Consider the following 144,179-nt stretch of genomic DNA (forward strand, 5'->3'; position numbering starts at 1 on the left):
TCAAATAAAAAATATGAAAAGCTAATCAAAAATATTATATAAGTTAGACAATGAAGATATATAATAATGCCAACTTCTTAAGTATATAGTGAGTAAAGTGCTGATTATCTCAAGTCTCTATCATTGTCTTTTTATTAAAAAGTTTCAATTGGTTATTGAAGTCCTTGAGATCATCATTTTTCCATTCATTTTTATGTTAATTAAAAAACATTTTATCTAGGGTTTCTCAAACTTTTGCTATTCTATTCTAAGCCTATCCATTATCGACATGATCCTTAATTGCATTATGCAGGGATTTCCATTGATTGTATTTAATGATTGATCCATTGTTTCTAGAGTTTATCTTACCAAGTTTTCCATGAAAGCCCAAGAACCTTCTAGTCTTCACCCCACCAATCAATGGTTTTTTACAAATACAATTTCCATCCTTGGACTTCTGAGGATTTGGTTCGATGACAGCATTACCTCCATGCAAACCAATAGTAGTTAGAACTTGCTCATTCTTTGTTATAGCATCATCTCTAGCTAATAAGGGCTTTAGCTACCAAGCGAAGTATGTGTAAAGATTAATTATCTTTTAAATTATTCTGCAAAGTGTATGAAATGTGAAGATGTGAGCGTTGGCCAAAGGAATAACTAAAATTGGCTTGAAGTATGGGTCTTTGATGTACCTAAAGGGAGCTCTGTTTTAGTTGCTTGAGTTCAACTCTCTAGTTGGAAACATGTAGTATAAGTAGGGATATCTAGACTTGGCTTCCTTTCACACATTGTACATGCATTTGAGTGTCTACAAGCCACTAGCTAATGTGTCATTCAACCTTGTAGTTTCAAAATCCTACAACGAATAGCTTTTCTCCTACTTGTCGGCTCTTAATCACATAATGTATTGAAGTCTAATTCTTAAAACCCAATATAGTGCCTACAAATCCTCTATATTTACTTCAAAAGCCCCTAGCCACTAAATATTGTGTTCAAATTGAATACTGAATGACATTGAATCACTATAATGACTAATGAAAGTGCTATATTCATCAAGGTGATAGAACCCTCTCTAATGTTGTACACTACAAAATCTCACTTCCATCAAGTTTAATCATAAACCTAGCTACTCCTTGGCGAGCCTCTTCTAAAGACAAATCATAGAATTTGATTATTAAATGTTGTAGGGTAGGCAATTCAAGAAAAATATTGTTAAATTCATTGAGTAGAACCTATTTTTTCTTGCCCTTGAAGCTAGCCTTGATATAGAAAGGCCCATCAAAAGCTTCCATCACTTTGCCATCGTTAACTCTTGGTCTAATAGTCTAATGGCCTTAGAAGCAAACATTTGCATACTTGACCTTGTTTTATGTTTGATTGCAATAATTGAAAATTTTGTGTATATGCATCTCACTAATATTGATACAATCCAAAGTCTTCTACAATAGGTTAATATCCAAAGAATGATGCTTAACAAAAGGATCAACACATTGTCTCTTCGCTTTTTTAAATTTCTCTCTCCAAAATATCCTTTAGGACTAGTAAAGGTAAAATATAATAATCAAACTGACATGCCTTTAAAGCATCTCTCTCCATTGTATTTGGCTAAAGGAGAGACCTAAATAAGATTAATATCACAAGTCAAATATAACCATAAACAAAGTCGTATTTAATATTTCCAAAGTAAAAAGATATTCCTTGCTACTTGGATTCTTTTACAACAACCACCTCTTTCTTGTTTGAGATTCTCAATATTTTGGAGATTTCTTTATCAATTTCAAAGGCTAAAAGAGTTTTTTTTATTGATATGCTTTGATACATCTCTCTAAAGTGCATGCAAGAAGTGAGCCTTTTGAGTGAGCATTTGAGCGAGCTTTTTTGGGCAACCTTCATTTCTTATTTCACATAGTCCACTTATTCCTTGTCTTCTCCTAAGCATATATCAAGCACTACTACTTTCCCCCACTACCACTATCATCTCTACCACCACCACCACCACCACCATCTCCACCACTACCTCCACCACCACTGCTTCCACCACCATTGTCACTACCACCTCCATCACTTCCACCACCACCACCATCCCCACCTATGTTTCTCCCTCAATGTTAATTACCTCAAGTACAGGTCTCTCTCTCTCTCTCCATCCCCCATCTTCCACCAATTATTCTCTCTCTATTCTCTCTCTCTCTCTCTCTCTCTCTCTCTCTCTCTCTCTCTCTCTCTCTCTCTCTCTCTCTCTCTCTCTCTCTCTCTCTCTCTCAAATAGCAACTTCTCTCTTTCTCCCCCTCTTACACACACTCTCTCTCTCACAGACACTCTCAATTAGCAACTTCTCACTTTCTTCCTCTCTCATACTCACCCTCTCTCTCATTCTCGCTTTCTCTCTCTCCTTGTGTCTCTTACAAAGACACACACACACACACACACACTCTCTCTCTCTCTCTCTCTCTCTCTCTCTCTCTCTCTCTCTCTCTCTCTCTCTCTCTCTCTCTCTCTCTCTCTCTCTCTCTCTCTCTCTCTCTCTCTCTCTCTCTCTCTCTCTCTCTCTCTCTCAAATAGCAATTTCTCTCCCTCTTATACATACACACACTTACACACTCTCTCAATTAGCAACTTCTCTCTCTCCCCCCTCTTAATTTTTTAAGGGTCATCTATCCGTCTTTCACAGCCCTCTTAATTTTGCAACGGTCAAGGATTTGCATGAGGTCCATTGTCATAGACTCTTTTAGTTGTCAATATCAGGATGAAAAGAATATCACATTGTTACTCCCACATGCATATATACATTCAAGTACCTCTCACTTTTATGTGCATGATTTGCTCTGACCTCCTGATATATCACTTCCATTGTGCACACATAAGAAAAACTACATTGCACATGTTTTCGCTACTTTTAATTGAGCATTATTGTGTGGATTTATTACAAGAGGATACAATATCAAACAATTTGTTACACTTACTGCAATAATGTGCGATATCTATTGTTTATTACATTGTTTGAATAGTTAATATTGAGATAACAATATTAACTCATTGCTACTTAATCCACTGTGCACATACACATTTACATGTGTGCATGTATCTACACTCTACCCTTCCCTAGATATTTCACGCATGCTTTATTTACACATCTTATAGTACTATGATTAAGCGAATGCCTATACACAAGATTCTTCACTTGCACATTCCTCTCTCTTTCTCCTCTTCCCTCTCATCCTCATTTCATTGCACTTGTAAATAAACACAATTAAATAATTCTCAAAGTACATATTCATCATGCATGTCAAATATCAATTGAGTTCCATTGCTAGAGGGTGGAATTGGTGATCCCTAACAAAGTCTAGGATTGAACCATGGAAGCACGCTAGCTCGGTCAAGTAGTAGAGGGAAGCATGTGCTCCAAGAGGACTGTGTCCCTCAAATGGGGGTGGACATATAAAGGCATTGCGTGGGTTCCTCTACATCTTCTCCATACTATCATCCACAAATAGTGTCATCGTTGGAGTGAAGTGTGGCCAATCAATGTCATCTCAAAACATTTCAGGAAAAGGGGCTTTATGTAACTCCTTCTGGAAGTTGTATAGGAGTTGCTCTACACTTACCTTGTCCATATTGAAATACAAAGATTAATGCTTGATTTGATGACTTCACACATTCACTTCTAACCAATTGGAGTAGCTCACTTAAGTTGTCTTTCTTCGTGGAGCTCCAGATGACAATGTCAAACAATGTAGATTTTTCCTTCAAAAATCTTGCAAGCTCTAGCTACAGAATCACCCAATACCTACCCCAATTCTAGGGGCTTCACTGGTAACAATTCCTTCTACTTTGGCCATCTATGTAGAAGCACCCCATTCATATCGAACACAATTAATTTTTGGGTTGTTGGAGGTAGTTGTACATGCACACATGGAAGGGTAAGCACCCATGTATTGGTATGACAAAAAAGAGCACTACATTATAGTAAAAAATTATACAAGTTTATGTAAACATGTTACCATTGCTCTTAGATATCTTCCATCTTTGGCAAAGCAATACAGACATGCAATTTGTCTATTGGAATTTAGTGCTATTGATGCAAAGTCACCACATTCCGCATTGCAATCTAAAATGGTGCCCCCTTCTTTGGTGTATGTTTGCAAGAACAAGCTCCAAAAAGCCATGCCACGTTGCATGCCACCTATAATATGTGGTATTCATATAAGGGATTAGGAATCTACTAAATGTCTCCAAAACATCTATGTAGTAGTTTAACAGCATTGGATCTAATACTGACCTCTCAAAGGGGATCCTGGTGTATCTCGCACCCACTCATTTGCAAAAATGTCAGCTTTTGTAAACTCCGAAGGGATGATTTCATTGTAAGCAACATTTGAACACATGTATGCTAGAATATATATTATATGTATCTATATTTAAAGCATAAAATACTAATTTTAGCAATTGACTCACTGAATGGAACTAGCAAGTGTGATATGTAAACAGTATCTAGCATGACCATATCATGACTTTAAAACTCTCACATCTCTAAGTCCAATGACACAGATAGGTGTCTCACAATGAACAACTTGTGCCACAAGTAAGGCCAAACACTTCTACCCCAACTCCATCCGCCTGTGTCCATCCTCCACGACTTGCTTGACGAACTCTACCATGGAGTGTGTTGTCGCAAGGAAAAGTAACATCCCTATGTCCTTGAGCACATGATCAGCCAAATGCATGGCATCGACAAACTCTGCCTCAGTATGGGGGTTCCATGATGGAATTCCACTCCCCAATCCATGTACAACACTATCTTCAAGGAGACGAACCACCATGATATCGCATGCTATGCTTGTGGTTTCTTCGTCAACTTCAAGTATATTGTGTTGATTGACCTTCTCGAATACCTCTACCAATCAAGAGAATGCCTCACTTCGCTAATCATTGCGTAATGCATTTCTTGTCCCGAATGGGTCGCACAAAATAATATGCCACTCCACCTTTGGCATTGTAGCGGTATGGGAGACAACAACTTGCAAGGGGTCTTCCATGTGGCTTTCAATGTGGATCGCTACACATTGACTCCTCGATTAGTAACATATTCTTCTTATTGAATGTTACTATAGATAATATTCTTAATACATGTTTACTAACTTGTGTGTGTGGTTGGCACATCTTGCACCATTGTAGCTTCATAGAAGATTATGTCTTGCAAGGAGACTTCCATGTGACTTTCAATATGGCCCTTTACACAATGACCTTACAATTAGCAACATATTCTTCCTTCAAAATGTTAATGTAGATAGTATTCTTGAGGCACATTAATTCACTAGTTTCTATGGGTGGTTGGCACATCCTCCACCATTATAGGTTCATAATAAAAAATCGTATCCCTCTCTGCGAAAAGATAGACTATTCTTATTGACATTGTATTGACTGTAGCACTTCAAAACATTAAACCTTTTGGGTGTGGAGAAACCAAATTAATTGGTGATGAGAGGCAATTGGCCTTTCTTCCACGATATTAGGTGTGTGCTTGATCTTATGTTTTCTTTTTTCAACAACCACACTACTAGTATCAATTTCCTATAGACCCATTATAGTCTCTTTATTAGGAGACAACAAAGTACAATATACTTCTAAGAATGCAACTCATTTTACTTACCATGCCTCTGGAACCTTGCATCTCTTGTGTTTGTTTTTTCCTTGAGTATTTTTTGTACAAATCTTTCTCATTTGGAGGGGTATTTAGCTTTTGGGTAGTGGAGAAAAATAGGACATCTTCGATATACCTTCTCATCCCACTCTTGCTCTATCTAGTAATCCTCATACATGCATTGGTCATCCTACAGGTCCGCCAGTCCTCGCATTCTCCTAGCAGAGTTTGTATAGCCTGCCTCTCTATCTGCCCATGCATGGATTAGCAAGATAGCACTTCAAACATGCTACAAAATAATGATATGAGAGAGTGTGTGTGTGTTTGTGAGTGAGAGATGGAGTGTTGAGGGTTAAAATGACTTGATTTTTTTGTTGATTTTTGTTGTTTTTACAAACTGAACAGTTGATTTTTTATGGATTTTATATGATGTTTAGTTGTTTTGGGAGTGTTTTGGATGAGATTAATTATGTTTTGGAAGCTCATGATGGTTTATAATGGAGATATGATATTTTGACATGTTTTATTGATGTCTTGTTAATGTCTAATTAGTCTTGTTTAAGTTTGTTGACCTTCTGTTTTGCTATATTTTTCTTCTATATGAGGGGTTAAAATAATGATTGATAAATTTTTAGAGTGTTTGGAAGCTTATTGATTGATTATTGATGGTTTTGAGTTATTTAAGTTAAGCTAAAGGCTTTCTGATGACCTTCTGTATGGTTTTGTAAACCCTCTGTTGAGTGTCTGTAGAGTCTCTATCTCTATTATGTTCTATTATATATGTCTCTGTAAGTGTGATGATGGATGAATATCTAGCTCAGGAAAGTTTTCCAATCTTGGGAAGTATGAATATAAGTTCAAATTAGCTCGAAGAAGTGGAAGAAGTAGCTGCTGAAGACTTGAAGTAAAGACTGAAGTGACAGTGACACTATGGAGCTACGAAACTATAGTGGCTCTAGTGACCTTTCATATCAAACATAACTCTTAGGAGGGGTGTTCATGATCTAAGAGGGATTATGAATGATTATTCTTGATTATCTCATTGTACAATTGAGAGAGAGCATGTATGAGAGTGTGTGTGTGAGTGAGAGATAGCTAAATCTATGCAAAACAAAGTATCTATGAGTGAGAGATTATGAGAGAAAGTTATGGAACCCTTGAAGACGAATATTATGCGATGATTTCCATTCAAAGTGGTGTATTCTCTTGTTTCTTAGTGATTTTTTGATGAATTCTATGAAGAATATGAAGAGCATAATCAATTTGGTTCAATTAAAGCTATGGGAGAATTGTTTTTATGAAGCTGTGTGAAGATTTCTTATTTCCTGGTGTTCTTTTCCTTGTTGCGGACATATCAAATATGAAAAAGATATTTGTTGATGATACAATATAGATTTTATTGCAGTAGAATCCTTGTTTTCATAGTGTTCCTCTTGGGGCTCCATGTTTTTGGTGCACAGTGGGAAAAACTGTCAACAAGCATAAGAAGAGGTTGAAAATGAAGAAAATGGCATTACTACAAGGAGAAGAATTCAATGGATGCTTACAAAGTTTCTTCTACCACTGAAGAATTGGATATTCTTATTGCCAAAGCCACTTTTTACGAGAAGTTCATCCCACAATGGATGAAATATATTACCATCATGATGCAGACTCTATGTGGTGGACTATTTCCTCTCCCTATTGAAACAACAGAGATGTGCATCTTGGTGGCAAATTGTTTGGGAACAATCATCCATGGGAGATTTAGCATTCATTTAGAAGTTTTCAAATATCATCAAGTGGGAGATCGTAAAGAAGCTTTAGGAGTCATGATCAGTGGGTGGAGATTCACGAGAACAAGAAAGAAAAGAGTTGAAATTTGTTCGTGGATGCTCAACAGTAGGATACATGGGACACATGGTGCACTGACAATCTCCTATTTGTCCAATTAGCAACCCACTGAAAGTTGGTGGATAGAATGTTCTTGACAACATACACTTTTGAAACCATCAGAAGTTGGCATTACTATGGTGATGGCACCACAACGATCCTTAGAAGAATGAGCTTTGATACCTTAAAAAATGGATATCTTCCCCTCTGCAGCGGCTTGAAAGTTGAATTCAGAGATGTCAAAAAGAAGGAAGTAGAAGAAATGTTGGCAAGAGAGTCCTCAAGAGACCAAAGCCCTTTTGCTTCTATTATGTGGAGTACAAACCAACCAGGTGGAGCTAACTCCCTGATGAATGAGCAATCAAGAGGCAAGCAATAGAACGAGTCTAGAGATATGTAAGAAGAGAGAAGGCAAAAATCAAAGCCAAGAACAAGCTAGTAGAACAGAAGCCTCCTTTGACGCCCTAGCAGCACTCTTTACAGAAGTCCGCATGGCAACTCAAGGTCCCCTTCCTAGTTAGATGGAAATATTGATGATGACAGGCCAGCGCATGTAGTCCCATTGCCTATCTTTAAGGGAGAGTACAATGAAGACCCTGATCTTCATGTAGTAGAGTTTATGGTAGCATGTGTGGCTAACAATGCCAAAACCCCTAAGCATTGGTTGGCGATATTCCCCGCCACTTTTAAAGATGCGGCATTTCAGTGGTATGAGAGACAAGTAGCATAAACTTTGGCACATGTGATGACCTGAAGTTGGCCTTTCTCACTAAATTCAAGCGTGAAGATTTTGAAGAGCGAATGTGAGAGGAGTTTATAAACCTAAGTCAGTCCTCTAGTGAATGAGTAGAAGCATATATCTCTAGAATGGAATCTATACTAAAAAAATGGACCAACCATCATTTAGATGAAGACATCTAGAAGGGAGTTTTCTTTAGAGGCCTACAACCAGAAGTTAGCAAGTTTGTGGATTTGAGAAGACCAATCAATCTGCAAGTTGCAATGGAAGGTGCAAGACTATATGATGGAGTTGAAGCAAGGTTATCAATGATCTTAAAAAGAGGAGTCCTATCTCCTCCCATGCTAGGAATGGTATACCCCCTAAATGCAGTCCTAGGGATAGTTCCCTACCCCTATCCTCAAATGCAAACAGTGTCTCAAATGATGGTTCAATCATAATAACAATGGCCTCAAATAGTTCCCCTTATGGCAACTCAACAACAACAATCAATGGAGCCCTACCAACTGAAACCAATAACCCCCAGTCTCAAACAGGAGCTTTGAATCAGAACCAGAATAGAAAATCCTCTGGATCAACCCAACTAGTTTATGCGTTGATCATAGAAGCTTCCCAAAACCCTATTGGAAGTACTCCAAGAGGTAAAAATTTGAAGGACTACCTATCCAATTCAGTCGCAAGCATAAAGAAGGAGTTGATGGATGTGATTACAAAACAGTTGTAAACACTAAAAGTGAATACAACCAGTATATCCACTCCTGCGGGAGGGGGAAAAGATGTGATGTGGTCTAATACATGGTGTGGAAAATGCCATGTGGGACATTTAGCCACTAAATATATCCAAAAACCAACTATCCCTAGAACCTTATGTTCGTACTGTTTAAGGAAGAACCATATAGAAGATATTTGCTCTCTAAAGGAGATGTATGAAAGAAGGAAGAAAGATGAAGAAGCAAGATTTAACTTGTTGGAATCCAAAATGACAATGCAAGACATCGGACCAAAGCCTCAGAAGTGCAGTCCTAATTTTGGCCCAAGGAGGTTTCCTTCTCAAAGTTACAGTGGACGACAGTATGGCAATGGCTAGCGATCAAAGGTGGAGTGTTAGAGATGTGGAGAAAAGGGCATATCTCACCAAACTGTCCAAACCCTAGAAGGTATATGGACTATAAGCCCTTATGTAGTCAATGCAAAGGAGAAGGCCATACTGCAAAAGTCTATCCAAGTCTAGCTCGTGTAAAAGCTACTCCCAAGACTCAACAGAAGACCCAAGAACTTGCTTCCAATTTGGTGGAATTGGAGGTTGTTGCAATAACATGTGATAAGAAAGGAGAACCTACAATTTCAAAAAAAAAACATTTCCTCTGCTAAATCGGTGAAGTTTAATCTTCCCAAGGAGAAACAGAGTAGTGCAAAGCAAAACGATGTAGTACAGAGCCGTCGAGTAGCATAGAGAGCTACAAGGACAATTGCATAGACAGGACCAGATGTGCAAGAGATAGAGGATGTCGAAGTACCTCTTGAAGGAGAAGGTGCAAATGTTGCCACTCTTGGAAGAAAAAGGGAAGATAAAAGTGGGTGTTGCCCCATTCCCTAGTCAATTGGAAAAGCCTGTAGATCCTATCAAAGAATATGACTTCGTCAAAGACCTAGACACCTTTAAAACTAACCTAACATTTCGACAATTGTTAATATTGTCTCCTAGCTGTCAAAAGAAATTCAAAAGCATACTGACGAGAAGAAGAGGATTATGAATTGCTCCCTCAATAGCAACCAAGTCCAACAAAGCCCCAGAGCATGCAAAAGAAGTGGATGTGGCTAATGCCTTCTTGGATCTTGGGACCGTGGAGATTGGCGTGTGGATTCAAGGATGTTTTATTATACATGCATTGATTGATGGAGGCTCATTAGTAAACATCACGATAGATGTGTCAATGAAGGATCTAAGTTTGCAAGGAATGCAACCTATGTAGTGGCTTATTAGATTAGTAAACCAAAGCAGAATTAAGCCTTTGGGCATTCTGCCATATGTGAAAACAACCCTCGCATGAAGAGATTATTGGCTGATCTGTCTGGTGGTAAAACCAAATTCCTATGGGACCTCATATCCTTAGCTTCTGCTAGGAAGACCATGGCTTTTTGAACCAAGGGCACATAGATGGATTGGTTCAAAGGAACCCTAACCCTAGGCAGGGGACCCAAGAAAGTGGTGTTGAAGTTGTATGGATCGCAAAAAGACAATGGGTCCACTTTCATTGAAGTCATAAAAAACTCTTCCAATGAAGTAACAGATGGTGCATTAGGAGATGACGAGGCCGTCAAACAAATCTTTCCCAAGAAAACAGAAGCACAATCCTTGATAGTGGTCACTATAAGCTATGCAAAGAAAAATCCACCACCATTATTACCTCAAGTTTTCTACTACTCTAATATAAAGTGAAATGGTCCCCCCTAGGAATTCCAATCGTCTCTCAAACTATGGTTTTTCATTAGCAACTAATTTCCCAATAGAGGCTCAACAATCAAATCATTTTTGCAACAATAATTTTATATTGGAAAAATCCAATACTTTACCATAGTCAATCTTTCAAACTCTCAACCATTCTAGTCTCTTTCATGAGGTGGGGAAGCCTCATTGTATGTCATTTGCATATTTATTCACAGAGAGAGAGAGAGAGAGAGAAAGAGAGAGAGAGAGAGGAAAAGAAGAAAGAAGGGAGGTCCTCCTAGTATGCCTTGATTGGTTGGCTCCATCCCTACCCCCCTAGCCCTCCTTTTAGTTCTTCCACATCTACTCAAAACACATCAAGGGCAAGATGCACCTAGGGAGCGCATCTTGCCTTATGGTTAAACATATCACCCAGAGTCACTTGCACTTTTCTCTCCCTAATTATCAATCACTTCAATGCCATCACTATTGGGGGTAAAGGCGCCTCCACCTAGCCGCCCGTATATTACTACACTGACAGTCACCGCCACTGCACACTGTAGGTAACAGGCGCCCGTCATCGTCACTTTATTCTTTATTCTTTTAGTGACAGTTTGAATAAAGGAAGGCCCAGTCACACATTGTGACTGTTGGAAATCCCATTTCTAGTCTCTTTCTTTCTTGCTCTTGCTCTCTTGCCATAGCTCTCGAGTCCAACCTTCGATCCGTCGCTCCCTTTCAACTGGTATCAGAGCTTTGCTTTCCGACTCTTGAGCTTGGTTCGTGGCATTCTTAGCATCCCATCGACTCCCTACTTGCATTGGGTCTCCTTCCCGGCAGCCATATCCGACTCCTTCGAGCTCCCGTCACTCCCCGACTTCCCCTTCTCGGCATTGTTAGGCACCTTCAGGGCATTACATCAAAGGTATTTGATCATTTTCTTCAGGGTTTGTTGGAAATCCCATTTCTAGTCTCTTTCTTTCTCGCTCTTGCTCTCTTGCCATAGCTCTCGAGTCCAACCTTCGATCCGTCGCTCCCTTTCAACTGGTATCAGAGCTTTGCTTTCCGACTCTTGAGCTTGGTTCGTGGCATTCTTAGCATCCCATCGACTCCCTACTTGCATTGGGTCTCCTTCCCGGCAGCCATATCTGACTCCTTCGAGCTCCCGTCACTCCCCGACTTCCCCTTCTCGGCATTGTTAGGCACCTTCAGGGCATTACATCAAAGGTATTTGATCATTTTCTTCAGGGTTTACTTCAGTTCTTAGGTCTCACAGGTTGTAAACAAGTTGTGGGCAGCAATATCTCACACCTCTTGGAGCTTCCTTCACCTGGATCCTGCTTCCAGCCTATCAAGGCTTGCTGAGGCTTGGTGTAGGCCTTCGTTGGCCCTCATTTGTGCCCCCTTTGGGCCCCATTGTTGACACGTGGGACAACAGACCCCCCCAACCAGCTCACTTTTTTTTTTTGCACCTATTTCAAAATCTGGCCAAAAAATCACTCTTTTTGTCACATCTCGAGCATTCAGAACCCGATTCATGCAAGGTAAGAGTCTAAGTTGGGGTTTTGGCACGCTCCGGATGCGATGGTGATGTCGAATTTGCCAAATTCTAATGACAAAATCTTTTGCAACAGATTTCAGGTCTGAGACAACATGTATTTGTATGCCTATGCTTGTTTGGACATGACTACATAACTGTGCCTATTGCATCCCGATTGATTGGGGGATTTAAGCTACATGTAATGTTATGATTTTGGCCTGATTTTGGGACTGAAAATACACAATTTATAACAATAAATGCATGTTGAATACTCTTAGGCTGAAGCTATCTTTCATGCTTTGACATATGTCTATTGGTTCCGAATGTATGTCTTGGGTTATGCTATGATGTATTGATCATTGAGGGACAACTTTGAGCTTGTCATTGAATCCAAATGCTTTTGGAAGCTTGAGCTTATTTCAGCCCGCACTTATTGACATTGGTATATGCTTTGACAGTGATGCTTCTTGGGTTTATGCATACCCGTTGCCTACGGCTTGATGTTCATGTCACGGTTGATTACCCTATGCATACGTTGAGCTTGAGTGCTCATTGAAGCTCCACCTTGGATGCATTTTGGATTATCTGGAGTAGTCTTGGATGTTACTTGGCTTGTCAAAGTTTGGATTGGGATATATTTAATGTCTTACATACTTACGGATGCTCTACCGCCTACATGTTCAAGATGTACTATTGATGTATTGTCTTGGACTTATGTCATTGGCACTGTGTCTTGCCTTGGCTTGAGCTCTTGAGCTCGTACATATGACTTTTGTGCCAGTGGGAGCATTCTTCAATGCTTATCAGACATTGAGCAGGCGGTACTTTTATGCATTGAGTAGTTACATGCCATTGAGCAGTTACAGACACTTGAGACTTTGGGACTTCTTACCTTTTGGGATGATACATCATATGTCTTGGTTCACCGTATGCTTATAAGCTAAGTCTCAGTTTTGGATCTGTATCTTTGTGAACTAACACCTACTTGTGTCAAGTTTTGGTAGTGGTAGGAACACTTTGCCCCATTGCTTGGGGGGTGTGCCTACTCAGTGGGGCAGATGTTTGTATGACATACTTGGGTGTTGGATTCATGCTTATCAACTGTCATATGCTTATGCTATGCCCGCATGATGCCAGCTTTGGTCTTGGTAATATTTGATTGCCTTGGGATCCGATTTTGGCACTGTTAGCTCTCTTTTACTAAAATCTGAAATTTATTACAACAAGCATATATGTATGGACTGACATGGATTTTTCATATTGAAACACTCTGAAATGATGTATTTCACTAGTGCTTGGTGGGGAGCAGCTTTGGTTCCACTTTCTTTGCCATTTTTCCTCGATTTTGGTGATTTTTTTTGTCATTTTCTGCAGTAAACAGCAAGCAGTTTAGAACTGTCTATAGTCTTCCAGCCTACATTATGGCGAGTTCGTCCACTGATCATGCTATTTTCAACATCATTAAGCTTGATGGTATGAATTACTCTTATTGGAAGAGCCAGATTTGACAGGTGTTGGTGTAGAAATCACAGATCAAACCTTTGAGGTTAAGCGGGCATCCGCCTGCAACTATGCCAGATAAGAAATGGCTTGAGCTTGATGAGTTATGCAAGTCCACCATTGTATTGTCTCTCACAGAATAGGTTCACTACAATGTATTTGAGGAAGAACAGAGTGCATGGCAATTGTGGGATAAAATCAAGAATCTCTATGACAAGAAAAGTCCAGTGAGTCAAATGTATTGGCTGAAGCAGCTTATGGATCTGTGTATGAAGGAGAATGTGACTATGTCTGCTCACTTGAGCCAGTTCCATGCTATACTCAAGAACTTGACTTCGTAGGACATCACTTTTGCAAAGGATGTCACTCTTCTTTTCTTGCTTAGTACTCTTAATGAGTCATGGGATGTATTCCGCACTGCATTATGTGCCTCTACTGCTATCTTGAAATTATATGATGTTGAGAGTGCTCTTCTGCAATAAGAGGTTAACCGTAAGAATTTGGATGCCTCTCGTGTGTCTCATGCTATGAAAATTAGAGGCAGGAATGATGGATATGGAAAACATGGCAGTGGTAGTGGCCGTGGACGGGATTCTCAGAAATCTCGGTCGAAGTCTTGCAGGAAGTCACGTAGCAAATCCTGTGGCAGAAATGCAGATGTTACTTGTCATCATTGTGGGAAAAAGGGCCATATTAGGCCACAATGCCATGAATTGCGCAATGAAAGGCGCAAAGATAAGGGGAAATACAAAGTGTAGGATAAGTCTTTTGATCGCAGCATAGTGCCTGCAAAGTCCAGTGTTAAAATTGAAGAGATCAATGTTATGCAACCTGAGGATATTGATGATGATGATTATATCCTTGCAGCTTCTTCTAGTGCTTCGCAGATGACAGAGATACACTCTATGTATGCACAGTGTTGGCTCTTGGACTCAGGTGCATCCTTTCATGTGACACCTTGCTGAGAGTGGTTTCATTCATACCATACTGTTTCGGGTACTGTGTGCTTGGGTGATGACAGCTCTCTTGATATTGTGGGCATTGGTAATGTTAGGCTGCAGTTTCCTTCTGGCAACAGTTTTGTTATACAAGATGTACGTCATGTACCTGCTTTGACACGCAGTCTCATGTCAATTGAATAGCTTGATAACACAAGATATCATGTATGTTTTGGAGACTCTGCATGGAAGATCACTCGTGGCAAACTTGTGATTGCGAGAGGTGCCAAGGCTGGCTAATTGTATCAGCTTCTTCCCTTGATCATGTTTTGTCTGTGGGTTCTATCCCACATGTATCTCTTTGGCATGCGTGTTTGGGCCATATGTCTTTGAAGGGAATGAAAATGCTTTCTGGTTTGCAGTACTTACCGCCCCTTGATTATGCATGTTTTGATTCATGTGAGCATTGTCTTTATGGCAGGCAAACTAGGTCTACGCATAAGAAGTCTGGTAGGCCACACATGAGTGAGCCCTTGGCATTGGTACATTCAGATGTCTGTGGGCCCATGCCTTGTCAGTCTATGGGCGATGCAAAGTATTTTGTTATGTTCATAGATGATTTTTCACGGAAAGTTTGGGCTTATCCCATTAAGCTAAAATCCAATGTCTTGGCTGTGTTTCAGAGATGGCTTGCATTGGTTGAGAACCAGTCTGGGTATAGGCTAAAATGCCTAAGGACAGATAATGGGGGTGAGTATGTCTCATGTGCTTTTGAGCAATTACGTGAAGAGAGGGGTATTAAGCGTCAGTTGACAGCCCCCTACACCCCCCCCAGAATGGTTTGGCTGAGTGGATGAATATAACCATCCAAGAGCATGTATGCAGTATGCTTAGCCATGCAGGCCTACCACAGAGCTTTTGGGCTGAGGCAGTTAGTACAGTTGTGCATGTCATAAACAGATCACCTTCTAGTGGTTTGGATTTCCAGGTTGCAAAGGAGGTATGGACTGGAAAACCCCCCTCTTATGCGCATCTCCATGTCTTTGGATGTGAGGCATTTTGCCATGTGCCCAGGGACAAGAGAAGTAAGCTGGATCCCAAGAGTGTCAAATGCATTTTCCTTGGTTATGGGGATGTAGGCGAGATGGGTTACCATCTCTGGGATTCGCAGGCACGGAAAGTCATCCGCAGTCATGATGTAGTCTTCCATGAAGATAAGATGCATAGGCAGCCTGAGAGAGTTGTTGAGATCCGTAGGGTCATATTTCAGGAGGAGCCGAGAGCTCCCACATAGCCAGTTGGATAGCCTACAGCTGCAGTAGATGCACATGGTCAGGGCATTGGACAGGCAGTAGAGCCTATTGTGAGATGGTCTACTAGAGACAGACGTTCACCAGATAGATTTTAGCCCTCGATGCATTATGTCTTCATTAGAAATGCAGGAGAGCCTTTCACTTATGATGAGGCTATGCGCAAGGGTGACAGTCACTGGGAGAGGGCTATGCAGTCTGAGACAGACTCCCTATATAAGAATGTCACTTGGGATTTGGTTTCCTTGCCTATGGGCAAGAAAGCTTTGCCATGCAAGTGGGTGTACAAGCTAAAAAGTACCCCTGGACACCCCAAGTTGGCATACAAGGCTAGATTGGTAGTAAAGGGCTTTAAGCAAGAGCATGGTGTGGACTTTGATGAAGTCTTTTCTCCTGTGGTTAAGATGACCACCTTGCGCTTAGTCTTGGCTTTGGTTGCTCAGCTTGACTTGGATTTATACCAGATGGATGTCAAGATGGCTTTCTTACATGGGGACTTGCATGATGAGATTTATATGGAGCAGCCTAAGGGCTTTGCAGAACCTGGCAGGGAGCATCTAGTGTGCAAATTGAAGAAAAGTCTTTATGGCTTGAAACAGGCACCTAGGGAGTGGTATCATAAGTTTGATGCCTTTATGCAGTCATAGGGCTACAACCGAAGTGCTATGGATCCGTGTCTTTACACGAAGAAAGCCCATGATGGTTCTTTATTTATTTTGGTACTCTATGTGGATGATATGCTGATAGCAGGGAGTGTGGGACAGGCCGCTCACATAATTGGTATGCGCATTAGACGCGATAGGCATCAAGGACTCCTCTACTTGTCATAAAGAGAGTACATTCATAAAGTCCTTGAGCGCTTCCGCATGCAGGACGTAAAGCCTATTGGCTATCCATTGCCTTCTTATGTGAAGGTATCACAGGCTGATTGTCCACAGATAGATGAGCAGAGGGCCGAGATGGCCAAGATTCCCTATGCATCTGTAGTAGGCAGTCTTATGTATGCCATGATAGCCACTCGTCCAGATATTGCCTTTGCAGTTGGTGTTGTGGCATGCTATATGGCTACACCTGGCAATAAGCATTGGGATGCCGTGAAGGGTATCATGAGGTACCTAAAGGGCACTGCAGATATATGCATATGCTATGGCAGCCAGGATATAGGAGTCGTGGGGTACACTGACTCTGATTATGCAGGACATGCAGATAGTAGGAAGTCCACTTCCGGTTATGTATTCACCTATGCTGGAGGTGTTGTTTCTTGGATGTCCAGGGTGAAGAAATGCACGGATCTTTCTACTACAGAGGCCGAGTATGTTGCAGCCACACTGAGGCTTGCAAGGAGGCCATTTGGTTGGGTCGTTTAGTTGCTGACCTTAGTATTGATGCTATCCCTACACTGCATTCGGATTCTATGAGTGCTATTCAGTTAGCCAAGAATTCGGTCTTCCATGCAAAGACAAAACACATTGAGGCAAGGTATCACTTCATACGTGGGGTCATTGAGGACAAGTCTGTTGATCTTGTCAAGATCTTGACTGACCAGAATCCTATAGATCTGCTCACGAAAAGCCTCTCTACAGAGTGCTTTGCCTTCCTCAGGAGATTGATGGGCGTGGGATGAGATGACGTCTTTCCTCATCCTGTTGTACATGTGTACATGTTGTACTGTCTTTTTTTATTTCTTTTTTTCTTTTCACTCCTCACTAGGGCAGATTCACCTTTAAGTTGGAGGTTGTTGGGGGTAAAGGTGCCTCCGCCTAGCCGCCCGTGTATTACTACACTGACGGTCACCACCACTGCACACTGTAGGTGGCGGGCGCCCGTCACCATCACTTTATTCTTTATTCTTTTAGTGACAGTTTGAATAAAGGAAGGCCCGGTCACACATTGTGACTATTGGAAATCCCATTTCTAGTCTCTTCCTTTCTTACTCTTGCTCTCTTGCCATAGCTCTCGAATCCAACCTTCGATCCGTCGCTCCCTTTCAATCACAATTAATAACCAAAACAAGGCAAACATGCACTTGAAGAAGAGACCTTAATCCTCAAGTCATTCAACTATAATACAATGCATTATCCAATATAACGATGGTGTCTCCCATTATCTTCTTCAAGTACGTTTTTTCTCAACACCAATAAGTCTACCCATCATTTGAGTCCCCTTGCTTCATTGACTACACAACCATGAAGAACTAGTAGAGTAATCTTCTAAAACTAAGTAGTACCTAAGTATGTATGCATACTCACGTAATATTTGCACAATAACCTATATACAGTTTGGGTCAAGTGTGGGACAATACCCCCAAATCACTTGGAGTTTGATCCATCTTCCAAACCAACTTTCAAAACTCAATAACTATAATCTATGATGTGCATGAAGTGATTACATTACTTGCATTATTATTTTGTAATGTATTTCTAAGAGCTAGGATCAATCCCATAAAAATTCTACTGATAGCCATAGATTTGCAATGACAAGAAAATAAGTTCTATTTAAATTTCACCCTAAGAAGGCTCATGGACCTTAGGAAAAATATGATAATGAAGCAAGACCTATCATGTGGCCACAAAAGTGGTCTCAATGCCAAATATGGTGGAAACCCTAATCTTAAAAAACATGTATAGAGAATATATGAGAAGAATTTCCTCTCAAAGTTGCATCAAGTCATTAGATTCATGTGCATGTGTAAGTAGGCTACAAACCTGAGAGATATGTGTGGCTTCATGTGTCAAACCCCTTGAAACAATAAGGGCACGTATGATGATCCCAATATTGATCTTATAAAGCATAATGGTCCTCAACTCCCCCTTCTTTTCCTCCATAAATAATTTTAGTATCCCAAAACAACCCCTTCTTTTCCCCTCCAAAAAAACAATATCTAGCCTATATAAATGCTTGGTGAGAGAAAGAGAAAATAATGAGATAGAGATATATTGAGAGAAAAGGAAAGATAGTGTGGAATAGAGGAATAATGGGAGTTAAGTGACTATAATGAGAAAAGAGAGAATAGAGACAGAGATAGTGAGGAGACAATAGTGAGATTTAGAGATTGTGAGAGTAAGATAGGGATAGAACAATGATAGGGGAAGTGATAGTATTAGAGAGAAAGTATAGTGAGAGAGTGAGATAGACTTAATCAGAGAATTATTTTAAGTGTGTGCACACGCAAGCGCACACACACACATAGAAGAGGGGAAAGAACACCAACTCCACCCCTTCTCAGGCATCTTCTTATTCTTTTCATTGATTTCATCCAAGGCTCTAGTCAAATGTGATATTCACAAATCATTGTGATGCCTAAGAGAAGGAGAGATTTGAAGAAGGAACCCACACATGAAGCACATATATCAAAGCTAATGAATCTACAATAATCTCCACCATGGGGACCAACAATAATAGAGTTATCTGCCATATGTTGTCAAGTTGATAAGTCCAAGTTAATTATATTATTAGGAAAACTTAGAAGAAGGATTATAGACATTGCATTACTATGACTACTTTATGAGTAATTGGAATAAGAAGATTTGAGGGGATATAATATAACTAGACTCACGAGACCATCGACTATTGGACTAGCCTCAAGGTACAAAAGGAAAGCTAGAGGGAATGAGATAAATCCCAAAAGGTCCTTGCTTAGTATCCAAGGCTAAGAGCCAAGTGCATTGTTGCTTCATCACGTTAGGTGGAGGATCCTAAAGATGCTGTGAGCAACCAAATCCCTTAATGGCCTATGATAGAGATGTAAAAGTACATGATGCCCATTCCTATATAGAGATGGAAGACCTTGAATACTAGACAAAATGTGGAGTGACTTTGTGAAAGTCAAGACTCCACGAGGATCATAATAAACAAATTAAACCCTAGTTAAAAGGAAATGCTTTTCAATGAGTGATTATTAATGTGTTGTGAAATAAGGGATGTGCACAAACCTTGTGTAACGAGCTAATTAAGGGAGTCGATCATATATATATTTCATAGTATAGTAGCATACACTACTTAGATAACTAAAGCATATTGGGTGCACGGTGTGGAAAGTGAATGGGTGGTGGTCTTCATGGCCCTATCCTATGGATAGGTGGATTTGATAAATCAAGTAACTCTCCAACCGAGTAAATTTTAGGAAGGCCTGCTTGAGTGTGACCACCTTTGGTATGGTAGAAGCCAACCTAGCCCTATTTCAAGGGAATGGTATAATAGAGGTATTGATCCTTGAGGCCATGGTAGAAGGCAACCTAGCCCTATTTTAAGGGAATGGTGTAATATAGGTATTGGTCCTTGAGGCCATGGAAGTTTAAAAGAATACATCTCTTTATCACTAGAAGGGAACGGGTCGTTTGATGAATAAATAGATACATTTTATGAACTCTAAAAAAACTCATGGTCATCTCTATAGACATGCCTATCCACAAGTCAAATGACCCACTTCTAAAATCATGTGTATTTTGCATGTAGCAAGTGCAATTATAAATGCATATTTAATCGTTGTATAATTGCAATTCTCATGGGATTTTAAACAAATATGTAAACATGGAGGTTGTTCCGTTTACATTTATTGTACCCCAATGTGTTGTTGACTATAAATCCATTCTATTGCATGCTTCTTCACTTCATCATATACAACTTGGTGCCTTGGATTGGTTTTGATGCATAAGGCAATGTGTAGACCTCAAGAAGTCATGCATCTATTACTCTGGCTATATTCAACATCATATGGATTTCAATATGGAGAGGAAAAAGGCAAATAGTGTTCCATTGTCTTTGTATTTGAAACTTAGCTAAGAGGATAGATGAGTAGAAGATTGAAATGGCTAAGGTTCCTTATGTATCCATAGTTGGTAGCTTGATGTATGATATGGTTGTTGTGCATTTAGACATTGACTATATGACAGAAGTAGCTAGCATGTATATGGTAAACACTAAGAAGCATTGGGAGGCAATAAAGAGTATCATGAGATGCTTGAATGGCACTAGAGCTATGTGTATATGCTTTGGAAGGAAGAATCTACTTATTCTTGTAAGTATAGATGTTGATTTTGCAGGTAATGTAGACTCTAGGAGGACTATTACAAATTTGCCTTTACTTTTACAAGTGGTGTAGCCTCCTAGATTTCTTGATTGCAACCATATACGACTTTATTTATAGGTGGTGCAGTTTCTCAATTGCAACCATGTACAACTTTATTTACCATTCAGACAATATATGTTATAGTCATCAAGGCTTACAAGGAAGTTACATGTCTCATGTGTTTAGTGGGAGACTTGGGCATTGTAAGAGCAGTACCTACATTACATCGTGACAGTCAAAGTGCCATTCGGTTTGCATGGAACCATGTCTTTTATGCAAACACAAAGCACATTGAGGTGAAGTATTGGTTCATTAGGGAGATGCTTGAGGACAAGCGCATTAAGCTTCTCAAGGTCCATGCAAATGATAATCCTATAGATCTCCTTGTGAAGAGTTACATTGGCCTTTAAGGAGTAGGTTGTTGGGATAAAGGCTAATGGCCAATAGTTGGGTGGGCATCCCTTACATAAGTACACACTACACAATCATATATAAGCAAAGATAACAAAGAATAAGGTTACCATTCATCGTACCCATATCACTAAAAACTATGGTAACCATCTCGTGTTCTTTTCCTCTATCTCTTAACCCTCTTGCACTCCATAGCTTTTACCTTGCATCCTACTATTACTTTCCTCTCAAAGGAGTAAAAATCAAATAGCTAACAAAATCCTATTCTCTTAGGCATCATGCTTTGACTTTGAGGATTTTGCAGTTTCTCAAGAAATTGTGATAGTGTGAAATCCACCTAAGCCTTGGGTTGTCAACAAGGGCACATTAGACCTAATGTTCATGAAAGTCATTTTTGATAGTGAATACATGAACATTTAGCTCAAAATTTTGGAGGGGTTTTGAAATCAAATTAAATATATATTGTAATTTTATACTAAAAACATTAATAAATTTTAAGATTTTTAAAGCTTATTTTGTAAAACTAGGCTCTCCGTGCTTAGATTCTCCTGGCATTTCATGCTAGTATTTAGTTGGTGCTTTGTACCATGCATGTTTCATGTGGCAAGAGAGTTCATGGGAGATTTCTATAAATGAAACATAATCTGAACTTTGAATGCAGGAAAGTGCATTATATGAGTATCAAATCCAATGGTGTGCAAAAGCATGATGTGAGCTTGTTGAACTTGGAGATAGATTGCAATAGCAAAGTTGAATTCTACACAATAACCAAGGACCTAACATTTTAGTTCATAAGGCTTCCCTTATTAATCATAACATTGTGCAAGAAGTCCCAAGAGCATCTTTATGTCGGCAACCTTAAATAACACCCCTTGGATGTTGGAGATATTGAATTGGCAAAGGCCAGGCTAGCCCTCGTTGCACATAGGTGTTAGGTTCTTCTCTCTCACACACACACACACACACACACACACACACACACACACACACACACACACACACACACACACACACACACACACACACACACACACAAGCTCCTATCTGCAAAGTCACCAAATTCAACCACATCAACTACATCAACTATCACATGCACTTGCATAATGCCAAATCCACCCACCTTGCTGTCACTACACCTACTTTTAGTTGTGCCACGGAGAGAGAGAGAGAGAGAGAGAGAGAGAGAGAGAGAGAGAGAGAGAGAGAGAGAGAGAGAGAGAGAGAGAGAGAGAGAGAGAGAGAGAGAGAGAGAGAGAGAGAGAGAGAGAGAGAGAGAGAGAGAGAGCCCATTATCATTGTAGACCCACCTCTCAACAAACTATTCACCATGAAACTTATAGCTTGAATGATTGCCTCAACATCCAAGGTAATCACCTCTTATTCTAGCTTCAATGTATTTTGTACTACTAAAAATAATATATAAATAATATTAATGAATAAGTTAGAATAAAAAACTACAGATCTCACATGCAATAAAAAATTAGAACTTCTATTATAATAAACATTGTACCTTGAATAAAATAATATAGGAATCCTTGATAAACATGAGTTATGTATGAAACGTTTTAATATAATCTCTCTCTCAATATCTAGAGTTGTTAATTGTAAATTACACAATTATTTTTATAATTCATTTTCTTATCTATTTATGTTTATGTGTTCTCTCTCTCTCTCTCTCTCTCCGCATATACATTTACTTGCCCCCTGAATTCCTTCTACTGCTGCTTAACCTTCTTGCTCACTGCATTTGGGCCTCCCTCTCCACTCATTGCTCATGCCTCAATGGTTGCATCATCCCCCCTTAGAGACCCCTCGGAGATTAGATGCGATGGCTCACATTCAAAATAATCCTGACATTTTCATATTTTCTTTCTACATCTTGCCACCATCGCCAAAGTCAATGACACGAGAGAGAGAGAGAGAGAGAGAGAGAGAGAGAGAGAGTCTATTGAGATAACATGCTACTGAATATGTGAGAGTGAGAGACAGTCTTGATCTAGGAGTGAGGGGTGGATGTTCTAGGGAGAACCTCCTACATGCATGATGCTAGTGATGTTATGAACATTGAGAGGGAGAGCGAGAGAGAGCATGGAAACCTCCTTTCCCTCCACTAAAGAGGCTTGGGAGCTTTCCCTTTGATTCGGAAGTCACCGAAGCAGACCTCCCAATAATATATAGTACAAAAATTCAAACATACATATTTTTTAAATAAATACAAATTGTGTAAAATTCAAAGTTTCAAACCTTATTCTTTAAAATTTAAAACTCTATAAAAATTCAAAAGTTTCAAACCTTATTCTTTAAATTTTAAAACGCTATGAAGAAGTGTGTCACGTGATAAAACACAGCTACACGTGCTGCCAAGTGGCGCGCGCGTTCGCTCGCTCTCTTGAGAGACCCTCTTCTCCCTCCAGGCTCCAGGGCTCTCTCCTGTGGCGTATGGAAGCGGGAAATGGCGGACTTATTCGGGCTGTTGCAGGACCTTGGCGAGAAGATAGCCAGCAAGGGAGGCAGTGACTCTTCATCCGGAAGCACCCAGCCGCAGCCGCAAGACGAGGAGGACCCTGTCGAGACCAGATTCCGATGTCTTCTTCCCAATCTTCTCAAGAGCTACTTCGTCCCATCCAAAGGTAGAGAGAGAGAGAGAGAGAGAGAGAGAGAGAGAGAGAGAGAGAATGGGGACTTAAAATAGCAGAATGGAGGTGCCTTTTGCATCGCCCGAGCATGAGATTGCGTTATGGGATGTTAAAAGCAGACTGGGCTTATTGTGTAGTATTTCCAACCCTGCACATTGGACCAGGCCATGTAATTGAAGAGTCTTTTTAGGCGAACTTTCGACGCGAGTAGCAGTAGAAGAATAATGACTTAAGTTCAAATGGGAGCTCACTTCAATCTCTTGGCTCTAGTTCCGCTCGAGGGCTCAAGCCCGAACAATGTTTCACATTATCGTCTAGCCGATTGGTGGTGACACTTTCCCTCTATCCCTCTTGTTTCGTGGTCCATGACTCCATAGACACGAGCCTACTCTAGTTTGTAGTATGGGCAAGTTTTGAGCGTCACATTGGTAGTGTAATTTTTATGCAGGAGCATGGGTTGCGGATTATATCTACATTGATGATAGTTGACATGTTTGAGGGTCTATTCCTAAGGAGTAAAACTTCATGGGGTTGTCCTAGAGACTAGAGAATAGAGTAGGTAGAGATGGTCAACGTACTTCTCTTTGTTAACAAATGTTTCACGTAAAATTTTGTGACTTGGTTGTTCAATTGTTTCGGTATTATTAATCCTAGCAATCGTGCATCACGCATTTAGTTAACTAGATCGCTCGTGCATTGAATTCATATGGCCCTTAGGTTTGCCCACAAGCACATTGATAAGGTTATCAAACCTTGTCATTGACCTATCAATATGTGATACAAGAGGGCTAATAAAGTGTACAAAAAGTATGAACACCACGACTAACAAACATATGCTCAAGAGCATGGAATGGAAATGAACAAATGTATAAGTGAGATACAATGAAAGACCAAAGAGCAATGATGAAAGGGGCGAATTGTAAAGTAGTCAGAGTAGGGGTGACATTCCGCCTTCTTTTTCTCATTGAGATGGTAGCCTCCCTTGTAAAGGCAAAGAAGCCTTCTGCCTAAGTAGCATAGGCATTGGCCACACCATCAAACTCTAGAGGAAACTTGTAGAAAACAATCGCCACAAGATGTGCTTCTAGAAGGGTAGACTACATGTGTTGAAGATTGAAGTTGATCTTGTATTTATGTCATTGGAAGAAGGAATGATTGAAGTGTATCAGTTGCCTTGAACTCGATAGTTTGGAGTTAACCATAGAGGCCATAGTTCTCATGGTTAATAGAGCTTTGTACATAAGTTGTAACTTGTCCCATGTTTCTAAAGGCATTCTACAAGTGGTAACTATCAAAAGAACTTCTTCATAGATGCAGTGGAGAAGGGTAGAGTATATGTGAGTATCGTTTGTCTCCTAAGAACTATTCTTCATAGTTGTCTTTGTCCCAATCATTTGGAATAGGAGAGGGTATTTAGGAGAGTAAGATGGCTCTTGAAACCATGCAAGTGCCTATGTACAAACCAAGCTTTCATGACAACGCTCCAGGTGAGATAGTCAGGTCCCTTAAGCTTATTATCATTAGAGCAACATGGAGGTGCCAGCTGAGAGGAGAAACAAAGAAAATGAATTAAAGCAAGGGGTTAGAGAGATAGGTATGTGCCAAAAGTCAACCCAAAACCATGAGTTCAAGTGTTCAAGTAGTATACTTCAAAACACAAAGAGAGGAAGTGAAGTGAAGGGAGTGTAGTGAAAGCGGCATGACAACTAACACATGCCCAATCCTTCTTAGTTCTTGGCCTAGGTTGCTTGGGAAATGGAATCCATATACCAAGATATGGAACATTGCACAAAGAGAAACATTGCAAAAGAAAAGAACATTGCACAAAGAACTCAAAAACAAAGAGATGCTTGGGAAATGGAATCCATATACCAAGATATGAGATAGTGCAGATCCAAGGTGAGTCATTGGCTGTCAAGGCACTAGCATCGGCTCTCTTTCTCCACCGGAACCTATGGAAGGTGAATATAATGACTATGGAGGAGTGCATGAAATAAATGGGCAAAATAATGCCATAAATGATAGTAGGTTGGCCAACATTTAATGCTGGTCAGCCAGTATAAAAATGCCCAAAATAGACATCATAAAATGCCTAAATAATCTAGGAAATAGACTAGTGTCCCACCCCATTGTATCACATGCATAGACTTAGCCATGAACTGACATATATGCTAACACCCTCTCTTAGATCATGGGTGATCTGATATAATACAATATACAATGAGAATGTCCCATTATAGTACATACAACAAGGACCATTAGAGTAGAACCATGGATACCCAAGCAGTGGGTATGCAAGTCACCACCAAGGTGTCTTAGAGAGAATTTGATGTTGATGTTGATCTTACAAGCTCCTAAAAATAGAGAAAAATTATAGCAACTCTCAATATTTGTCAAAATTGTCTCGCAGTAGTATACAAGACCAGCCTGTCAAAAATGCCTTTGAGCATATGTGACCATGGATTCCCCGTAGACTGCCAAAGTGTCCTCTAATGTGAGCACAGACTAGGAGCCAAACCCACTCTATGTCAAAGAATCGGCTCATCATGAACTTGGATGTCAATCAACTCTAGGATTTGAACCTGTCAGACTTTGGTTGAGGCGTCAGGAAAACCCCTCTCGGGAACTTGTGCACTTGTATACTTGTATAGATGAGGTTCATCGATCCCATCTTACCATCCTCTCATTCTTTCCCTTTGGCATTGGAGAATAATGAGGGATGACCGCATCATCTATACTAGCAACTTGGAAGGGAGGCCCTTGTAGCCATCGTTGGGGCCACATAGCTAGAGCCTAAACTTGAACCTGGAATGAGGAAGACTCACTGAGAGAGTTGTCACCCTTCGTGACCATCCACTCCTGCTCTTGTTGTAAAGCTGCTATTATCCTGCTACAGTCCTTCTGGAGATGTCCCTTCTTGCCCTAATAATAGCACCGAGACTTCTTCTTCCACTACATGGCACTCCTCTTTGAAATTGGAACATCTGAAGCACCAAGAGAGAGTATTCTCATAGAAACTCGAAGTTGAACATAGCAAGTCTCCAATGTAACATTGGTAGATGAGTAAATAATGTTTGCATGTTGACCATCAGGAGGAGATGTTGGAGGAGCCATGAGGAGGGAGATATAGAGAAGATGAAGAAAGACAAGGGATCTTTAGGGAGAAAATTATGCAAAAAATACAAACTTACAAGGATTATACAAGTTCTTTGCAATAAAGAAAGCACGTAGAGAAAAGAGCAATAGTAACTAGAGTGTAGTGATGACAATACGACAATCGGATGCACATGAACCCTCTCTAAAGTTGAGTAGTGTATCACAAAGTGAAAAGATGGACCAAACAGAGGCCAAAAACTGTGAGAGTGCGCAACGGAAGAAGAAACACGAACACACACACACACACACACACACACACACACACACACACACACAGAGGGGGGGGGGGAGCAGAAGATGAAGGAAGAGATACTGCACTGACTGAAGAAGATTACTAAATACAATGATGAGGACTCATCAATCCTTTTACGCAAGCCTAAGTGTCAGTGAAGGTACTAGATCAGGCTAAGAGATGATGATGGCAATACCAATGTCAGAGAGTGTAGGAGATGGAGAGTGCAAAGCATGTAAAAGACAAGTGATTAGGCAAGTGTGGACTATGGCTATAAATAGCCAAACTCCTTCAAACTCAAGGCCCCTAAATCTGGCCGACTTGCAAAATATGCCAGGTAGGCGTGGAGTAGATAGGCACTGGCAAGGGGTGGAATCTAACTGATAGACTAGGAAAATGCACAAGAAATGTGCATACAGTGGAAGAAATGCATAGAAATGCACACTAAACTGTTAGAGCTCCAATGTCTTAGTTAGACTTTGACAAGAGCTCACAACTAGGAGAGGTGACAGATTGACATGACTAAAGAAGGTAGGTTAACACCCCCTCTTAGATCTTGGGAGAGTTCGAAGACCCAACAATCACATATGATGAAGTAGAGAAGCCTAGGGCAAAGGCTTTGTGAAGAGATCTACCGCATTGTCCTCCGTGGGACAGTAGGCCATTGCTAGCTTAGAATCCACAATCAGTTCACAAACATAGTGATACTGAACCTCAATGTGCTTCGTGTGAGCATGAAACACAGGGTTCTTGGCTAGAGCTAGATGACTCTGGTTGTCCACACAATTTTGTAGGTGCTGGCTGAGGAAAGCCAAGCTTTGCCAACATGCGGCGAAGCCAAACCACCTCCATAGCTGTAGAACATAAGGCACGATACTCTATCTATGTAGAAGAAAGGGCCATGGTAGACTACTTCTTACTGTTCCACAAGATAATGTCGAATCCAAGCATAACCTATAGTGGATCTCCGTGAATCCACATCACTTGCCCAGTCACAATCACTCCAACTAGAGAGGGTAATCCTCTCTTGGAGATACATGAATATGCAAGATTGAGTCCCCTATAAATAAAGAACTTGCAAGGTTGTTGTCTAATGCTTCTGAGTGGGAGTCTTCATGAAAGAAGACAACAGAGCCACAACAAAAGAAATATCCGGTTGAGAGTGAATAAGCCAGATGAAGGAGCCAACAAGACACTTGTAACGAGTGGCATCTGTAAGTGGAACACTAGCTACCAAAATCTTGGACTTTGGGTCCATGGGGCATGAAATATGTTGACAATTGGCCATACCAAACTTTGAGAGAATCTCGGAAAAGTACGTGTGCTGCGAAATAAAAATGCTTGTGCCATCTAATAAATCTCCAATCGAAGGAAGAAGTGAAGGATCCCTAGATTTGTCATGTCAAACTCCTATCACAAAATCTCCAGAGTATGATCAATCTCTTGAGTATGGCTCCTTGTAATGACAAGATCATCCACATATAAGATGAGCAAAACACACCTGGCATGCACAATCGGGAAGTATAGGTTGGGGTCATGAGCTAATCAATGGAAGCCACTTTGAAGAAAGAAGCGATCAATCCTTTGGTACCACACTTGGGGAACTTGCTTCAGGCCATAGAGGGCCTTCCACAATTTATAGACATGGTCCTCCTTCCCTTGCACAAGAAAACTAGGAGGTTGGGAAATATAAATCCCCTCCTCAAGGACACCATGCAAGAAGGTAGACTTTATTGTCCATTTTGATAAACATGCCAGCAGTGGTGGGCTGCAAGAGCCAAAATAACTGGAATAGTAGATATCTGAGTCGTAGGTGCAAAAGTCTCAAAATAGTCCAATCCTGCCCTTTGAGCAAAACCCTTGGCAACAAGCCTAGCTTTGTGCTTGTTTAAGGAACCATTTGTAAATTACTCGGTCTTATAGACCCCCTTCACGCCTATCACCTTCTGCTTTGGGGGACGCGGAACCAACTCTCAAGTTTGGTTATACTCAATGGAATTAAGTTTCTCTTGTATGGCGTGATACCAAATACCCTATGCAAGAGCCTCCTCAACTATAGTAAGCTCATGACCATGAAGAATTTGACATAAGAGCATAGTTTACACAAAGTTTGGTTACGCTCGAAGGAATCAAGCTCCTCTTGCATGGCTTGATACCAAATACCCTATGCAGGAGCCTCCTCAACTATAGTAGACTCATGACCATGAAGAATTTGTGACATGAGAGCATAGTTCACACAAAGTGAACTATCTCGTTGGATATGTAAGCGAGTTGATTTGTGTGGACTTGTAAAAGCAGCAGGAAAGTGAGAAACACTTGAATCTTGCATGAGCTATTGGTACCAACGGGGAATTCGAATAGGCTTGTCTTGTTGCGAGGGAGACTGTTGAGCCTCTGGTACTTGCAATGCATATATTTGGAGTAGCGACTCCTCGTCACCAAGGGAAGGTATCTCCGCCATATCTAAAGAAGGCTCCCTTTTTGATAGTTGAGCATCCCTAAAAGACTCGAAGGGGAGGTAGAAGATGTGGAAGTATGTGACGAAGTAGAAGAAGTATTTGCATTCGTTAGAGATGGTAGGGAAGCCGGAGTAGAGGATGGAGGAGGAGAAGGGGGAGGAGCCGAAGACCATAGTTGTTAGGTACGAAAGGTACGATACGGTATAGTACAATAAAATATGGTACGAAATGGTACCTTAAGATTTTATAAGGCATGATATGATATTAGTATGAAAAAAAAACTTGATTATTTTGGACTTAGAATAGATATTTCAAGTCTAAATAGCAATGCCATTAGAGTATATAAGATGAATACTTGAGGGTAACATGCCAAAACCTAATGTTGCATGCGCATCATACGCTATTTCTACCTACAACTTGCAACTACATAGATGGGAGTGGATATATCATACATGAATGATCATACAAATAAGAGAAGTGTGGGCTTGAGAGAGAGAGAAGGTTGAGAGAAATTTTTTGGGAATGGGAATGACCAAGTTTTGCCGGATTCGGATAGTGATTCATTGGCAGAGGATTCCGGGCAGTTGACAAAAGGGGATGAGATAGGTAAACGTCAGAAGATGTTGGTTGAAGAACCGCTATTATGCCCCCCAAATTTGCCTCAGCCAAAGTTCTAGGCTTCTGGTCCATGATCTGATGGGTCTCTGCAGTTCATGCTGGCCATTGCCAATCATCTTATGTCCGATTATGTCCATGTTAATGAGAGTAAAGCTAACTCTTTTCCGGAAGGGGATCATGTAGTTGCAATCATGGGAACGAAACTGGTTCTACAGCAGATTGTTGCCTTCCATGGCAGGGCAGCCATCTTTTACTTCACAGGAAGGACTCCCTTGATCACAAGGATTCGTACCTGGCTGCAGTCTATGCTTGTAAATGTTCAACAGTGCCAAGAAGATGCTTCTTGTTGAAGAGATTTATGATGGTCCCAAGGGCTTCTTTGAGGTGATTTTTCGCTCCTCGATAGTGCGGACTTTCATCATGCAGCGCATCCCTTTGTTTTTGGATGGGCAGCTGGTTCACATGGTCCCTTGGAGGCCCATGGCCAAGTTTCAGGAACTGTTGAGGCAGGCATGCCCTATTTGGGTGGAGGTGGTTGATTTCCTTGTGCATCCTTGGAGACTCCTCCCTTTGGTCTTGAGAATCTTAGGCGACGTGTTGGTAGAGCCTCGGCTGGATTTCCGCAATTGGAAGAGGGCATGCATGCTTTGGGATACAGGAAAACCTCGCCCGGACCAAAATCTGTTTTCAGGTTTCAGGACTGCAAACCTTGGTTTATGAGATGAAATGGGGTACTTTTGCAGGACATTGTTTTAGACGTGGCCAATTGGGCCATTTCATTTCAAAATGTGACAAAATCCCAAGGGTTTTGCAACAAACTATAGATTTAGACATGGATATGCAAGACCACATCCTTCCCACATGCTTCAGCAGCCTAAAGCTGATCCTCAGATGCTTCCCCAACATGGTCGTGATAAAGGTAAGTGGATCTTGAGCATACTTCCCTTCCAGTTGACCGGAATGTGTCTTCTCGGGAAGATTCTTGGGTATCAGTGGTTAGATGTAATGCAAGACAAGCTTCTCGTTCAGCTCCTGCCCACCCATTGCCACACCCCATCACTTAGACCTTTCAACGCTGAGGTAAGGGGTTTTACATGAACCCTCAATCTTCATGTGCTCCGGTAGGGGATGATACAAGGAATTCCAATTCTGCTTTGCGCTTCGATGCACAGGGAAGGCTTGTGCCTCCTAGGGATGTTTTTTGTTCTCACAACAAGAGCAGTTTCCTTCTCGTGCTTCTATTGCTGGTTTGCAAAGGGCAGACCTTGTAGATGTAATTCGAAGCGATATGGAAAGATTCTAGGCAACTAAAGCTATAGATGTAAAAGGGAAAGGAAAAGTGGTGGTTCAGTAGTTTTCTCATTTCCGATTTATTATGAGAATTGCTTTGTGGAATGTGAAAGGTATCTCTTCCGCAGCAAGCAGTATCGGTTGTGGAAAGTTGTGTTTGCTGGAAAGTAGGATGTATTTTGTGCGGTAGAGCATAAACAATATGCTTTGATTGGATCCTCTTATGTTTATAAGGATTATGTTGTTTTTTTCAGTGGTCGAGCTCCATATAAATCTGGAGTTATGTTGGTTGTCAAATTTTGCCTGCAACCATCGTTGGTTTCTTAGGACCCTTGAGGTCGATTTGTGATTCTAGAGATACTTTATGAGGGAGAGGTTTTGTGGTTGGTGGGTGTGTATGCTCCTTCCACGGCAAGGGAACGCCGTCAACTTTGGGATGACCTGCACTGCCTTTCCATGGCTCGTCAAGGTTTTGTCATGGGTGACTTTAATGCATGTCTATTTGGGGATCAGGCTACTTCTTTGCGCTCAGTTATGGATGGTCTTGAACGACAGGCTTGGGATGCCCTTGCAGCTGGATCTTTGAAGCAGGACAAGTGATCTTGGATGTATCCATCACAATCTGGTTATACCTATTGATCTTTGCAGCATCCTAACACTTGGGCCAAACTGGATCGGATATATATTTGTCAGAGTGATTCCTTTCTTCCTGCAGTTATTGACATGTGGGTGGAACGACATCATGTCTTATCAGATCACTACCCTTTTGTCAGAGTGCAGCTATGCGGAAGCGTGGGACCAAGATTGAGAGTGAACACGGAGAGAAGAGAGAGAGGAGACAGTAAAACATTGAAAATTTGCAGTGTAGAATGCTGTATAGGAATGCAGAAATATACACGGGTGCAGAGAGAATATCTGCGTATGTCTCTGCCTTGAGGACCTTGATCTCCGTCAGCCTGTGTGCTGTCAGTCATCAACAGGCTGCCTCTGTTAGATCCAAGATGTGTGTGTCCAAGTGTTGGACTGGACTGCTATAAATAGGAGAGGAAAAATACCAAAAAAATGACCAGAATTAGGTCGGCTGGTTGAAACTGTCCAACTGCTGCTGTACGTGATCGATTGTGATGACGTTGCAACTGTCCGACTGGTCTAGCCATATTGCACCTGCTGATGTGGCTCCTGTGATTGCTGATGTGGCATTGTGGTTGTACTGCTCTGCACATTGCTGTTCAGGGAATGACTCCCTAACACCCCCTCTCAGATCCTGGATAGGTCAAAAGTTTGTGTTAGCAGTCATGTTTGTCATGCCTTGTCATCTCCTGTCTGTGAGCCTCAGTCTGAGTCAGACGAGGACATTAGGAGCTCTGACATGTTTGTCATGTGTTATGATGGGGGAGGCTAGTCACTCTTGACTGGCTGTCTTAGGTTGTGTATTTCTTTTTGGCCTCTTTTAGTGGGCAGCCACTGGCTGTCCGGCCACCTTTTTGGTCACTGTTGTGGGGCGCCCATTTTAGGGCACTTTTAGGGTTTGCGCCCATTTTAGGGTTTGCGCCCATTTTAGGGTTAGGGTTAGGGTTTGTCCGTTGCCTATATATTGGCAGCCCCCCTCCCCACTTGGTCAGTTGTCTTCTTGCAGATTCCGACACTCCTTCTCCCCCGTGGTGGTGCTGCCATCGTCATCAGCCTGATCTGGTGCCCTCACTGACGCTGTGGGCTGCGTGCAGGGACTGATCAGTCCATTTCAGTGTATTCAGCATTCATTTCAGTCAGTGCAGATTTCTCTTCCTTATTTTCTGCTTTCTCTCTCTCTCTCCCTCCGTGTTCGTATTTCCTCTTCCGTTGCGCACTCTCACAGTTTGAGGGATTTGGCATGTCTCCGAAGAAGAGCCTGGGGAAGCGCCTTTGTGAACAAATTTGCAAGATTATCCTCTGTCTTGTAGTACTCCACAGCAATGGTCCCATCCAGAAGCTTCTTACGAATGAAGTGAGACTGGATCTCAATGTGCTTCGTCCGGGCATGGAATACAGGATTCCGTACCAAGGCAATGCAACTCTCATTGTCGCACTGCAGAAGAGTAGAATGAGTCTGGGGGCAGCCAAGCTCCAACAATCTCCGAAGCCACACAACCTCATGTGTGGTGGAAGATGCGGCCCGATACTCCGCCTCAGTAGAAGAAAGGGCTACCGTGGACTGCTTCTTGCTACTCCATGAGATAACACCTATACCCAAAGTAAAACAATAGCGAGTAGTAGACTGCCGGTGGTCCACATCGCCAGCCCAATCCGAGTCACTCCAACCTGCAAGAATAAGAGTTGAAGCATCTGTATTTGTTGGATAAGAAATCCCTAAGTCAGAGGTCCTCCTCAAATACTGAAGAATCCTCAGGGCAGCCTTCCAATGCACTTGTTTGGGTTCACTCATGAACCCCGCCAAAAGACCCACAGCAAAACAAAGATCAACGTGACTGTTGAGTAGCCAAATCAAGGATCCAATCAATTGACAGTAGCGGGTAGTATCTGTCAAGGGAGAATCTGAGTGTGAAGTGGCCTTCCAATTCGGATCCATAGGAGTAGAAATGGTCCGACAAGTCTCCATCTCAAATGTCACCAAGAGCTCTTGAATGTATCTTTGCTGAGAGATGAAATCCCCCTTTGAGACTTATAAATCTCGTGACCCAAGAAGAAATGAAGAAGCCCCAAATCTGTCATCTCGAATGTCTGATGTAAAGGTGTCTTGGTCGCTTGGACCTTCTGTGCATGGTCACCTGTAAGAATCAAATCATCAATATACAATACAAATAACACACGACCAGCCGCGGAAGTGTGTACATAAAGTTGTGGATCGGCCTTGGAGCGCCGATATCCCAACTTTGACTGAAGAAATGAGTTAATCTTCTCGTTCCATGCACGCGGAGCCTGCTTGAGGCCATACAAGGCCTTCTTTAACCTGTAAAATTTCCCATCCGAGGATCCAAAGCTAGGAGGCTGCTCTACATAGATCTCCTTTTGCAATTCACCATTGAGAAAGGCCGACTTCACATCCAGATAGGCCATCTCCTATGGCAAGGCAAGAACAGCTCAAATAGTCGCCATATGAGCAGTGGGGGCAAAAGTATTATGGAAGTCAATGCCTGGGCGCTGAGCAAAACCTTTAGCAACAAAGCGAGCCTTGTGCTTGTCTAAAGAACCATCGCTAAGGTACTTGGTCTTGAAGACCCACTTGACACCAATTACCTTCTTGTGAGAGGGACGAGGCACAAGGGACCAAGTGCCATTCCTCTCAATAGCCTCCAACTCAGCTTTCATAGCCTTCCGCCAATGGTCAGCTTGCAAAGCCTCCTTCACAGAAGTGGGCTCTCGATCTTGCATAACATGGGTCATCAAATGCTTTGTAGAATGTGCGTGATTCCTTCGTGACCTCCGCAGTTCATCTTGCGGTTCCCACTCCTTAGGGACCCCCTCGATCCTTGAATCTCAGAGTGTGTCATGGGCCCAACAAGGAGGAGGTCGTCACTCTTCATCTGTTGAAGACTTGGGTACATCCACCGACGGAAGCTCCACGGGAGTGGCTGGTGGAAGGAAAGACTCGGAATCAGAAGAAGAAGCTCCATCAAGAGGCTTTGGCTCCAAAAGAACTGTCTCAGGAGCCCAACTCTCCCCTGGGTTTCCAAGGACGGGGTGCTCCTCACCCCCCTTTGTGGTCGGAACTTCCATGAACTGCACATCTTGGCTCGTGTAGACATTTTGCTTGACAGGATCAAACAGACGATAACCTTGGGATTGGGAGTTGTAACCAACAAAAACTTGTCGTCGGGAAGCCGCCTCGAACTTGTCATGCTGCGTCTTCAGGATGTGCACATAGGCGTTACACCCAAAGATCCTAAAATAAGAGACATCAGGCTTAGTCCCAAAGTAAGCCTCAAAAGGTGTCATCCTGTCAACGGCCGAAGTGGAAGATCGATTGAGGATGTGAACTGCAGTAGCCACTGCCTCGGCCCACAGAAACTGAGGTGTCTGTCGATACTCCATCATGGTGCGCGCCATCTCAATCACACTTCGGTTCTTCCGCTCCAAATGCCATTCTCTTGAGGAGTGTTGGTGTTAGCAAACTCCTGGTGAATGCCCCTATCTGCACAAAAACGAGCAAACTCATTAGACGCAAATTCACTGCCCTTGAGCGTAAGGTCTTCAGTCGCCGGCCAGATTGGTTCTCCTCAAAGAGAAGCCAATCCTTGAAGTGGGAGAAAGCCTACGACTTCAACGTAAAAAAATAGGCCCATGTCATCTTGCTGTAGTCATTTGTGATCAACATGAAGTATAAGCTCCCCTTCAAGGACTCGGTCCTCATCGAGCCACAAAGATCCGTAGATACAAGCTCCATAGGTGAAGTAGACCTCCGTGAAGCTTTGTTGGGAATTGCATCTTGATGCAGTTTTCCACAAATGCAGGAGACATATGGCTGTTGGCTCACCACTATATCCGGCAAACCTCGAACAAATGATTTGCGCGACGCCTTCCAAAGGTACTTATAGTTCGGGTGGCCAAACCGAGCATGCCATAGCTTGGACTGTGTCTGAGAGGTAAGAAGAAGAGAGGTAAGAGCTGTAAAAGACTTCAATTTGTAGATGCCGTTCTCCTCATACCTTGAAGAGAGAACCTTTCTCGATCCACGATCAAGAACTCGAACAACATCATTGTCAAACTCCACCAAGAGACCAAGAGAACAAATCTTATGGACCGAAAGCAAATGATACCTCAAGCCTGGCACATGCAACACCTCGGAAGTGTGGGTACCACCATGTCCATCTGAAATCAGTTGCATCTCACCTTGCGTAGCAATAGACATAGAAGAGCTATCTCCAATGAGAATCTTCCCACACGAAGGCCGCAAATGGGCAACACCAACGGAAAAAGAAGTCATGTGCCGTGAGGCACCACTGTCCACTATTCACTCTCGAGCCTAGGGAGCTGTCATTGCAGCATCAGAAGTCTTAAGTATAGGGTCCTCAATGATTGCTAAATGTAGAAAAGCAGCTGATGAGGGTGCAGTCACTGCTTTAGAATCCTTCGGGTCCTTCTTGGTGTCCTTGTCTTTGTCGGGGCAATCCTTCTTCCAATGACCGGTCTTACCACAAATATGGCAGGTCGATTCCTTCTCCTTGTCCTTCTTGGATTTGTTGTCCTCCTTCTTTTGGTCCTTCCTCTTCTTTTGAGAGGCTTGACCAACCAAAGCCTCTGATTTGGAAGCATTTTGTCCCTTCAACTGTTCCTCTTGGTTCAAGACCATAGGAACCAGCTCTTCCCACCGAAGAGTCGACTCCCGCCTTGATGCAATAAGAGCGGAATAAAAGGTACCGAATCATGGCGGCAACTGGGACAATAAAGTGATCGCCATGTCTTCGGAGAAATAGGCTTTCCCGCATTTTGAATGTGCATTTGAAGTTGCCGAAGCTTGTTGATGTGTTTCGGAAGCAAAGAAGGCTTATTCACAGACAAGATCCGCATCTGCACCTCCAAAGAAACCCTCTTCATCAAGGTCATCCGGTTATACATTTGGTCGAGCTCCAACTATATCTCTCGAGCCACCGTCAAGTGCTTGATGTGAGCTATCATAGCTATAGTACAAGATAGAAAAAGAAAAGAACGAATCTTGGCATTCAGTTTGTCCCTATGAGATTGGGCCTTAATCAACTCCACACGAGCATTGGAAGAGAGTTTGGAGTCATCTCTCACCGAGGGCCGATTAATCTCCTCCATCACAAGCTCCGCCAAATCATAGGACTCTAGAATGGCCAACATCATCACACGCTAGATGCGGTAATTGTCACCATCAAGCTTCTGATCTGAAGGAAGAGCCGGTAGGACAGGCACCTTCCTGTCCATGATCGGTTGGAACTCCAAGTTAGTCTTTATAGACATGTTCACCTGCAATGCTTGGACAAACGCAAAAGCGGCTCCCCTTTGACTGTGAAAACGCAGCCTGTTAAGGCTCTTTCCTCTGCTTCCCGAACCTTCTTCAGCCGCCGGAGGCGATGAAAAGGTAGAATCTGCAATGGAAGGCCAAAAACACAGCCTTTCTTCCCTTCAAACAGCAACAACCTGCAGCAAATTCACCAATTGGACTCCTTTCTTGCATGCCCACAGTTGCTTCAGCCTAGTTCCAATGCGCAGCCCTCCTGCTCGCCCTCGAATGCTGGAAATGCAGCCTTGTGTCGCGCTGAAATCTCCTCTTTAGGTAGGTTCTTTAGTCAGTCAGTCCGTCTTCACCACTCTGATACCATGTGAGAGTGCAGCGATGCGAAGCGTGGGACCAAGACAGAGAGAGAGTGAACACAGAGAGGAGAGAGAGAGAGGAGAGTAAAACACAGAAAATCTGCAGTGTAGAATGCTGTATAGGAATGCAGAAATATACACGGGTGCAGAGAGAATATCTGCGTATGTCTTCACCTTGAGGACCTTGATCTTTGTCAGCCCGCATGCTGTCAGTCACTAGCAGGCTGTCTCTGTGAGATCCGAGATGTGTGTGTCCAAGTGTTGGACTGGACTGCTATAAATAGCGAAGGAAAAATACCAAAAAAATGACCAAAATCAGGTCGGCTGCCTGAAACTGTCCGATTGCTGCTATACCTGATCGACTGTGCTGACGTGGGCAACTGCCCGACTGGTCTGGCCGTACTGCACCTGCTGATGTGGCTCCTGCGACTACTGACGTGGCACTCTGGCCATATTGCTCTGCACACTGCTGTCCAGGGAATGACTCTCTAACACCTTTGGCCTTGGAAATGACCCATAGACCTGTTCATGTATTTAAGGCTCTTCTTACTCGGTTGCCACTTCGTTTTAATCAATCTTTTCTGCAGTAGAATTAGTTTTTGGAATATATTCAGCAACTGATTGCTTCTTTTAGCTTGAAGGTCCTATCTGCAGGGAGGGATGCATTATCAAAAGATGGAGGAGTGTCCCCAATGTTGAAATGTGTTTAAGATTTGCAAGAATGATGATGATAGCCATTGGAGGCCGGCTACATATAGGCAAAAAGATAAAACCCCAAAGATTGGTGGACCTGATCTTGGAGGAGGTGAAAGAACTGGCTGACCTGCAAAATATGAATAAAATAATATATGTGGCCTGAAAAAGGCTGATAGTTGCATATTGAAGCTGATCACCACATGTCCAGTGTGAACATAGTCCAGATTCACTGAAAAAGGAATGTAAAGGACTGGAAACTATCCTGTGCTAGTGTGAATTACCTAAATTGATTGAAAAAGAAATGCACTATAATGTCAAAAGTGGTGCAGCAATGGAAGCATGGACAAGTGCTGAAATAAACTGCTAAACACAAGACACAAGAGAAAGAAAATAGAAGAACACTGCAAAAGAAGAGAACTCAGAGATGTGCTCGGGAAATGGAATCCATATACCAAACAGAAGAATGACGCGTACAACAATTTACTGGCTGCATGGGCACCGGCATTGGTTCATCTCTCCAACAGGAAGACACCTTGAAGAATGATGATGACTGAATGACGAGGAGGAGCCCTTGAATAAATAGGCCCAAAATATGCCAAATATGGTAGCTGGTCGGCCAGCATTTAATGTTGGCCAACTGGCATAAAATGCCACAAATCACTAAAATAATGCCTAAATAATGACTAGTGTGCCCAGCCCAAGTGGCATGCACAAACTCACACGAGTTGACAAATACTCTGCTAACAGCCTCTCTCAGATCATGGGTGATGTGATACAATGATAATGATATCGTGAGAATGACTCATCACAGTCCATACGACAAAGAACCACCAGAGTAGAGCCATGGATACCCAAGCAGTGGGTGATCAAGCCACCACCAAGGTGCCTCTAAGAGAACTTGATGTCGATGTTGATCATATTGGTTCCTAAAATAGAGAAGAGTCATAATAGATCTTTATGTTTGTCAGCAATGTCTCATAGTAGACCGACTTGCCAAAAACGCCTCTGAATATATGTGATCGTGGATTCCCTGCCTTTGGCCAAGATTGCCAAAGTGTCCCCTTGTGAGCTCAGATGAGGAGCCAATCCTGCTCTTTGTCAAAGAAACAATGTATCATGAACCTAGATGTCAATCCCAACTCTAGGGTTTGAACCTCCAGACTTCGGTTGATGTGTCAAGAATGTCCCTCTTTGGAACCTGTGCACTTGTATACTTGTATAGATGAGACTAAGCTGCCCCATCTCACTGGCCCCTCACACTCCCTCTTTGGCATTGGAGAGTTGTGAGGGATAATTGTATCACCTCGGCTAGAAAATAGTAGAGGAAGGGGCAATCAAGCCCTTCCCGTAGTCTGAAGAATTGGATTCTTGTCGTGCCTTGCATTTCCCCTTGGTTGGAGGATTGGAGTTGGAGTCTGAGAAAGAGGATGACTTGTTGGAGTAGTCTGTATCCCACTTCTTCTACTTCTCCTTTTTCTTTCGAGAGGTTGCTAACTCCTTACAATCCTTCTGCAAGTGTCCCTTCTTACCACAATGTTAGTAGTGGACCTTCGACTTCTACTTCATGTCACCTCTCTTTGAAGTTGTAAAGGCCTCAATGAAATCTCCATAATGAAATGGAAGCTTCCCTTGTAAACAAAAAGATGCCTCATGCTCAAGCAACATCGAGGACATGTATAAAGCTCACAGATGTAGAGGATGTCTACGCTTGCAAAGCATTCGCCACTCCATCAAACTTCGGAGGGAGCTTGTAGAGTATCTTTCCCACTAGATGTGCCTCGAGAAGGGTAGATTGCGTGTGTTAAAGCTGGTCCTATACCTATGTAACATGGAGCAAAAATGACTGAATGGTATCCTCAGCTCAAACTTCATCTGTTGAAGGTGTCCATAAAGGGTCACAGTACGCATGGGGAAAGGTGCCTCATACAACATTTGAAACTTCAACCATATTTCTGGTGGTGTCTTGCAAGAGGTAACTGTTGGTAGAACTTCTTAAGAAATACACCACAACAGTGCAAAATATACCCGTGCATCGTCTGAATCCCATGTAAGGCTTTCTCATGGTTGTTCTCATCAAAATCATTGGGAAGAGGAAAAGGACACTAGGGCCGAGGAATAGCTACATATACAATGTAACAAATCCACTTCTGTACAAACCAGGCCTTCATTATAGCACTCCATGCAAGATAGTCAAGTCCATTTAACTTATCATATGTAGAAGTGCATGGAGGAGCCATCTAGAGAGGACAAGAAGAGAAGATAGAGTGTATATGGAGAGGGAATACAACCAAACCAACAGCAAAGTCTTCACAAAATGAGAGTTCACATGCAGTGTAACAAAAAATCAGATCGGATCTGAACGAGAGGAAGGCTCTACAATCTGCTGGGCCGAATGGTCTCTAGAGAAAGTGGGATCAAGTGCTTTTAACTACAAACTCGAAGGAGAGAGCAACTCTGAGTGAGAAGGGAACGGGAGGAAGGCTCTACAATCTGCTGGGCCGAATGGTCTCTAGAGAAAGTGGGATCAAGTGCTTTTAGCTACAAAATCGAAGGAGAGAGCAACTCTGAGCAAGAAGGGGACTCATCAAGTTTGTCCTCAAGAGAGGCAACACATGCTCGAGGATAATTGAAGTCCACACAACGATAGGATGGGCAGACATTATGTCTTTGTTAGACTTGGAGAAGAGCTCAGAACCAAGAGATGATAGACTAACAACACTAAAACAGGTAGGCTAACACCCCCTCTCAGATCATGGGAGTGTTTAAAGACCCAACAATCTCATGTGATGAAGCATAGAAGCCTTGGGCAAAGGCTTCTTGAAGAGATCGCCACATTGTTCTTTGTGGGATAGGAAACCATTGATCACTCAGCATCCACTATCCGCTCTCAAACATAATGGTATTGAACCTCAATGTGCTTCGTGCGAGCATGAAACATAGGGTTCTTAGTTAGAGTGAGGGCACTCTGGTTGTCCATGATAGCTAAGTGGGTCTTGTGTGGGAAAAGCCAATGTCCGGCCGTCAACATCTGATGGAGCCACACTGCCTTCATAGTAGTCGAACAAAGAGTGTAGTACTCTCTATAGTGGATTGTCTCAAATCCACATCACTTGCCCAAGCGACTCCATCTAGTAGGATCGAGTCCCCCATAGATAGCATAGAACGTGCAAAGCGGCTCTCCAGTGAGCTTGACTAAGAGTCTTCATAAAAGAAGACAGCAAAGCCACCACAAAAGAGATGTCCACTCAAGTGTTGATCAGCCAGATCAAAGAGCCAACAAGGTACATGTGGCGGGTAGTATCTGGTAGGGGATCACTTGCTGCCAATAACTTGGACTTCGGGTCCATGGGGCAAGAAGTAGGCCGACACTTGGCCATACCAAACTCTGAAAGTAACTTGGAGATGTATCTATGTTGGGAAATAAAGATACCTTGTTTCATTTGATAAATTTCCAAACCAAGAAAGAAGTGTAGGATCTCAAGATCTATCATGTTGAACTCCTATTGCAATCTCTCTCGAGTTTGATCAACCTCTTGTGAGTCACTCCTTGTGAAACTGACTTTCCTTCTCGGAGAGGGTGGTGAAATCTTGATCAAGCACTTAATTACAACAATTAATAAATCGACAAAACTGAAAATGCACACTTTACCATAATAATCTTGGACATTGGACACCCTGTTGGCCCCAAAACTGGCGACCTATTGTAGTTGGATGGAGTACAAACTGAGATATCTTTAGCTCCTCTGCTGATCCAAAAGCCTCTTGCTGTCATAAATGACCAGCAAGCCAATCGGGTAAATTGCCCCTTGACCTTCTCTTGGGACTTGTACAAATTGGACCACAAACTGGCCAAATGCTGTCCCAAATCAAATGGGATGGACTGGCATTTGAAATCCCTAGCAACTCCTCGAATTCCAGCTGCTGATTTTACTGTACTATGCCCCCAATTTGCTGGCACGGGTCCCAATGTGGTTGCTAAACCCTATTTCTGCTGTAAATTAGGGTTTACAGCAGAAATCTCATTGCTGTCCACCAAATCTGGATGAAAACACCTTCAAATGGCTGAGAAATGTTGAGATACCTGGAGGATAGGCTGGAGGAGGTGAGAGAATACTAAGAAGAGAGAGAAATCAGAGTTTCCAAGCGGGGAAAGCCCTCAAAACTGCCTGCTGCCCTGATTGATCAGTCATAAATGTTGTTGCTTGCAATTTGGAGGCACAAAACCTGCTCTTGCCTGCATTAAATGCTGCTGCCTGCTGTCCCTGATTCTTGAGAGCTCTTGGTAGCTGTCGCTTGCAGCAAATGGCCTTCAGAAGCTGATCAGCAGCGCCTCCCTCTCTCTCATAGCCAGCATACATCCCGAATAAGTCTCCCTCAGTCCCCAAATAGCTTTCTCCTCCATTGCATGGTCATTTTTCCCAAGTTCCAGCCATTTTCCGGCAAATTTCAGCCAATTAATTAATTTCTAAAAATTAATTTCAGCCCCTTTGACCTTTTTCAAAATTAGATGTGCCCATCCACAATTTAATTGGCTAGGTCATTTGCAGGCCCAAGTGCTCCCCAGCCTTAATTAATGGGTGCCTAGTCCGTAGTGTCAATTTGCGCCTAGTCTCTAGTGTCACCACTGACATTTATCGACCAATTAATTGTCCTAGGGCCAAATAGACACCAATTGACATCCAAAACCCAGCTGCCATAACTTGTCATAATTTTTGCCTTTGACATTAATTGCTTCCTCGGGTTCCTTGGTCTGTTACTTTGAGTAATTGCCATGTGCATCACATGTGCCTTACAACATTGCACATTTGATCACTAAATTAATCAAATGTTACTAGCAAGAGAAAAGCATCCAAAAATTTCACGTCTGCGGCCCTTGTGACAGACCTCCCCTTTGAAATCCTTGCAATCATCCTCGATTGCATTGCAATGTGCCAAAGCAAAAGTATATTGCACTGGAATTTCCATAAGGCATCACAGTCACAACATTGACCATTGCTGTCTAACTATGCCATATCCCAACACTTGCTGAAAATTTCCAGCCAACATAAACATATCATAAAACTGATGAAAAATAGTCTAGAACTGTCGCCAGAAACTCATTGGATTCATGAGTTACTCGTGTTTTTCAATTGTTCTAACTATACAACCATAGTAAACCATATACTTAGCATAAACCATGGCTGAAATTGTCAATGGCATTCATTAAACATGCTGCTGTCCATAAAACCAGTTGAAAACCATTGAAAACTGAGCATAAACTGATCATATGCTAATCTGAAAACTGATTACAAACTGCTGTAAATGTGATCCCAAATTGATCACAAATTGAATGAAAAAATTGATCGGAAACCGATGCAAAACGGATCCCAAAGTGATCATAAACTGATCTCTAGTTGATCATGAATTGATCTCTAGTTGATCATGATCTAATGCAAGAGTAGTCCTAGAGCTGTGGTAACAACCAATACTCATCTGCATACATCTCGTAGTGACTAATACATTGAATAGTGATCTCATGGTAGACATATTGTCAGCACAGTACCTTGTATGCATGCTGAATACATCTGAGATCTACTACATACGAGAGCTATCCATAGTTGGAGGAGTGAAAGTGCTACCTCCCCCTTGAGCATCAGACACTACTTTGGATCCCTACTTTGCTAAACTTGACCGAGTCGGCTCTAACTAAAAGGCATAAAGGTAAAGCTGCAACAATTGAGGACGATTTGCCTAGTCATCCTCCTTCATCCACTTAGCATCCATTGGTGAATAGTGCTGAAACTTCACCAAATACCTTTTGGAAACTTTACCTCTGACCTTTCTTTCCTTATGTGCCAAAATCAGCTCAAGAACCAATATCTCATCTAGTTTCTCAACCTTAGGCTGAATTTCAATAGATACATCCTCTGGCATATTACCATGAAAAGGCCTAAACAAATTGACACGAAAGGCATTGTATATCCGCCAATGTGGAGGTAATTTTAGCTGATATGCAACATCGCTAACCTTCTTCAACACTTTGAAGGGCCCATAATATCTCATACTTAACTTCGGATACAATCTCTTACTTCCTTTAATCCTTTTCAGCCTTGCCTTTTCAAAATGCAATAATATATAATTACCCTTTACAAATTGCAAAACATGTCTATGGCGATTAGCTGCTTTCTTTTGCTTTTCTTGAGACCTCTGGAGTCAAAAGTATATACTTTATCTTTGCATAGGTTGCATCCAAGCCTTCCACATAGCGATTAGCCTCAAAGATCTTATTCTTAGTGTGCAAAGTAGGTGGTACTTTCTTGCCACCCTTAATAACCTCAAATGGAGCTTTGCTAGTGGAGCTATGCACAATATTGTTGTATGCAAACTCAACCAATGATAGATATTACTCCCATTGTGTCTTATGGTTTGATACATAGCATTTCAAAAGATCAAACATTGTGGAATTTGCCTTTTCAAACTGGCTCTCTGTTTGTGGATGAAAGGTGTTGAGAAACCACTTTTTCAGTTTACACACTTCATTTAGGGTGGCAAGAAAGTAGGTGGTACTTTCTTGCCACCCTTAATAACCTCAAAAAGAGCTTTGCTAGTGGAGCTATGCACAATATTGTTGTATGTAAACTCAACCAATGACATATATTACTCCCATTGTGTCTTATGGTTTGATACATAAAATCTCAAAAGATCAAATATTGTGGAATTTGCCTCTTCAGACTGGCTATCTATTTGTGGATGAAAGGTGTTGAGAAATCACTTCTTTAGTTTACACACTTCATTTGGGTTTCGCATTGATAGCCCCAAAAAGGGCTGGTGTTTATATTTTAGTCACTTTTTTAGTGGGTGCCCACACAATGGTGCGCCACCCTAGACAACTTAGGCTTATAAATAGACAGTGACTTCATTCATTCTTCACTGAACTCTCTCTTCAGTCATTCTTCACCACCTTCTTCGATCACCACCACCACCTTCATTCTCTCACCAGTCCCTTTCACTGTCCTTACATCCCTTCAGGAGGACATTGTGGTTTGTGACTCGTGGTTGCCTTCACCCTTTCTCTTTTACTTCAGGTACCTTGTTCCAACATCAAGCCTTGCATTTGAACTATCTTCCACTTAGTGTCACCATCCTTTGCTTGATGTCAGTACCCTTCTCCTTTAAGCTCCACCTTCATTTGTGTTTTTAGTCTGGAGATCTTTTCCTTGCTTGGTGTCATCATCTCCAGCTTGGCGTCAGCATCCTAGCCTCTAGTGACAGTCTCCATCACCGAGTGTCGGTAATTTCATCACTCATCTATCATAGGGACTGTTGGGACCTGTGTTTTTGTAGCTTGGCTCCTCTTTCATTTTGTGGCGTCATTTGTCTACATAAACGCTGCTGGGATCTGTGTTTTTGTAGCCTGGCTCCTGCTCCATCACTTGGCATTACTCGTTTGTCACAGAGGTTGCTGGGACGTGCATTTTTGCAGCCTAGGTTATCCTCCATCATCTAGCGTCATCATTACCCACCTGGCGTCAACATTTGGGTTGCTCTCCTTATGTTTGACAGCTTCAATACTTTGGGATTGGTGTTTTATTGCTCAGGTCACTCCTCGGTATCAGAGGATTGCGGTTTGCTCCCTCAACAGCTGGTGATCATCTTCCACATCTCCAACAGTATTAGAGAAGTGTGGTTTACTCCCTCGACAACTTTCTTTCACCTTCTAGTGATTACTGCGATAGCCCACTGCCCAGAGCAATTCGTTTTGCTCCCTTCATTGTGCAGATTTCCATAGGTGTTGCCACCTGATTCAGACATGACAGTGCATTTATCTTTTGAGCTTCGGCTCCACTATATCAGCGTTTCTTCTCATAGCATGATTTAGTGCATCATCTCCTTGTATTGTTTTTGAGTTTCTCTTCTCTTAGTGTTTGCCGTACACACTCTATGTTACTCTCTGCAAAACCTACTGTCTCTTTGCATTGTTGCTTATTTTGACATTGTATCAGAGTATCCACGTTATTTTTGACAGAAGGGTGGTAATAATTTTAGTGTGGTACCCATATTCTCAAACAACCTCTTCCTTCACAAATTGGTCATTTGAGGATCTCGATTACTAATGATTGTCTTTGGTATACCATGATACTTAAATATATGTTATAGAAACAAACATGCCATATGATCAACCTTTATCTTTTTCTTCACCAGAATGAAATGGGCCTGTTTGCTGAACATGCAAATGATAGTTATATCCCATCATTCCTTGTAGGTGTCCTAAGAAGCTCAAAGATAAAATCCATAGCAATGCTTTGCCAGGGTCTATTTGGAATAGGCAAGGGCTATAACAAACCAGACATCTTTTGCCTATCATGCCTTACTTTTTGACATATGATGCATGTACTGACAAATTGTTCTACCTCATGCATCAAAGTCAGCCAATAAAACAAATGCTCCATTGCTTTGACTATGGTATCGATCCCTCTATGCCCTGTGTAAGGAGGAGCATGACTCTTAGTGATCACTCTAGGCCTCAAGAGTCAAAGGCTTTGTGATACACACTCGTCTGTGTATCGTCAAAAACCCATCTCTAAGCACAAAGTGCTTATGCCTTTGGAGTTTGGTCATTGCAAAGCTGATCGTATACATATAGCAAAATCCAAATCAATAGCATATTGATATTTTATGTCATCCAATTCAATGTGATAAACCATATTGATGCCTGAAATTTAAGGCTTACGTGACATGCATCAGCCATAAAATTCTTTTTTACCATCAATGTGTACTATTTGAAAATGAAACATAGAGAGAAAGTTTGACCAGCCATCTCATATGCTTCTCTGACAACATTGTCTGTGTCAAAAAGTACCTCAACCTCTGATGATCTGTCTGCATTGTGAAATCAGCCCCTAACAAATAATGTTTCCCTATAGACAGTGCATGAATTATAGCCAAAAGCTCATTCTCATCGACTTGCAAATTCCTCTCTCCATCGTAAAGGAGATAGCTCTCATAAGCCGCAACTCGGCCATCCTACATTAAAATAGCCCCAATGCTGTTTCCATATGTATTACACTGAATCACAAATGACTTAGATCGGGCAACACAAGCACATGAATTGAAGTCATATTTTCCTTTAATTTGTTGAATGTTGAAATTTCCATTGGTGTCCATCTAAATGGTACATTCTTGTTTTGCAAAGCATGCAATGGAGATGCAACTTTAGCAAAACTGTATACATACTTCTGCGAAGATATGCTAGGGTTTGCACTGAGGAAACACAACATGTACAACCAATACATAAATACAAAGACTCAAATAAAGACAAGCAAAACTCAAACCCTAAACACAAAATGCAAAAACTCAAAACTCAAACACAGAGGCAAACACAAAGAGAAGAAACTGTGAAGTAAGTGAATGTAGTAAATGAATGTAAGAGTGCACAGAATGCCCAAGGGCAGAGCAATGCAGTATCGGAGAGTGACGTCCATCGGAGATGGATCCGAAGTGCAATAACCACCAGTCGGAGATGAGAGAGTGCTGAATAATGAAGGGTAGTAGGCTGGTCACCAAAACACAACAATCAGAGGCTGAAATCTAGTAAATGCAGCAGTGTACCACCAGGGGAAGGCTGAAAACTGATCACTCGAGGTAGAGAACTGTCAGACAATATCAAGAGAGGTGTTTGCCGATGCAGACGGCTTGTTGGATAGTAAAAACGCAGGTACTGTAGGAGTCACCTGGTGGGAGAGATGGCACTAGCTTGTGGCCTAGCATTAGATGTTGAAAACGCAGGTTGAACAGGTGCTATAATGATGCAGCAGAGAGAGACCTCCAAACAGCAGGCGATGGCTGAAAATAGGCCGCCTAGGGTTGGATAGTGATGGGCTACAGTTGGTGATGGCTGAAAGTAGGCCGCCTAGGGTTGGATAGTGATAGGCTACAGTCGGTGATGGTTGGACAATAGAAGGTAGGTGACTGATGGTTGAAATTTGTAGGCTAGAGTGTGAAACCTACACAAAAGGATGAGGGTGAATGATGGGTAGCGTGTCTACTTATAGACGTTGAAGGGTGTCTCAAAAGGTTTTGGGGGACCACTAAAACTCTCTTGACCATGTCAAAAGATGATGTACCAGCGAGACAGTAGGGTTTGCGGGGAGGAACACGGAGTAAACTCGGCAAACATGGTGAAGAGAAGAGAAGAGAGAAGAAACTTTGATGAATGGAATGATGAAGTTCCGAATCATGGAGTGAATGTGATACAAAGGGAACAAGGATGCCGTAGCACAAGGAAGATGATGATGACAGCCATGAACCGCGAACTGCAATGTCCTCCTGAAGGGGTGTGAGGGTAGTGGAGAGGTTGGAGAGAAGAGGTGACGGATTGAATGAATCAGCCGTGAGGAATGAATGAGAGAGTGGCCTATAAATAGGCATAGTCAATCTAGGATGGCGTCCCTTTTTGGGGCTGTAAATCCCAAATGCAAACCCTAAACGTCGAACGCAGAAACACAAAAACACAAACTGCGGGTGAAGGGTTTCTCAACAATTTATGTGTCACAACCTTCAGTGTTTGTTGTTAAGGGGAAAGAGCACATGGTATGCAAGCTAAACAAAACTCTTTATGGTCTCAAACAAGCTCCTCATGCATGGTACTCTAAAATTGATACAGATTTGGCCAGCAAAGGGTTAAAAAATAGTCCAATTGCTCCCACTCTATACATTAAGAATGAAGAGGGGGACTTGCTAATTATTATTCTTTATGTAGATGACATGCTGCTCACCGGACCTTTAGAAGCAAAAATTGCAGATTTTAAGGCTGAATTAAAACATGCATTTGCTGCGTTAGATATGGGTTGTCTACACTATTATTTGGGGATTTAGTTCACCCAAAATTAGCATGGTATCATCATGTCACAGCCACAGTATGTGGATAAGCTGTTACATATGTTTAATATGCAAGATTTCAAACCTATGTGTACTCCTATGGAGCCAGGTCTATGCATGATGGTGAAGAGATGTTTGATGTTGCAATTCACAGCCAGGTTATTGGCTGTCTTATTTATCTTTGTAACACACGCCGTGACATTTAGTATGCAATATCTTAGGTGAGTGGGTATATGCATAGCCCATGGACTATACATTGGCAAGCTGTTAAGCGGATCTTCAGATATTTGCAAGGTACTTAGTTACATGCATTATTCTTTCCCAGGGGGGAGACTTGCAATTATAGGCTTACAGTGATTCAAATTGGGTTGGTGATGTAGACACTAGGCAGTCTAATAGTGGATACTATTTTTTTCTAGGCAATTGATGCATTTTATGGCTAAGCAAGAAACAGCCTACAGTGGCTACCTTATCCTATGAGGTTGAGTACAGGGCAGTCTTCACGGCAATAGTGGAATGTGTATGGTTGCGCAGATTGTTGGTTGATCTACATTTATCATTGGAGGGTCCTATACCCATCCTTTTTTGACAGTCAGAGTGCTATTGAAGTGGCACGAAATTCTATGTTGCATGCTCACACGAAACATATTGAGGTGCATTACCATTATGTCAGAGAGAGATGCTATGTGGGAGAGATCAACTAGATATATGTTTCTACATAGGAAAATGTTGCAGACATTTTCACCAAGGCATTACCTTGTGAGAAGTTTGAGGCTTTTCGCAAGTCTTTAAACTTGCTACCCTTTGGTGATTGATCATTCCTGTACTTTACTACATTGGCACTGCAGGGGGGTGTTAGAATTTACCAATTCTATGCGCAATGCCCTATGTTTCACACAACTAAAGATACAAGTTGTGTCACCACTTTTAGAGTTAGAGTTAGAGTCAGTTAACTCTAGTTGAGTTAGAGCTAGGTCTATCTTAGATCTATCTTGTACTTTTCATTCTCATTCTTTGAGTTCAACAAGTACACTCTACTCTTTTGCTTCAGCGCACTCTCATTGTCTCTCGTTTCTCTCCTCCATAGTTGGCTGTCATTTTTCAACAACATTGCATTTAGGTGATGTGGCTATGCTTTCCAAGTTTAAAGGCAAAGGTGAAGTTAGGCAAAATACAAAAAATTAATAAAAGGGTGATGCTAGACAGCCATGAAATAAGGCTGTCTAAGACTTAGAAAAGTTTAAAAAGAAGGGGAAATGTCATTATTGCAAGAAGCTTGGTCACTATATTGATGAATAGAGAAAGAGATTAGCCAAAGAGGACTCTGGTTTAGCCAACAAATCTACGGATGGTGATGCTTCAGCCAACTTTGTGGAGGAGGATTATGCTTTTCTCACACGCAATTATGATTCTTTGATGTCTGATTCAGCATTTAATGTTGTTGAAACGCAGTAAACATGATATTTTGATAGTGGAGCATCAAAGTATATCACCTCTAGGAAGTGTTTGTTTACCTCCTTGCATTCAACCCTTGCTAGGAAGCATGTTACATGTGCGAAGAGCAGTAGTTATGATGTATGTGGCATTGGAACAGTTAATAGTATTGTTGTAGATGGTTTTGATTTCATGCTTCTTTTGCTTTTAATAAGCATAGCTTTCAGGTCATCTTTGAGTATGACAAATGCATTGTCAGAGACATAGAGATGGATTATGCACTCAGGCTGTTCGGCACCCTCTATAAGGGTCTATTCTTGTTGGATACATATGACAGACAGCCTCATGATGCTCTGGCAGTTACTTCTCTTTTGCTCGCTATGCAAAGTGCGGAGCTGTGGCATGGCCGCTATGGACATATGAGTATTGGGAGTTTGATGACCCCTTAGAGGTGTCATGTGGTAGATGCATTGCCTCCAGTGGAGACTCAACCTCCTCATGCATGCGAGGGATGTATTTAGGGTAAGATGCACAAGCTTGCCTTTAAAAAGGATGATGCAGTGTGTGCTGTCTGAAAAATGTAGTTTATTCACTTTGATATTTGTGGTCCCATGAGGACACATGTACTTGAGAGTTGCCTTTACGTTGTTTACATTTATTGATGACTATTCACGGTATACATGGATGTATGGACTCAAGGCTAAGTCTAGTGTACTCATGCTTTTTAAACATCTTGTGGCAAAGCTTGAGGCTGAAACTGGCTTAAAAGTACAAACACTTCACATGGATATAGGGGAGGAGTACATGTCTTGTGCTTTTGAGACATATTTACTTGATCATAGCATTACGCATCAAGCCACTATTAGAATGTCACCTCAGCAAAATGGAGTTGCTGAAAGGAAAAATCACACTCTTACGAAAGTGACTCGTATGTTGAAAAGCAAGGGGTTGCCTCATTATTTTTGGCTAGAAGGCCTTCAGTGTGCAAATCATGTGTTGAATCGTGCATCGACGATTACACCGCTCAAAGCTTGGCATGGCAAGAAACCCAAAGTTGACTACTTTCGGGTGTTTGGTTGCATAGCCGATGTGTATGTTCTGAAAGAGCTTCGTGGGAAGCTTGATGACAAGGTTGTAAAATTCATATTTATTGGCTATAGTTCGGAGAGTAAGGGCTATCATTTGTATGACCCACACACAAAGCAAGTTTTTGTTAGTAGGGATGTCATATTTGGTGAAAATGCTAGATTTTCACATGACCAGTTTCAAATGGTAGCCACCCATGATATCGATGATGTTTTTGAGGGTCTTTTGCCACTTTCCTTGGAGTTCGTGCCTGTTGTAAATGGCAGGACTGACTTAACACAGCAAGCTGTTGCTGCACCATATGCTCTTGGACAGCAGGGTATAGATGATGGTTTGCCACATGTAGTGGTAGAAGTAGTATAGCTTGAAAGGGCTGCTGTAGATGCAGCCAAAATAGTATTGAGATGGCTATTACAAACTCTCTAGGAGGGTAAAATGGATTCTCCTTTACCTCAGCGCACTAGAAGGGCTACTAGATATGTAGCACGTGATCCAGGGGGGGACATTTGGTCAATTTCATGGAAGTAGATGATTGCGATGAGCATGTATTTATGAGCTCACTATTGGATGATAATGAGCCTACTTCCTAGGATGAAGCTCTACAAGATGTACATTGGATGGAGATCATGTAGGATGAGTTAGACTCCACCAAGTCTACAGGGATCTTGTGGATTTAGCACTTGGCAAGAAGGCCGTTGACACAAAATGGGTTTTTAAACTCAAATGTAAGGCTGATGGTACAATTGATAGGTACAAAACATGGTTGGTAGCAAAAGGCTAAGCGTAGTAGAAGGACATAGATTATGAGGAAACTTTTGCTCCTACATCCCGTATGAGTACATGGTGAGATGTGTGATTGCTATGGTTGTAAATTATGGTTGGAAAGTACATTAGTTGGACAGTAAGACAACATTCTTGAATGGGGATTTGCATGAGGATGCTTATGTATCACAATCTCTAAGGCTTGTGGTTAAAGGGAAAGAGCACATGGTATGCAAGCTGTATAAGGCTCTTTATGGTCTCAATCATGCTTCTTGTGCATGGTACTCTAAAATTGATGCTTATGGCCAAAATTTTAAAAAATGCATAGATTGTTGGCTGATCTACAGATTTCTTTGGAGGGTCCCAATGTTTTAGTTGGTTGGTTTGTAGTGTGAACAAAACTACAATAATAAGTTATGTCACCACTTCTACAGTTAGTTCTAGAGGTAATTTAATTGTAGTTGAGTTAAGGATAGGTCTAACTTACTTAAGACCTGTTGGACTTTCATTCTATCATTCTAGCACTTGCATCTTTCAAGTGTGGAATCACTGCCTACTCTTGCTCATTGTCTTGTGTTCACTCACTCTCTCTCCCTCTTCCTCCATTTCTAATAGTAAGGTGGTAATGGTGAATTTTGCCAAAGTCACTGCAATCTCCTTTTTACAACTATCATTTCCAACTTGCAATGATAGATGTGCCATGTCTCAATGTGTTCTTGAGACAGCATGTAAAATGATATTGACAACAATATTGTCAAATGCGGAGTCTAAACTTTACACATTAATATGACACAATGGTCCTAACTACTTATTTCACTGTTTCTGGCTAAAGTTTTCAATGACGCAGGAAATGCATGCTTAGTTTCATGGATTATAATACATTATGGATGTAAACTTCCATCTAAACTGCTCTTTATGGATTTGTAAGACATTATGCATCTGAACTTCCATCCTAGCTACTCTAACTTCCCTATGTGCATGTTGTCATGATGCTTTTGGGTTGTTATTGGACTGGTCAGGCAGTTGTATGTTGAGCTTACTGAATTAAGATTGTTTTGTGTTTTATTTGGCAAGTTAGATCTCAGGGCTTGACTTTCTCACTCTTCTCCATCATGTGAATAGTCAAAGAACGGGAGTTTGTTGCAATATTGAAGCTTTTATGCCATACAGCAAAGAATTATCCTGGAGTGTTTTACCATGGCAAGGCATTTGCAGTGTTACCTATTCTGGCTCAAGTCTTTCCTTTCTTTGTCGAGGCGGCAATCAGGTCTGTGAAAGTTCCTATGAATTAGAACTTTCGGAGCTGGGATTGTGTTTGCACTATTTAGGAACTGAATGATATGACATGTTTTTGGCTGATGGTTTTATTTTCCCATATCTGCATCTTTAGGGGTCGTCTAGGTGTACTTTTTGAGACAGTATGGTCACTGCTCCTGCTTCTGAAACATGGGGATCGGGATGTATATCGACAGTTCTTCATTGGAGCCACACATCTTGTTGAAGGTAAAACAATGATTCACATGTTTATTAGCAAAATTGAGGTTGCAGTCTTGTAGTCTTGATGTTCCAAACATTTCAAAGGCTCATGGATCTAGTGTTATATGTTCGTCTGTTTGAAGCACATAGTAAATAAATATCAGGTTGGTTTTATACTGTCATTTCTTTCTGTAAATGGGGATGTGGACTCGTTTAATGGGGATTTGTGTTGATCAGTCAACTCTTTTCCTCGGAAGAAGTTCCTTATATTTGTCAAAAGCAAAAAGTTTTATAAATTCTAGAAGTAAAAACTAGTGCATCTGATTCTGGTCTGCTCTATGGGTTAGTCAAAATGTATACAAAAGCCAAAAAGGCTGTAGTACAGGGGAGGAGGAAAATGCCATTGTGGTGGGCAGTATTCACAACAAATGCCATTACTATACTCAGCCAGGAATGGGGCTAGTATCTGAGGCAGCAAGAAAGGAACTATGATGCTTCATAGCATGATGTGATGTACCCTGTATCCTGCCGCAACGATCCCTGATTGTGAATAATATTTGACCATATCTGGCACATTCACTGCACAGCAACTCCGGGCAGTCCAAATATGCCAAAGTTGGCCACAGCAGCCCTCGTTGTAGGAACTCAGTTAATACAAGATTGAAACTCTCTATGATCTGGCCAGTGGTGCATTTACACAACCGAATGCAGCACTAGTACCTATAAACCAATCCACTATGCCCCAAACAGGGCAGGGAATAGTTGAAAATGTTTGGCCAAACATGGGAGCAAAGCGCATGGTCAGGAGGTTTGCTAGTGCTGCCAACAAGGCTGTTTCATAGAGCTGACATAAAAATTGGTTCATGAACCTACTGGCATTGCATTGTTAAAAGAGTTACGGCCAAGGATGTTAAGCTAAAAAAGGTGCAGTATACATTAAACCTTCAATAGCTTATTTAACAATCCCAAAACTTAAATGTACTTGTGTGTTACAGTGTCCCATAAACAAACTCCCCACTTTTGGTTGGTTTTGTTAGCCTGCCATTTTATTCTGTTAGTCTATCATCTCCTAGTTGTGAGCTCCATCAGTGTCTAATGGAGACAAGGTAGCTTTGATTGTGTTTGTCATTCAGTTTTGTGTGCAGTTCATCCTCCGGATCAGCCCTCTGTGAGTTTGTTCAGTGCAGTGTTTTTTGCCCAGCAGCTGCCATGTCATCAGTTATACCACTGAGATGGCAGTTGTCTGTAGTTAGCCATTCGGCATGAGTCGGCAGATTTTAGCATTTATGGCTATTTATAGCCACTGGCTGGCTGGGGCAGATCATCTTTTCTATCTTCTGTAGGTGTTCTTAGAGACAATGCAACCGATTTCTTCATGAAGCTTTGCCCAAGGCGTCTATGCTTCATCACATGAGTTTGTTGGGTCTTTAGACACTCGCAGTATTTGAGAGGGGGTGTTAGCCTACCATTTTATTCTGTCAGTTGTCATTTCCTGGTTGTGAACTCCATTAGAGTGTGACGGAGATAGAGGAGCTTTGATTGTGTTTATCATTCAGTTTTGTGTGCAGTTCATCCCACAGATCAGCCCTCACCTCCAGACTGTAGTGTTTTTTGTGCAGCAACTGCCACATTATCATTATGTTGCCTAGATGGCAGTTGGACTGCATTTAATGCAGTTGGCCAGTTGGCAGCAGTCTGCCATCTACTGGTCGACCCGATTTCAGCATTTATGGTTACATCCTTTCTGTCTTCTAGAGTTGCTCTCATAGATTGCAACATTCTTCTCCGACTTCTCCGAGGACTGCTGGCTGCACACTCCGTCTCTGCCACCGTCTCCAGTGTTATCATCATTTTCTAGCTTGATCTGGTGCCCTCATTGATGCTTTGGGCTGCGGGCAGGGTTTAGTCAATCCACCATTGTATTCAACATTCATTTTAGATTCGGTGCAGAATTCTCTTCTCTTCTTGTTGTCTTCCCTCTTCTCATTTTCTCTCTGTTTTCGTGTCCGTCTTCCATTGCACTCTCATAGGTTCCATCTCTATAAATAGAGAGTGTGCTAGGGCACTTGTATCCCTTGCATTCTCAGTCTTCCCCTTCAATAGTTGCCATCCTCTTCAATTGGCTCTTGCCCTTCATCTCGAGCTGTTGCTGTGGACATCCTACAATTACTCTTCATCATCTAGTGATTGTGCTTTTTCCCAACCTCCTGACACCATTAATTTGTTGATCTTGGAGCCATCCATCTGCTACCAGCCTGATTTAGTGGAGTTTTTGTGTTGCTCTACCTGTGTTTTTTGCACCATCTCCTCTAGTAGCAGCAGCCTAGTCTGCCTTGGTGTCACCAGCTCCTCCAACCCTTGTCACCATCAACACCAACTTGTGTTTTCGCTGTTCCAGACTGCTGGTCATCATTTGCTGCAAGTCGATTTTGAATTTTTAGCACTTTTCTACATCATCTTTTGCTCTGCATGAGAGTCATTTTCTGTTGGACTGTTTTGTCCTTGAGCATTGTGTACATTTAGTGATTTACATTAACATTCAGTCTTTTATTGGATTCTACTCTTTGTGATTTTTGCATTTCTTGTTTTGTGTTTTGCATTTTTGTTGAGTTATCGTGTTTTAGTTGTGTTTGTACATTTTGTGTTTTCTCAGTGCAAACCCTAGCATATCTCCACATGGTATTAGAGCTAGTGTTCTTCTAGAGATTATCCTAATGTTATTATTGATTGCTTGGTTTGTTCTTCACTATACTATATTGCCACATACTGACTCAGGGTGGCTCAGATCACTCCATCTTAGGATCCTCTTATGTTTTTTGGATGCATACTAGCATCTTCATACATTGGAGAAGAAGGGGTAAGCTTGCTAGGGGACACTGGAGGCTCATCTAATGTTGGTTAATTGCTTCTAAATAGTGAGTGTTCTATGTAGAGACTAAGCAAGGCTAGGTGTAATCGTAAGTGTGCAAGAGATAAGAGGCAAGAGGCAAGAGGTAGAAGAGGATGACGTTGCAATAATCTACTCCACATCTCCACCAATATGGAGTGCTAATCTGAAGTGATCAAAAAGCCCTTTTCCCTTTTCTCTATTTCTTATTTATTCTTTCATTATATTTGGCCAAGAAAGCGCATTTCCCTCTACACCAAGATTAGGAAGAGTAATCTATTATTTTTGTTCTTCATACACAACTTCATTTACTAATCTTTTTTCTTGGGATCATTCATCACTAAAGCTCAAATCTTCTTTGTCTCATATTCCTGTTAGAAACACAAAAGAGAAGAGAGAAAGATGAACATTGCAAAAGAACTCAAAGAAGAGATGCTTGGGAAATGGAATCCATATATTTTTTTTGCAAGTAAAATGTGGCTAATTATATTATTAGAAGGCTAATTACAACAAAGTGTTCGTGCTCAATAGACTATTTGGAGCTGATGCAAATCACAAGTCCACCATGTATACAAGCCTCTCAAGGTGGTCTAGTCTAGTAGTGGTTTATATAGTACCAAAGGTACCATATGTAATACCCATACCTATGCAATAGGTTTCAAAACACAAGATGATTTCATGTATAGAATTGAAAACTTCTAACCTAGATTGTTTCCATATCGTAGGTCTAATTGTACCAGAGATTCAAGTGGACTCATCCTTTAGTGTGTTATCTCTTAGATGCTTTGAGGCACTGAAGCTGTACTTTTAGAGGGGGGCAAGAAGCCATGGAGGGGGTGTATCGCCATTTGGGGCTGCCCGTCTACATCGTGAAGAACAGGTCATGGCCGCCCCAAATGAGCAAAAAGTGAAAACGAAGCTCTTGACGAGCACGAGACTCGCCCTGCACTTGGTCCCAATGGTCGCGGAGGGAGTGGATGATGGAGGTCCATAGCTCTGCCAAAGTCACATATACTGAAAGGCACTCCCCGCCAAAAACCTCCTGACAACGCACCTTCCAAATGTACCATTCTATAAGACTGCCTATGATCTCCCATACCTTTGAGCACTCTGTTGTGGGCTCCAATACTTAGCGGATGGGCAAAGCCCACAAGCCGACCACTACACAAGACCCAACCTTGATGAGAAAGATCATATCCTGCATCACGGCCTCATACAAAAGGTGATAGCCTTGGTTGATTGCCTGCCAACAAAAAGCCCCCCATGAGATACGCCAAGGTTGGGTGCCATATAGTGGAGAATATGGCAAGTTCCTCTCTATATGAGTTGTGTCGTCTCGCAAAACCAAAGGTAGTGCTTTGGAGTTTCCAAGAGCTGCTATGGGTAGTGCTTATAATCTCCATCCTGTTGCATCTGAGCTAGCCAACTCCCAACAGCCAGACCCCTATGTGCCAAAAGCCAAAGGAAATACGATAGCCTCCTCCGCCTCCAATTGTCCCACAAGTGATACCAAAAGGTCCGACGGAAGGCATCCGTGATGCTATGCTCCGCCTAGTATCTGTTGCGTGAAGGCGCCCAATCCATGTCCTTTTGCATCTGTACATGTCTACCAATCTTGGCTATGTACTCCAAAAGTCTCAGAGGCTTCTTCGCGATCGCAATGGCCGGCCATAGTCACTCTCTTGGATCCCACTCATGCTCATCAAGTGGCCTGCTCTCCCATATCCAAAGGTGCCACTTGCGCAACTCCTCCCAAGGCACATAAGAGTCTAGTTGCCAGAGGAAGAGGATCAAAAGGACCTTGTGTGCGGCGCTTCTTTTGAATGTTTTTGATAGGGGGTACATCAACTAGATCTGAATTGACTTCCATAGGAGGAGAATGAACATGAGGAGATTGTTGCGGAAGTGGAACAGGATTAGGCACATGAATGCCACTTAGGGGAGGTGCCAATTGAATGATATTTTGAAGAAAACCCCCATAGGAAACAATACTGAGTTGACCTTTCGCGACACGCTGAAAATGTTGATCCATTTTAGCCAACAAAAAGGTTGTCCAATTAAGCTTAACCCTATCTAGGATTCTGATAGAGGCCATGAAGAGTTCTCAAGATAAACACTTTGATGCAGGCTTGCCTGACATAAAGCGGTCCTAGAGGAATTGACATAATTGCTTCCATAAGGGAGAGGAAATATGTGCCAGTGATACTCTTGAACTAGTGATAACCTTATTTGCTACCAAAGGAGAAGAGATCTTCTTCTGCAACAAGGCAAGAATCTTTGCAGATAATAAATGATTACCACTAGGCACAGGAGAAGATGCAAAAGGCATGAACAAGACCTTGTTAATGGTAGCAGGGGAAAAACAAAACCGACGGCCATAAATCAAGCCCAAAATCTTCTTGTAAGTCTCCAAAAAAGAGTAAGGTCACAAAGAGATGAAGACCAGCCTTTCGAATACAGCCGACATCCAAAATGTCTTCCCCTGGAGTCCGACCACAAGAATCCTCCTCCAGGAAAGGACAACAATCTCCTCATCTTGCATCAAGAACCAGACGCCTCCCATCCTGCACTGTAAAAAAAGTCCCGTAGGGGCACCGCTACTTGTCGGTGAGAATATAGCAACCCACACCTCCCCAGGCTCCACCGGGTCTCGGATCGGGGGATCTATCCACTCGTGAGGGATCGCTGAGTCAATCTCCCTCCTGATCCGCCATCTTGTACACCTCTCGCCACGTCCTGATAGTATGAGTAGGGCTAGTCTCCCAAATAGCCCATTGGATGTGGGAGCACTCACCTATTTGTATCCCACCCCGATCTCTAACCTGGGGGTTCCAGACTACCAGCTGGCGGTCTATCTCCTCCTCGCATCCTGGGGGCCTCTGAACTAGGGCCTTGCGAAGGCTGTGCCACACTTGAAGTAAGTTGGGTGGCGTGATCTGGGTAGTCGTGAAGATCCATCTCAAGGATGGCCTCCAACCACCTTCCAGGTCTGCCCACTTGGTGTGAGACCACAGATCACTAGCTTGCCCAAAAGGACTAGGCTTTGGAACTCTGGGTCGATGATCTCAAGCTCTCCCTCAGACCGATGCCGGATGATGGTTGCCCACACCACCTTGGCCCGAATCCTTGGAACCGTCTGAGCCAGCCAAGAGAAAATTCTGCACTAGGCAGCGAAGCTGAACCACACAAGATGAGGAGAAACACCAACAAGAGGCGATGTACCAAGCCGTTGCTAGGAGGACCTGGTTGACCACCAGGGCTCAGCCTGCTAAAGAAAGGTGGAGAGTGCTCTAGTAGGTCAACTTTTTGCCTAATAGAGCCAAGAATTGGAAGAAACTATTGGGCAGGAGTGATGTCGAGTCCCACCTGGAACCCTAGATATCAGACGGTCTGTCCCCTGCTCACCCATTTTAACCCCAAGTGGACACCCCACTCCGTGCTAGAGTTCGGATCTGTAAGAAAACCAATTGACTTTTGCTAGTTGATTTTCGCTCCAGCTGCAGTGCAAAATACCTCCAGAGCTAGTCTCACTCTCTCCAAAATTAGCTCATCATCCTCTACATAAAGAATGGTATCATATGCATCCTGTGAGTCCACTAGCTTAGTCTCCTGCTTGACCGGAAGTTGAAGGCCACGTAGCTCGCTCATGTGAGCAGAGGAAGTAGGACATAGTCTCTGCAAAGAGTAGGAATAGATACGGGGCAAGAGGGCAGCCTTGCCATACAAATCTCTCTAGCTAAAATTTCTCCCCCCTCGTGCCACCAATGAGAATCCTGCTAGTGGCTGATCTGTAAAATACTGAAACCCTGCAGATCCATGCCTTAGGGAAGCCCAGCCTCGCCATGGTGCCTTCTAAGAAGTCCCAGTCAACCTTGTCACATGCCTTCTCGAAATCCAAGAGAAGTATTGCCAATCCGTGACCACTATGCTGAGCCCACTCGGTCGCCTTGAGAAAAGTGAAGACATTGTCTAGGATGCTCCTATCTTGGACAAAACTTGTCCGGGTGTCATGGGGCGGAGTCGACTCTCGATTATCTTGGCCATATAGGCCAATGACAACAAGGTGATCGGTCTCCACTGGGACAGCTCCAACCGATCTCCCCACCTTTGGGGAGGAGACTGACAATACTTGCCAATAAACTCCCTGTATTTGTCCTAAGTTGAAGATCTTCTGAAAGGCTAGTAGTAGGGGGTCCTTCACCACCTCCGAGTAGGTAGTGAAGAAGGCCTTCGCTATCCTCTTACGTGTGAGAGAGGATAGCAGGATTGAAGCTCAGCACAGAAAACAGTAGACAGTGTGAGAGTGAAGCACAACACCCAATGCTATAGATTGAAAGAGTGTAAACTGAAAGTACAAGGTACAACCCTTAAACCTTAGGGTTGTAGGGGGGTGTTCACACCCGAACACGGTAAGTGCCCGTAAGTGTGTGTCATAAGCACATACGAAATAATACCATAAGTCTGGGGGAAAAAACCTCTTCTACTGAGAGTAAAAAGTGCTCCAGTGTCCTATTAATCACCGACACTCCGATGTGAGCGTAGGCATAAGTGAGGCGTGAGTGAAATACCCAACAAACCCCCCTGGAGTGAAGAGTGATCAAGAGTACAAGGATCATCTGCCACCAAAGGAGATTAAATTTAAAGCATGGCGAAATGCTTCAAATTTGTCATGAGGAAGAGCTTTGGTGAAGATGTCTGCCACATTACTGGTGGTAGGACAATAGACAAGGCTGATATCACCTGCATGTAGCCTCTCTCTGACAAAGTGATAATGTATCTCAATGTGTTTCGTGCGTGCATGAAACACTGGGTTCCGTGCCACTGCAATGGCACTCTAACTGTCAGTGAACAAAGGAGTAGGGTACGTAACAGATACATCCAGATCAACAAGCAAGTGTCTAATCCATACACATTCAACTGTGGTAGTGAAAGCTGCCTTGTATTCAGCTTCACATGACGATGTGGCAACAATGGACTGTTTCTTGCTAAGCCAAGATATGCAAGACGAGCCAAGAAAGAAACAGTTGCCACTAGTGGAGTAACGTGAATCATAATCACCAGCCCAATCAGAATGACTGTAAGCATGTAACTGCAGTGGTCTCCCCTTGGCATAAAGCAATCCAAGAGATCTAGTACCCTGCAAATAATGGAAGACACGCTTAACAACTTGCCATTGTGACATGCGTGGCTGATGCGTATATCTGCTCAGGGCTGAAACTGCAAACTGTATGTCTGGCCTAGTGTTGAATAAGTAAATAAGACATCCAACTGTTGGAGCATATGTGTGTATGTCAAACAAATCACTGTCATCATGTAATGACAGTTTAAGTCCAAGTTCCATTGGTGAACAGACTGGCTTGCAATCTTGTAAGCCAAACTTCTCAAGAAGTTTACCAATGTATCTTGACTGTGATAACCCAATACCTCTAGCATCATGTATGAACTGAATGCCCAAGTAATAATGCAAAGACCCCAAGTCTGACATGTCACAAGTTTGCTGCAAATTTTGTTTAAATGCTGAAATCTGATCAGCATGTGTCCCTGTAAGCAAGAGATCATCAACATAAAGACAAATGATCAGCATGGATCCCCCCTCTTTACATACGTAAAGGGTAAACTCAGATGAACTGTTTATGAACCCTTGGCTAAGCAAGAAAGCATCGATAAGACTTGTTTTAATGGGCCTAACTATGCCACTTGGTCACATCTGATGAGACATGTTCTATATTCTCAGAACTTGGACCTTGTCCAGGGGTTGGAACCATAACAAGATCCGGACCTTGTTTCAACAAAGGTTGTTTGCTCATGGAAGGCAAGAAATGCCTCTGTTATAGTTGAGTTGATGCAAGGTCTAATTTCACTTACAGATTAACACTTTGGCATAGCATCAAAGTGGTGGGAACTTTACTGATCGCTATGTGGCTTAGGATAGGACCCCTCGTACAAATCTTGACCATGAGCTTTAAAACTTCAAAATTATTGACCAAATGACCTTAAGGTCAAAATGGTTGAGTATCGGCGACTTCTCGTTGAATTTTTCACTGCATGGTTTGCTAAGTTTTTTGATGACCAAATTACTTTGTTCATGAAGAAACTGTCTAGAAAATGCTTCCATTTTATGCACCAAGTGATCTCATAGTGTCAAAATGTGCGACGGTGCAAAGAGATAGTAGGGTTTGTGAGGAGAAATATAGAGTGTGTACAACAAACATTGAGAGAGAAAAGAAACTCAAAAACACAAGAACATGGTGATGATACACTCAATCATGCTATGAGAAGAAAAGCCGATATACTAGAGTCGAAGCTCAAAAGATAACTTCATTGTCTTGTTTGAATTAAGCGGTAGCACTTGTGGGAAATCGGTATAGTGAAGGGAGCGAAATGTAGTCCTCCCGGCAGTGGGCTATCAAAGTAATTATTTGAAGATAAAAAACAATTGTTGAGGGAGTAAACCGTAGTCCTCGGATGCCATTGGAGATGTGGAAGATGATCACCAGCTATTGAAGGAGCAAACCGTAGTCCTCAGATGCCAAGGAGTGAGCCAAGATGCAAAACTTAAATGTTAGATGCCTTTGAGTTGCCAAACACAAATATAAATGTTGACCCCAACAAGTGGAGATTGACGCTTGTGTAGGAAACGTGAAGCCAAGCTGGAGAATGATGATGCCAAGATATGTGAAGTCCTCCAAACTGCCAAATGCAAATACTAGGGTGATATCGAATTAAAAGAAGACGATGCTTGCTCGTGGAGATGCTTTGGAGATGCAAAATGCAAGGTGGATGCTATCACTAGCTGTGTAGAACTGATGCTAGACATAAGAAAGCTTCAAAACACAAAACTTGATAATGTGGAATAGGGCGCCTAAAGTAGAAGAGGAAGGGTGAAGGCAACTGCGAGTCACGAATCGCAATGTCCTTCTAAAGGGGGTGAGGGTAGCGGAAGGGGTTGGTGAGAGAAGGGAATGGTGTCTATGACGGAAGATAGGTGAAGAATGACTGAAGAGGGTGGTGGTGGTGATTGAAGAAGGTGGTTGTGAATGAATGAAGTGATTGCCTATTTATAGGCATAAGCTATCTATGGTGACGCACCATTGTGTGTGGGCACCCTTGAAAAAAGTGGCCAAAATGTGGACACCAGTCCTTTTGATCCGGGGATAGTATTTTTTCTCATAGCAGAAGTATGCGCTTTAGTTAGTGAGCAATATTGCATTGGTCAGACATGGCTTGTAGCCACATCTCTTGTTTCCATTGCCATGCTCTCTAAGGATTCCCTAGGTAAGCCCTTTGATGAACTTACTCATAGGTTAGTTGTAGGAAAATTACTCTGGTTGATTCATAGTAGGTCAAATCATATACCTAATTTCTTTACTCAGTTAGTATTTCAATGAGGCTAAGATGTCATATTGGATTGCTTGTTTGCCTGTGTTGAGATATGTTTGGTGTACTTATTAATATGGATTGGCTTATGGTCATGGTTTGCTTTTGCAAGGATATACCAATTCAGACTAGGTAAGAGATTTTGATACTTGATGCTCCCACGGTGGCTACATCTTCACTTTGGGCATGGCTCCTATTTCTTGGTTAAGTTGTAAGCAAGAGACAATGACTACTTGCACAGTTGAAGTAGAGTATTGGGTCCCCTTTGACAATACCACAGAGGCTATTTACATGAGTTGATTGGCGGCACTTCATTTTCCATATACTTTACTAACTATCCTCTTCTACAATAATCAGAGTGCTACTGTACTAGTTGGTAGCCTCATCATTAGTCAGTGGATGTGACATGTTGGTGTCTACTACCACTTCACTAGAGAACAGATTGAGCTAGGCACTATCGTCTTCATCGGATAATTTTGCAAATATCTTGACCAAACCAGTCAATTGCACGATTGTTTCTACCTAGGATCGATGTGACAGCATCCTCCTCTAGTACTTTAGATTGATTGGGGAGAGGGTGATTCCCTTTGCCTTTTCCTTCCACTTTGAGAGAGTGGTGTCCTTCTCTTGAGAGATGGGATTTTGGTGTTCATTTTTGCTTTATAAAGAGTTATTTTTTGTACATTGTATCATTATCGGCATCCTCTGGATGGCTATTATTATATAAGGGTGCTTGGGCAAGCGAACAATTTCCTTGTTGCAAGGACATTGTCCAAGTAGCGCCATTGCATATCATTTTTTACGAGCATAACGAGTTGTATTACCCTTTGCATTACCCCATGTATTGGCATGCATGTTTAGTGATAGCTCCCATGGCAGACTCCCTTTCTTCATCTACCACACACTCCCCATACCTTTTCTTCTTTATTGATACCCACGTGTGGTTGGGATAGCTTGTTTGTTTTGTGATGTGTTGGGTTTAACCATTCTTTTTTTTTCTAGGGACATGTATTACTCAATAGGATGGAACTATTATTCAAAACACTGAAAAAAAAGAGAGACAAAAGTCCACTATGGCTCCATTTGTCTTTATAGGTCTTGGTATGCCATTGGGCAGTCGATGAGTAACCTTTGTCTGATGCCTTGGCCTTTCTAGGGTGATCACTTGGGTTCCGTGGGTAAAATAGCTAGTGCCTCTTTAGTCTTAGTAGGTCATTGAATAGCTGATGAGCACTCTTTGCCTGATGCCTTGGGTGCTTTGGGATGGGATGCCTTGGGGTAAAGAAAAATATATGGGCTTGGGCTAGTACGATCCCTTTCTAGTTTCAATTTTGGGCCTGAGAGGGGGTGTTGAACTAAAAATGCATTATATTGATTAGCCATTTAAATAGCCCCAAAACATACTTAATTAATTAAATGATCAATCTTTCATTAAAAGAAATGAGTGGCTAGAGAGTATATGTGTCCCATAAGCCCAACCCTAAATTAGGTGTTGCTCTTGGAGTTGTCTATCTATTGCCGGCTTGATATGGTGGAGGTTTCATGCTACTGTATTGGTGTTTTTTTGAACCATCTCCTCCACCAGCTGCCACTCAGTTTGCCTTTGTGTTGCTAGCGCCTTCAGCCCCTATCAACAGCAACATCAACTTGTGTTTTTGTTGTTCCAGCCGATGTGACTACTGGTCATCATTTGTAGTAGGTCTTTTTTGAGTTTTCAGTACTTTTCTACATCATCCTTTGTTATGGTTGGTGGTTATAGCACTAGGGATTCATCTCTAGTGGATGATACACATCAACATCTCCCTCGGCCCACTATCACAATGGTCATTGTGAGAAGTTGAGAGGATCGAAAGAGTGTAGTAGACAGTATGGAGAGTGAAGCATGACACCTAACACAATAGAGTGAAAGAGTGTTGAATGGAAGTACAAAGTACAACCCTTGAACCTTAGGGTTATAAGGGGTGTTCACACGTGAAAATATGCGCAACATGACAAGTACACGTAAATGTGTAACATAGGCACATACAAAAAAGAGAATAAGTATGGGGGAAAAAATCTCTCGTACGGAGAGTAAAAAGTGTCCTAGTGTCCTACTAATCACGGACACTCATTCCCCCCTGGAGTAAAGAGTGATCAAAATACAAGGGTCATCCGCTACCAAAGGAAACAGGACAATAGACAAGGCTGATATCTCTTGCACGTAGCCTCTCTCTGACAAAGTGATAATGTATCTCAATGTGTTTCGTGCATGCATGAAACACTGGGTTTCGTGCCACTGCAATGGCACTCTGACTGTCAGTGAACAAAGGAGTAGACTTCGTGACAGATACATCCAGATCAGCTAGCAAGTGTCTAATCCATACACATTTAAGTGTGGTTGTGAAAGCTGCCTTGTATTCAGCTTCACATGACGATGTGGCAACAATGGACTGTTTCTTACTAAGCCAAGATATGCAAGATGAGCTAAGAAAGAAACAATTGCCACTAGTGGGGTGACGTGAATCATAATCACTAGCCCAATTAGAATCACTGTAAGCTTGTAAGTGCAGTGGTCCCTCCTTGGCATAAAGCAATCCAAGAGATCTAGTACCCTGCAAATAATGGAAGACATGCTTGACAGCTTGCCAATGTGACATGCGTGGCTGATGCATATATCTGCTCAGAGTTGAAACTGCAAACTGTATGTCTGAGCTAGTGTTGCATAGGTAGATAAGGCATCCAATTGTGGTGGAGCATATGTGTGTATATCAAACAAATCACTGTCATCATGCAATGATAGCTTCAGTTCAGGTTCCATTGGTGTACAGACTGAATCTCAAAAGTTTGCTGCAAATTTTGTTTAAATGCTGAAATTTGATTAGCATGTGTCCTTGTAAGCAAAAGGTCATCGACATGTAGACAAATGATCAGCATGGATCCCCCCTCTTTACATACGTAAAGGGTAGACTCTAAATGAGCTATTTATAAACCCTTGGCTAAGTAAAAAGGCATCAATCTTTGTATACCAAGCTTTAGGAGCTTTGTTTCAAGCCATATAAAGCCTTTTTCAGCTTGCAAACCAAGTATTCAGATCCCTCAATTGCAAAACCAATGGGCTGTTGTACATATACTTCTTCATGAAGTTTCCCATGTTAAAATGCAGTTTTAATATCTAACTAATTGCATAGTCCATCCAGAATGGGCAGCCAAAGCAACCATAGACCTAATGGTAGTCATGCGGGAGGTAGGAGCAAATGCCTCCTCATAGTCAATGCCTTTCTTCTGTGCATAGCCCTTGGCTACAAGCCTTGCCTTATATTTGTCAATGGATCCATTTGCATTCCTTTTCAGCTTGTAGACCCATTTTGTTCCAATGGCTTTCTTCCCAATGGGCAAAGACTCTAAATCCCATGTTTGATTCTTAATGATAGAATCAAACTCAGCTTGCATTGCTACCATCCAATGCACACTATGTTGTGTATCCTCAAAACATTCAGGCTCCTCATCATCAATTGTACTTGCTGCCATAACAGACTCCATGGTATGTGCAGTATCATGCATATGAGCTTGCCTTCTAGTATGACCAGCCATGGGAGCATCCAAATGACTATCCTTCATAGTTTGTAAATACCGTCTAGGCATTTGTCTTGCCTCCTGACTGTGCACAAGCTCTTGCTGAATTTCAGATTCAGCACTTTGCTGGATATTCAGATCAGCCAATGGTTGATTTTTTGCATTTTCCAATGGAGCAACTGGTTGAACATTAAGTTCACTTGCTGAAACTCTAGCTGAATCACTAAATTAAATGGGCAACAACCCTTCAAATACATCACAGGCAGCCTGATATGTGTCAAAACCAACGAGGGATAATTCTGATTTTTAGTTAAAAAGTATATCCCTATTGACAAATAGCTTTTTAGAGATAGGATCATATAGTTTGTATCCTTTGCTCTCACTGCTATATCCCACAAAAATGCATTTGTCAGTCTTGTTATCCAACTTTTTACAAGTATCTCGGGAATGTGTGCATATGCAAGACACCCAAATGTACGGAAGTGCCCAATAGAAGGTTTCGGGCTGTTCCCGGCCTCAAAAGGCGTGACATTCTTTAATGCTTTGGTGGGGCATTTGTTCAAAACATGGCAAGCACACATAACGGCTTCCATCCAAAAACTGTGTGGCAAGCTCTTTGCTTTCATCATACATCTTGCCATCTCCATGAGTGACCGATTCTTCCTCTTTGCAATCCCATTCTGCTGTGGAGTATAAGTAGTAGTGAACTGATGAACAATGCTCTTCTGCTTCAAAAAGAATTCAGCATAGAAGACATATACCCCCCCCCCCCCCCCCCCCCCCCCCCGTGATAAACCTGCACTCGTTACGCACTCAACACGGCACAGAAAGGTAACATGATATGAGCTCAAGGTATACTCTTGTATTATTCAATCCAAAAGCGGGACAACATAGACACATCCCAGGACTACACCCTCGTGACGCCGCACATAAGAGGGTTCACCATTGGGCATAGGGAATCACACGTAGAGTGGAAATAAGGCAGGGCTTTGAGTCACTACTACTCCCTATGTAGGTGCAATCGGTAGCAACGACATGGTATAGCTACAAAGCCCTTACACCCACCCCCCCCCCGCCCCGCACCCCCCCCGCGCATAAGTACTTGGGAGGTCTCTCCAAAAGAGGTTATCCATCTAGCATCTGTGTACGCTGTAAGAGCATCAAGCTACCATAGTTCACATGCCCCATGCGAGCATGCCATAACTTTGCTTGTAACATACTAGAAGTAAGGGTGGACGCTAAATACGCTGACTGATCAACTGAAAGAGCATCTAGCTCATATAACCCATGACATAGAGTGCCAATCAGGATCAAAGTCATGTGTTCGTTATCTCGCACCATTTGTTTGTCATCATCAAAGGTGACTTGCAATCCACGTCGTGCCAAAGAAGAAATAGATAGCAAATTCTTCTTTATACCTGTCACAACCAAAGCATCCTGTAGTCGGAGAATAGAGCCATCAATGGCTATGAGCGCAATCTCCCCAATATCTCTTACAAGGTATGATGCATTGTTGGCGCACTATACAAAGTTGCCAATTGGAGCTGCACCAACAAAAACAAATAAGTCTCTGCGAGATGTGATGTGCCTAGAAGCACCACTGTCAAAAAACCAAGTTCCTGCATCCTCAGTAGAGCTAAATGCTCTATCAGCCCAAGAAGAGTCATAATTGCATGTATAAACGCAATAGTCCCTGTTTGCAATAAAGGACATTGACTCAGTAGCAGTGGAAGGAGCATCAGAAACAGACATCCCCGACTCCTTTTTCTTCTCCTTGGCTATGTGCTTTCTACACTCAGTGATGTAGTGGTTTGGCTTCTTGCAATAATGGCATTTTTCCTTCTTGGCTTGCGTGTCCCTTTGCTTTTTATTACCTTGTGAAGTGCCTGAATTTCCAAAGCTTTGTGGAGCATTCTTTGCTTGGTTGCCCTTGCCCTTCTGTTGTGCCATAAAAGCTTGCTCAGGGGCTATGACATTCATACCACTGTTTCTTCTTGTTTGCTCTTCCTCTAAGAGCAAGCTAACCAGCTGAAGAAAAGTAATCGGCTATGGGCAATCCTCATGGTGAGTTTTAAGGCCGTATGAAAGGCCAAGTATGAGGGTGGTAATGAGTTCAATGTAGTAGATATCAAGTGTGCATTTGAGTAATACTCATCGACATTCATAAGCTGCTCATGCAAGTCCTGAAGTTTATTCAAGTGATCTTGCGTAGAATCACCCTCATCCATCTTTAGTGTCTCAAGCTCTTTCTTTAAGAAAGAGATTTGGGTCTCATTCTTACCAGCAAACATCTGCTCCAAAGTTAGCCAGGCTTCTCATGAAGAAGCTGCAGACCAAGTACGAGGGATGATAGACTATTGAACTGCCAATGCAATCAGCAACAAAGCGTGTGCATCCCGTGTATCCCATGCCTTTTGAGCTGTTGATCTTTGGGGAAGTGGCTGAAGTGGAGCAGGCCGAACAAGTTGAGGTGCCCGTTGTCCACATCCTCCTGGAGGAGGAGTAGCAGGAGCCACAACTTCGGGCCTAGCTTCTTCTCCGCTTACATAGTCCTAAAGATTCTTCGCAATCAGCACATTCTTCATCATGAATGACCAAAGTGAATAGTTGTTACCATCCAACCTGTCCTCCTTGGATACATAGGTAAATACGTCACCTCCCTGATTTTCCATGATAATCAATGCCAAAAAAGAGCAAGAAAGGAGCAATGTCCAAGCTAGACCAACCTAGAAATCTCAAAATTTCCAAAAATTACAACAAATAGGTTGCTGCAATTCGCAAACTGAAGTTCACTCTGTCAAAACTGTCTGTAATGTACGCAGTCCAAGGTGCATTTAATGCTCAGCAACACTGTAGAAGCAAAAGCCCCAAAATGGTCAAAAACAGTCTATTTCAGACTGAGACTGCAGTACATTTGCCAATCTCTGAACTGACAACAAAAGCCCCAAATTTTCACAAAATCTCTGCGTGAAATGTGTTCCAGACACTTGCAAATATAGAGATATGTTGCCCAGGCACAATCCTTTTCCTGTGAGTAAGATTTGAAATAGAAAATTGATTAAAAAACGTCATTTTACCATGAATTTGATTGTCGTATTGGCTCGTACTGGAGGTGCACTGGACCTGGTGCTGCTGAGGTGTGGCGGGCCAGAGGTGCTGGCGAGGTTGCAGTCGTATGCAGCAGGCTTGGTACAAGCGGCACTGGCAAGAAGAGCGCCACAGGGCGGCGCACAGCAGGGCAGGGGGCGTCACAGTCCAGGCGGCAGGCGGCAGAGGCAGGGCAGGAGGCATCACAGTCTAGGTGGCAGAGTCCAGGCGGGTGCTGGGGGGGCTGAAGGCGGCACAGTAAGGCAGCGCTGTGGGCGCTGGGGGGCAGGCAGCAGGAGGAGCATCACAGGGCGACGCTCAGCAGGGCAGGGGGGGCATCAGGAGGGTTGACTGCAGAGAGAGAGGTGCCTGTTCAGGGCGGGCGCTGGAAGCATGTGAGCTGAAGGTGGGCACAACACTGGCACAGACGGCCTTGTACTTGGTGTAGATGCTGAGCAGGAGTTGTAGCCCTGGTGAGAACTCCTGGAGGAGAGCTGAACTCAGCTCTGATACCAAATGTGAGAAGTTGAGAGGATCAAAGCTCAGTTGAGAGTAAAATAGACAGTGTGGAGAGTGAAGCACGACACCTAATACAATAGACTGAGAGTGTTGAATGAAAGTACAAAGTACAACCCTTAAACCTTAGGGTTGTAAGGGGTGTTCACACCCGAAAGTGTGTGCAACATGATAAGTGCTTGTAAATGTGTAACATAGGCATGTAAAAAAATAGTATAAATCTGGGGAAAAAACCTCTCTTATAGAGAGTAAAAAGTGCCCCAATGTCCTACTGATCATTGACACTCCTCTGTGAGCTTGGGCGTGAGTGAAACTCAACAGTCATCGGTTGTTGGACTGCTCTGCCCTTGAGCATTGTGTACATTCACTCATTTATATTGAGTGTTCATTCATTCAGCAGATTCTACTCTTATGTGTTTTTCATTTTTGTCTAAGTTATTGTGTTTAGTCGTGTTCGTACATTCTGTTTTTTCTGAGTGCAAAACCTAGCATATCACAAATGAAAATATTAATGGAAAGTGATTCACAAGTGGGCATTAGTGGTTGTGGTTTATGATGTTCAGCAAACATTTTACTACAGATGATCTCAAGACAACTCATATAAATACAGACATCTCCGCATCTGTCCAGTGTGACATTAGGGTTTATTGTTGTAAGGCTGTTGGGCTCAAAATGATGCTTGTTGTGATCACCCACTTGGATAGGCATGTATCCTGTGTGGAGAGATCCCTTAAGTGGTGTTCACAGTAATGATGGGCCAATGGCTGCAATGTGAGCTCTGTGATAGATGTGTAGCTGTTGTTGGTTCTGTTGTCTATTCTATCCTGTCCTCTGATCGTGCACAGTTGTGCTTTTCTGTTTCATCACTTGGGTGCTGCAGAGCAAACAGAATTTGGTATAACACTGGTTTGTGCTCCATGAAACATTGTTTTTTTCTTAGTTTTGACACTACTGGCATGCTGTAGCAATCAAATTTTGCTTGTGGCTGGCATTTATCATCTTTTTGTGCTTAGATTGCTTCCTTGTGTCTAACCTTTTCTCCATCATTCTCAGATTTGGTTTCAGTGGCATTATTGTTCACTGTGCAAGAAACTTTCACCCAAACTAGCACAGTTTCCATCAAATGCTTTGAGGGAGCTTATTCCATTGTTGACTTAGGAAGCTGCAGTGATCAACCATCCTTTTGTGAGCTTCCTGCCTTTTGGAAACCAGTAGATGGCCCTGGGATTATTCTTGACATATCTGGAAAAGATCGCTGGCAGCCTCTTGCCGAATGGACCATTAAGTTACTGGGAAGGTTTCTGGCTGAGAGTATTCTGCTAGTTGAAGGTCTCATTACAGCACCATTCTTATCTGCTCTTGGCAACATACTATGTTATGGAGACAGCTCTCTGCAAAAGGTGGCTATTGCCTTTATTGCAAAATCCTTGTACTGTTGTTACAGCATTGATAATATAAAGCTTAATGAGACTGTCACATGATAACTCTAATTGGTTGCAGATCTGTTTTGAGCTCTTCCATGCAGTAGTTCCAGTGGTTGACATTGATGCTATTCCAGGGGAGAAGCTTGTTCTCTCAATCATCGTCCTCCTTTCTACAGCTAACGAACAATCTTTCACATCCAGGTAGCTGTCTGTTGTCAAAGAAAATCAAAGTAAAGATGACTCTGTTACCTTTTTCTCAATATTTCTTGGAAAAATATTTAGTGCTCAATGAGAATTTCTTTCCTCCCTTCCCTTCAACATGAAAACATGAAGCTGGGTTGATCATGCTGACAGAAAATGGTTGCTAATGTTTGTTAATATTTTCATGAAATTGATGGTGGTAATCTTTACATGTGGTTGTCCCCTCACAGAGATAATGCATATGATTCAGCCTTGGGTTTATGCCTTTCAAGTTTGCTCACTTCAGTTCACAAAGAGGTTATAGAGTCAACAGCCCAAGATTTACTTGAAATTCTTCTCCAGACAATCCATCGCACAAAAAGCCAGGAGCTCAAAGTGAGTCAAGTTTCTATGGTTTTATTTGATTCGTTGCAATTTATAGTTTGCATATTTTACAAGCCTATATTTGTTCTCAAAGCTTGTTGATATTTGGAATTGGTTTCTTTCTCCAGCCTAGTTTGATTGACTGAATTATTATTTTTCCACTCCAGAATATGAAGTCATTTTTCAGTTGTCTATTTGTAATTTGATTTTGGTTTGCGTCTCCAGGCTGCCATGTGTGTTGCTTTTGAGCAAATTCTGAAGCATTGTCCACCATTTTCTTGGAAATTAGACTCTTTTCTTCCGCTTCTTTTTGTATCCGATATCAACTCCCATGTCTGCAAATGCATTCAATGTATCATAGATGCACTTGATTTCAAACGTTTTGTAAAAGAAACGGTCAACTCAGGAGGGGAGGATATGGTTAAAAGTGAGTCAGAGATAAAAAAACAGGAGGACAATTCTCAGCAGGCCCCCAATGACATCAAAATGGTTAAGAAAAGAAAGATTGATGCAGATAAAGAAGAAACAAATCCAAAGCGACAAAAACTTGAAATAAGCAGGGATGCTGAACAAGTACTTGATGCTTCTACAAAAGTCACATCACAGGAACCACATGTAATGGTACCACAACAGAGAACATATTTTGTCACTTTGAATTCAACCCTGGGAGAGCAAAAACAGCTGTTTTCGATGCTTTGGCATAAAAAGATGCTGGACATTATTAATAAGCTGCAGCCAACTTTGCCTGAAGCTGGTGATTTAGAGCTAGATGGAATTCTTTCAGCATTCTATGTGCTGGCTAATGCTTTCACTGGTGACTTTGCGGTATACAATGAGCAGCTTTTAAGACAGGTGGAAATATGGATTTCCTGGATTACTGACAAGGTTGGTTATTAAGTTCTGAGCCTTCTTATCTAACCTGATACCGTCTCCGGGGTTTTAACACTGGCTCTTCTGCACAATTTAGGCACAGGATGGGAGTTTCCTTGCAGGCCAGCTGTCAACTTTTATGGGGGGGCTAGAGAAATTACTTGATGCTGAAGGTGCAGTTTTTATTTGGTTTGCTTAGCTTATCCCGTCTATCCTTTCCAATCCAAGATATCACCTTGGTTACTAGATGGTCTTTTTACAAATGTGAAAGGTTTTCTTCACAAAATTTTCCAGATAGGCTACAGATATTCTAAGAGGCTATTACAGCAAAGAACTCAAAGCTCCTCATTCAAACTTTCTTTACTAACTATTTGTAGTCAAAACTCCAGCAGGTGTAGAAACGATGTTTCAAGGCTCCAGGATTTCAAATGACTTTGTCGACTTTTTGCGACTGCCCTGGACTGTATCCTTTGATAGTGAAAGAGAAACAGTGCAAAAGATCAAATGTATGGCAGTAACCATAATGTCCAAACTTGGTGCAAGACTTTTGGAGAAACCAGATCTTTTGCCTATTTATACCCTTGCTTTGAAAGATGACAATGCTTTTGTGCGACAGAAGACTGTCTTAAGTCTACCAGATGGAGCAGCCATTTCTCTGCCTGAGAAGAGATCAGAGTTTTGGGAATTATTGGGGTATATCTTGTGGGCTTGCTTTTTCTCTCTTGAAAAAATTAATTGTTGTTTGAGTCAAAGTGGCTGGTTAACCGTGCTTTTGCAAGTTTCAGTCTGAAATATAATATCATGACAAGGAGTTGAAGCCCTGATGATCAAATCTTAATGGACAGGGCTATGTGCATTGATCAATTTCCTGAGGTTAGGGGAGCTGTTGCTCAAACTGTGGGATGCATGGCATGCGTTTGCTGCACAAGAGATGGGGTGCAAACTGTTGACCATGTTTCATATATGCATGCATCAAAAGAGCCTAAATATTCCATCATTATGCAATCAACATCCATTTGTTGTCCCATCTGTGGTACAGAAGAGCCAGACCAAGCCAAACTTAGCAGTGGTAATACACATAACTGTCATTCCTTTATCAATGTGTGGAGACCCTTCTTTTCAAGGCTTCTTTTTGAAGAGGAAACACAGCAGGTACAAGTAGCCTTCATAATGAGTATGTCCTCTTTATTGCTACATTCAAGTCACAGTGATGTACTGGAGATGAAAGATGGGTGGTTGAAATGCATCGATGTCTTGACTTTGCATCCTCAGAAGGTTGTGAGAAAGGCCTTTTGCAGTCAGATTAGGTTCTTTTTTCAAGTACATGTTCTTCAAGGATTATTTGGTGATGACCCTGACAGTGATTATGCAAGTAGAGAACTTCTAATGTTAGGAAGGCTAAAGCATGCCTTGAATGTCACAGAAGATCCTGACATTCTTGAAGACCTGCTTGAAATGGTTGCAGAAATTGTACATGCTGCTTGTAATCGTCAGCAGTTATTTTTCTTTGCCTTGGTTCTACTGCTTGAGCAACTTGACAGTAAGCATGCAGCTGTGCAAGTCAACAGTGTCAGATTACTGCAAAAATGTGCTGCTGTCAAAGGAAGAGGAAAAAAATCAAAATCCCTGCAGCTTATGGTTCACAGGGTACAAAATGAATTGTTTGAATACCTAAGTGGCCGCCTTGTTTCCCGACCACTGATTGTCAGAAGTTTTGCTGATGCTGTTCTAGGCTTGGAAACTTCAGACCTTATAAGACAGATGATACCTGTCGTCCTTCCCAAACTAGTAATCCAGCAGCAGTGTAACTGTGATGCTTTGAACATTCTTTATGAACTGGCAAGGCAACAGGAAACAGAATTGCCTTTGTTATTACTTGAATGGTGCCACAAAGTGTTATCAATTTTACTATTGAAAGCAGATGGCAAAGAGTTGATGGATGCATTGCAGTTTTATGAAGCACAGACGGGTTCTGATACACGCGAAATCTTTTCAGCAGTTTTGCCTGCTCTTTTGGATGAGCTTGTTTGGTTCCTCGGTGACACAGCCTCTGAAGATTCAATCAAAAGGTGAGTAACTCCTAGCGGGAGGGCTTTGTCATTTCATGTATGAGATGAATCGGTTCCATGGTGTTGACTAAATTAAAACAAAAGTTTACAAAACAAATTGATGCCTGCTGATTACTTGTACACACAGAGGTCCTTGTTTCAAAAACTAGGGTACCTTGGCACAACTGCGTTCCATAATGTTATGGCATGTACACATATGGGTATTACTTTCAAAATTTCAACCTCTTGTTTGTTCTTGCTCAAAAGGTTGGAGTAATGAGACACAACACAACAGCCAATACTTGATATCTGTGTCCCATGGGCCATTACCTTGTTTGTGCACATAAACTGCTAATGAGCACCATTGGCCCTCTTCTTGAGCCCCATCTCACAACTTATTCCCTCCATACAACTGGGGTTATTCAAGTCCCAACCCAGGTAATATGATGCAGCCATTGCAAGGGGAATTGTGTGGTATTTTTATAGAGTTTTGAAAAGTCTCTGCTAGAATTGTTTTCTTTTTTTTGCAAGTAAAATGTGGCTAAATATATTACTCAGAAGGCTGATTACAACGGAGTGCTCATGCTCAACAGACTAGTTGGAGCTGATGCAAATAAAAAATACATCATGTATACAAGCCTCTCAAGGCGGTTTGGGGGGGATGGGGGCAATAAGCCATGGAGGGGGGGGGGGGGGGGCGCGGGGGAGGTGTATCGCCATTTGGGGCTGCCTGCGTGCATCATGAAGAACAGGTCCTGGCCACCCCATGTGCGCAGAAAGTGAAACGGAGCTCTTGACGAGCTCGAGACTCGCCCTACACTTGGTCCCACCGACCACGGAGGGAGTGGATAATGGAAGTCCAAAGCTCTGCCAAAGTTGCCTGTACTGAAAGGCACTCCCCGCCAAAAACCTTGTCCCACCGCCTACGGAGGGAGTGGATAATGGAAGTCCAAAGCTCTGCCAAAGTCACCTGTACTGAAAGGCACTCCTTGCCAAAAACCTCCTGACAGTGTGCCTTCTAGATGTGCCGTCCTGTAAGACTCCCTACGATCTCCCATACCTTTGAGCGGTCTGTTGTGGGCTCTAGTACTTGGTGGCTAGGTAAAGCCTCCAAGCCGACCATTGCGCAAGACCCAGCCTCAATGATGAAAATCGTGTCGTCCTGCATCCCGGGCTCATACAAAAGGTGACAGCCCTGGCTGATTGCCTGCCACAAAAGCCCCCCATGAGATACATCCAAGGTTGGGTGCCACACGGCGGAGAATGCGGCAGGCTCCTCTCCACACGAGTTGTGCCGCCACCTTGCAAGACCAAAGGCAGTGCTTTGGGGTTTCCAAGTGCTGCTGTGGGCAACATTTACACCCTCCATCTTGCTGCATCTGGCCCCTGCATTTGGGCCAGCCAACTCCCAACCGCCTGACCTCCATGTGCCGAAAGCCATAGGAAATACGACACCCTTCTCGGCCTCTAGTTGTCCCATCCCATAGGTGGCGCCAGAAAGTCCGACGGAAGGCATTCATGATGCTGTGCTCTGCTCAGTATTTGCTACGCGAAGGCGCCCAATCCATGTCCTCTTGCATCAGTATATGTCTACCAATCCTGGCCGTGTACTCCAAGAACCTCAGTGGCTTCTTGGCGATCGTAGTGGCTAGCCATAGCCACTCTCCAGGGTCCCACTCCAACTCATCAAGTGGCCTCCTCTCCCATATCCAGAGGCGCTACTCTCGGAACTCCTCCTAGAACACATAAGGGTCCAGATGCCAGGTCTTCCCCTGGAGACCAACCACACGAATCCTCCTCCAAGGAAGGATAACGATCTCCTCATCCTGCTGCCCTTTGTCAAGGACCAATCGCCCCCCATCCTGCACGGTGAAGAAAATCCCATAGGGGGCATCACCCACTCTATCTATCACCTGTAGGGGGATACGTGTTGGTGAGAATCTAGCGGCCCACACCTCACTAGGGTCCACTAGCTCTCGGATCGGGGACTCAAGCCACTCTTGAGAGATCGCTGAGTCAATCTCCCTTCTCCTCACCTCAGCTCCTCACTGACAACTTGATGCCCATTGCAATACCTTCTGATCCACCATCCTGTACACCTTCCGACACGTCCTGATAGTATGAGCAAGGCCAGTCTCCCATCCGGCCCGCTAGATGTGGGGGCGCTCGCCAATCTGTATCCCGTTCCGATCTTTGACTTGGGGGCTCGAGACCACGATCTATCTCCTCCTGGCATCTTTGGGGCCTTTGAATTAAGGCCTTACGGAGGCCCTGCCACACACGAAGTAGGCTGCGGAGGAAGGAAGATTGGGTGGCGTGATCTGGGATTTTGTGAAGATCTATCTCAAGGATGACCTCCAATCACTGCCAAGCCTCGGTCTGCACTCCTGGAGACCCTCCTATAGAAGGACCTTCCAGGTCTGCCCTCCTGGTATGAGCCCACAGACTACTAGCTTGCCTAAAAGGGCCAAGCTACTCTAGAACTTTGGGTCTATGATTCCAAGCCCTCCCTTAGACCAATGTCGGATGATAGTCGCCCACGCCACCTTGGCCCGAGAGTCCCTAGAACTGCCTGAGTCGGCCCAGAGAAAATTCCGCACTAGGCGGCGAAGTTGAACTACACAAGGCGAGGAGAAGCACCAATACGAGGCAATGTACCAAGCCGTCGCTAGGAGGACTTGGTTGACCACCAGGGCTCGGCTTGCTAAGGAGAGGGGGACAGTACTCTAGTAGGTCAGCTTTCACCTGATAGAGTCGAGAATTGGAAGAAACTGCTGGGCAGGAGTGATGTCGAGTCCCACTTGGAACCCTAGGTATCAGATGGTCTTGTTGGGTATTTGACTCACGCCTCACTTACGCCTACTCTCATATGGGAGTGTCGGTGATCAGTAGGACACTGGGGCACTTTTTACTCTTGGTAGGAGAGGTTTTTTCCCCCAGACTCATAGTCTTATTTTCGTATGTGCTTATATTACACACTTATGGTCACTTACCGTGTTCGGGTGTGAACACCTCCTACAACCCTAAGGTTTAAGGGTTGTACTTTGTACTTTCATTCTACACTCTTTCAGTCTATTCTCTTGGGTGTCGTGCTTCACTCTGTCTCTTACTCTCACACTGTCTATTGAACCTCAGCTGCATCTCGATCCTTCCATCTCACATTTGGTATCAGAGCGGTCTGCAGTCTGCAGACTGAAGCTCCCACTGTTTGCAGCCCTCGTCAGTTTCTCCCTGTACCTGCGTGCTTCCATTGCACTTGCAAGAGCCGCCATCTCAGCTACCTCAGCCCTGCGTCTGCTCAGCGTGCACAGGGCGCTCGTCAGTTGCCAGCAGGCCTACTCGTCTCGTCAGTCTTGTGCTCGTCGCCAGCCCCTTGCTCGTCAGTCGCCAGCCTCCCTGCTCGTTAGTCGCCAGCACGAGTAGTCGCTAGCCTCCCGCTCGTCAGTCTCCAGCGTGTAGCTGGCGTGCAGCTCGTCGTTTGCCTCCAGCGCACAGCCCCAGCCGCCTGCACAGCTCCACGTCGTCAGCCCCTCCGCCTGACAGCCCGCCCGACTATCAGTTTGCGCCGCCAGTTGCAGACGTCACCAAACTCGCCCAGTCAACGTCAACGTCTGCTAGACCGTCCCGTCCGCCTGCAATTTGACCAACGACCAGCGATCTGACATTCGATCGTCAGCCTGTAGTCCACGTCAGCAACTTGCGTCTCATTCGCCCGCTCTGACAGCGACCTGCCACACTGCCCCATCAGCCTGCAGTCCATGTCAGGTATTTTTTAACAAAAAATTTTATTTTTAGTCCAGAACAAAGTTCTGGAAGAGGAGGTTCATACGCGGGAGGCACAACATAGGATACAGGTGTGCAATAAATTTGATGCAAATTTTGGACTGGTTCATCAGAATTTTGGGGCTTTTGTGTATTTTGAGGACAGTTGCATATGAACTGCTGTTACAGTCACAGAAAGACTGTTTTGACAGCCATTTTGGCAAAAATTTTGGGGATTTTGATATAACAGTGTTGCTGAGCACTGTTTGCACCTTGGGAAGCATGCATTAAAAGACAGTTTTTGACAGAGTACGCCCTTGCACATTAATTGCAGAAGTGTGTTTGCTGCAATTTCTGGAAATTTGCAGATTTCCAGTCCTTACTGCTTTGACATTGCTCATTTGTCTTTGGAAATTTGTCATCATGGAAAATCAGGGAGGTGATGTCTTTACATATGTATCCAAGGAAGACAGATTGGATGGAAACAATTACTCGCTATGGTCATTCATGATGAAGAATGTATTAGTGGCTAAGAATTTATGGGATTATGTCAGTGGAGAGGAAACTCGACCGGGAGTTGTAGCTCCCGTTACTCCTCCTCCTCAAGGGGCACGTGGACAACGGGGACCTCAGCCCGCTCCACCTCAGCCACTTCCTCCAAGAACTGCAGCTCAAAAAGCTTGGGATACACGTGATGCACAGGCTTTGTCGCTGATTGCTTTGGCAGTTCAGCGTTCCATCATTCCTCACATTCGTTCAGCATCTTCTTCACGAGATGCATGGTTGACTTTGGAGCATATGTTTGCAGGAAAGAATGAGACTCGGATCTCTTTCTTGAAGAAAGAGTTAGAGACTTTGAAGATGAATGAGGGTGATTCTATGCAGGATCACTTGAATAAGATTCAGGACTTGCGGGAGCAGCTCATGAATGTAGATGAGTACTTTTCGGATGCACAGTTGATATCCACCACCTTGAATTCCTTACCTCCTTCGTACTTGTCTTTTCATACTGCATTGAACCTCACCATGAGGATTGCCGAGCACCCACTCACTTTTATTCAGCTGGTTAGTTTGCTTCTAGAGGAGGAGCAAACAAGAAAAAATAGTGGTGTGGATGCTAGTCTCTGAGCAGGCTTTTGTGGCAAGACATAAAGGCAAAAAAAGCAAGGTGAAAAATGCTCCACAGAGTTCTGGTACTTCTGGCACATCACAGAATCAAACACAAGGGGGGACGCAAGCTAAAAAGGGAAAATGTCATTATTGTAAGAAGCTAGGCCACTATATCACCGAGTGCAAGAAGCGCATTGCCAAAGAGAAGGAGTCAGGAATGTCTGTTTCTACTACTCCTTCCACTGCTAGTGAGTCCGCGTCCTTTGTTGTAGACAGGAACTATTGTTTTTACACTTGCAGTTATGACATCTCTTGGGCTGATAGAGCACTTAGCTCTACAGAGGATGCTGACACTTGGTTCTTTGGCAGTGGTGCTTCTAGATATATTACATCTCGCAGAGATTTGTTTGCTTCAGTTAGTGCACCTCCCGTTGGGAAATCTGTACAGTGTGCCAATAATGCATCATACCCTGTTCGTGGTATTAGGGAGATTCAGCTTACAACCATTGATGGCTCTATTCTCTGCTTGCAGGATGCTTTGTTTGTGCCTGGAATCAAGAAGAATTTGCTATCTATTTCTTCTTTGGCACGTTGTGGTTTGCAGGTCACATTTGATGATGACCGTTGCATGGTTAGAGATAAAGAACGCATGACTTTGGTCTTGACAGGATCTTTGTGTCATGGTTTATATGAGTGGGATGCTCTTTCAGTAGATCAGACGGCATACTTGACATCCACTCTTACTCCTGCTATGATACAGGCGGAGTTATGGCATGCTCGTTTGGGGCATGTAAACTTTGGCAGCTTGATGCTTTTGCAGCGTACTCAGATGTTGGATGCTTACCTCTCTTGGAGAGACCTCCTGAGCACTTATGCGAGGGATGCATTTTGGGGAAAATGCATCACTTCTCATTTCCCCGTGATGTTGCTTTCAAAGCAACAACCAGATTGCAGTTGGTGCATTCAGATGTTTGTGGGCCTATGCAAACCATGTCATTGGGCGGTTGTTATTATTTTGTGACATTCATTGATGACTTTATACGTTTTTGCTGGGTCTACTGTTTGAAAAAGAAGTCAGAAGTGTATGATGCATTTTTGGCTTTCAGTGCACTTGCTGAAAATCAATCTGGATGCAAAATTAAGACTCTCCGTTCGGACCGAGGGGGGGAATACATGTCCTCTATGCTGAATTCTTTTTTGAAGCAGAAAGGCATAGTCCATCAGTACACTACTGCCTATACTCCACAGCAGAATGGGATAGCAGAGAGGAAGAATTGGTCACTCATGGAGATGGCCAGATGTATGCTGAAGGCAAAGAGCTTGCCTCATAGTTTTTGGATGGAAGCAGTCATGTGTGCGTGCCATATTTTGAGCAGATGCCCTACCAAAGCCTTGAAGACCATCACACCTTTTGAGGCTTGGAACAGTCGTAAACCTTCTGTTGGCCACTTTCGTACCTTTGGGTGTCTTGCCTATGCCCATATTCCACAGGTACTTAGAAAAAAGTTGGACAACAAGGCTGTTAAGTGCATTTTTATGGGATATAGTAGTGAGAGCAAAGGCTACAGACTCTATGATCCTGTTACAAAGAAGGTTTTTGTCAGCAGGGATGTTGTTTTTGATGAAAAATCAGAATTATCCTTGGCTGGTTTGGACACATATCAGGCTGCCTGTGATGTTTTTGAAGGGCTGCTGCCCATTACTTTTGGTGATTCAGCTGGAGCTTCAGAAAATGAACCTAATGTTTAGCCAGTTGTTCCTATGGAAAGTGCAGAAATTCAGCCATTGGCTGATCGGAATATTCAGCATAATGCTGAAACTGAAATTCAGCAAGAGCTTGCACACAGGCAGGAAGCTAGACAGTTACCTAGATGGTATTTGCAGACTATGCAAGATAGTCCTTTGGATGCACCCATGGCTGGTCGTACAAGAAGGCAAACTCATTTGCATGATTCAGCACATACCATGGAGTTTGTTATGGCAGCAAGTACTTTTGATAATGAAGAGCCTGAATGTTTTGAGGATGCACAACACAATGTGCATTGGATGGCAGAAATGCAAGCTGAATTAGATTCTATCACTAAGAATCAAACTTGGGATTTGGTGTCCTTGCCATTTGGGAAGAAAGCCATTGGAACGAAATGGGTCTACAAACTGAAAAGGAAAGCAGATGGATCCATTGATAAATACAAGGCACGGCTTGTAGCTAAAGGCTATGCACAGAAAAAGGGCATTGATTATGAGGAGACATTTGCTCCTACTTCCCGTATGACAACCATCAGGTCTATGATTGCTTTGGCTGCACATTATGGTTGGACAGTGCATCAGGTGGATATCAAGACTGCATTTTTACATGGGGAACTTCAAGAGGAAGTTTATGTACAACAGCCCATTGGTTTTGCAGTTGAAGGCTCAGAACATTTGGTATGCAAGCTCAAAAAGGCACTATATGGTTTGAAACAAGCTCTTAGAGCTTGGTATGCAAAAATAGATGCTTTCTTGCTTGGTCAGGGGTTTCTAAACAGCTCATCTGAGTCTACCCTTTATGTATGTAAAGAAGGGGGATCTATGCTGATTATATGTCTTTATGTTGATGACCTTTTGCTCACTGGAACACATGCTGATCAGATTTCAGCATTCAAACAAAATTTGCAGCAAACTTTTGACATGTCTGACTTGGGAATTTTGCATTACTACTTGGGCATCCAGTTCATACATGGTGCTCGAGGTATTGGGCTATCACAGTCAAGGTATATTGGGCAGCTTCTTGAGAAGTTTGGCTTACAAGATTGCAAGCCAGTTTATACCCCCATGGAACCTGGACTGAAACTGTCATTACATGATGACAGTGATTTGTTTGATATACATACATATGCTCCTGCAGTTGGATGTCTTATCTACCTATGCAACACTAGGCCGGACATACAGTTTGCAGTTTCAGCTTTGAGCAGGTATATGCATCAGCCACGTATGTCACATTGGCAAGCTGTCAAGTGTGTTTTTCGTTACTTGCAGGGTACTCGATCTCTTGGGTTGCTTTATGCCAAGGGGGGGACCACTGCAGTTACATGCTTACAATGATTCTGATTGGGCTGGTGATTATGATACACGTCACTCCACTAGTGGCAATTGTTTCTTTCTTGGCTCTTGTTGTATTTCTTGGCTTAGCAAGAAACAATCCACTGTTGCCACATCGTCATGTGAAGCTGAATACAAGACAGCTTTCACTACCACAGTTGAATGCGTATGGCTTAGACGCTTGCTAGTTGATTTGGATGTATCTGTTACGGAGCCTACTCCTTTGTTCACTGACAGTCAGAGTGCCATTGCAGTGGCACGGAACCCAGTGTTTCATGCTCGCACGAAACACATTGAGATCCATTATTACTTTGTCAGAGAGAGGCTACATGCATATGATATCAGCCTTGTCTATTGTCCTACCACCAGTAATGTGGTAGACATCTTCACCAAAGCTCTTTCTCGTGACAAATTTGAAGCATTTCGCGATGCTTTAAATTTGATATCCTTTGGTGGCAGATGATCCTTGTACTCTTGATCACTCTTCACTCCAGGGGGGTTTGTTGGGTATTTGACTCACGCCTCACTTACGCCTATGCTCATATGGGAGTGTCGGTGATCAGTAGGACACTGGGGCACTTTTTACTCTCGATAGGAGAGGTTTTTTCCCCCAGACTTATAGTCTTATTTTCGTATGTGCTTATGTGCTTATATTACACGCTTATGGGCACTTACCGTGTTCGGGTGTGAACACCTCCTACAACCCTAAGGTTTAAGGGTTGTACATTGTACTTTCATTCTACACTCTTTCAGTCTATTCTCTTGGGTGTCGTGCTTCACTCTGTCTCTCACTCTCACACTGTCTACTGAATCTCAGTTGCACCTCGATCCTTCCATGCCATAGGTTTGTCCCCTGCACACCCATCTGAACTCCAAGTGGACGTCCCACTCCGTGGTAGAGTCCAAGTCTGTAAGAAAACCAACCGACTTTCGCCAGTTGATTTTCGCTCCAGCTGCAGTGCAAAACATCTCTAGAGCTAGTCTCACTCTCTCCAACATTAGCTCATCATCCTCTATATAAAGGGCAGTATCATTTGCATACTCTGAATCAAGCAGCTCCGTCTCCTCCCTCATCGGAAGTCGAAGGCCATGTAGCCCGCTCACACATGATCAGAGAAAGTAGGACATCGCCTTTGCAAAGAGTAAGAGCAGATATGGGGCAAGAGGACAGCCCTGTTTGACAGATCTCTCTAGCCGAAACTCCTTCTCCCTCCTGCCACCTATGAGAACCCTGCCAGTGGCCGATTTGTAAAGTGCAGAAGCCCCACAGATCCATGCTTGGGGGAAACCCAACCTCACCATGGTGCCCTCTAAGAAGTCCCAGTCAACCTTGTCCTAGGCCTTCTCGAAGTCCAAGAGTAGTACATCCAACCCTTGATCACTATGGTGGGCTCACTCGGTCGCTTCGAAGAAGGTGAAAACATTGTCTAGGATGCTCCTATCTTGGACAAAACCTGTCTGTGTGTGTCATGAATGATGTCTGGAAGTACGAGGCGGAGCTGCCTACCGATCATCTTGGCCAGTGCCTTATAGCCCAATGACAAGAAGGTGATCTGTCTCCATTGGGATAGCTCCAACCGGTCTCCCCCTTTGGGGAGAAGGCTAACAAGACTTGTCGATAGACTCCTTGTCATCCGTCTTGATCTGAAAATCTCTTGAAAGGCTCGCAGTAGGGGGTCCTTCACCACCTACTAGTAGGTAGAGAAGAAGGCCTTTGAAAGAACATCCTCTCTTGGGCATTTCTGCTCATCCTATATATGGAAAGCCTCCGCTAATTCCTTCTCTGTGAAGGGGTCTAGGAGGGAGCAACCCATCCATAGCAGCCAGAAACGTTTAGAAACGAAACGTCAGAAACGTGTTTCGTAAGTTTCTTTCAAGAGGGGGTAAAATAAGAAATGGGGGTTTTTTTATATAGGGATTTTTAATAGTTTTGACTAGGGAAAGAGGTTCTAAATCTCTATGAAACTCTCTTAAACAAAGAATGGCTAATTGAGCTTGAGTGATAATAGAGTCAATTGAGAATAATACATTATATGTTATCTATTAAACAAAGAATGGCTAATTGAGCTTGAGTGATAATAGAGTCAATTGAGAATAATACATTATACGTTATATATCCATGATATTATTGACCTGTCACTTATGTCAAAGTAAAGCTATACTATGGTTTAGAACTCAAACATTATGATTCATACATATCATACAAAGAAAATTGAAATTAACATGTAAATAGCCTATCTATAATATGAATTGAGTCAAGTTGCAACAGAATTGAGTCAAGTTGCAACATCATGATTCTTATTTCAAAACAAACTGACAAAATGCCAAAATCAAGAATGAATCATAATATATCGTAAATAACTCATAAATGAGACTTAAGTCGTATAATATTTAAATCTCAAGACAATAATAGATACTAGATTGACAAAGTCCAATAACTAGACAAAAAAAAAAAAAACAGTCTCTCGTCCAAAATCTTGAGCCCTTACGAGTCATTACATATCATCATCATCATGTTTAACATTGCCAAATAGTTTTTGTCAAAAAAACTATGTTTTGGGTTTCAACTATTTAAAATTTATTAAAAAAAAAAAAAAAACGCCCACGTTTTTTACTCTCAGAAACGTTTTGCACTTTAAGAAACGTTTCGTAAGTTTCAAATTCAAAGAAACATGTTTCTTAGCTGCTATGGATCCATCTTCTTTGTGAGATGAGGGGCGGAATGTAGTCCTAGACGTGTTGTCCACAACGCTGTCCCTTGGCTGAGCTTGCCTCGTGCTAAAAAAATCCTACACATCGTGTCCCCCTTCCTCGCCCAAAAGGCTGGTGAGGTACATAAGGAAAACTTCGAGCACCTATCCTCGAGACCAGCGAGGGCTGCCCGTGCGCGCACCTCCTGTGTGTGGAGAGTGGGATCCCTTGGTGCCTCTTGGAGAAGTCTCTACGTGGCTGCTAGGTCTCGCCGGAGTGCTCTCTCCTCCTCCCAGCTCTGTTGCCTTGCCTGTAGGGCTGCCTCCTGGCAGATCCTATTCAACTTAGCTAAGACCTTTGCAACCTCTTGCAATCCGGCCCCTCCTCACCCACTCCCTAGTCCAAAGCTGCTCAATGTGCCTCCTCACCTCCTCCCTCATGTAGATTGAGTCAGGAGTCCGATAGGATCACGTATCAAGGGCTGAAGTTGGAGCATCAAGTGTGAGGAGATTCAGGCAGTGGTCAGGTGGTGCCAGCCAACTACCCTACTTGGCCTCCTCGAGAGCACCCCCACTCTCCCACATGAAAACGGTCCAGTTGTTCCATAAGAGCTCTGCCCAGCCGCTTGTATTTCCAAGAGAAGTCTAGCAACCTCTCCCTCCCGTGAAAGGTTGGGTCCCGCCAGGCATTGTGCGCTCCTACTGCGAGGAGGAAGACCTCCCATGCCTCCTGGTCCTCTCCTACCATACCTTGGTAGTCTCTGCCTTTGCCTTGCTGGTTCTCTAGGGCTTCTAGGTTGTTGAAGTCTCCTCCAACAATCCAAGAGTCCACCTCTGGAAGTATTGCTGCAATCTCCATCCAAAACCAGCTGCGTGCCCTAATCTCCGTGGAGCGTAGACATTGAGGACTCCAAGGCATGAGCCCCCCATGTCTAGTTTGATCCATAGGACCCTACCTTTCACAATCATCCCGTGGTCACGCACACAAGTGGTAAGCCTCGGGCCAATAGAGGTGCATACGTCTCCACTCTTGCCGTGGGCACCGATGGAGTACTCCCAGTAGGTGTGTGAGCTGCTTGGAAGTACCTTCCCTACCCACTGGGCCTGGGTGGGGGTGAGCTTGTGCTCTTGTAGAAGTAAGATGTCGATCCGTCTGGCAAGGGCAGGCTGCAACTCCTGCCGAACAATCAACGAACAGACATCTATTCGGTGTGGAAGCTGCTAATGAAGAAGAAGAGCTATGGGGCATGCGGATACGCTTTGCCACAGGCCTAGAAGGTGAACTCCATTCTCCCATGGCGGCTCTTGGGTGGACCATGGGGGTAATAGATGCTCCAGGCGGTACCACCAGGGCATCTATCAGCCAGCTTGAGAGGCGTGACTCTGTACACTGGTAGAAGCGGGCAGCTTGTGCGAGGGGTCACTCGATCATATCCATCGGTGCTCTCCACTGCGGAGGGGCTCGAAAAATAATGCTCAGATGTGGGACCTCGGCTCTAGCCCACCAGTTAATGTCCAGCTAGAATTGTTTTCTACTTGTTATAATGTTGCAGTGCTAGTGTTTGGGGCACCATTGGGAATGGGCAAGTGATGCCTAAGATCTAGCTAGTTGCATTGTACTAGTAGGCTGTTGATACTGCCTGTGATTGGTGGCTACCAGCCTGCACAGTTGTCACATGTCTGGGCACTGGTCATAAAGCAAATACTTGACGGGTTGATTCTTGAAAGGAGCACTGGTTGACTTGATTACTAGTGATTGAGAAAGGCAGCAATTTCGCTCCTACCCCCCTTGTTTTTTGACAGTTGCACCTCTGCTTTTTCCATTCTTGCAAATGTGTCCATTTGACATGTGTGACCTCTCCATTACATGCTTCTTGCATTAGCATTCATGTGTTTTTCTTGTTATTCTTAGTGCAGGTATCGAGGGACTTCACTGAGGGTTTTTTATCAGCTCTCTATTCTACATTTCTTCGAAGCCCCAGTGCAGCAAATATTTTCTTCTTTTGTAGGTTCCCTTCAGTGGGTTATTGTGGTTCACTATGTTCTCTCTGGCTTTCCCTGCTCTTGCAGCTATATTTGTTTGCGATTGTGAAAAATCCTTTTTGTCCCCAGAGAATCAATTGTGAAAGATCTTCAGTATCAGTGTCGAGCAACAATTGCATTAAACATCATGTGACTAAAGAAAGCACAACAAGTCAATTTCCAAGAATGTTGCTCTCACTTTTATAAAAATTTGTATGTATGAGGATCTTAAATTTGCGTAGACGAGGATCTTTTCTCTTTCTGAGACATTGGGGGCATCTGATCATCATGCAATGATTAAAAAGTGGATAAAGAAAAATCATTTACAAACATTTGTGAGCCTCAAGATGAAGGAAAAATCTTTGATTCCTCATCACATGATGATTCAAAGATGCAATCTTGTATGCCATTTTAGCAGTCATGCTAGTGTCCCGTGCTAGTAGCTGTTGTCTATACAACAACATCATCTAGAGGGTTGGCAATGCTGAGCTGCAGGTTAGAATGCAGGACTGTTGACAGTGCATTTCTAGGTGATGGCTTAAAGTTTCATTAAAAGGTTTATAGCTAGGTGGGCGCTAGTCCATTCATGCAGGTTGCTACATATGTGACAAAGAATAATGGAGGAGCAGGGATCTAGAATGGGGATGCTAACAGAGCAAGCAGGGAATTTTATCATTGGAAAAGTTTTGCATTTTGTATTTTTTGTCTGTTAGTTTTGTTCCTGTGTGCACTTGAGTGGAAAGAAAAGCTTAATGAACTAAATTTGTTTGTTTAACTACAGTGAACTGTAATGGAAATTCTGAACAAAGTAAGGAAGCTGATGCTGTTGGCAATGCGATTGTGTTCTCAGGTCAGCAAGAGTTGCTCCTATGATTCAAGAAGTTGCCTGCATTGTCTCCGGATCAGAGGACCTTCCGGCTTTCCTCAAAACACATTTTGTGGGTCTACTTAACAGCATTGACCGGAAAATGCTGAAAGGTGCAGATAATGCAACACAGAAGCAGGGCCTGAGGTGCATCGATCGACTCATGGAAATGATAGGCAGTCATTTAAGTGCATTTGTACCAAAGATAATGGTTTTACTGACACGTGCACTCCAAGAGCCAGCTCTTCAGTATGAGTGTTTGCAGGTATGGTTGTCTTTTGTGAAAAGACTTGCCCATGTTTCTCCAAGCAATCTGAAAAGTGTCGCAAGCCAGATTGTTGTTGCAGTTATGCCATGCCTTGAGGGGCAACAGGAAGGAATTCTTGCCTCTGTGGTGGAAGTTCTAGAAGAATTGCTAATAATAAACAAGAGTATTCTGGAGGATCAAGCAAGTGAACTTCCTCTTTTACCTAGTTTACCAGAATTGGTGAGAGTAAACACTGTTCTGCAGCAGGCTAGGGGAGTGACTAGATTGTTTGATCAACTGCAGAAAGCTGCAGAGGGGTTGCGCCATGAAAACATCAGTGTACGTTTAATGGCTTCAAATGAGTTAAAAATGCTGCTGAAGTCCAGAAAGAAAGATATCATAGACATGGTATTGGCGGAGCTAAGCTCTGACACAGCAATATTGAGCCAGTTAGTTATGTCTCTCATGCAGGGGTGTGCGGAGGAGTCTCGAACATCTATTAGTGAGAGGTTAAAGCTGTCCTGTGCAGAGTGCTTAGGGGAATTGGGTGCGATGGATCCTGTAAAACTACACTTAGATCTGCGGGCGAGATCCAAGATCAAACGTTCTGATGATGACCTAGTTTATGAGCTAATTGACAAACATCTAGTTAGAGTACTTCGAGCAGCATCCGAGACAGATGTACAAGATGCTGCTGCTCTAGCCATTCAAGAACTGCTTAAAATTAGTGGTTGTCAAGAGGCATGTCTTGGCATTTCATGTTCTTCAACTACCAATGCCTCCTCTACAGCTCGCAAGGGTGTGAAATTGGATGTGGGGAACAGTTCAAGGGAAATGGTTGAAAGAGGGGAGAAACTTTGGAGTAGGTTTTCAGATGATATTAAAGACATAATTACTCCATGTCTAACATCAAAATACCTTCTCAAACACTCAAATACTTCTACCCCATCAGGTTCAATTTTCCGCCCTGGCATGTCATTCCGTCGTTGGATGTATCTCTGGGTTAGGCGGCTTGTAACACTCTCGTCTGGCCCCAGGTCACTTATTTTTAATGCATGCAAAGGGTTACTGAGGCACGACATGGCTACTGTCTTGTATTTACTTCCTTACTTAGTTTTGAATGTGGTATGCGATGGTACGGCAGATGCTCGGGCATGTGTAACAGACGAGATACTTTCTGTTCTTGCTGAAGCTGGAACATCAGATAGTGAACCCATGGGACTTGCTAATGGTGGTGAATTAAGTTCTGGTGCCTGTTGCCGAAGCTGGTCCGGTCCTAATGAAGTGAGTATTCAGGCTGTGTTTACTCTACTTGATAATCTGGCTCAGTGGATGGATGAGAATAAACAAGTCAATGATCAGCAGCAACCTGCATCTGAGGTGGTGGGCTCTAGGAAAGGACAGCGTACCACTGATGCAATAAAAAGTCAGCTTTCTTCTCAGCTTCAAGCTTCTCAGTACAACCATGTTGCTCAACTGTTAGAAACTATTCCCAAGACAGCTCTTGCAGGTGCCTCCTTCCGATGTCAGGCTTATGCCCGGGCTTTGCTTTATTTTGAGTCACACATTCGTGTTAAATCAGGGGCATTGAATCCAGCTGCAGAGAAGAGTGGAATTTTTGATGATGATGATATTTCTTTTCTTCTAGGTGTATATAGTGGTCTAGATGAACCAGATGGCCTATCTGGCTTGTCAAGGTTACATAAGACACTTGGCTTACAGGATAAAGTGCTAATAAATGAAAAAGCTGGAAACTGGGCTGAAGCTTTAACTTGCTGTGAACAAGCTCTGCAAATGAACCCAAAAAGTGTATCACGGCATTTTGGTGTCCTTAACTGCTTATTAAACATGGGCCATCTGCAAGCCATGGCTATTCATGTAGATGGGTTGCTTCTGCGGCTTCCCGAATATAAAAAGGAGTGGAGCACGTGGGGTGTCCAGGCAGCTTGGAGACTGGGCCAATGGAGCTTGCTTGAGGAGTACCTTCATGTAGCCACAGGTGGTGAATTTGGGTCTGTTGATAGCAGTGATGCCTTTGACATTAACCTTGCAAAGGTGCTGCAAGCTCTTCAGAATAAAGATTGTTATGGCTTTTCCAAATGTATGATCCAAGCCAGGCATGCATTGCTGGCTCCACTTGCTGCTGCTAGTATGGAATCCTATTCACGTGCTTATCCTTTGATTGTCAAGCTGCAGATGCTCCATGAGCTAGAGACCTTTCATGAAGTTTACTTGGGAAATGGAAATGAGATTGGTTCAAGTCTACTTGCTTTAGATGATCGGCTACAGGAAATGGTAGTCAGTTGGAGAAGTCGTATCCGAATAACGCAACCATCACTGTGGACCAGAGAACCAATTTTAGCTTTGCGGAGACTTATTCTTTCCATCAGCAACATGCAGCTAGAATCTGGTGATTGTTGGCTTGAGTATGCAAAGCTTTGCCGAGCTGCAGGGCATCATGAAACTGCAAGCAGGGCCATATTGGAAGCTCAGTCAGCTGGTGCTCCCAATGCCCACATAGAGTTGGCAAAGCTGCTCTGGGACACCAAAAAGAGTCACCGAGCTATAGCAGAACTGCAACAGGCTTTAGCTAAAGTTCCTATACAGGTTCTTGGTATAGCACGAGAAGCAGCTCTTGGTGGTCTGTTGCATATACCTTCAGGTTGGGCTCCTGCTGATCGAGAGCAAACTGTGCTTACTCAATCAAGGAGGGATGAAAATATGGATGCTGCCAAGGCATTGCTGCTGCTTGCAAGATGGGTCCACACCACTGGGCAAAAACAAAAGGAAGAGGTTCTTAGCATGTATATTCGAGTCAAAGAATTGCAACCTACATGGGAGAAGGGCTACTTCTTCCTCGCCAAATATGTGGATGACTTGCTTGTGGATGCTAGAAAGAGACAGGAAGAGGCTCAGGAACAGAGTACAAGTGGAAAAAAGCGACCAGTGATGCCTGCCAAAACGTCTGCCGCAGATGAGAAACCTTGGTGGGCTTACCTGCCAGATGTGATCCTTTATTATGCAAAGGGTCTGCACAAAGGCCATCGTCGATTATTTCAGGCATTGCCACGGTTGCTCACATTGTGGTTTGAATTTGGGAGCAGCTTTCATGGGGAAGTCTTGTCAGCCAACACGGCTCTAAAGAGTACTCATGCAAGGGTACTTTCCTACATCTGGTAAATGCTCCAATTCAAAAATAGTGCATTGTTTATGAATATGCATCTCATGTATTTAATGCTTCGTGACAGGTGATGAGCATCATGCGTGGCTGTTTGAAAGATCTTCCAAGTTACCAATGGTTGACTGCATTATCGCAATTAGTCTCCAGGATTTGTCATCAGAATGAAGAAGTTCTGCGCTTGGTCAAACATATAATTATAACTGTTTTGCAAGCTTATCCCCACCAGGCTTTATGGACAATGGCTGCTGTTTCCAAGTCAACAGTTCCAGCAAGGCGTCAGGCGGCTGCTGAGATAATCCAAAATGCGAGAAATGGTTTGAGACAGGATTTTGAAAAGCTTCTATTCTCTCAGTTCACTGCACTGATAGAACAATTAATCAGACTCTGTTTTCATGGAGGAGGATCATCAAAGGCACGAACCCTTACTGTGCCAGGAGAGTTGAAACGTATGATGCCTGTTGGTGTTATAATGCCAATACAAAGAGCTCTTACTGTTGCCTTGCCGGCAGATGGCCTCACAAATTCAAATTACAATCCATTCTCAGCAGGAGATTACTCGACAATATCAGGAATTGCTGACGAAGTGGAAATACTTGCTTCCCTTCAAAAACCCAAGAAGGTAATCAACTTGATACTTTTAATTAGCCAACTATGGACTTTGTGAAACTTTGCTAATCTGGTGAGGAATGCACTAGGTGATTCTTCATGGTAGTGATGGAACAGTGCATCCATTCTTGTGCAAACCCAAGGATGATCTACGCAAAGATGCCCGTATGATGGAATTTACTACGACAATCAACAGACTTCTATCGAAGGATCCAAAGAGTCGTCGGAGAAAGCTTTACATCCGAACTTTTGCAGTTATACCTCTTACTGAAGATTGTGGAATGGTAGAATGGGTTCTTCACACTCGTGGTTTAAGGCACATACTGCAAGATTTATATGTCTCTTGTGGTAAATTTGACCGACAAAAGACAAATCCAACTATCAAGCTTATCTATGATGAAAACAAGGACAAGGTTTCAGAGATGGAGATCTTTCAAACAAAAATATTGCCCATGTTTCCACCCGTGTTTCATAAATGGTTCTTGAACACCTTCTCTGAACCAGCGAATTGGTTTCAGTCTCGCATTGCATATGCTCATACAACTGCAGTGTGGTCTATGGTGGGTCACATTGTTGGGCTAGGAGATAGGCACGGTGAAAACATTCTATTTGATTCAACAACAGGGGATTGTGTGCATGTGGATTTTAGTTGCCTTTTTGATAAAGGCCTTCAGCTGGAGAAGCCAGAGCTTGTACCATTCAGGCTTACACAGGTTTGTCACTGATGTATTCACGTATCTCTTGTCAGACAGACAGACCAGGAGTCTGTGTAATGCAATGAAATGATGTTTTTCCTCCCTTCTGCATTGCTGGAGGGATAAGCTTCATGCGATCTTTCCTTGTAGTTCAGATTCTGAAGGTTACAGGGAATCTCTGTGTGTTGCTCAATTATTGTACTGATTTTGCAGAACATGGTGGATGGGTTTGGCATTACTGGCTATGAGGGTGTGTTTTCTCGAGTGTGCGAAATTACACTATCTGTTCTAAGGGCCAACCGTGAGACACTTATGAGTGTGCTTGAGACATTTATTCATGATCCATTAGTGGAATGGACAAAGTCACATAAATCTAGCGGTGTTGAGGTTAAAAATCCTCATGCACAGGTATTCCCACAGCCTGAAAATGTTGGTCTCTATTACGCAAGTAATATCTCTGTAATATGTCTGAATCTTTCTTTTATGTGCACAGCGAGCTATGTCTAATATAGAGGCAAGGTTGCAAGGTGTCATTGTTGGAGTGGGTGCTGCACCATCTCTTCCACTCTCTGTTGAGGGACAAGCTCACCGTTTGATTGCTGAAGCTGTTTCTCATGAAAACTTAGGAAGAATGTACATATGGTGGATGCCTTGGTTTTGAGCAAGTAAGGTTTTCCCTTTGAATACAAATAATTTCTTGGTCATAAATTCTCGAGGCTCAGCATGGAGGACCAAGCTGCTAGCAGTTGCTACTCCTTAATGTTTGGAAATGGTGTTATTGATGCAAACAATCAATTATCTCATACGTGTTTAAGGTAAATCTAGGATTTGAAAATGCTAAACTGATTTTTTATTTAATGAATAACAATCTTAAACCCGACATTGCTGTTGTAGTAGGTATTCAACTGTCAGGACTGGAGCTGCAAGTTGCACAGTGCAGGGCTTCCTGGTTGAAGATAGTTTGGTCTGGCTTCAAGACATTCACCATGCACTAAAGGACTGGAGCTGCAAGTTGCACAGTGCAGGGCTTCCTGGTTGAAGATAGTTTGGTCTGGCTTCAAGACATTCACCATGCAAGAAGCTCAAAACTTTAGCTGTGCTCATGTGAACTTGGTTTTGGGTGACAGGATGCAAGACTTTCACTTATAATGTGGAGTATGTGAGTCCAAGAACGCTAGAAGGTGCTAGCTCAAAGTAGAGTGATGAAAACAATCCTACAGTTCTCTGGTGTGTTGCTTGCAGGAGGATTTGGCATTGCTGTGAAGTATTGAAAGGAAGGTATCGCAGTAAACTTCACGTTGGGCTGCGTATGACTTTCTGATGTCTGTGGATGCTGCTGATGTCAGCCTTTTTCAGTTGCTCTTGCAATGTGTGTATGTATGGCATATGCTCTTGTGCATGCCCTACTCTTCAAATCCTATTCTTGACTTGTATCAAAATGGAAAAGGATTTTCATGTAAGGAATGGAATGCCTTCGGATTGATGCACTGGAAACCCACACTGAAAGAAGGAAGGGTGGTGTGCTTGTGCTCCTCATCAATGATGTAGGGTTTTCAACTTCCAAGTGGGGGAAAAAGAGAGTTATAGCAACATCATAAGAAAATACGTATGTAAGAGGAGCTATCAAGCATCTACTATCATGCACAATGAGAGAGCAATCTCCAACTGAGAAAAAGGGGTGCAGTGTACTCTTGTGTGTGTGCACGTCTCAAAGAGGGGTGCCTTTTAAGTAGGCAAGGAACTAAGCATGTGAGACAATTAAGTCAAACTGTGATGGCTATTTACTCTAGCCACTTCAATGTAAGGTACTAGACAAGTATCGAATGCTTAGTGATGGGATCACAATGATAGAAAGATGTCCTGGAACTTGGGCGCGCCAGTCTTGGCCATGGATAAACTTAAAAGATAGCTGTAAGAGGACTGTTCAAAGCTATAGCAAGGGACAAAGAAACAATTGCAACACAAAAATGTGTACCTAAGCGGCTCAGTTATGGATGTGGGTACTTAAAGTGGGAGCCAAAGCAATGACGCTCAAGAAAGTGCATCTTTAGTTATCATCTATATTCAGACCATAATATCTGAGGAGGTAAACTCCCCAATCATATCAAATTGGAAGGGCAGGTTTCAAGTTGGTTTTGTAAAGCTCTCAAGAAGTGATTATACTTCATGAGATGTGTGAGCAACTTGCTCTTAATTAAACTTATATACTAGTCTCTAATTGAGTGAGGTGTTGAGTCCAGAGGGGCAGCCACAATTATTGAGGAAAACAGTCTTTTGGAGACTTATATCACAGAACCAGAAAGCAATGCAAACTAGGAAGAGGCATCCATCGATACTCTTAATGTATCCTCGCCCAGCTGAAGAAGGTTGGGAGTGTCATTTGGCAAATATCTGTTCAAGCTAGGCTTCGGAGCAGAAAGCGCGTAACTGAAGTAAGAAACCCATTTCGAGATTACGCACTGGGTCATGGTCTGTTGCCTCAGATGTAGAACCATCGGGAGGCGGAATCAATCCTCTTCACTGGAGCCTTCGCCATCGTTTTATGGTTGGCATTAAGCGTGGTTAGTGGATGTGAATGTTGTAAAAATCACGGGCCTAATCTAGCCATTCCAATGACCTCGCTGTTGCATCAGCTTATGGATGACAATCTTGATGCTTGGGTCATTACTTCACTCAGGCTGTTGCATCAGCTTATGGATGGACATCCTTGATGCTTGAGCCATTCCTTCACTTACCCTGTCAAGGAAAACCTGATAGATGTTTCATTACAATTTATAAATATGGGCTTTGTTTCTCCCAGCAAAATTAAGAACTTCACAAGGCTAGTTAGGGCCACACCATGCCTAAGTCAACAAACTTAAAACAAGGGAGAGGGAAAGTATCGTGGCCACCCACACATTAACTTCACAAGGATCGCACTTGTGCCAACAAGGAAACAGGGTTTTGAGGTGAGAGAGTGCCATTTAGAGGAGAGAGAAAAAGCTCTTCAAGAGAGAATATGATTTCCACTAATCAATGATTGCCAAGTTTTTGGACTTCTCCAAGTTCATGGAATAGCACGATTTTTAGAGGTAGTTCATAAACTCTCTAAAGTTATGACATAAAGTTTTAAGGGCGGTTAAATATACTAGCCACATGCTATTAAATTTGACTATGTAAAACTCGTGCAAGCCAAATTTACGCTGGCGTGCCTTGGCTCTTATATCACAACCTCTAATACTTGGCATGCTTGAACCTTCATTTATTGAGTGCTATTATCATATTGTATGCACTTTTAAAACTAGGTTGACACATGCAACTTAGTAAAGGAGTACAAAGTTCTATATGCAGTTCTTGCCACCTATTTGCACAAAATTTCAATTACATGTTTCTTGACATTCTTTCTTTGGTTAGTTTGGTATTAGCCTTGAGCTCTTTTGATGAAGAAGCCAAACGGCTCTATGTCAAGAGAATTGTGTCTCCAAAATCTATCATTTCTAGGCTTTGATTGAAGCTCTTGAATAAATGGCCTTGCTTGTGTACAAGGAGGATGATTTTTTTTCATCTTAATACTAATTCTAATAAAATAAATAAATGAAATCAATAAGCAATAACAATACTTCAAAAAGTTAAAAAAAAAAAGAAATGAGAAAATATGTTATATAGCATGTTGAAGAGTTGGCACAAATCTATTTGTAATTAAATAACTATGGGAAAAAGTGTCATTTTTTCGTCCATTCAAAATATCCGGTTTGCTGTAGTTTTATGTTTTTGTTTTTTTAAAGTATGTTTGGAATTTCGTTACCCTTTCGTTTTCACCATATGTTTAAAAGATTATTTTTTTCACTTTTGTTTTACTATTATTTAACTATTAACTAATATAAGTCTATCTACTAATACTATAAATGTTAATTATATACTAAATATTACAAATATTAATGATATTACAAAAGTGTATTTAATTTATCAAAATACACTAGGACTATTAAAATTACTAATGAGAACTAAATAAATAATAATGTCGACTAATTATAGTAAACTGATTTGACATAACTAACTATTCTAAGGACGGACGAAGAATAACTAATTATGTTGACTAATTATAATAAACTAAAAAGACGATGGACAAAATTGTTTAAACAAATTTAAAAAAAAAACGAATGATGAAGATTTGAATCTAACTTTAATAAACTAAAAAGACGAAGGACAAGATTGTTTAAACTAATCTTAAAAAGAACGAATGATAAAGATTTGAATTTAACCTTTCGTCTTGCAAACATGATTGAGGAATTGATGTATGAGTCTCCATACACTTGTGTATGACCTTTCTCTCTCCTCAAGCAAGAGAAGAATATAGTAATGAAGAGAATGACCCATACTACTTAACTATCCTTCTTTTATATAGGTTTAAGACTTCCTAATGTTCAAAGCTTTCCTTTAAGCTTTTTAAAGCCTTTGTAGTTTACAAATTTGAAAAGCTTAAAAGCTTAAGTTTAAAGGTTTTTAAACGTCTAAGCTTTTTTTTAAAGGTTTTTTTTTTCAATTTTGGGTATATAATAAAACGTCACATTGTTGTATTTGTAAAAATATTTTTTATTTCAATAAATTATTATTGTTTGAGAAGGTGACAAGGATATTACCAACTAGCTTGTGGTGTAGGTGTCTACAATCTAGTGACATTTTAATCCTCATTAACAAGTGAATGTTAACTTTTGTAGGCAAGTAGTATGACTCTTTCTTATGTAATACATATTTCTCAAATGAATTTTCATTTATAAAATATGCTTCAAGCATGGTTAAAGGCTCCCTACTAGCACACACATAGAAATATTGTGTAATGTAGGTATGTTTTGCTAATGTTTAGCTCTCTTATGTAATTTTTAATTGTTGTATTTGTAATCTATGATGTGGCACTCGAACGTGGTTTCTTTAGGCTACCATAAAGTACTCCTTGTACCTTCCATTTTCAAACAAGGACTAGTATACTACATCAATTCATCAAAGTTAAAGAATAAATGACTTATGTTAATCTACTTAAATGAAATACAATGCTAGCTTTGAGGACTTGTTCTTACTATTCCTACTTCAACTTGACATTGTGAGTTTGTTAAAGTTATACCACATTACACTTTGTAATTCAATGCTATCATGTCAAAGCTTAAAAATTTCCTAAGTAGTTTAGATCCGATCATGGAAGATGAAAAGAATCTTGATCAATGGTTTGAATACTTAGAAACCATAACTAAGAACCTATTTGATCATGGTAATATTCCCTTTCAAGATGAGAATCGTAGGTGAAAAAGGCTCCACTTCTCCATATTAGATTGTGTTCATCATATATAAATAACGAATCTAGTCTCCCTTGACTACATAGAGGAAAATATAGAGGTCTTGATTGTGAAATGAAAACCCTTAAAGTGAAATTTCCATGATTAAGCTAGCTATAATATGAAATGCAAAAATTATCACCATACTTTGGTTCAATCATGTATTGTGGTATGTTATGCACAATGTAGATTCTACATTTGCTACATAAAATCCTTATGTTTTTATTTTCTTTTTTGTTAAATGGATTTTTAATGAGACCCATGAGGCCATGGATGCTTCCCTTTATTCTACTTTAGGAAAATGGTGATTAGTATATCAATAATTCTAATTTAACTTCTAGGGAATATTCCTAATCTACTTGTTGGCATTCTAAAAGGTATGGATAAAACTAGTAAAAAGGTGCTTCAATCCTACCAGGTCTACAAAAAATGATGGAAATATTTGTTTTCAATTTAGGTCACATTATCCCTTTAAGAAAGGTAGAAGATCGAAAGATCACTATTGGCCAAAAATCTATGGGGCTAGACCTTTTTCTTATTTGCATTTATGATCCATATTACTTCTCCAACAAGCTTCTTGATCTATTAACCCATAAAGGTTGATTTGAGGAGATCTAACTTTGTATAATACAAACACTACCTCCCCATGAGCATAATGAGGTATTTTGATTGGATTCCCATCTCCTTTAGAGCTTTGTTTGTAGTTAGGATCCATATTACATATTGAAACAAGCTTCTTGAACTATTAGCTCATAAAGGTTGCTTTAAGGAGATATTTGTATAAGACAAACACTACCTCCACATGAGCATGATGAGGTATTTTTTGGATCGAAAACTCCCTTCTCCTTTAAGCTTTTGTGTATAAGGTACGTGGCATTTTCATAGGTTATCATGCTGGGAGCTTCTTAGAATTATTGAATGATGATAAGAGGTTATACTACAAAAAGTATTATCATGTTGTATTACCAGCTTGGAAATAAATTATGATGTCTTTATGGAATTTCTTAGTAAAGGGTTAAATCACATCCCTTTTAGGGTTTCAACATTTTGGAGTTGCTAAATAAAAAAGCATTTATAGTTTGATTTGTATTCTTATTGTGTGTACTTAAACTTGTAAGGGATTAGTTTGTGCCTTAGTTTTAGTGTTACATTTCTAATAAATTGCAAATGGTTGCAAATGATTTGACTTGTCATACAATGGAGAAATGCTTCTAAAAAAATTCATGGTAAAATTTGATAACTTCCATATTGTTGAAATTTACAAGGCACCCAATAATCCACATTTCTTTGCAAGAAACTTGTATGAGCTTTGAATTTCTTCAATTACATATTGATAATGTTTCAGAGGGCTCATATCACTAGTTGATTAATTAAGTAGGGTCTTTCCTTGTGAGTGGATGATTGTAAGACTCATAAATGGTTTTCAATGGCTAAAAAATGCCATGAAATAAACTTAATGCCAAAGTATCTCTACTCTTAGCTGTCCCACTATCTAGTTAAATTGGATGATAAACTTTTTATGAGTCTTGCAAACACAATCTTTAAGTGCTGCAAAAATATCTTACATCAAGAGGATAATGACCTTATATCTACTCTTCTATCTTGGGTGTTCACACATAAGGAAAAACATTTTCTAGCCTTCAAATCCAAAGATACTTAAATAAATGCTAGTAAGAAATGGATGCTTGAGCTTCCTCAAGAAGTGTGTTTAAAGCTTAACTCTTGGATTATAGACATCACCCTTATAACATTGGCATGAAATACAAAAGTAAATATTGTGAATTTTCCATGGGTTTTATTTTCTCACCACTTTGGTGCAATATTTTTTCAGTTAATGACCAAGAAAGATTTTGAAAAAAAAATTCCCTCACTAATTGATTGTCAATGCAGCAAATGAAGGTACTTGAATGCTAGAGTTCAACATGGGAAGGCCAAAATTTGCAATTATTTTCATTAGAATGACCATGAAAATAGATTGATATATAGCAATGCACATATCAATGCACATATTGATGCCCATTACAAATACATACAACCAAAACTTTGTCTTTCTCTACTCAGTATGGAACATACAGAGAGTGAATGAACAAGGTAGAATCATTAAGAGTGAATGAACAAGGTAGAATCATTAAGTTAAGAGCATCTTCCCTATATTTCCATGCTTTTTTGAGTTCTTTTCTTATTTCTCTTTGATACACTCTCTTCACACAATAGAAAGCAAAAGACCATACATTCAAGGTTTCTTCTTTTTTTCTTACATAATTGTTTTAGATTTTGAGCTTTGTTTTGAGAGAGAGAGAGAGAGAGAGAGAGAGAGAGAGAGAGAGAGAGAGAGAGAGAGAGAGAGAGAGAGAGAGAGAGAGAGAGAGAGAGAGAGAGAGAGAGAGAGAGAGAGAGAGAGAGAGAGAGAGAGAGAGAGAGAGAGAGAGAGAGAGAGAGAGAAGCATCATGTGTAAAATTATATATAAACTTACTCCTAGGGCACATATTGTTGGAGGGAGATCTCATCCTTGTAGAGGCTAGCGCAGTAGACCTAGTTTATGGATATTATTTAGTAAAAATATAAAAAGTAAAATTGAATATAGTTTATAAAGGCAACTCCCCTTGAACATGGTGGATTGCCTCTACAAATTAGGCTTACAAGGTTGACTTGGAGATATGGTTTCACAACAAGAATCTAGTGGGTTAAAATGCTTGGACAAAATTAACTTCTTCGTCCTTAAGAGAATGTGGACATTTGCATCGAAGAGTGAAAGAGTTTAGTGCATTTGCATCACTTTGACATTACATTGCATGCGAGGGATGCATTTTGGATAAGATCCACAAATTTTCCTTCAAAAAGGATGGTGCAATGCGTGTTGTCCAGAAATTGCAGTTATTCGCTCTGATGTTTGTGGTCCCATGAGGACACATGCACTTGGAGGTCATCTTTACTTTGTTACATTTATTGATGACTACTCTCTGTATATTTGTGTATGGGCTGAAAACAAAATCTGATGTAATTATGAATTTTAAACATCTTGTTGCAAAGCTTGAGGCTGAAACTGGCTTGAAAGTGCAGACACTTCACACAAATAGAGGGGGAAAGTACATGTCTCGTGCTTTTGAGACATATTCTTGATCATGGCATTACATATCAAGCCACGATTAGAATGAATCCTCAACAGAATGGTGTTACTGAAAGGAAAATCACTTGATACTAGTTATATTGTGTTGAAATTTCTTATAAAGTGACTTAAGTCCAATTCTATACTTTATATCCTAGCTAACAACTAAGTCTTAATTAACAATAAAATTTATGTCTATTTAAAAAAAAACACAAACCATTAGTCAAAGGTTAAATCCTTGGTCTTAGAAAAATCATAAACTTCTACAACTCTCCACTAGAGACAATGTATCTACCATATGACATCGTTGGAGGGGCATCAAACTCCCAAAACTCATATGTCCATAGCAGGTATGCCATAGCTCTACATTTTGTATAGCGGGCAATAGAGTAGTGATTGCCAAAGAATCAAAAGACTATGTTGTTGAGCTAAAAAATGCTTCTTAGCTGATTAGCATTCTTAAACACAAAAACACACTTAATTAATGAAAAACCCTAGTAAAACAGGAAGCAGTTTGAGAGAGTTTCAGTAGGCCCCCAAAAACCCTAATTGTTTGCGGTACGAGGCTTATGAATATATTCTTCACTAAATTTTCCACTTAAGAACAATTTCAAAAGGGTTTAAAAATATTAATCAAGTCAAAACTTGAAGAAAATGGTGAATACATACACATCCTAGCTCAATACCGCTTTCCAAGATGTATGCATTTGCTTGTATGGAAGACCATGGAGTCATCCACTAATGCAAACTTGGAAATGGAGAGTAATAAATATTCCAAATAAGTCCCAAATGAAAAAAGAAACACCACACTTGACTTTTAACAAGAAAACATGAGATACATCAAGAAATTTAACCTTTCAAGCTTTTAGCTATGGTTGCCCAAATACACTATATGAGTGTTTTGCTTATAGCAGCCAATAGAAGTAAAATTTATAGAAACCCTTTTTGGAGATGCCCCACTATGAGACCTTTGATATCTCTAATATAGCCCCAAGGATTATATATTCAATGGAGACCATGTAGCATCAAATTAGGTTGCCATTTGCAGGTCATTTTTTGCAATGTTGGGCCTGTTCACGTGGAATCTAGGGCATCTCAGGTTCTAGAATGTTGCTTTTGTTTATGAAGATGTCTCTAATTGATATCAGTATGAAAATTTTCCCCTTTGCTTCTCCCCAGACCCTCCAATGTTAGAAACACTCTTGAGAGATTACGATAAGATGGCTATGACGAATATGCATCTTCTCCAACTTTGGAAATTGGGTTTAGAGAGAGAGAGACAAAGATTGTGTGTGTGTGTACAAGAAAAACCTAAGCCTTTATTCTACTTCTCACCCATACTCTACCTTATGCCACCCTTGGTTATATGCCAAATATCACAATAAATAGGGCTTGGCTAGGCTAGATTTATACATAGACTAGGTATAGGCTAGAATCTTTGCTAGATTAGACTGATAGGCCTAGCCTAGACTTAGGCTAGGCTAGTACATACGCTAGAGCATTGGCTTATTGTAGGACCAAGTGAAATTAAGCACTCAAAGAATACCTTGCCCATGCAATCGGTGTAAGGTGGGTATTATATGATAACATCACACCACCTAAGAGAATGTACACTATTATGGGAGGTTTGATCATTGTTAAATAGATTGGACCTTGCAACAATAAAACACATATTTGGTGTAATTATAGGTTCTATCCATTATCCTATCCTTCTTGTATACTTAGTCATCGTTATAACTAAATATTTATGTGCCATAGGATGAGGACTTCTCATAAAGGGCCAAATAATTCAACTAGTGAGACATGTTCAAATACAATAAGTTGCAATAGGTGGAGGTGATGAACCACTTGTTGCAAATAGTACAACCACAAAAGGTAGCATCCAATGAAGGGGTTGAGCATCATCCAATTGAACAAGAGATGGAATAAATCGAGTTAGAGATGGATCAATGATCAAATGATAGATGATCTTCTTGATTAGAATGACCCTTGTGTTGATTTATTGAAGGAGGAGGCCAATCTAGTGCTCTCTGAGGGGTAAAAAATATTTATTGCTCTATAAGGGGTCAAACATATTATCATTGCTAAACTTGCAATCCCTTTATGCATGGAGTCATACTAATATAACGGCCTTGTTTAGGCACACAGTTTTAGATTTGTAGCATATGCTAGCATCAAATGTCATAGCTTAATGCCATAATATTGTTGAGTTATATATTTTTGGATATTAAAAGTTACACTTCATGAGCAAAAAAGTGCCACATGTAATACTTATGATGAGGTAAAAGATTCTTATGAAAACTGAGTGTTGAATAGAACATGATCCATATATCCTAATGACTCATTAGGGAAGATTTGAGGTAATTTTTAAGCCCTATAAGAAATTGAGAGAGTAATTGTGGTGTAATTCAAAAAATTATTGAAAAATAAAAGTTTCTTATAGGGAAATGTTTACCCTTTTGTACTTGTTTGATACTTTTGTTGTTGTCAATCATCGATGAACAAAGTGTCATCTTCAATGCCTCACCGCTACTTCGAATCTTCCCTTCAATGCCTCTCCCAAAAATTTTCCTATTGACTTTCAAATTTTTGTTTTGGTGGACTCTAAACCATCTCCATATTACAAGGATGTATTACTTCTTGGCAACTCTTGCAAGCATGGATAACCATAAATGACATTCTATACCATCTCCATATCGGTTTGGAATATGAATATGAATCTATTCATAAAAGAAACAATATTATTGTGACTATATTGAGTGTAATAGAAACATTGAGGTTCAAGGATGGAAATAATATTGATCTATGGACTGACGGCAAGTTGTATCTAGTTAATCCTATAACAAGAGGCACCCCCTCTCCATTCTCTAATTGTTCATTGTTGTTGCAAAGGTTTGTTAGAGATGGCCATCACGAACTTCTAGCTTCTTATACACATAATCTAGTAGCCTATTCAAACATTTTAAAGGTGGAGAACTAGTGGCTATGTCAAGAAAGAGATATAAGACAATTATAGGAGAGTAGGACAAAGTGAGGAGTCTCCAAATCTAGCTATGTGGTGCCACTCAAAAGGAAACTAGGCTTGGGTTGCGTACAAGGAAAAGAAGATTGAAGAATATTGAGACTCACAAGCCTAGAATTGGAGGTTGCAATAATCAAAGAATAAGAGTAATATATGGTAATTGCTTTATGAATCCCGGCTTATATGTATGTTATTCCTATAAAGCAATAGGACCCTTCTCCGCTTAGACAATTTAAAGAGAAAAGTGAATAGAGCATTGGAAGCCTATAACACCATCATTTGTCCTAAAGTTGTAAGTAATATGTTGGTTGAGAGGAGGTTCAAGAAGTCCAAGGAACAGCGTGTTGAAAAATTCCTACAAAGGTCTTGCCTAGTGTAACGTACCCGCCTTGATTACGTGACGAGTAACATTTTAGTAGTCACCTAGAGTTTACCTTCAAGCCGTCACCATCCGTACTCTAACCAGAATTATTGAATTTTGTCTAGCTAGTTAACCCTAGGCCTACTCCGTAGGGGAAGCGTCCTGTTGTTACCCATGGGGGACCGACTTGAAGGTTCCTAATTGACCTAACTGTCACCTATCATCAACTAGCTCACATCCAGAGGTGTCCTTTGAGAGGCTTCTTGTCCGAAAGGAGCGATTTCCATTACCCTTGGTTCATGGAGTACAACACTTTTTTCCAATAGCAGACTAAGGATTTATAAAATCCTTAGCAATGCTCTAGCATAACTGTCGTACCTTTCCCCTAAGATAATTTATAGTTTGATTTTAAGACTAAACCCTAGGTAAGTTAACGAATCGACCCTTCTTAGAGTTTCTTCCTAGCATTTGTTTTTGGGAAAACCTCTCGGCTAATCGAGACCACCCTACCATAGGACTAGATTCGTCGGAAATCCATCCACCCGCTTCCCTCTATGGAAGTTCTTAGTTATCTAATTATCTACCACATTACGTGAAACATATAAAAATAGCTTCATTAATTTTTTTAAAAATCTCTTTATGCACAGTTGTTCATTTGTGCAATTCACTCACAAACATACAATCAGAATAAAACAAATTCATTAATTATATTCCATAATGTGTGTTCTCTCGCCCATATAGGAGAAAAATTATAATTTCACGTGCTGCCTCATCTGGCACATCAACGCAACACCAAGATCAAATCCACCTATAGCTAGCGTTTTTAGGTGTCCAAGTAGAACTTGGGCCATACAAGGGACCAAGTTAATGCATAGAGGATTTACTAGCCAGAGTCCCCCTGGCACCCTAACTACCTTTTACTTTAATACGATCCTTGTTGCCTCTCGCCATCGGAGTAGGTCCATGCTTTCGCTGCGATAAAAACATCTCCTCTTGGTATGGGGATTTGGCACCTATCCTTGGGGGAGGTATAGGGCTCCTCAAATTTTATCTATTCCAATACTTGATTCAATCAAGATCTAATCTAGAAAATTACAAACAAGATTAATGTCTTCATTGAGCAGTTATAACTTCAATCAATCATACAACTTTCAAGTTATGATTAATCTAGTAGCAATTGATCTTTTGAATTTCACATAGTGAATTCTTCCCCTTAGAATTTAACTAAGGGTATCTAGATTTTGGGGTCTCTAACTTCCCAGTTTAAGGTTTATTCTTGTAACCAAGTTTCTTGGCCTTAAGTCTTATTCCTTAGAGTTATTTTCGGTCTTTAAAAATCTTCTATCAAAGCTTCTAGATTAAAACTATATCCTTGGCTAGTTTCTTCAGGGTTTCGTTCTTAGTAAATTTGTCTTAAATTCACTAGTCTTTTTCTTTTTTTGGGGTTAACATTGAATTCCTCATGATTTCTCTTGAGTTCTGGGGTTTCATAGTTCCATTAATAGTTTCTAGTTTATAAGATGTTCTAATAATTTACTAAGTGAATGCTCTAATATTGCAATATTTCTTAAGAAACTTATCTTATTCCTATTAAATTTGAATATATATATATATATAAAACCTGTGGTATTGCTATTGGTAAAGGGTCATTATCCCCGCTCATGACTTTGTTAGTGACTCCCATGCTTGCAACTCCAATTGTTGCTTCCACGTTAGCAAGGCCACTTGCAATTCCCACTTTTGAATTCCTTCTCTTCGGGGCCATGATAGAGATATGATTTGTAGAAGTAGAGAATACGGTAATAATATGGGTTAGCAAAGGTGTAAGACTCTCGATGATGATGATGGTTATTGCGGGATTTGATAATGTAGGCCTCCCGGATGGTTCTTCTTGCTTTGTGGAGAGTAATACTTCTCTCTCTTTCACCTTGGCAAGCAAGGGTAAGAGCAAGAGTAGCTCTTTCTCTAGTATGGAGCAAGAGCGAGAAAATAGGTATGATTTCTCTCTCTCTCTATTCGACGGAGTAGAGTTTCCTCCTTCTCGAACATCATCTCGTCCTCATCAATGATTGTCTTCTTTATTTCTTCCCTTACTGGTTATCCCCATGCCCTCAATTTATAGTATTGCAAGGGGCAGGGGGGGGGGGGGGGCTGATCAAGGCACATTAAATTTTGATTTTGTGTAATTTTTTTGGAAGGGAGGGGAGTTATTATCCTTCCCAGTTTGTAACACGATAGTGAGGACGATGCTAATGTCCACGGTGACGGGGATGCTAATGTCCGCGATGATGAGCACATTGTTGATTTCGTCGTTGTTCAGCAAGCTATTATATAGCTTATAGTTGGCTTTTTTCCTTTTGACGAAAAAAAAGCTTACGTAATTTATATGCTTTGTTTCATTTTAAGTATTAAGATATATACTCTAAGGTATATAATTAACACATTCATTGTCTTTTTTTTTTGTAGGGGGAGAGGCGAATTGTGAATTGAGAATATACTTTTTCTTGCGGGTCAAAACATTACATCCTCTTCCCCTTAGAGGAATCGAGATGTCCTCATCTCGAAAGAAGTTGGGGGTGTTGTTTACGTAGGGTATCTTCATTAATCCACATGGCATCCTCCTTAGGATAATCCTTCCACTGGATGAGATATTCTCTAATGGTCCTATTCCTAAGGATTCTTTCTTTTACATCCAAAATTCTATCATGTTGAAGTTCAAGTATACCTTGGCTCAACATTACAACTTGTTGATAATCAAGAATATGATCACGATTGGGTACATAAGGCTTCAAGAGACTTACATGTAATACATCATGCACTTTTAGAGTTTCAGGGAGTTGGAGCTTATAAGAATTAGGTCCAAGAGCCTTTATGATCTTCAAGGTAGGGTCGGAGAAGTTTAGTAGAGTTAGGCATTCTTGTCCATATAGAGCTTAAAATGGGGTCATTTGAATGATCAGATGATAGGATGCATTGTAAGCAAATCCCAGCAAATGTAGATATTGTATCCACTATCTAGGTTCTTTGCAACAATATGCCCTAAGTATATCTTCAATGACTTGATTTACACGCTTTGTCTGCCCATCAGTTTGAGGGTGATAAGTTGTACTAAAACAAAGTTTTGTATCAAGAGATTCAAATAATCTCTTTCAAAATTGCAAGGTGAATAGAGAATCCTGATGGCTGATAATTCTCTTTAGTAGTCCATGAAGTCTAAAGATTTCTTTGACAAATAACCTAGCAATATTTGAGGCTTTGTAATAGTTGGTTTTGATTGGAATAAGGTGGTAACCTTAGTCAACATGTCCACAATTACCATGATCGAGTTGTATCCTCCTTGACTTGAGGGTAATCCAACTACAAAATCCATACTGATGAATTCCCATTTCATGTAAGGAATATTAAGTGGTTATTAACTCGTTCGGCTTTTACTTGTTGGCAACTCAAGCATTTGGTTACATATTTAAGTACGTTACCTTTGAGCTTCTCCCAATGATAGCTTTTCCTAACTACATTGAGAGTTTTGGCATAACCAGGATGTCTTGAGAATTGGGAATCATGAGCTTTCCATAGTATCTTTTTCTTAAGTTCTTGACTTGAAGGAATACATAATCTTATCATGAATTAGAAAAGTCATTCGTCAACAGAGAAGTTAATATGCTTTGTCCTAAGCTTAGGATTTTGTTCTTTATTTTGAAATTCCTTTAGCATTTGTTGATATTTAAGATCATTGTTCGCATCTCTTGGCTAGCTCGATGATAGGATTGCTAGGCATTGATATCATCATAGTTAGTGTTTGAGCTCTAAGAGGTTCTTTTGAGATAAGTGTATTGAGAAATCATTTTCAGCTTAAAGCATATGCAATTACATTCTCTTTGCTCGGTCTATATTTGATCTAAAATTCATACTCTTGCAAGACTTTGATCCACCGACGTTGCCTCATATTTAGATTTGGTTGAGTGAAGATGCACTTAAGACTTTTGTGGTCGGTTACAAGAGAACTTCTTCTTGAGAAGATAATGCCTCCATAACTTAAGAGCGTGGATAATTGCAAGTAATTCCAGGTCATGAGCAACATAAATTCTATCGTGAGTCTTCAATTTTCTGGAGGAATATGCTACTAGATGTCCTTATTGCACCCATTAGGGGAGTTTTGAGGTCTCAAAAATGCTCTGTAAGTGATCCTAGAAAGAGAAAATATTTTAAGAATACAATATTTTTTAAATTTTTAAATTTTTTAAATATTTTGCTAAGTAAATATAAAAAAATTTGTTAATAAGTCATTGTCGTGATGTTCTCATGGTCACATCAAACCTAGAAATCTAGGCCACCATAAAGGTGGCAAAGATTGTCATAATGAAGATCTTACTCATCCTCATTAGAGTGAAAACTAATATTCAATTTGAATTTTGTTTGATATTTGATTACTTCCCTCCATTTCCACTCTTTTCTTTCTTTTCCATCCTTACTAGTTTTTTCTTTGTTTTCCTTCTTGTTTCTAATTCACATTCTTTTTCAATCCAATCTTCTAATCACATCCTTAGCTATGGATCAGTCATCCAATGATCTTTGTAGCTCTAGTAAAAGGTCTCTCTATCATCTTCATATTGAGTTGGATAGTGAGTATGAACCAATAAGGAAGAGAACAAAACCAATTACTATTACAGAGTCTACGAAACATATACTCAGGTTTGAAGGAAAGAAGAATCTTGATCTTTGGTTAGATGGCAAGCTATATCCCAAAGATCCTAGCAAAAATAGCACTCCGCCTTTCGATAATAGCTCTTCATTGTTGAGGTTCATTGGTGATGGTTATAATGGGTTTCTAGGCTATACACTTAACTTGGTTGCAGAAAAGGATGTCCTAAAATTGGAGAACCATCTTTTATAAAAAATAACAATGAGTTACTGTAGAAGCTAGAAGGCTATCAACAAAGGATTCATTTGTTGGAGAAATGTATCAAATCTTATCAATGAAAGCAAACTATTTTAGGACTTCGAAATCGAAAAAAGGCTCTTAGAAATATTGAGAGTCTTAGATGAGGAGGAGGTGGTTGTAGTAAAAGAATCCAAACAACAAGGTACATTTTTTTTCACTTTAAAAATATGATATATGACTTTGTTTATAATTAATTGTATTGATTTGTGATGTTGATTTTGTTTAGGTCTCTTCTTCAATTGAATACAAGTGAAAGAGATTCTTTGAAAGCATCTCAGTTTTATTATCATCTTCTTCTTTCAGCAGTTTCAAAAGATATTTTGGAGAAGAAAAAATTTAAAAAGGCAAAAAAACAATGCTTGGAGTCCTTTATAAACGATCTCTCTTTGGATATTGAGTTAGTGCAGAAGACACTAGTAGATAATATTGGTATTAGTCGAGATGCTTATATACAAAATTTTCAGCTTTTACAATCAAATATGAAGCAAGGACAAGTATATAATTGCATATTTCCAAGGCTATCTCTGATTAGAACTATTAGACAGAGAGTGAATAACAAAGTAATGGAGATTTTGGATGAGCCTTTCCATATCAAGACGAGCTTCAAGGGCAAGAAAAATGAAGTTGTATTCATTGAATTTAACAATATTTTCCTTGACTTACCCACCCTACAATGCTTAATGATTAGATTCTATGATTTGTCACTAGAAAAGGCACAAGGAGTGGCTAGTTTTGTCGTTAAACTTGATGAAAGTGAGATTCTAAAATGTACAAAACTAGAGAGGGTCTCTATAACCTTGATGAATAGAGCACTTTCATCATATCATTACAATCACTCAATATCATTTAGTGTTCAATCAGAGCACAACATCTAGTGGCTAGGAGCATTCGAAGTAGATACAGAGGATTTTGATATATTGTATTGGGTTTTTCATTGAACACCAATACCTGATGTTATTAAGAGACAACAAACAGGAGAATAACTATTTGTTGAAGGATTTGGAAACTATAAGATTGAGTGACACATAGCTGGTGACTTAAAGACACTTAAATGTATGTACAATGTATTAAAGGGAGCCAACTCTAAATGTCCTTTCCTTTAATGCATGTCCCTAGCCATAGAGTTGAACTCAAGCAATTGGAATAGAGCACCCTCTAGGCACAACAAGGATCCACATTTTAAGCCAGTCCTAGATATTCCTTTAGTGAATGTCCATATATGTACACTTCATGTACTTTGTAGGATAATTGAAAAGCTTTTTTATCTTTATATAGGGTTTGCATAGAAGTTGAAGCCATTATCAGCTAGAACAAATGCTATAACAAAGATTGAAAAAGTCTTATCTGCAATAATTGGTTTGCATGGTGGTAATGTTGTTATTGAACTGGATCTTCAAAAGTCTAAGGATGGCAATTGTGTCCCCAAAAAGCCATCTATTGGTGGAGTGAAGACTAGAAGGTTCCTAGACTTTCATGGGAGACTTGGTTAGGTAAACTCTAGGAATGGTTACTCAACTATTAGATTCAATCAATGGAAGTGCCTACATAATGCAGTTAAGGATCATGCTGATAATGGACAAGCTCAGAATAGAAAATCCAATGTTTGGGAAACACTAGACAAAGTATTCTTTTATTGTGATAAAACAAAGTGGAATGATGATGATCTCAAAGACTTCAAAAACCAATTGAACCTTTATAAAAAAGCAATGACAGAAGCTTAGGGCAATCAACACTTCACTCACTATATGGCAAGAAGTTTGTATATGTATGTCTCTTTATTGTTTGGCTCATATAGGGTTTTCTAATTGAATTTCTTTATGTTTTATCTATGCAGCATATTTTATACAACCGTACTCCATATTTTATCAAGAAATATGAATCTCTATCTATTTGGTTAACCCAAAGTATGGAAAAATCACATTATCAAGCAAGAACAAAATACTTTAGGCACACAAGACATGAAGCTGGAAGATACAAAGCAAACAATTTATTAGAGATATTTCAATGGTTTTACATACAAATATGGCACAAATTCAAGCTCAAAGACACAATTGCATCATGTAATATATAATCTTTGGCAAGGACTATATCCACTGTTACCCAAAGAAGAAAAGAGGGATATTTAAACTCTTGTGCAAAGCAAAGATATTCTGAATGGTTACAAACTAGACAAAGAGATGGAAAAAGATGGGTTTTGAGAAAACCTTAGCATCTTTTTGTTCGACTTTGCTGCAGAAGAGTCTTTAGATTCAGGGAATTCACTAGGTCCTCTAAATGAATCTTTTGTTTCATCCCACTCGATGAGACATCTACATTTCAGGAACTCTTGTTTCCTATAGCCTAGAAGGAGCTTCAAATTCTTGGAAACTCCTATATGGGAGAGCAAATAAGAGGCAAGAAATCCAAAGTATCCTGCCCTAGATCCACTATATCCCAGCATGAAGCCAAAAGCTCTTACAGCCTCTTCCTTTTCCACCAAAATTATATTTTCTGCCTCTATTGAAAGCTAGGGATCCAATCACCTTGGAGATAGCTTTCAAAGCCATTATTGGTAAGCTTGGAGAGCTTGACAACCTGCTATAATAAATTGCAAGTGTTTGATTATTTAAGCTTCCAATAAAATGACCAAGACCTTGACTTTTACCAAGCTTCAATGGCCTTGAGCCCTTGGCTCTTCCAAGAAAGTTGTGTGCATCTTCAATTTCTATTTGCACAATAAACCACAATAGTATAAGATGTCAGTGGATATGCATAACATACTCTAATATAAATCACAATGGATATCTTAGAATTATATTTCATACCTTAGGGTTTTCATCTTCTTCAAAAAGACTATCATCATATAGATTTATTGAACTTTTGGGTTTCTCCTCTAATGGAGACTTCAATTTCTCTTCATACCCCATGTTATAAATATCAAGTCTTTGTTGAATTTGTAAGTGCTCTTCCTCTGTAGGTATCCCTCCCTTTTCATATTCCACGATCTAATTACTACAAGAATGCAAAGCTACAGAACTGTTTTAAAAATTCTCTCCCTTAACATCGAGTTGTTAGCAATTCCTCTTTATAACCTATGAACTTATTATCATTTTGACCCCATGCAGCAAGGACTACCAAGCAATAATCTTCTCTAAGATCAAAAAAGTGTTGAATATCATTTAGCAATACATATCTCTTTTTGTTGATGAGATAACTAGGAAATGTTGGGACACATTTAAGAGGACCTATTTCAATCTTTGTATTTAACCCTATCTCCTTTTCTTTCACTTTTGTAATGTTCTCACTTTTAAATAAAGCAAACATCAAATCCCCGCACTAGCTGCTTCTCAATATCCTTCTGAAATATTTCACCCTTCTCTTCAACTTCTTTTTCTTTGCATGCAATATCCTCCATCTTTTTCTCTTGTATTGTATCTGAAGAACAACTATAAACATATTGAAGATATACAAGAAATCCAACATCCTTCTGTACAAGAAGACATTGTTGTTGATTCTGATGAAAAGGGCAATCCGCTTTCCACTTCTTGAATTCTTCATCAAAAAGGCTAAATCTTGTTTGCAAAGTTGTTATAGTAGCATTGGAAGCTTCCATTACATCACTATAATGGACAAATCCCTCAATCTTTAGGCCTTTCACATATCTATCATAAAACTCCTTGAAATCCTTCAGTTTATCTTCAAGATCCTTCAAAAGCTCTTGTAAATCAAAGGGAACATTGAGCATATCTCTGATGTAAATAAATCTAGATGAATTCCCAGTTGCATGAAGAAATCAAACAACTTTTCATCACATGTATCCTCCAAATCCTCCTTCTCCATTCCCTCTAAAGGCAACTTCCTTTTAATCATCCTAATTACTCAAAACAAAATCCAAAAAACAAAAAATTAAATTTGGGGGATAAATTACAAATCAACATTGAGTTTTTTCAAGATTCTTATATCTGTGCAGATTATGTACATAGGCTTACGCTTATGGATAAAGACATGATAATTCTCAAGAGATTGAGATATAGGTTTTCAAAGGTCTTTGAGCCAGTCCCTCTTTCTGATGTGAAGGCTTTCAATATTTTAAATGTGCCTCCATATAAAAAGAAAAAAATGATCACGGTCCGAAGATTGAAGATCTTAAGCATGTAAATGACACAAGACAACATGAGAAAGAGGAAAAGGCCACAGAAGAGTGCACAAATAAATGGAGAGAGTATAAAAGAAAGAAGGAAAAAGAAAATGAAGTAGAACAACTCCCATATTTTAAGATGAGTTATCTACCCTTCTTAGAAGGGCTGACCCTAAGGGATTCAATGTTTGTTGCTTTTTGCCTGGTGATATTAACAAAATATGTGATATGTTAATTTTTAGACTCTGATTGTGTTCAAATTCTCAAGAATAAAGCATCAAAGATAGTCAAAAGGACCCCTAGAAAGGATGTCCCTTCTCCTAAGAAAAGTTCTAAAAAAAAGTAGCTTTGTCTCAGATTGTAAGCCCTTGTGTATAAGCCATGGAGATGGTTGACAAAAAATTGTACATGTATTTTATATTGATAGTAAATAGATATTTTTTTCAGTATCCTTGCATTGTATATTCTTCTCTCTCCTCATTGATATCTATTAAAAAAATATGTTACAAATATTTATTAATCAGGAAGTTAAATTAGATATATACCTAAGTGGATATAATATGATATGTTATTAAGTTGGAACACAAATGAATATGGTAGTTCAATATCTTCAATCTGTAAATCCATCCCCACTTGATATAGCGTACATGATGATCTAACCTTTAGGATTGCAATAATATCCTCATTGTACCAAACATCAAGATCCACTATAGGATATTTGCTAAAATTATCAAGATTTTGGTCTAAAGCAACTAGACTACCACCAATATAATCCCATCTACTATAATAAAAGCTAAGGATGAAATTTTGAGTAGAAATCATATATTTACAAGCTATAGAGTCTTGATATATCTTATATATAAACTTCCCTTCTGGCCTAGTGTCCCATCCCTCATCAACAAATTATATAACATGATCATATGTTAGTCTCTTCACTGAAAGCATAGCCTTTGATTTTCTTATCTCAACATTAGAAAAGAAGTCAAAAAATATATTAATAGGCATGAACAAGGTATCTTTGCTTAGCCTAGTTGAGATACTAGGTTTTAATGCTCTCTGTATCTTAGAAAATATTTTACGTCTATAGCCCTCACTAGTAGCTAGACTTGGCAAACACCACTCAAAGCTTGAAAAATCTGGCAAAGGAAGGGGGGATATTGATCCCCATTGGCTACCCTACATGGGGACAATATAAGAACGGTCATAGAAGAATATTCCATTCTTTGCAAGCTCTGTCTTCTTTCTACCTTTGTATATCTCTTCTCCAATCAAGCTATGCATCACATCAATCACATCAACAATAGCCTCGACCGGTTGCCATTCCTCAAGATTAGAGGGATAGACATCTACAAGACAAATGAACAAATATTATAATGTAAAATTTTAAACCAAGTTCAAGAAAAGAAAGACCTTAAGAATCAAATCCTTACAATTTAGTTTATGCATTGGAAGACTTGAACTTCTAAGTTCGAAATATAGCTCTCTATGCATAAACACATGTTGCACCGGAACCTCTTTTTATGCTATTTTTATTTACTCCAAGCTTGAAATCTTGGATTCTACGCTTCCAAGAAGAGATGAATGAGCTCTCATATCTTTGCCTTTTCCCACATTTTACCTGTTGCATGGTGATCTAATGGCCTTTGCTAATGATTGTAGGAATCCATTTTTCATCTTTTTGGAATGAGTTAAACACTGATATGGATGTGATTTAGGAGCTTGGACGCCTTGTTGAAGGTCGAATTTTTGTATCCATGAGAGAGAGAGAGAGAGAGAGAGAGAGAGAGAGAGAGAGAGAGAGAGAGAGAGAGAGAGAGAGAGAGAGAGAGAGAGAGAGAGAGAGAGAGAACGCTACCACAAGAAAGAAGGAAAAAACACGAGAGGGATAAAAGGAAGGAGGGAAAAAATAAGTGCCAAGCTCTTTATTTATTTGAATTTAGATTAAATATGTCATTATCATTAATCCAAACATACCATTAAATTAAAGTGGCGGGGATTGTATATCATTAATGCAAAGAATATCATAATCATGAATATAAGAGGCTAAAATAGATATTGATAATACAAAGTCATAATATTATTATATATGTATCTTTTTGTAAAATGATTTTGGGTATTTTTTAAAATAGAACTTCCCTTACGAAGGATCCGCTCTTATTGGTCTAGAGTACTTTCTCTCTATCTCCTAAAAGACATTTTCAAGACCTCAAAAATCCCCTAATGAGTACATATCCCAAGGCAAGAGAACTCACATCAGTCACGACTTCGAATTCTTTGCTAAGATTGGGTAGTTTGAGGATCGGAGCTGTGACTAAGCTTAACTTGAGCCTGTCAAAGCTAGACTATTAAACTTGGGTCCATTTGATGGCAACAACCTGCTTCTTGAGTAGGCCAGTGAGGGGTGCATCAATCAAGCCATAATTCTTGATAAAGATCCAATACCATCCTGTTAAACCCAAAAAACTACAAACTTCGCTTACAGTGGTTGGAGGCAGCTAGTCTTGTACATCCTTGACCTTGGCTGAGATCTACTAAAATTCCTTCTGCTAAAACTATAAACCCTAAATACTCGATTTGCTTCTTGAAGAACACACACTTCTTCTTAGCATACAGCTTGTGAGTCCACATTGTCTCAAGAAATGCCTGTAGTTGTGACTTGTGACTTCCTTCATCCATGGAATATGTTAAGATGTCGTCAAAGAATACAAAGACGAAATCATCAAGATAAGGTTTGAATATATCTTGCATTAATCTATTGAAGGTAGTAGGGACATTTGTTAATCCAAATGACATTACGATAAACTCATAATGACCGTACCTTATGCTAAAGGCAGTTTTTGGAATATCTTCTTGCTTAATCTTGATCTAGTAATACCCTGATCTAATATCAATCTTGGAGAAAATCTTTGCTCCTTGTAATTAATCAAGTAGTTCGTCGATCCTTGGAATTTGATACTTATTCTTGATCCTTACTTGATTTAGTCCTCTATAATCAATGTAGAGACAGAGAGTCCCATCCTTCTTCTTTTGAAATAACACTAGGGCTGCCCAGGGTGAGTTACTGGGTCTAATATATCCATGATCTAAGAGCTATTTAAGTTGTTCCTTTGGTTCTATGGCTTTCGAAATGGACATTCTATATGGTCGCTTTGCAACTGGTGCAGCTCCTTGTACTAGCTTGATTTTGTGGTTGACTTCTCTCTGGGTGGAAGTTTAGTTAATTCTTCAGGAGATATATTAGCATATTTCGTAAGCCACGATGGTTGATCTTCATATTCTTTATCATGTTCAGTCTTATTTAATTTGATTAGGTATACAGGTAAGTATTTTCTTAATGATTCGAGAAGCTTTCGCTGATTGAATCTTTGGTTTCCCTGCTTCTCCTTGTGTGGTTACTTGTTGTCCTACATGATCCAAGAATATGACTTGGCCCTTTCCATAATGAATATGAGTGTCATTGGGAATTAACCAGTCCATTCCTAACAGGCACTCATGGGTTCCCAAGTTCATCATTCTAAAATGCATGTTGGTCTGATTGCCACCTAGATTAAACTCCACCTTGCTTGTTTGCTGTGTTGAGAAAAATTCTTTTCCATAAGCTAACTCAATTATTAGCCTAGGTGCATGCATTGTGTCTATGCCTAGTTTTCTAGCACACCTTCGTGATATGAATGAATGTGTGCTTCCACAATCAATAAAAAATTTAAAGGGTTTACCGTTATAGGTTGATGTCATTTGAAATACTAAAAACTGTCGATTTGATCCCTTCTTGTTGAGAGAGGCATGAATTCTTGCTCTCTCCATGTCGGTTTCCAAAGTGGGACCTTTATCATCTTCTACTTCCTTGAGGGTTATGCTGGCAACTCTTTCTCCAGATGTGGTTGTCTGAATCTGGTTGTTACGGAACTGGCTTTGGCACATGTTCTATTCGAGTTTTGGGCATCAAACTTTGGATGTGGCCAGGATTGTTACAATAATAGCACCTAAAAGTATCCTTATTACCACTAGTAGATGGGATAAATTTCCCACTGCCGACATCTTAGCCTTGCTATTAACAGATTGGAATTGACGTTGGGCTCTTTTTGCATAGCTCCTAGTCATATTTCTGTTTTGGAACTTATTATTCCAAGGATTATTGTTTCTTGGTTTGGACTGGAGTTCCCACACAATCGGTCTTGGTCTTATCAATATGTCCTGGAGGTCAGATGGATGCATTGCTTCAAGCCATGTGTTTAGCGGATCATCCAATCCGTGGGGCAAAACTTAGATACTTGTTGTGTAATATTGAGAAGTGTTACAAACTTCGAGTAATAGGCTTCCAACATCATTCCAAGTTGCTTTAAACCAAATAATTAATTCATCTTTTGTGTGCGGTATGCTAGCGAGAGATACCGACCTCGCACTGCATCCTTTAATACGTCCCAACTAATAGACACCTCGGAGATTCCTTGGTATTCACACCATTGTTTTCACCAAACTTGGGCTTCTCCTATTAGCTCTAACTTGACAATCATCGCTTAATTAGTTGGGACAATTTTAGTAGTAATGAAATAATCTTCCATGGACTCGACCCATATTTTCACTTTAGCCTCGGCGTTTTTGCCTTTGCCATCAAACTCAGGTGGTTTGATTTGTTCAAGCAATAACTTCTTTTCTTGGAACTTAGCGGCATTAAAAGTAGGAACGATTTCTTGGGGTATCATAAAATTTTCTCTAGCTAGCTCTACGAATGTTATAATACAATTTGCTTGTATCTTTTCAAAAAGAGAAATCATTTCAGAAGGAAATAAATACTTTATATTAAATTTTCAAAGAAGGTTACATCATGATATAGTTTTTAAAAAATTAACTTAAGGAATCTAACCATGGATTTCATATATATCTACCGATTCATAAGATGGTTTTTCAACATTTACATTCAATATTTGATTTTTAGAAGGAGGGTTCGGATATCCCTCTCGAGGGTCTCTGCCTCAGTTAAATTTTTTTATACATATTGATTTTGGAAAATCTGACATCCTTCAATATGTAGAATGGGATTTGGATCAGAATCTTCAAAATGAATAATTCTATGAGCTCCAAGCTTCCCATCCATTGAACTCGTCTCAGAGATAATCAAGACAATCAGACTCAATGTAACAGTCTGTACCGTATCTCCTTCACCACCACTTAGGATAGGAAGGAAATAAGCTATATATCCCTTCTAAGATAGTCATGAAACGTTTTTGCCATCGATAGTCCATAGAATGTATAGTGGACGTGAACATAGCACAAAGCACTAGAAATTTCTTCTAGGCATCGTCATCGTCATCATCATCATCATTGTTATTATTATTAAAATTCTTAGTTGCTAGAATGTCAACCAATATCATATACAATGGGTAGACAAAAAAATCTCTTTCGCTGCAGGGGAAAAAAGGCACAGTTTATTTGAGATGCCTGGTTATTTGAGAGAGATGCTTTTTCCTAATATAATCTAAGTGTAGCATTTTCCCCCCATTAAAAAAAAATAATTCTCCCTTTCCCTCCCCCCCGACAGTACGTCGGGGAGAGAGGGAGAGGGAGTGATGTGGAAGAAGGGGAGGGGCGCCGCTTGTCTCGGTTAGCCGAGAGCTTTTCTCAAAGGAGATGTTAACAGGAAATGTTCGGTCTATGACCTTAGACAATGTTGACTAGGAACCCGGACTCGATCCTAGTGGGAATGGCCGGATTAGTTCCGTTGCGGGCCAGAATCGAGAGACCCTAGTTGGCAAACCCTGTGTCATTCCTTGGGAGTGCCGGGCAGCGTCTTCTAGATATATCTCTTGATGGACTGCTAAGTCGTGTCTCGCGATTTGAGGAGCGGGCACGTTACAGTTGGTATCTGAGCAAAACTTCTTAATGATGAATGATTGATTAATGTTCGGATCATAGACATAACCTAAATAACCTAAGTGGTATGGCTTGATTGTCAGGCACCTTCTGTACCTACGAATGCTAACATGCAAGAGAAGAAGTTCCTTCTCAAGCAAATTAAGCCACCCGAGTTTGATGGCAAGGGAAGGACTGTTCAAGCTGACGTCGAGATTTGGATTGAGTCCATGGAGGACTATTTTGAGGCAGCACTAACTGCACCTGCTAACCAAGCCATGCTCGCCAAACTTAAGCTTATAGGCGAAGCGAGACTTTGGTGGAAACAGTGGTGCAGAGACCAAGCGGTCTCAGAGGGGACAGTCACTTGAAATAAGATTAAGGAAGCTGTGCGAGGGAGGTAACTGCCACCTGCCTACCGCACACAAAAGATGAATGAATTCTACGACTTGAAGCAGCTAGGATTATCCCTTGAAACATATTATTCAAAGTTCGTTTCACTCCTAAAGTATGCATCCCCAATGGATATGACACAACATGTGTCAAAGTTCTGTGCTGGGTTGAATCCACCCATAAACACTCAATTGGAATCAATGTGCCCAATGGACTCGCAAGATGCATTACTCCAAGCGAATCCAATCGTCCAAGAACTTAAATCAGGCAACTATGATGAAGATGACTCACCGGATCAAGACAAGAGGTGCCACAAATACAAAGAGATAGGACACATCCATAAGAGATGCCCCAACCGCCAATGTTTCCACTGTAATGAACTAGGACACATCCAAACAGATTGTCCTAAGTTGGACCCTGAGAATCAGGAATGTGCGGTCAAACGAAGCCATCTAAAGTATAATTTTGGCTCATATTATGAACCACATGATGATGAAGGCTTGGAGCCTGTTTGAGGATGACTAGATGCCCTAGGAAGATCCTCTCGAGATAATAAGTCCTGTACTTGGAATGAATCGTATTTAACCCTATGAGTTATGGCAAGTTGTTATTTTAAGATGAGAATTTGAGTAATCAGGATTGCACAGCGAAAGCGTGATGGGCCCTAACTCACATGCTATAAGCCCCAATTGCATTTGTCTTCTCGAGTTTCTCTCGAGATGAGGACATCTCGATTTCTCTAAGGGGGAGAGGATGTAACATCCCCCCCCCCCCCCCCCCCCTTTTTTCTAATTTTTTTTCAAAAAAAAAAATCTCCCTTTCCCTCCCCCCTGATAGTACGTTGGGGAGAGAGGGAGAGGGAGTGATGTGGAAGAAGGGGAGGGGCATGCCGCCCAGGTGGCAGCATTCAGATGTGCCCCCCCCTCCCCCCCTTTAAAAGCCCACCCTCCTCCTCATCGTTGAGGAGTTCGGCCCCCCCCCCTCGGCCTGTTGCTATAGAAGATCCCCCTCCACCACCTGTGTAGGCACTGCCCCCACCTGGACATGATGTCAGCACCCCCTCGTGAGCAGAAAAGGAGGTGAAGAGAAGGAGAGGGAGAGGAGAAGAGGGAGAGGGAGAGAAGGAGAAGAAGAAGAGGAGGAGAAGAGAAAGAGAGAGGAGGAGAAGAGGGAGAAGAGAAGGAGAAGATAAGGAAGGGAAGGAGAAGAGAAGAGGGAGAAGAGAAGGAGAAGGAGAGAAGAGAAAGAAGGAAGAGAGAGAGAGAGAAGAGGAGGAGAGAAGGAGAAGGAAAGAAGAAGGAGAGGGAGAGAGAAGAGGGAGAGAAGGAGGAGTCAAGAAGAAGAAGAATAGGAAGGAGAGAGTAGGAGAAGAGGGAAGAGAGAGAAGAGGGGAAGAAGAAGATAAGGAGAGAGAGTGGGAAGGAAAGGAAGAAGAAGAGTAAGGGAGAAAAAGAAGAGAGAGAGAGTAGGAGAATAAGAGGAAAGAAGAAGAAGTGGAGGAGAGAGAGAAAGAGTAGGGAGATGTAGAAAAGAAGAGGAAGAGAGAGGGAAAGAGAAGAAGAAGAAGAATGGGAAGAGAGAGAGTGGGAGTAGAGAAACAAGAGAGAAGGAAAAGAAGAGAAGGAGAGAGAGAGAGTAGAGGAATAAGAGAAAAGGAGAAGAAGAGAAGGAGAGGGAGAGAAGAAGAGCAGGAGAAGAAGAAGAAGAGAGAGAGAGTGAGAAAGGAGGAGAGGAGAAAAAGAAGAAGAAGAGAGTGAGAAGAGAATAATCGCCACAAGTCACCCAAACCACTCTCTCAACGAACTCCATCCAGTGGTCTTTCCCAACCGAACGTGTCAAACCGAAACCATTAAGGTCTGGACTGCCCAATCTCCACGAGGAAAATGGCTCCTAAGAAGAAAGTTGTGAGGCGAATGGCTCCTAAGAAGAAAGTCGTGAGAAGCGTAGTCATCCAAGCCACGAGTAATGTTGGAGGGGGGCGCGGAGCAACCAACACAGCACACATGAATCAAGCCTAGGTTCTAAGCGTTAAAAATTAATTTAGGAATTATTTCTCGTGGAAGGGATGAAATGATTGATGTCATGCATAGGGTTTTGTTTACTCTAAGAACTAAGTTGCATGCGCGAAACGGTAGAGTTTGGAATTTGCACAAGCTTTAGGCACGAAATGATAGCTTTTACACACACAAAATGATAAGGTTATCGCCTTACTTCACATAAAATGATAGCTTTTTAACGAATTCAGTGCATGAATAGTCATTTAGAATTCACGTTTCGCATTCATGCTTAAAAGAAACACATGAAATGTTAATTTTTGTTCATGAGATACACTTGCATCGTTAGACAAAACCCTAGACTTTCATAGACGCAAGTCACATGTGATCCGGTGCGTTAGGAATAAGTATAATTGCCTGCGAATTGTTTTATCGATCTTGCTGTGGATTATCGCAAATGGATATGCTCCTAGCTTAGTTGAAGTTGGTGACCTAACCCTAAATGGATTTTTGACCCAAGTTATGCTTGGCGGTTTGAAAAGGTTGTAAATTTCTTAAGCAAGTGTTTTGATACATCCAGTTAAAATTCTGATTGTGCATGCAATGGGATTGCGATGCCTTGAAGCAAGAGGTTGTGCATTCAATTGTTTGTTAATGTGGTTTTGGATGTTAACCCAAGTGGGGAGTGTTTGATGATTTCATGGCTGGGTCTGAGATGACTGATTGCCATGGAAATGAAAGGGATGTTTTCCCTAGCAATTGTTACTATGCTAGTTGCTTCAACTATGGTTGATTTCCTAAAGGGATAATTAAGGAAGGATGGCGCTAGCTACCCCCCGCGAAACCGCCAAACCCTAACCAAGGGGGCTATGAATCCGTGACGAGAATGTGGACTGAACCCGCCACGAGAGGTCTCTCCATGGAAATCACTTGGCGTAGGAGGACGCTTGGGTGTCAGTGGGGGCTCTGGCCGTAAATCCCAATGCCTCCGGGTCCTACACAAGTGTTCTACGTGACTCGAGATGGGATCTCAAGGCCTTGATATTAGTTACAAGGCAGAATCTTGGAAGGATAAACCTTCGGGTTTTATTGTCAGAAGACGGAAGGATTTTTCTACGGAGGCAGAAAGGAGCACTTAATTCTCCTATATGGGCAGGAGACACACATTAATCCGAAGATAGGTTAAGAAAGTGTTTGATCCTGCTTTAACCTATCTTCGTGTCTGTGGCCTAAATTACGTAAAGAAACCTGTGACTAATGGGTTAATTAAGGAAGCTGCTTTTATGTGTCAAACATAACGTGGTAGGTAATTAGATAACTAAAACAACCCTTGAGGGAAGCGTGGTGGATGTGACCAATAGGTCTATCCTGCAGAAGGGTGGTCTCGGTTAGCCGAGAGCTTTCCTCAAAGGAGATGTTAACAGGAAATGTTAGGAAAAAGTTGGTCTATGACCTTAGACAATGTTGACTAGGAACTCGGACTTCAGGTTGATCCTAGTGGGAATGGCCGGATTAGTTCCGTTGCGGGCCAGACTCGAGAGACCCTAGTTGGAAAACCCCTTGTTATTCCTTGGGAGTGTCGGGTGGCGTCTTTTAGATATATCTCTCGATGGACTGCTAAGACGTGTCCCGCGATTTGAGGAGCGGGCACGTTACACTAAGCATAGCATTCGGATATATTTATTGGGTAATAATCGGGCTTTGAAGAATGGATATCTAAAAATCTGTATCTAAGAGGAAGATCAGGAGTCCATCTTTGACGTAGTTGCGACATTTAGAGCGACCAAAAACCATAACTCCGTCCACTAGGATGACCTTTGTCGCTTCCTCGCAAACATATCGATTTAGTTTAACCTCCTAGCCTCCAGTGAATAAAGTTGAATTCACTCTAGCTTCATGGAATAAATAAACCTTCATGACTTTAAGGTTTTCCATCCATCTTATCCTCTTCAAATTAGCCTGAAGAAAGGCAAGATGGTTTGCATTGATATAACAATATCCACCGTTTATCATCCATCGTCTTTCCTGGTATAGTGGAGAAGGATAGATGCGATCCAGAATCCTCATTACTTGCATTCTCCATCCATAATCCGCAGAATGCATTGCTGATGTGAACATCGTTCGGAAGACTAGGCATCGCTTCCAATCTTCGTTTCTCTGGATAAGATAAAAACATATACTAGCAAGAGAAGGGAAAAACGACTCATATCTCAAGCTACGATTTCCAAGTTATTGTTTTCTTTTCGCTCTGATACTAGTTGTAACGTACAACCTTGATTACATGGTGAGTAACGTTTTAGTAGTCAACCAGGATTTTCCTTCCACTCATTGCCATTTGTACTCTAACCAGAATAATCAGATTTTGTCTGACTAGTTAACCCTAAGTCTCTCTCGCAAGGGAAGCGCCTTGTTGTTACCCACGGAGGACCAACCGTGAAGGTTCCTAATTGACTTAACAGTCACCTATCATCAACTAGCTCACATCCACGGAGGTGTCCTTTGTAGTGAAAACTAGAAACTTGTAGATAAGAGGATAATGTGCACAATAAGAGAAAGAGATAGAGACAATATAGAGAAAGGAGTGAACTACAGTTGAACATTTCGTTTCTAGTAGTTGTATATATACATGGTACATTAAATGAGGTAGGTGAGCTTCATCTCTAGATATCTGAGATATTTACAAAGTGGATATCTATGGGATCCTTTTGTCCACATATTGGCTTGTCCTTATCTTATCCAAACTTTATCCTTATCCACAACTTTATCTTAGCATCCCCCCTCAAAAGGATTTCATAGTTCTTTGTAGAGAAATAAAATATTACATTCAATTCATCAATTAAGCTAGAATGTTTTTCCCCTCCCCATTAGATCATGCAAAGGATTTGCATGGCAATTTTGTGCTTCAAGTGAGGAACTCATTTGGTGAGGAAATTAGCAGCATTATCACATGATGGTACATATTGAAGGATGATATGGGAATTTTCAACTAATTCATGTACAAAATGATGTCTCATATCAATATGGCGGAGTTTAATACTTAAATTTGGGCCTTGAATGACAGAGATTGATGCTTTATTGTCAGTGAATATTGGAATTTGTTGAGGTTGATACCCAAAATAGATGTCTTCCAAGAATTTCTTCAGATAAATTATTTCTTGGGAAGCCATGTTGCATGCCACATATTTGGCTTGTGTAGTAGAAAGTGCTCGAAGTGTTGTTGTTTGGTACTCCAAGAGATGGGATCTCTTGTTAGAGTAATGATAAAACCAGTGAGAGAACTTTGGGAAGCAAGATCACTACCCCAATCTGCATTGGAATATGCTTGTAAAAGAGAATCATTTCTTTCTTTGGTAAAACAAATCCCCACATTTGATGTTGCCTTTAGATATCATAAGACCCGTTTGAGCCGCTTCCAATGTTCATAAGTGGGTTGATGCATGACTTTGGAGAGGATATGTCATGCATAAGATAAATCTAGACGAGTACAAGTAATTAGATATTGAAGATATCCAAGTGCTTCCATATAAGGAATAGTCTCCATTTCACGAGCTTGGTCAGTTGAAAGAGAATGGGATGTGGATGGATTCAACTGAAGATTTTGAGCAAGTGGAGTGACCATGGGATTACATTTTAGCATGGAATAACGGGAGAGAATAGACATAATGTAGGTATGTTGATGCATTTTGATGGATGTGGGTGACTGTTCAATTTCAATGCCAAGACATTAATGCATAGGACCATAGTATGTTATAGCAAACTATGAAGATATGATAGATTTGGCTTTGGACATTGCGTGAGGAGAGTTGGCAAGAATAGGAATGTCATCAACATAGAGACCTAAGATAATGATGGTGTTGCCTTGAAGAATAGTATAAATGTTGTGGTCTATTTCTAGCCTCCAAAAGCCATGGTGTAGTGAGTGAGAATGAATATGAGTGTACCACTGACTTGGTGCCTGTTTTAGGCCATAAAGAGCTTTATGCAATAGTAGACAAACATGTGCATGAAATTTTGGATCAACAAAGTTTGGTGGTTGAGACATATAGATTTTTTCTTCCAAGTGACCATGTAAGAAGGCGATTTTGACATCAATATGGTGGAGAATCAATTTGAAATGAGCTGCCATGGAGAGTAATACCCATAAAGAGGATAAAGAAAGTATAGAAGAGAATGTACTTCTGTAATGGAGGCCTTCAATTTCTTCGAAAAAGTTGAGCTTTGTACTTGTAGTTGGAGCCATCTGGTTTGAGCTTTTTGCGAAGTACCCATTTGCATCTTATTGCATACTATCTAGGAGGAAGTGGTACCAATTTCTAGGTGTTATTGTGAAGAAGATCTTTGTATTCATTGAGCGTTGCAGCTTGCCATTGAGAGGCTTTAGAACTTTGAAGTGCTTGAGTGACAGAAGGGCTCGGGAATAGTGATTGGAGGAAAATCTTGAGCTTGGCCAAGGGCAATGTTAGCTTGAAGATGAGGGTCATGTAAGTTTTTGAAGTAAGGAGTTGATTGTGATTGTACCTCTTCAATGTCGGAGTCGAAAGTACTAAATAGAGTAATGGGCATTGATGGAGAAGTTGGAGATGGAGGTTGTAGAGTGGTAACAATGAGAGCCATAGGGGAACTATTGCTTGATGTTGAAGACATCAGTGCTATGCGAACGGACCTTCAAAGTTTGTGCCCTTTAGGGGAAGATGATGGAGCTATTTGTGGAGTAGAGGCATGGAGAGGATTCAAATTCTCTTGATGAAATGGAGCTTGTGGAAGATAGGAGACTTACTGGTTATATAGATTTTGTGTAGTATGTCGGAAATTCCCAAGCTGTGGAGGAGTGAGAGAATGGGGCTGAAGTGATGTGTGAGATTTGATTTTGTCAATGGTGGCATCTTGTTGGCTTGGAGAGGGATTATAGGATTTGTCATACTGCACCAAATGCTTCCTTTTGGGATTCAATGCAATCGCTTGCATCTGTGTATCATCGTATGGAGTAGCTGGTGGCTTGGGACTGATCCAAGAAGCTATTTGCTGTGTGTCGTCTAGTGAAGCCATTAGTTGCTCCTGTGTGGCGATTGGAGATGCAAGTTGCTGCCTGGCATGATTATTCAGTGCCATTTGGATTGATTGGAAGATGTCAAGAGTGATTTGCGTTGTATGACGAGCTGGATCTTTAATAGCTTTTGAAGATTTTACTAAGTTTGGATATGATGCATTAAGGATTGAAGATTTTGGAGGTGAGGGTTGTTCACATGAACCAACCAACTTTGGACCTCTAAAATGAGATAAATATGATGATGAGCCGGAGTGGAGAGAACTAGAAGGGGTGGATTTTGTCGAAGATATGGTGGGCCTTGTATGAGGCATTTCTAATGACAGAGATTTGTTATCACAAGGAACAACATGATAAAGTGTAAGAGATTGAGATTGTGTGGTGTTTGCTGGAAGAAGAATAACTTCATGAAAGATGGCACTTTGACCATAAATAAAAACCTTGTCATTTGGATCATAGAATTGATAGGCCTTGTGACCATGTGGCTCACCATATCCTATAAAAATTAGTTGTGTTGATCTTGGAGAAAACTTGGATTTGTGATCTTGATTGACAAGAAATGCAGGGCATCCAAAGACTTTAAGATGTGATAAGTTAGGACCAAACCACAATCCGTAAGGATTATTATTGTGGAGAGAGTTTGAGTACAACCTATTTTGAAGATATGTTGTTGTAGCAATTGCTTCTTCCCAATATTCTTTTCCCAGATGAGCTAGTGATAGCATAGCTCTTGTAGTAATTGCTTCTTCCCAATATTCTTTTCCCAAATGAGCTAGTGATAGCATAGCTCTTGCAGCATTGAGTAGTGTACGATTCTTGCATTCGAAAACTCCATTTTGCTGTGGATGATGTGGTATGGTAAGATCATGTTGAATGCCAAAGGCCTTGCAATAATCTTTGAACTCATTTTGTTGTGGATGATGTGGTATGGTAAGATCATGTTGAATGCCAAAGGCCTTGCAATAATCTTCGAACTCATTTGAAGTATATTCTCCTCCATTGTCTGTACGAAGAGATTTGAGTCATAACTCATGCTTATTTTCAACGGCTTCCTTATATTCTTGGAACTTGGAGAAGACTTGTGACTATAAAGTATTTTGCACCAGTGAGAGATACATGATTTATTGGACCACAAACGGAGTGTACTTATTGAAGTGTTTGATTCGTAATGGAGTAAGATTTGGGATAAGGAAGATTTGTGGCTTTACTGAGGGCACAAGCTTGACAAAATGGAATTTGAGATAGGGAAGGTGGAATGCCACAGACAAGTTTCTTGCTAATAAGTTGTTGGTTGAGAGGCATGACCAAGTCTAGAGTGCCATAGGAGTGTGTTCTATGGTGTACTTGTGAGTGAAGTGGAGTTAGTTGAAGCATTTGGAGTGAAGGAGGTTGTAGAAGTGAATACCCAAGTGTATAAAGCTGACCTAGTTTGGGGTAGGTAAGTTTGAGAGAAGGTGAGAATAGCTGTAAGATACAGTGGTCTTTGTAGAAGTGAGTAGTGAGAGAGGATTGAGAACTGAGCTCACTGATACTTAATAGATTTTTCTTGAGATTGGGAATATAATAGACTTTATGTACCTTGATTATGTGATTGGAGGAAAGCTCCACTTGAATTGTCCCATAGCCTTGAGCTTGTTGAATTCTATTGTCCCCCATGGCAACGCTGTGAGTGGAGTGGAGATCTCTTTGAATTTGACTAACCATCACTTGTGAAAAGTCATATGATGAGTAGCTCCAGAATCTAGAAACCATGTATATTCTTCTTTGGAGTTTGAGGAAGGTACCCAAACACTTGTGGATAGCCTGATGATGGTTTCTGGTTGCTCTTCTATGTCATAATTGTTGATGCTAACAAAGTGAGCCTGACCTTTTGATTGATATTTGTTGAATCTATTTTTTTGACAACAATCCTTTTCAATATGACCTTGTCTTTTGCAAGCATTGCATATGTGATGATAATGAGGGTTTCTTGTTAAGGATAGGGATTGAGAAGACTGGTAAGAGTTGGGCTTATGTTGAGGATTACCAAGAATCCCTTTGAAGTTAGACCGAGAAGAAAACTTGGGATTTTGTTGAAAGTGTTGAACTCTTTTGTGAAAATGTTTTGGGTTGTAAGCAGTTATAGCTAGAGCCTTGGATTCTTGATTTGAAGAAGTAGAAAGAGTGTCTCTCATGACTTGCTCTTACTTGATTCTATTAATCAGTGTGGTTGAAGCTTGAGTTTATCAGTGGAGGTTTGAGTAGTAATGAAGGCTCTTCAAGATAGAGGCAAGGAAGAGAGAAGAAACATGGCTTGTAATTCTTCTGATATGATTAAACCAGATATTATCATTTCATCTAGCAAAGATTGCCAGTGTTCTAAGAACTTAGTGGTAGACTCATCTTCATGCATAGTGGCAATAGATAGTTTTCTAAACATGGTCATTTGATAAACAATATATATGTGTTCATATGTATTGTTGAAGAATTCCCAAATACCTTTTGTAGTGGGTATTGTCCTTACTAGTTGTACTTGTTGATCTCCACAATGGAAAAGTATTTCCATTCTTGCAGCAGCATCTCTTTGCATCCAATCTTCCTTGTCTGCTTCTTCTTGTTCAGGGCAGTCTTCCTTGCCATTGATAATATTCCATAGATTTTCTTTAGATAGGTAAAGTTCCATCCTTAGCTTCCACACTTGATAGTTGCTACCATTGAGTTTGTCGATCTTGATATGTCGGTTGTAGGAGGTAGTAGCATTGATGAGAGCCATTGGAAGAATGAGAGTAAAGGAGGACTAGTAGTTTGTGAATTTGAGGAGAATATGATAAGCTAAAAAGATAGAGCCTGGTGCTCTAATACCATGTAGTGAAAACCAGGAACTTGTAGATAAGAGGATAATGTACACAATAAGAGAAAGAGATAGAGACAATATAGAGAAAGGAGCGAACTGCAGTTGAACATTTCATTGCTAGTAGTTGTATATATACATGGTACATTAAATGAGGTAGGTGAGCTTCATCTCTAAATATCTAAGATATTTACAAAGTGGATATCTATGAGATCCTTTTTTTCACATATTGACTTGTCCTTATCCTATCCAAAATTTATCCTTATCCACAACTTTATCTTAACAGTCCTTCGAGAGGCTTCTTGTCCAAAAAGAGTGACTTCCATTACCCTTGGTTCATGGAGTACAACACTTTTTCCTAGTAGTAGACTAAAAATTTATGAAATCCCTAGTAGTGCTCTGGCACAATTTCCATACCTTTCCCCTAAGATAATTTACAGTTTGGTTCTAAGACCAAGCCCTAGGTAAGTCAACGAATTGACCCTTCCTAGAGTTTCTTCCTAGTGTTTGTTTTTGGGGAAACCTCTCAACGAATTGAGACCACCCTACCATAGGATTGGATTCGTTGGAAATCCATCCACCTGCTTCCCTCTATGGAAGTTCTTAGTTATCTAATTACCTACCACATTACGTGAAACACATAAAAATAGCTTCATTAAATTTTTAAAAAATCCATTTAAGCACAATTATTCATTTATGTAATTTACTCATTGACATACAATTAGAATAAAAAAATTTCATTTATTCCATAATGTGTGCTCTCTCACCCATATAGGAGAAAAAATATAATTTCACGTGCTGCCTCATCTGGCGCGTCAGCACGTCACCAAGATCAAATCCACCTATAGCTAGTGTTTTTAGGTGTCCAAGTAGAACTTGGACCATGTAGGGGACCAAGTAGTTCCTAGGTGCGTAGAGGATTTACTAGCCAACAAAGCCCCCCTAGCACCCTAACCACCTTTTACTTTAATATGATCCCTGCTAGGAGACCTCTCACCATCGAAGCCGGTCCATGCTTCTGCGGTAGTAAAAACATCCCCTCTTGGTATGGGGATTCGGAACCTATCCTTGGGGGAGGTATAGGGCTCCCCTTTTTTTATGTGTTCCAATACTTAATTCAATCAAGATCTAATCTAGAAAATCACAAACAAGATTGATGTCTTCAAGCAGTTATAACTTCAATCAATCATGCAACTTTCAAGTGATGTTTAATCTAATAGCCATCGACCCTTTGAATTTCACATAATGAACTAATCTCCTTGGAATTTAACTAAGGGTATCTAGATTTTGGGGTCTCTAACTTCCCAATTTAAGGTTTATTCTTGTAACCAAGTTTCTTGGTCTTAAGTCAATTTCCTTAACTTAGAGTTACTTCCAGTCTTTAAAATCTTCTATCATAGCTTCTAGATTAAAACTATATCCTTGGCTAGTTTCTTCAGGGTTTCGTTCTTAGTAAATTTGTCTTGAATTCACTAGTCTTTTTCTTTTTTTGGGATTAATTGAATTCTTCATGATTTCTAGTCTATAAGATGTTCTAATAATTTACTAAGTGAATGCTCTAATATTGCAATATTTCTTAAGAAACTTATCTTATTCCTATTGAATTTGTGTGTGTGTGTGTGTGTGTGTGTGTGTGTATATGTGTGTGTGTGTGTGTGTGTGTGTGTGTGTGTGTGTGTGTGTGTGTGTGTGTGTGTGTGTGAAAAACATGTGGTATTGCCATTGGTAAAGGATTGTTATCTGCGCTCATGACTCTGTTAGTGACTCCCGTCCTTGCAACTCCAACTGTTTCTTCCACGTTAGCATGGCTACTCGCGATTCCCACTTTTGAATTCCTTCTCTTTGGGCTATGATGGAGATATGATTTGTAGAAGTAGAGAACATGGCAATAATACGAGCTAGCAAAGGTGTAAGACTCTCTCGATGATGATGCTTATCGCAAGATTTGATAATGTAGGCCTCACGAATGGTTCTTCTTGCTTCGTGGAGAGTACTTCTCTCTCACACACCTTGGCAAGCAAGGGTAAGAGCAAGAGTAGCTCTTTCTCTAGTATAGAGCAAGAGCGAGAGAATATGTATGATATCTCTCTCTTTAGTCGATAGAGTAGAGTCCCCTCCTTCTCGATCACTGTCTCGTCCTCATCAATGATTGTCTTCTTTATTTCTTCAAGGCACGTTAAATTTTGCTTTTGTGTTTTTTTTTTTTTTGGGAGGGGGGGATTTATTATCCTTCTCCTAGTCTGCAACACGATAGTGAGAATGATGCTGACGTTTGCGATGATGGGGATGTTGATGTCTACGATGATGAGGATGTTGTTGATTTTGTCGACATTTGTCAAGATATTATATATCTTATAATCGACCATTTTTTTTCTGACAAAAAAAAACTTACATAATTTATATGCTTTGTTTCGTTTTAAGTAGTAAGATTATACTCTTAAGGTATATAATTAACACATTCATTGTCTTTTTTTGGTAGGGGGAGAGGCAAATTGTGAATTGAGAAGATAATTTTTCTTGTGGGTCAAAACATTACACCTAGAAAAAGAGGAGATCCAAAGTACCATCCTAGACAAAGTGGAGATTGGTAGGCAATGATACACAAAACTGTTGAATGTCATGAAAGAGAAATTGAAAGAGAAATGGGTCAAGGGGTGTTTGCTTCCAAAGGCATCTTTGATTTAACAAATAGGAAACATCAACTAGGTCCTATTTGTTGATGATTTGTCCTATTTTAGAAAAAGTAACCCCATGAAAGGTTCTTCTAGTATCCAATACAACCAATGGAAAGTGCTACACAATGTACTTCATAGGAGCATGGGGATGATGGAAGAGCAAGGAATATGAAGGCTAAAGTTTGAGAGTCATTGGTTGTATTGTGATAAAATATATTGGTCAAAGGAGGATCTCCTACCCTTCAAGAAGACACTCGATAAATTCAAAAAATCCATGAAGGATGCTTAGGGAGCTAACAATTTTGCACACTATATGGTTAGGAAATTCATAGTTGGTTTCTATGCATTTGAACTTACTGTTTAGCTCTTGACTAAATCCATCTTGTTTCTTTTACAAAGCACATTATTTATAGTTAGAGTCATTGTTTTGTGAGGCACTATGGGTGTTTTCCCATTTGGTCCACCCAAGGGATGGAAAAGTATCATTATCAAGCAAGGATTAGATATTTCAAGTATACAAGACATGGTGGTGGTGTAACGTGCCCGCTCCTCAAATTGCGGGACACGTCTTAGCAGTCCATTGAGAGATATATCTAGAAGACGCCACCCAGCACTCCCAAGGAATTACACGGGGTTTGCCAACAAGGGTCTCTTGAGTCTGCCTCCGCAATGGAAGTATCCGGCCGTTCCCACTAGGATCGACTTGAAGTCCGGGTTCCTTGTAGTCGGGTCTTCCTAACAGTCTTCTAGCGTCGGTTTACAACTACTCCACTTTGCATAGATACAATTGGACCAAAGCAGACTCATACCACACTTGGTTCAAAGAGAATGGGAAACGAGAGGGATGCATTGCTCGACCTCTCTTCCCATAGGGCATAGTCCCATTCTGGTCCCCTAAAACGGTATGAATCAGGTTTTTAACTTGCAAGTTCTAAGGTCCTTGTCTATCTAACGTTCACATCAATAAATTGGAGGAAAGATCTTGGCTAGCCAAGACCACCCTGCCATAGGATGGACCCGACGGTCACATCCACCATGCTTCCCTCAGGGGTTGTTTTAGTTATCTAATTACCTACCACATTATGTTTGACACATAAAAGCAGCTTCCTTAATTAACCTGTTAATCACAAGTTCCTTTACGTAATTTAGGGCACAAACATGAAGACAAGATAAAACAAGATCAAACACTTTCTTAACTTTTCTTCAGATTAATGTTTGTCTCCCGCCCATACAGGAGGATTAAGTGTCCCTTTATGCCTCTGCAGAAAAAAATCCTTCTATCTCCCGGCAATAAAAACCCGAAGGTTTATCCTACCAAGATTCTGCTCTGTAAACTAGTATCCAAAGTCTCAGGATCCCATCCTAAGTCAAGTAGAACACTTGTGTAGGGTCTGGAGGTATTGGGATTTATGGCCAGAGCCCCCCTTGGCACCCAAGTGTCCTCCTACGCCAAGTAATTTGCACGGAGAGACCTCTCATAGCAGGTTCGGTCCACATTCCCGGCACGGATTCATAACCCCCTTGGTTAGGGTTTGGCGGTTCACGGGGGGTAGCTAGTGCCATCCTTCCTTAATTATCCCTTTAGGAAATCATCCACAGCTGAAGCAACTAGCCCAATAACATTTTCTAGGGAAACATCCCTTTTGTTCCCATGGCAATTTATCCTTATAGTTCCTGCCATGAAAATATAATCACTTGGATATTCATCCAAAACCACAGCCAATCCTTAAGGATCCTTTCGAGAACAATCAAGCTGAAACAACCAGCCTAACATCCTTTAACTAGGAAAACATCCTTTTTGTTCCCATGGCAATCAGTCATCACAGACCCGGCCATGAAATCATCAATCACACCCCACTTGGATTAACCTCCAAAACCACATTAACAAACAACCTCTTGCTTCAAGGCATCACAATCCCATTGCATGCACAACCAAAATTTAACTTGGATGTATCAAAACACTTGCTCAAGGAATTTACAGCCTTTTCTAAGATAGAAATCCTTCTAGATCCTTTAAATGATCTAAATGGTCATCCCCTTGATCCCAATTTGATCAAGGCTAACATTGCCCTATTGTTTCAAACATAGATAAGTTTGGTAGTTTGTACAACATTCCTATTAAGGTGAAGTTCCTTTCCTGAATACCCTTAGCATTCTTCCTTAGGTCAATTGCAACCCATAAAATCCAAGACCTTGGGAATTAGGATTTTCCCTAAGTACGCCTTTGCTTCTAAGGAACAAGAATCTACATAGTCGAATGCCAATTCAACTCGTGCTTTTCGAGTTATGGACTGGTGATCCGCCCTTTCCAATGACCTTAGCATCGACTAGGTCTTCATAGGATTTTTTCCCTAGATAGTTTACCTATCTAAACTCCTAAATGTTGTTGCGCATTGAGTCCACTAGGACGTCCTTACCCTAGTGTGTAAGTCTCCCCTTCCTGGAAGAACAAGAGAATTTTTCTGTCCCAAGTTGTGTTACACAACTTTGGAACCACAATTACAAAATTGGCAATTGACAATGTGCTTGAATAGGGAATTGGTCGAAACCTTAATTCCCTTATTTCGACACAGTGTGCCCTAATTGATAGGACAACAGAATCGAGAAGAACTTCTATTGATCCATCAAGAGAATGTGTAAAAAGTAGGATGCAATAACCTATTCCTTTCCATGCATTGAGTGTGACAAAATTTACGACTTTCATCAATGCAACCTTCCTTGAACTTATTATTATTATCATTTTAATCGATGCAATCTACTCTTGCAACTAATATTTTTGCATGTTAAAGGTGGATTACAAAGTCAAATTATGAGCTTAATTTCAATGAGAGGATATGAGTCTAGGACTTGGTTCCCATCGGATGAGATCCCATTAGTGGCGATGGCCCCGTCTCAATCAGACTTACTCGCATGGTTGCCTGACGCGCGCCTCTTAGGTGCCATACTTCCCAGGAAATTAGCGGCCGTACACAAGGTAAAATTCGCTTAGGGCTCGCATAAAATTTTCTCCAAAAGCTCCTGCGGCCTTCAGCACCTTTGGCAATCCAAATTGTGAATCCCGGGAAGGAGGGGAAAACTCCCTCTAAGCTAGGGATGCTTGGAAGTTTCCTAGAACCTACCAAAGCTCTCTCTCTCTCTCTCTCTCTCTCTCTCTCTCTCTCTCTCTCTCTCTCTCTCTCTCTCTCTCTCTCTCTCTCTCTCTCTCTCTCTCTCTCTCTCTCTCTCTCTCTCTCTCTCTCTCTCTCTCTCTCTCTCTCTCTCTCTCTCTCTCTCTCTCTCCTTCTTCTTCTTCTTCTCTTCTTCTCTTCTTCTCCTCTCTCCCTCTTCTTCTCCTTCTTCTCCTCCTTCTCCTCCTCCTTCTCCTTCTCTCTCTCCCTCTTCTTCTTCCTCTTCTCCTCTTCTTCTCCTTCTTCTTCTTCCTCTTCTCCCTCCTCTTCTCTCCTTCTCCTCTCTCTTTCCCTCTTCTTCTTCTTCTCTTCTTCTCCTATCTCTCTCTTCTTCTCCTCTCTCTCCCTCTTCTTCTCCTTCTCCTTCTTCTTCTTCTCTCTCTCTCCCTCTTCTTCTCCTTCTTCTTCTTCTCTCTCTCCCTCTTCTTTTCCTTCTTCTTCTCTTTCTCTCTCCCTCTTCTTCTTCTTCTTCTTCTTCTTCTTCTTCTTCTTCTTCTTCTTCTTCTTCTTCTTCTTCTTCTTTTCCTCTCTTTCTCTCTCTCTCTTCTCTTTCCCTTCGTGATGATCAGGGGGGTTTTGTTGCGGACGATGGAAAAGGGGGGGTTGTCCAGGATGACGGGGGCCACTGCTTACCAGCACGGAGGGGGGGGCGCTTGTCCAGGCCGAGGGGGGGAGCGGTTGCTGCCTTTTTAAGGAAATGCACTATGCTTTAAATATGGTGATAAGTACACAGTTGACCATGCCTCAAAATGCCTTTACAAGAAAGCCAAGGTAAAGTTCATAGCATGTATGTGATGGAAGATTGGAACAATGATGAGAAGGAATTACCTGCTGAAAATGGAGAGTATACTGAGGATTTGGACTAGGAGAGTAGTTCTATGATTTAGAGGATGGGTTTTCCTTTGACCCAAGTAGTTGCCCATCCCATGCTCTTGATTTGACTACCACTACTACACCCCACTCAGTCAACACCTCCCTTTGCTCCATCTCCTTGGATGCTTGGCCTAGCTCAAGGAGCCCCAACACTCTACACATTCAAGGTGGTATTAATGGGAAGCATGTATTTATCCTTGTGGATGGTGGTAGTACGTACAATTTTGTCAATAAATCAACGATTGTGATCAGTTGAAATGCACCACTATGGAATTACAGCACCCCTTGAAAGTTCAAGTAGCAAATGACAAAGAAGAAATCAACACATATGTATGCTCCAAAGTCCCCTATGCTTGGATGAGAATTATGTAGCATTGGTCAATCTAATCATATTAGACATAGGCCCCATTGATGTTGTCTTGGGTTGTGACTGGCTAGAACATTTGGATAAAATTGCAATGTAATTCTCTTAGCTTTACATGGAGTTTATGAAGCATGGATAGCTCATCTGCTTAGAGGGAGTTCATGACAATGCTAATTTTTGGCTAATTATAGTAAAGCAACTCAAAAGAGAGTTTAAGGAATACTCATAGATCTTTGTCTTGCACTTGAACAACGAAAATTTAGATCAATCCTCCAAAGTATCTCAGGATTCAACTTTGAAGGCTTTACTTGAGGAATATATTGATTTAGTTCAGATGCCTACAACCCCTCCCCCTAAGAGGCAAATGGACCACCCACTTGATTTAGAGCCCCATTCCAAGCCAGTGAATAGGAGACCCTATAGATTCTCCAAGTGTGAACGTGAAAAAGTTGCAAATCAAGTAAAGAGTATCTTGAGATGGGATTTATTGAATCGAGTTCTTTCCCTTACACATCTCCAGTCCTGCTAGTCAAAAAGAAAGATGGCTCATTCTGCATATGCATTGACTACAACGATTTAAACAAAATCATAGCTAAGAACTGATATCCCATCCCACGGATTGATGACTTGTTGGATGAGTTAAAAGGGAAACAATTCTTCCCTAAGTTGATCTACGGTCAGATATGCATGAGGGAGAGTGATGAGTTCAAAATAGCTTCCAAGATTGATCGTGGGCTTTATCATTTTCTGGTGATGCATTTTGGTTCGACTAATGCTCCCACCACATTTTAGAGCCTCATAAATAAAATCCTCCACCTCTTTCTATTCAAGTTTGTGTTTGTTTTCTTTGATGACATTATCATTTATAGCAAGTCACAATAGGAGCACTTGGCACATACTAGAAGGGTGTTTGATATCTTGAGAGAGCATCAAATCTTTGCTAATGAAAGTAAGTGTATCTTCATGCAAACATCAATGGAGTACTTGGGGCACATTGTTAGCAAGAGTGGCATATAGGTTGAACCTAAAAAGATGTAATGTGTAAAAGTCTAGCCCACACTATCCACCACTACTTCATTATGTGGTTTTCTTGGTCTCTATTCATTTTATAGACACTTCATCAAGCATAATGTCACCATTGCAACACCTTTGACTGATCAGTTAAAGAAGAGATCATTCTTTTGGGATGCTACTACTGATCACAACTTTACATAATTGAAGGAAATGTTTACTTTAGCCCCCATCCTTATATGCCATGACTTCTCTAAGGAATTTACCATTCAGTGTGATGCTAGTGGGGCTGAGGTATTGGTGCTATATTGCTACAAGAGCATAGTGTGATTGCTTTTGAGAGCCATAATCTTGATGACAAGGAGATGCAAATGAATGTTTACGACTAGGAGATGTTGACTATCCTCTATGCTATTAAGAAATGGTACCACTACCTATATGGAAACTGCTTTAGAGTGAAGAGCAACCATTGAGTCCTCCAATACTTCCTGACTCAGTCTACTTTGACTTCTAAGCAAATGGGATGGGTGGCAACCTTGCAAAACTAATATTTTGACATTTCTCACACTCAGGGTAAAGATAACATATTGGTTGATTCACTCTCACGGATGTGGGCATACAGAGTGTCTTCCATCTCAGAGTTGCGTATAGTGACTGGATTGAGCAACTTCAGAAATCTTATTTATTGTATGAGGACTTCAGCCATATATTTCAAACATTACACCATGGGGTAATGGTTTAAAAATCCCAATATCAACTCTCCCAATATCAACTCAAACATGACCCTATTTGGTCCCATGGCAAGATTGTCACCCCCCATACTTCTCCCTTCACACAAAAGGTCATGGAAGAGATGCATTCTTGCCCTGTTGCTATTCATTTGGGTGTTCTCAAAACCTACGATAGGATTGCCAAGAGCTTTCACTAGGAAGGCTTATGGAGGGATGTCAAAGATTTTGTGATCAAATGTATCCCATGCCAATAGAACAAGCACAACACGCTTAGACCTGCTAGCCTCTTACAACTCTTGCCTATTCCTAAAGGGAAATGGATATGTATCACCATGGACTTCATTACTGGCCTCCCCGTTACCAAGAATAGATGGAATAGTATATATGTGGTAGTCAACTACTTGACCAAGGCTGCCCACTTTATTCCAACTAAGACCCAATACATTGCTTCTCAAGTGGCCTCTCAGTTTATGGAGTATGTATTCAAGTTACATGGATTACCACAAGTCATAGTGCATGATCGGGATGCCAATTTTATAAGCACCTTTTGTCATGTAATTTTCATGTGTATGGGCACCAAGTTTGCTCCATCTGCATACTACCCATAGATAGATGGCCAGACCCAAAGAGTAAATAAATGGCTTGAGACATAACTACATCACTTTTTCCATGATATACAATATAGTTGGGATATGTGGCTCCACTTGGCCAAATTTTCATATAATAACTCCACCCACTCTAACATTGGGGCTTCTCCTTTTGAGACATTATATGGGTATAAGGTTCCCCTCCCTATAGTCTTGTTCAATGATAAGATCAACCCCCAGAGTAAAGCTGAGTTGGAGCACATGTAGGTGTATTGCTTTAGCAATGCAAAATAAATATTCAAAATGCACAAGACCATATGAAGCTTTATGTTGATGAGAAAAGAAGCCATTTGGAATTCCAAGAGGGAGAGCTAGTCCTCCTGAAAGTGCCCAAGTCATGTTACTCCACTCTCAAAGAAGGCAACAATAACAAGATGGCCCACCATTTCTATGGCCCTACCGAATCCTCAAGAGAGTTGGTGACTTGGCTTATCGATTAGAGCCCCCCCCCCCCCCCCCAAAACCAAGATTCACAATGTGTTTCATGTCACTCAGTTGAAGCCTTTCATTGGCACCTTAGTGGATTATGTGGAAGAGCTATCCCCCATAGATGAAGAAGGTATCATTCAGTATATTCCTGAGGCAATTATTTTGTAGCGAGAAAAACACTTGAGATCTCAATCCATTAAGGAATACCTCATTAAATGGCAAGGCCTACCCTTGGAGCAAGCCTTCTGACACCTAGCCACTATTGTGAATAAATTTCCCCACCTCTAAGAGGCCTAACAAGCTAAAGACTAGTTGGTTATGTTGCCTTTTGACCACTCACTATCTATATATTGCACATTGTTTTAGAAGAGTTTTGTACCTACCTCAACTACAACCATGTGCTTTCTACATGCACTGAAAGTATGAATCACAAGCTCGGTTTCAACATGTGGCACAAACCATTTGAAGCAGCCTATCAAAAGTGATGGTAGATTAACCTTAGCAAGCATGTATTGGATAGCATGTTGTCCATAATCTTCACCCACACTTCTCATTGCAACGTGGCTCAAAGTAGTACTCTACACCCCTACTCCCTAGCCATTCTGTCAAGTTCCTCCAATTTTCTTTTGTTTTTTGGGCAAAAAATTTCAAGTAGGGATGGAATGTAACAAATGGGATACATGGGAACTAGGGATTAGACACCTAGTCACACTCACCAGGGTATATAAGGTGTAAGAGACCTAGTTTAGGGTATCTAGACATAATTAAGAATTGACTCTTCACCTTCCTCTCAAGTTTCCATGGCTTCCTCCCTCTTTTTTCTCTCTTTCTTGTGTTGATCACAACTCCTAAAAAAGGGGCTCAAGAAAATAGGAACCAAAGAAAAAAAAACCAAGAAAATAGAAAAAAGGAACTTCGGGCCAATGGGCCAGAACGGCGCAAGTGTGGCCCAAGGACCTTCCTAGGGGGGTCTCTATCACACCATTGTGACCCATGCTGATTGCGTTGGGTGTGTTGAAGGTCAATGGGCCAAAACAGTGCGAGTGAGGCCCAAGGACCTTCCTAGGGGGCCTCTATCGCACTGTTGTGACCCATGCTGATCTTACTAGGCGGCGTGTTGAAGGCCAATGGGCTAGAACAGCACGAGTGAGGCCCAGTGACCTTCCTAGGGGGCCTCTATTGCACCTTGTGGCCCATGTTGATCGTATTGGGCATGTTGAAGGCCAATGGGCCAGAACGGCGCAAGTGAGGCCCAAGGACCTTCCTAGGGGGAACCTCTATCGCATCATTGTGACCCATGCTGATCGCACTAGGTGTGTTGAAGGCCAATGGGCCAAAATAGCATGAGTGAATCCCAAGGACTAACTAGCGCAAGGCCCAAGGACTACCAATTGGTCCCCTTATTACACAGGAGAGTTGTCCTAGTTCAGCGGTGTAAATGTTTTGGCCTAAAGGTGAAGATCCCCCAAATGACCTAAAGACAGACAAAGGAAAGCAAGGAGAAGACGACAGGTCCAAGAGGGATTGCTTTTGGTTTGTGACACGAGAAGATGAGAGGCGGCGAGAGGGGCCATCATCATACACCATTGTGACCGATAAGGAAAGATTAATCATACCTTGTATAAGATGGAAAGGAAAGTAGGCAAAAGACAAGAGGTGCAAGAGGAAAGAAAGCAAGGAGAAGACGTGAGGTTCGTCAAAGCCAACCGTAGGAAGAACATGCAAGGTTTGTCAGAGCCAACCGCAGAGTCACGGAGGAACACAACTCACAAGACTAATTTGTTGGGAAGTGTGTCTGTATTGTTTACATTTAACGCCACTTAAAGTGACCTGCATCAAGTTTGTTACGGGCCACAACCCCAACAAAAGCTCATTCCTTATTATTATTATTATTATTATAAGAGAAATGAAATTTGATTAAAAGGAAAAAAAGAAATTACAAAGTGCCATGAGGAAGGTCCATGGCAAGACTCTTAGTAGCAACCCATACTAGCCATGCACACAGGCTCAGAACCAAGCACATAATAGGAATCAGACCCAATATGGAATGTGCATAATAGGCTCAGAACCAAGCACATAATAGTAAGTGTTTATAGACAAAACACAAGAAATGGACATCAAATTTGCTAATGAACTTGAAGTTGAGGATGTGATCATGATGAACACACCCTAGTGCTGCCAGAGTCTATCCCAAGATTGCTGCAAAAGACTCTTTCTTTTTTGTTGAAGGTGATAGCTCATTCCTTATTATTATATTTTCATTGCACGTACAGGAAATTTAGAAAAATTAGTTTTGGGCTTGTTGTTTGATGAGTGGTTTTGGATTTTTTATTTTT

The 144,179-nt window shown here is 41.2% G+C and overlaps 1 protein-coding gene across 7 annotated transcripts; it reads left to right on the plus strand.

Annotated features, from left to right (window-relative positions):
• Nucleotides 1–23,799: 23,799 nt before the first annotated feature.
• ATR (Ataxia telangiectasia-mutated and RAD3-like protein) lies at nt 23,800–98,298 on the plus strand. Of its 7 annotated transcripts, none has more exons than XR_015687566.1 (16): nt 23,800–24,057; nt 54,049–54,193; nt 54,317–54,429; nt 72,875–73,221; nt 73,322–73,446; nt 73,677–73,821; nt 74,035–74,694; nt 74,777–74,852; nt 75,069–75,372; nt 75,525–76,748; nt 90,240–93,660; nt 93,750–94,301; nt 94,378–95,001; nt 95,197–95,391; nt 95,477–95,798; nt 95,878–98,298. XR_015687566.1 is itself a non-coding variant. In XM_087660918.1 (16 exons), exons 1-15 carry the CDS (start codon nt 23,880–23,882, stop codon nt 95,642–95,644), a joined length of 8,277 nt encoding a protein of 2,758 aa, XP_087517044.1. In that variant the 5' UTR covers nt 23,800–23,879; the 3' UTR covers nt 95,645–95,648; nt 95,878–98,298. The 7 variants fall into 7 exon arrangements, 3 of the variants coding, with proteins under 3 accessions (XP_087517044.1, XP_087517043.1, XP_087517045.1); XR_015687565.1 differs by having other exon boundaries at nt 95,881–98,297; XR_015687568.1 differs by having other exon boundaries at nt 75,072–75,372; nt 95,881–98,297.
• Nucleotides 98,299–144,179: the final 45,881 nt, after the last annotated feature.

Source organism: Lygodium microphyllum, chromosome 20 (genome assembly GCF_053477565.2).
Source record: "Lygodium microphyllum isolate KBCC chromosome 20, Lygodium_microphyllum_v1.1.10, whole genome shotgun sequence".
Taxonomy (NCBI): Eukaryota; Viridiplantae; Streptophyta; class Polypodiopsida; order Schizaeales; family Lygodiaceae; genus Lygodium; species Lygodium microphyllum.

What these genes read in the sequence shown, in the direction of transcription:
- ATR (XM_087660918.1), top strand. Translation starts at nt 23,880, where the DNA reads ATGGCGGACTTATTCGGGCTGTTGCAGGACCTTGGCGAGAAGATAGCC. An exon ending in GAGACAGCTCTCTGCAAAAG is followed by an intron (nt 73,222 to 73,321) that starts GTGGCTATTGCC and finishes AATTGGTTGCAG; the next exon opens with ATCTGTTTTGAGCTCTTCCA. An exon ending in GAGTTTTGGGAATTATTGGG is followed by an intron (nt 75,373 to 75,524) that starts GTATATCTTGTG and finishes CTTAATGGACAG; the next exon opens with GGCTATGTGCATTGATCAAT.